Raw genomic sequence first — 144,179 nt, forward strand, 5'->3', positions numbered from 1 at the left:
AGGATTTTGCCCTCTTCTCGGAATATAGGCTTTGACAACACATGTAGTCACACCATTACCATGCACCTTGCGTTTAATGGATGTTCTACAGTTCTGTTCCGCGTCTTCATATGTCCCACATCCAGCTTCTTGCCTACTTCACATATTAACTATAGAAGAAGACGAGAAGATAATTCTCCATTTCCTCCCAGTCTGTTGCTCATCTGTGTAGTATTTGGCAGCGTTGGTCACCAGGTGCGTGGGCTGCACCATTGCTGGCATGCCCGCAGAGCTGACATTTTTGGGAAGGCTTTGGTGAAGCTTCTACCTCTATATAAAACCTTTCCTACAGCATGCATCTTCCGACTTTCCTGTTTCCGAAAGTGAATTGTACATCTTCCAGGACCTTCCCAGGAGGATATTTCATTCTCTCACACCAGAAGCCAAAAGTCTCTGGCACAGCGCAGTGACAAGGAAGCTGTTTTCTATTACCCCGCTGGAAGGAGTCCACGATCACGGCTTCTGCCAAAGCTGAAATCCCAATAGCTCTCAGCATCCCGGATCGTATCAATGTTTCATGTGGGAGTGGGAAGCTTCGGAGATGTATGTGATGGAGCTACAAAATGGCAGAAATGAATTTTCTCACATCCTCTACTCAAAGGAGGACATTACAATGTGAAGAACCATAGATGTATCTGGCCATGGATGTCCAGAGGAACATTTCTTCCTTCAAACAGCAATGATATTTCCTTCAACTAGGGCCACCCTACGATTATTGATCAATATGTTTGACCTGTCATGTAGGATCTTTTAGGACAAGAAATTTCCCCAGGTGAGGAGGGAAGGAAGCACAAAGAAGGAGTGGTTATCAGACGACCCCCCACCCCATGACTTCTGTCCAAAAGTTATGGCGACTAGCGCTGATGCTTCCTCTATTCCACATATACAGTCAGGTCCATAAATATTGGGACATGGACACAATTCTAACATTTTTGGCTCTATACACCACCACAATGGATTTGAAATGAAACGAACAAGATGTGCTTTACCTGCAGACTGTCAGCTGTAATTTGAGGGGATTTACATCCAAATCAGGTGAACAGTGCAGAAATTACAACAGTTTGCATCTGTGCCTCCCACTTGTTAAGGGACCAAAAGTAATGGGACAATTGTCTTCTCGGCTGTTCCATGGCCAGGTGTGTGTTATTCCCTCATTATCCCAATTGCAATGAGCAGATAAAAGGTCCAGAGGTCATTTCCAGTCTGCTATTTGCATTTGGAATCTGTTGCTGTCAACTCTGAAGATGAGATTCAAAGAGCTGTCACCATCAGTGAAGCAAGCCATCATTAGGCTGAAAAACACAACAAACCCATCAGAGAGATAGCAAAAACATTAGGCCTGGCCAAAACAACTATTTGGAAGTTGGAACATTCTTAAAAAGAAGGAACGCACCGGTGAGCTCAGCAACACCAAAAGACCCGGAAGACCACGGAAAACAACTGTGATGGATGACCGAAGAATTCTTTCCCTGGTGAAGAAAACACCCTTCACAACAGTTGGCCAGATCAAGAACAGTCTCCAGGAGGTAGGTGTATGTGTGTCAAAGTCAACAATCAGGAGAAGACTTCACCAGAGTGAATACAGAGGGTTCAACACAAGATGTAAACCATTGGTGAGCCTCAAAAACAGGAAGGCCAGATTAGAGTTTGCCAAACGACATCTAAAAAAGCCTTCACAGTTCTGGAACAACATCCTATGGACAGATGAGACCAAGATCAACTTGTACCAGAGTAATGGGAAGAGAAGAGTATGGAGAAGGAAAGGAGCTGCTCATGATCCTAAGCATACCACCTCATCAGTGAAGCATGGTGGTGGTAGTGTCATGGCGTGGGCATGTATGGCTGCCAATGGAACTGCTTCTTTTGTATTTATTGATGATGTGACTGCTGACAAAAGCAGCAGCATGAATTCTGAAGTGTTTCGGGCAATATTATCTGCTCATATTCAGCCAAATGCTTCAGAACTCATTGGACGGCGCTTCACAGTGCAGATGGACAATGACCCAAAGCATACTGCAGAAGCAACCAAAGAGTTTTTTAAGGGAAAGAAGTGGAATGTTCTGCAATGGCCGAGTCAATCCCCGGACCTGAATCCGATTGAGCATTTCACTTGATGGAGACAAAACTGAGGGGAAAATGCACCAAGAACAAGCAGGAACTGAAGACAGCTGCAGTAGAGGCCTGGCAGAGCATCACCAGGGATGAAACCAGCGTCTGGTGATGTCTATGCGTTCCAGACTTCAGGCTGTAATTGACTGCAAAGGATTTGACACCAAGTATTAAAAAGGGAAAATTTGATTTATGATTATTATTCTGTCCCATTACTTTTGGTCCCTTAACAAGTAGGAGGCACATATGGGAAGTGTTGTAATTCCTGCACCGTTCACCCGATTTGGATGTAAATCCCCTCAGATTAAAGCTGACAGTCTGCAGGTAAAGCACATCTTGTTAGTTTCATTTCAAATCCATTGTGGTGGTGTATAGAGCCAAAAATGTTAGAATTGTGTCCATGTCCCAATATTTATGGACCTGACTGTATATGACTTCCTGGTGGTGACGTATATATGTATGTCCAAGCTGATGACCTTGATGACCACAAACCCCTATCAAGGACATGAGGAGGCTTAGTGGTAAAAGTCGAAACAGAGTTCTCTGCTTGCTTTGGTTCATACCACAAGTACACCCCGTCATTCCTTGGCAGGACGGTAAAAAAATTGTCCAGTCCTCATCTCATCTATGTTGGAGAGAACTGTCCTTGACCCTCAATGGTTTGGGTGACTTTTAAACCCAGAAAATTGTCACTTAGAACTAGAAGATAATCTCTTGTCATAACCTTTCAGGTGGTCCTGGAACTTTGCAGCCTCCCAAAAACTGTCTTCTCTGAATTTCCATCCTGACTTTGAGTTCCTAAATCATTATTGTTTCCTAGTCATTGGACTAAGGGCTCAGAGAAACAAACTTGATCTTGGATTTTAGGGTCTCAATTCACAAACTGTTGCACTTCCAAAGAGAGAAATGATGAAGGTTACAATCAGTGCAGGAAATGTATCAAGCCCTGCCATCCAGAAATATGAGACTTCACAACTTTTCAAGCATATTTGACCAAAAAATGTTGTGCCAGTTTGGATTTTTATACCACTCACTCTACTTTTGAAAAGAGGTCAGCCTGTTGTGCTGAATTACTCAAGATTTATCTTGAGTAAGTCTCAAATATTGTGTCAGTCTTACTCCAGTAAAGGGGTGGTGTAGAAAGCGGAGAAACATCTCAAGACAGAAGTGCTAGACATAAAGATGCTGTACATTGACCAAACATTGAGTGATAGTTGATACATTTAGAGCAAATTATGTCACCACAAATTTCCCCCAAAGTCTACACCAATCGAGATTATTTATTGTTGGGAGCATGACACCCCATAAAGTGAGGTCTTGCCCTTCATATCATTTCTACCCAATGACATGTTAACTTCAAGGTGACATGTTCTTCATGATATCCGTTAGTGACTACATTATACTGGAGTGCAGAGCAGAAAACATGGTGGAGGATGATGGGTTTCTTTGAGTAGTGGAGTTGGCTATGAACAGAACCCCAATGTTTTGAGGTGTAAATGATCGGCTCAGATCGGTTCCTCCAGAGACAGAATTCCAACTCATTGTATTTTATAGCAGAGGTGGTAACAGGCGTCTTTTCTGCATATGGTGACTACACGGAGCCTATTTGTGGTAAAAGAAACATCAAAATTCACCAATGTGATGAAGCATCGGTCACTGGCAGGTAACATACTCCACCTCATGGAGACTTGATCCACAACAGGTGATCTAATGCCTTCTCCAATGTTACACTGGTGGCCTGTGTGGTTGGTTTCAATGTTTCTGAACCCCATAGGTCAACCGCCAACAACACTGGGACTATCTCAAGAGACAGCCACCTGGTAGCTCCCCCTCAGAGAAGCCCAGATCCTTGTATAGGGGTCAGGGGCGTAACTACCATAACGGCAGACCATGGGACTGCTATGGGGCCCAGGGCAAGAGGGGGTCCAGTCTTAGTTGGGATCATCCCCTCTTCTACTGGAGGTGAAAACTTGGTCAAGGCTCTACCCTCTAAAGGAACAACTTTTAGGAAATGAGGCAGTGGAAAAAAGGCTCAAGGGTCATTGAAAACGGTTCAGGCAGAAGCCCTTCTGTCCTGTGTGGGGGCCTGGTTTGATCCTTGCTATGGGGCCCTTACTTCTCTATGTACGCCACTGATAGGGGTTAAAGGCTGAATACCAGAGGACTGCCAGGATAACGCCCTTAGGCCTCTTTCACACGGGAGAGTTTTCCGCGCGGGTGCAATGCGTGAGGTACACCCGCACTGAATACGGACCCATTCATTTCTATGGGGCTGTGCACACTAGCGGTGATTTTCACGCATCACTTGTGCGTTGCATGAAAATCGCAGAATGCTCTATATTGTGCGTTTTTCACGCAACGCAGGCCCCATAGAAGTGAATGGGGCTGCGTGAAAATCGCAAGCATCCGCAAGCAAGTGCTGATGCGGTGCGATTTTTAAGCACGGTTGCTAGGAGACGATCGGAATGGAGACCCGATCTTTATTATTTTCCCTTATAACATGGTTATAAGGGAAAATAATAGCATTCTGAATACAGAATGCTAAGTAAAATAGGGATGGAGGGGTTAAAAAAAATAAATAAATTTAAACTCACCTTAATCCACTTGATCGCGCAGCCCGGCTTCTCTTCTTTCTTTTTCTTGGAGGACCTGGGAGAAAAGGACCTTTGGTGACATCACAGCGCTCATCACATGGTCAATCACCATAGTGATGGACCATGTGATAAGCGCAGTGACGTCACCAAAGGTCCTTTTCCTCCCAGGTCCTCAAAGAACAAAAAAGAAGATGATCCGGGCTGCGCAAAGAAGTGGTGAGTTAAATTTATTATTATTATTTTTTTAACCCCATCCATCCCTAATTTACTTAGCATTCTGTATTAAGAATGCTATTATTTTTCCTTATAACCAGGTTCGGGTCTCGGTACCAAACATGCCAATTTTTCTCACGCGTGTGCAAAACGTATTAAAACGCTTTGCATTCCTGCGGAAAAATCGAGCATTTTCCCGCGACGCACCCGCATCCTATCCGGCCCTCACACGCGATGCCCGTCTGAAAGAGGCCTTAGAGTTAGTCCTAAGTCAAACAAATTGGTTGGTACAGTGGTTCCCCACCCACTACCTGTAACATCTAAGGGTCTTACTCGGAGCACAGTCTCTGATCTAGTGAAGATCAGGAACCATCGGCCTGGATACTGGTGGCACGTAGAAATTCCAAATTTATGGGTTAGTAGCACCCAGTCTACCTTCAGAGGGTTGGAGACACTTGAGCATTTCAGAATAGTTATGGAGTCCACATCTCGGTGAAGCTCCAGCATCACCACCCACCACATGGAGGATCAATGATCCTACCTGTGATTTTTCAGATGTTCTGGTCGGGAAGTCGCAGGGGATAAAATTTCTCCATGCAATGGATTCAGAAGACCCCGAGTAGCCCCACAGATCCATAACATCTATCAAATAATTTTGCTGAGGACCAGAACCTCGAATCTGAGGGCTTCCCGTGTTTCATGTACATCAGGACAGACATCATGGAGGGAGCTACTCGATACCTCACACTAGCCAGATGTCGTGGAGATGTCCTGAGCTTTTGGCCACACCATGAGCGTTTTCTCGCCCTCTAGACCCTTCAGCCATAGACGTCTGGAGGGAGTCCAACACGGTGACCCCTGAGAAGCAGCATCTGACCTGCTGGCTGATGGTTTCTTATATGAAATCTCAGTGAAGTATATTAGGGGGAGATGGTCCTTTAAGTAGTCAGGTCTGGTGTTGGTCCTCACCAGCAGCTGCTTGTGATTATGTGGGCTGACTATGATGAGTGACAGCGTGAGGGTGCGAGGCATCTTCCGTTCTCACAGGGGTGTGTGGTGTGGAGATGCAGCTACTAGGACCATACAGCCCACCGGCCACAGGGCTTATGTCCATGAGAACCCTGGAGGACGCCACTTATCGACAAGCAGCATTCCTCGTCTTCAGACATCATCAGTTTACTCCAGTCACATCCAGAGCTGCAGTCACAATGCTACACTTACACACATGCATTTTACTCCAGTCCCCTGCATTCATAGTTCTGCTCAGACATAATCTGCTAAACTCCAGCCACATCCAGAGCTGCAGTCATTATTCTGTTGTTTTATACTCGTCACACCTAGAGCTGTAGTCACAGTTCTGTTGTTACACCATGTCTTATACTCCAGTCACATCCAGAGCTGGAGTTACAATTCTTTTGTTACATCATCTTATACTCCAGTCACATCCAGACCTGCAGTCACAATTCTGTTGTTACATCATGTCTTACAGTATACTCCAGTCATATCCAGAGCTGCAGTCACTATTTTGCTAGTACATGTCTTATACTCCAGTCACATCCAGAGCTAGTCACAATTCTGTTGTTACATGTCTTCTACTCCAGTCACATCCAGAGCAGCAGTCACAATTCAGTTGTTTTGTCATGCCTTATACTCCAGTCAAATTCAAAGCACCATTCACAATTGTAATGTTGCATCATGTCGTATACTCCAGTCACATTCAGTCCTGCAGTCTTTATTCTTTTGTTACATCATCTTATACCCCAGTCACATCCAGAGCTGCAGTCATTATTCTGTTGTTACATCATGTATTATACTCCAGTCACATCCAGAGCAGCAGTCACAATTCTATTGTTACATCATTTATACTGCAGTCACATCTAGACCTGCAGTCACAATTCTATTGTTACATCATGTCTTACAGTATACTCCAGTCATATCCAGAGCTGCAGTGACTATTCTGTTATTACATCATGTCTTATGATCCAGTCACATCCAGAGCTGCAGTCATTATTCTGTTGTTTTATATTCCAGTCACATCTAGAGCTGCAGTCACAGTTCTGTTGTTACATCATGTCTTATACTCCAGTCACATCCAGAGATGCAGTCACAATTATGTTATTACATCATGTCTTATTATCCAGTCACATCCAGAGCTGCAGTCATAATTATGTTGTTACACCATCTTATACTACAGTCATATCCAGAGCTGCAGTCACAATTCTGTTGCTGCATCATTTTATACTCCAGTCGCATCCACAGCAGCAGTCACAATTCTATTGTTACATCATGTCTTACAGTATACTCCAGTCATATCCAGAGCTGCAGTCACTATTCTGCTAGTACATGTCTTATACTCCAGTCACATCCAGAGATGCAGTCACAATTATGTTATTACATCATGTCTTATGATCTAGTCACATCCAGAGCTGCAGTCATAATTCTGTTGTTACACCATCTTATACTACAGTCATATCCAGAGCTGCAGTCACAATTCTGTTGCTGCATCATTTTATACTCCAGTTGCATCCACAGCAGCAGTCACAATTCTATTGTTACATCATGTCTTACAGTATACTCCAGTCATATCCAGAGCTGCAGTCACTATTCTGCTAGTACATGTCTTATACTCCAGTCACATCCAGAGCTACAGTCACAATTCTGTGATTTTGTCATGCCTTATACTCCAGTCACATTCAAAGCAGCAGTCACAATTGTATTATTACATCATGTTGTATACTTCAGTCCCATTCAGAGTTGCAGTCATTATTCTTTTGTTACATCATGTCTTATACTCCAGTCACATCCAGAGCTTCCATCATTATTCTGTTGTTACATCATGTCTTATACGCCAGTCACATCCAGAGCAGCAGTCATAATTCTTTTGTTACATCATGTTATACTCTAGTCACATTCAGAGCTGCATTAAAAACTGGTGGCCTCAGTCATGGAGGTGTTGATTGCATTTGTATCTCTGAAGCTATTAGGTGCGGTTAAACTGCCTTGAAAAAGGTGTTAGAACAGTCTGTAAGTGGCAGACAATAGATGTCCACCCTCCACCATTGGAGAAACCAAGCTTGACTAGAGGTGGCGGGTGTGACATCGACCATCTGCCACTTACAGTGCTGTTCAGTCACCTCTCCTGAGGCGGTTAATCACACCGAATGGCTTCTATTATGCAGATGCGATCAACACCTCCATGGCCGAGGCACAAATCACCAGTATTTAATGCCAGAGAATTCTTGTACAAGCCATTCTGCGAAGGCCAGTGACTAGCGATGCGTCCAGTCTCTCGGACTTATCATTGCTGATAAGAGGCAGAGCTCTGGTGGATTATGTCCGATTCAGCAGCGCCGGCAGCTAGGTGAAGGACACACTCTGCAGAAGCACAATGGTAGCAAATGTATAACGAAGACTATTTAGAAAGTGGCTTCATTTTGTATTTACGAGGCAAATGATATAATGTACCTCTCCCGAGGCAGCTTAATCCCACCGAATAGCTTCACACAACCATCTCACCTCCTTGACTGAAGCATGAGCCACCAGTATTTAATGCCAGAGAATTCTTGTACAAGCCATTCTCTTTGAGAAAGCCAATTGGATGATTGGCAAAAAGTCTTCAAGTCCAGTGGCTCTGACTTATTACCCACACAGACAACCCACAGAGGAGAAGACAGCGCCCCACAGGGGCAATGTGAACCTATAGGGCTCTGCAACTCCACTGGTCCAGAAGGTGCCAAGGGAAGGGATAAGGGTGACTAAGTCCTTGGAGCTCCTCAGCTCCAGTGTAAAATCTACCACCACCAAGCCCTACCTCCATAGCACTGTGTGGGTGGCATCTATGGACCCACTTGCAAGAAGATGAGTAGCAGCAGCTCATCCAAGGTAGGGGTTGTATTCATGATGCTGGGCCAGGACCTCTGCATCACTACGTCGACGGTGGATTTGTGGCGTGTTCTTGTTACATAACACTTAGTGATCCCTAATTGCTTCCACGAGCCCTGAATTCCCACAGACGAGCTACAGATGTGGCGGCACCTACTGTGGGCCAGAGCTGGGAAGCATTTCCTGCCTGGATGACATGAGCTTCTCACAGGCCCTCATCCTGTCCAGGAGATGCTACACAGAGCCGCGGCACAATGGCCCTTTCCCATGGGAGCCGCTATCTTCCCAGTTTTATTGTTGCACTTTTAATTTTCAGATTTTTCCTGATTTGTGGGAAAGAATGTTCTGTGTGAATGAGAAGCATCCTCGTTCTGCCACCACCGCTCGAGAAATCACTTTATAAGATGGTTGTTTTCCAAGGAGTGAGTCATCGGTATAACATATTCTACTCCCCATCATACGGAACTTCTAACGGTCTGCTGAGCACCTCCAGACACACAACATATGTCCTATACATCACGTGGTCTAGCCATCCATCAGCCATTACATTAAAACTAGGGGGAGACATCAAGAAACAAGTGAACCCTCAGATGAAGTGGTGGAAGCAAGAAAATGGTTAAGAATCTGAGTGAGCAACTCTGATAGATAAATGTGGTGTGTGGACCACTGGTCAGAGCACCGCCAGTATGTCTTGTAGGGTGTCCCCAGAAGGTGATGGCTAGTACCTACCAAAAGTGGAAGAAGGCGGCCTGGTCTGATGAACCACATTGCATTATGTGGACAGCTGTGCTAGACTTGCTGCACATACCTGAGGAGATGACTCCAGTTGCACTATGTAAAGTAGGCGGTCTGGTCTGATGAATGACGTTATGTCTTGTGGATGGCCGGTTTGTTGGCGTCACTTACCGGCTGAAGAGCTGGCACATGGTGCACTGTGGGAAGATGACAAGCTTGCGGAGGCCGTGTGATGCTCTGGGCAAGTTCTGGTGGGAACCTTGGGTCCTGGCATCATGTGAATGTGACAGGTACCACCTACCTATGATTGTACATGCAAGTATCGTCCTTCATGGCAGGAATCAGAAACATGACAGAGATGAAGGTGATGACTTGTCTCCAAATTCCCAGATCTCAATTTTATTGTCATCTGTGGAATGTGCTGGAAATCTAATCTGATCAAAGGAGGCCTCACCAAGAAACCTGCACAATCTGCTGCTAACACCAGATATTACAGGACACCTCAGAGGTCTTATGGAGTTGATGACACAATGTGGTGCAATTTCTTCAACAAAAAACCTGAGAACCTACAAAAAAAGAAGAAATCTATAATACGAATTATAATTCCTTATGGTTACTGCGCTTTAGTGTGATGACTAGATGCCGAGATAGTATGTCATCTGGCTGAATCATCCAATGGTGGAAGGCTGTGGTGACATTCGTCTCAGTTATAGAGATCTACTCCAAGGCAGCCACTGGATGAGGCGGTCATGTAATGTGATATAGACTCTCCTCCCGTGCCTGTCGTATCTACAGACCACGGCTGCCTCTTGAGTTGCTTAGACCATCATTGACTCTGTGGTTCACCAGTCTACTCAATATGGTCAGCGCAAGAAGACTATCTGGAGAACGTTCTGTGTGAACCTGGCCATATGCTTCTCCATAAAGTATTGTATTCCATAGAACAAGAGACGCCAGTAAACAGAAAATACCCAATTTGTATTAAGACTACGAGGAAAATGTTTATTATGTTACCGATATTGTTCCATTTTACAATGTGCATTCCAAGTCTGGATTTCATTTATTGTGTTAAAACAGTAAATGGAAAAAAACCAGCAAAATCATCCCGAGAATTTATTGGAAATACGAAACATTTTGCTATAATGCTGAGTCGAACTATGCAACTTTATTGTCGAGATTTCTGGACAAACCCTTGGCCTCCGGAGACCTTGACTTCAGCCTGGTCTTCTCATTTACAGATTCCAGCAGACATGTGAGCGATTCCTGACAATTCCCATCTCCAGCCCTTCGAGGGCGGACAAAGTCTTGTCTTCTCACAGATCATTAGGAGTTATGGATGAAGAAATCTACTATACATCTTACAAGAGTTGTCCTTCCCACATTGTGTCCATAAGTGCTACCAGAACCCCCCCCCCCCCCCCCCCCCCCACCAGAGGGAAGAGCCACTGCCAAGAGTGGACCATGGATTACATAGTCAATCATTGACTACGGGTACTACTACTACTACTACCCCTAATATCAGCTGATCACTGAGAGCTAGAGATGACAGACCGGTCAGAATCAGCCGACTACAAAAAAAAAAAAGTAAAAATAAAATAATGGAATGTGTGTGTGGGGGGGGGGGGGGAAGCTTTGTCTATTGCTACTTTTCAAGTGTGTTAAGATATTTTTTTTGCAAAAAAATAATAAGTAGAAAAGATATAATTGTTTCCAGTACATCAGAGCCATCAGCTCTTCCAGATACAAGGCCAGCTGAGCAGATAAGAGCTTAGCACCGGCCAGGTGGCAATGGTTTACCAAATAGACACAGATGTAGAGGGGGTCATGGGATTTAAGATCCTGATTCTAATGAGGGGGAGGAATAAATAGTAGGACATAAATAATGGAATGAGCCTATCAGGTTTTCATCTGGTCCTAAAATCACAACTTTGCATCTGTAACCTAAAACTTGTATCTCATGCCTAAGGCAATCATTACTTCACGTTCCGGGGTAAGAGGGGCGATGCTATGGGATGACCGACGCATGACCTTGAAGGAACTTACATAATGGATGGCTGTTCACCCTCAAGTATCAGTCTTCTGTACAAAAAGATTTTAAAAATCTGGACACTTAGAGGTAAAAGTCTTGCTCTAGGAGATGGTGGACGTCTTGCTACCAGACAGGATTACACTTCATAAGACATGAGAAAAGTATTCACATAATTTAATTTAAAAAACTACTTGGAGTATTTGAAGGAATGTCCATTGTGTCCACAATGTATAGAAAGTGCAGTATAAAACAATCCGCCTCCACCCTTCATCATGAAGCTCGACAACATATGAATCACACATTAAAAAAGATCATTAGAAGGGGAAGTGGTGATGACGAAGAGTAAACATCGATCATATGATATGAGGTTCTGATGCTGGGATGTGTCCATCCATAAACTGGTACCATCTTTATCTTCTGCATCTGACTACGGGATCTTCCGTTTGATCCAGTGTCACCACACCGAGAAGGATGAACCTGGCAGTGCATTCAGGAACATAATCCATAAGAGAGGAGTTCAAATTAAATTTGGTAGGAAATAGTCAGTCACCGGAGACATAGGAAGAGAATGTTTGGTCCTACATGGACGAGAGTCCACTATGAAAAGAAGAGCTGTGAAGGCACCTCATGTCTTCTTCCATGTTATGCTTACCCCTCCACATGAAGAAGGGGGTAATAGAGGAGAGATATATCCCTGGATCCTTCGTGGTAACATAGAAAACCTCTTGAATCACCATCAAGAGTTCTGTTGATCCATTAAACAAATCAGAAGATCCAAGTCTGTGTTCTCCAGAATCTCCTGAATTTAAGAAGAGTCCAGGATATTACGAGCTTTAGTCAACTATCTTCAGATAAGTGTTCTACATAGGTGGCACAATGAGGCCGGTCATGGCTGGATGGAAAACAAAGAGAAGAGTCATGACTACAGAGTCAGGATTATACAATCTAGTTGCTCGTACATGTGGATAAATTTCTTAGATTAGGACTACGTGTCTACTCGTTATGTGCTCTCATACAAATGATGGAAATGTGACAATCATCTTGACATACTTGACTACCATCAATCACCCCAATGTTGTAAGGCGACCGTAACAAATCTAAGATATCCTAAATGCATTTCAGATGTATTTCACATAGGCCCTCTTCACATGGGCGTTGCGGAAGAGGTCCGGATGCGTTGCGAGAAACCCACGCGAGTGCGCACGCCATTTCAGTAATTTTTGTCTGCGATTGTGTTGCGTTGTTCTGTTTTTTCCCGCGAGTACAAAGCGTTTTAATGCGTTTTGCACGCGCGTGATAAAAAACTCAATGTGGTACCCAGACCCGAACCCGGACTTCTTCATTGAAGTTCGGGTTTGGGTTTGGTGTTCTGTAGATTTTATTATTTTTCATTATAACATGGTTATATTGGAAAATAATAGCATTCTTTAATACAGAATGCTTACTAAAATGTCCCCTGAGGGTTAAAAAAAAATAAAAAAAATTACCTAATCCACTTGATCGCCTAGCCGTTATCGTCTTCTTTCTTCTTCTTGCAGGACCTGCGTTGACGTCATCGCGCTCACCACGTGGTGAGCACGATGACGTCAGTGCAGGTCCTGAAAGAAGACTATAACGGCTGCGCGATCAAGTGGATGAGCTGAGTAATTTTTTTATTATTTTTTAACCCTCAAGGGACATTTTACTTAGCATTCTGTATTAAAGAATGCTATTATTTTTCATTATAACCATGTCGTAATGGAAAATAATAAAGTGAATAGACCTCATCCCTATTTATTATCATCTCCTTAGCAACCATCCGTGAAAATCGCATTGCATCCGCACTTGCTTGCGATTTTCACGCAGCCCCATTCAATTCTATGGGGCCTGCTTTGCGGGAAAAACTCAGAATATAGAACATGCTGCGATTTTCACGCAACGCACAAGTGATGCGTGAAAAACATCGCTCATGTACACAGCCCCATTGAAATGAATGGGTCGGGATTCAGTGCGGGAGCAATGCGTTCACATCACGCATTGCACCCGCGCGGAAAACTCGCCCGTGTGAGAGGGGCCATAGAGTATGGAGAGATCTGGGAATAACATCCAGCACTATAATTATAACACCAGTCCGTGTCGGCAAACCGACACAGCATAACACGTTCTCTGGGGGCACAAAAAGCTCACCCTTCTTAAAGGGCGTTCACATCTATCATTATCAACTTCAGGGACCAGGACCTTCTCAAGGTTTTCCATAAACCTAACAATGGGATTGTGGGCTCTCACGATGATCTTCATGCCAACATGTACAGGACATAAAATAAATGGTATGGGAGCCATGGGGCATGTACTGGTTCATCAGGACCTGAAATGCACTTAGCACATTACCTTCTCATTTAAACACCTCATAATACGACCCCCCCCCCCCCCTTCATCTCTCCTTATCCTCCAACCTAATGCCTCTCAAGCCGCCTTAGTTAGGCTCTCCTGTAGTATTACATGCTTTTATAGATGGGCTCCTAAGTCTAGTTACTCCACATTTACACTTGTCATTCAGAGGTAGACTATCCCACTATAGTGCACATATCTTTTATCATGGTGCCCACCAATTATAATCACTTACCTTGAAGACTGTTTGCACTGGAGCCGGTGCAGGTTGGTGGGGGTGAGTTCTGAGGTCGCACCACGGGTGCAAATGCGCTTTTCTGCTTGACGGCAGAGATCATATTGACTGGAGAGAAGGAGAAGACGCCGGCAGGAGTGGAGTTTGCACTGGATGGAAGTGTTATGGATGAGGCTCCCAATGGAGGACTTGCGGGCATAACTTAGAAAAAAAAGGGAAATACTTGGTAAAAAAAGGCAGATTGTCTGGCACCAGATGATGATGATGGCACTTCAGGTACATGGGTGTGCACCATCCTTAATATTGACTATTAATATCAGATTTGAAGCTTTGGACCCTGAACAATAAGGAATCCAACTTGGCCAGCCATTGAGGAGGGATCCAATTATTTAACACCTTAGCATCCCAGAGAATGACGGATTATTGGAATATACTGCACATTGATACAGAGGGTAGCAGATGACAAAATGAAGCATTCCTGTGGATAATGATCAGTGGAAAAGTCTAAACTCTCATTCGGTATCATCTCAAACTCTCCAATCTCAAGTTGGTTGAAGATATGCTGAAAACAGTCAACCCCGAGAAAGGAGCAGTCAGCGACTCTATGGAGCATCCATGTATGTCCAGTACCTCGAGATGACTATATGAGGAAAGGACTCTACACTCAACTCACTTGCATATGGAGAATTGGCTGTGGAGCCATTAAGAAAGCTTGGAGAGGCCGGTACTCCCAGACTAGTCATTCCGGTTCCTGCATAGCCATTCATGCTGGAAGTGATGGTGTTATAATTGGACTGCTGAGGGGTTGAGCTCGGCACGTAGCCTCGGGGAGAGACACTGCTTGTGTTCCTGGAGTAACCTGAAAAAGAAATAAGATGAATATCAGCATTACAGGAACAGAAATCACAAGCGTCCAAGATGGCTGTGGCCAGTAGCTCCACTTCTATTAGCATTGATGTGTGAATGTGGTGCTTGACTTCATAATTCATCCCTTTACCTTGATCAGATGTCTGTGAGGATTCTGCAATGTTGATGGCCAGTTGACTACCAAAAGAGTTGACACTCATCATGCCAGTGTGGGGGTGGTTGGCTGTTAGTGAGGAAAGCTGGTTGGAGTTTCGGGGTACGCTGTACAGTGCTTCAGCAATATCTGCTGCTCTTTTTAACATAATGTCCTAGGTGGATAAGAAAAGGCTTGATGTTAGGGCAGAGGCTTACACACATATGCACATTACTACTGGACCACGATGGTCAAAGACGGACTCATCATATGGAAACAAATCTGGAAATTAAATATACTGCTGCATAAATCTGACCCTAAAAAACTCCAGTTTCTTCTCCTAGGGGTGGGAAACCAGAGGTATTTGTCTGCAATTTACCTCCATCCCACTTGATCTAGCTGATTGCGCCTGTTTATGTGGGAATTGGCTTGTGTCTAAGCTATAAGTAGAAGAGGACCTTTCCTGGGGTCATATCTAGTGTTGAACGAAGCGAAGCATCCGAAGTAGAATTCGATTTAGGAAAAATTTGATTAGCAAAGAATCCGAATTTCCTTGCTCTTCAGGGTAAAGAATCAGGTTTTTCCAAAAATGGAGGCTACACATGTTACTAAGTGAAAGTTCTGAACTTGCCTCTTTACTTTGCTGCTCCTTCTGAAAGGGAATTGATGTATGCCACCGATATCTGCTCTGCTTTTCAACAAAGAAGATATTACTGAAGACAGTCAGCAGCTACTGCCCAAGCCAGATTTGGAGGAGAGGTCCACTGCTTCCTCCTGTAGACATGCAAGTAGTGACGACGAGAGTCGCATTGGGACAGGTGTTACAAGCGGTCAGGGACACGGCCATGAGACTGGTGAGGGTGACATAAGTGATGACCAGACAGTATTGAATGTAGCCAATTGCACATGGGAGCCAGGTGAAAATGGGGCTTCATCATCATCATCATCTTCATCAGGGGGTGAGAATGGCAGCTTGCTCATGAGACAGCGGCAGGTTAGCAGCCTGCTGCTGAGCCAGCAGGGTGGCAGCAGTGTGATATCTGGAGCCAAACCTGCCCGAGGTAGACCGTCTGCTACTCAGTAGCCTACCTGTCCAGAAACAACTATCGGTGCACGGGATCATAGATGCAGCAGCAGGCAGTCATCATGGAGTGGTGGGGGTAAAATGGCAAACTCGTCCGTGTGGGAATTTTTCATTAAGTTGCTGGAGGACGTCAGTGTGGCCGTATGGTCATATGTAGGATCTGTGGGTAGAAGGTGAAGCGTCACCATAAAGTGGCCTGGGAAAACTGTGGCACTAAGGTAGTGGTACAGCCTGACGCATCTCCAAGTGGCCCGCACCTCTTCTCCAGCAGTCAAGGCTCCACCATTTCAGCAGAAGGGGAGCTGTGTTTCTTTCCGATCATCTACTGGTCCTGATGTTCTTCATCCTGCGTTTTGCCAGCAATCGATCACCGAGGTGATTGCAAAGAAACAACAGTATGCGTGCATAAGCTGAACCTACTCCTGGCCAAGTTGCTTGTGCTGCAGTCCGTCCCTTTCAATGTGGTTGACTCTACAAATTTCAGAGAACTGATGGCTTGTGCCCAGCCACGGTAGAGTGTCCCAAGCCGTCATTACTTGGCCAAAAAGGCAGTACTAGCCCTGCACACGCATGTACAGCAGAAGGTGGGCCAGTCCTTGAGCCCGTCGGTCTCTGGTACAGTTCATGGCAGCGCCAACGTGTGGAGCTGTAACTATGGTCAAGGACAATATATGTCCTTTATGGCCTACTGGGTTAATGTGGTTCCTGCCCAGCCACACCAGTAACTTGGCCAGGTGATGGCAATGCTGCCTCCTCATTCTCATGCTGTAAGTCCTGCTCCAATGTCCCCCTCTGCCTCCTAATTCCTCCACCTTGACCTCAGCCTCCACTGTAGGCACAGATCTAAGTGGTTCTCCAACAAACCACCTATGCAGAGCATGACGGTGTCACGCTGTTCTGCACCTGTCCAGCCTGGGCGAACAGAGTCACACTGCGTCTTTCACCAAGAAATTGAATCCTGGCTGCCTCCTCGCCAACTGAAGATCGGTACCATGGTCACTGAAAACGGGAAGAACATTCTGTCGACATTGTGTCAAGGAGGGCTGAGCCATGTGCCCTGCATGGTGCACATCTTTAATCTGGTTGTAACCCTGTTCCTGAAGTCTTCCACTCAACTGCACTCTTGAAAATGGCCAGGAAACTGCCGATGCACTTCAGCCACTCTTGCCATGCAAAAAACGCCCTTCTTGACCTGCAAATGCCTAATAGTGTTGCCCAACATCGCCTCATATGTGACCTTTCCACATGTTGGAACTCTACGCTCCACATGCCGGACCGACTATATGAGCAGAGGAAGGCCGTGAACGATTTCTTGATGAGTCAGGCAGACAGCAGGAGTACTCTCCTGTGTAACCGCCACCTTAGCCAGTGGCAGCTCATGCGTGACACCTGCTGTTTGCTCAGGCCCTTCACAGGATGAATTACATAATTCCACTCTTTAACGTCCTGGAGCAGATGCTGATAAATCTGGCTGGACAGGTGACATAGTGCCTACATCTCACAGCCTCCTAAGCCCTGTGGGGGCTGAACTGGGCGAGGAGGAGGATGGACAAGGAAGACATTAATGCCCAGTAATTGTATACAGAAATGCAGCCATTGATCGTGATAGATAGGTCTGTTGGGGGGGTGGGGGTTGAGCAAGATGGGGGAAAGATGATGAATTCTGTTTTATCCATGTTAAGTTTTAGAAAGCGAAAGGAGAAGAAGGATGATATAGAAGATAGACATTGTGGGATTCTGGATAGTACAGTGGTGATGTCTGGACCAGAGAGATAGATTTGTGTGTCGTCAGCATAAGAGGGATGCTGAAAGCCATGGGACTCTATTAGATGTCCCAGGCCAAAAGTGTAGATAGAGAAGAGCAGGGGTCCTAGGACACAGCCTTGCAGGACACCAACAGAGAGGGAATGAGACGAGGAGGTGGTGCGGGAGTGGGAGACGCTAAACGTCCGGTCTGTGAGGTATGATGTGATCCAGAAGAGGGCCAGGTCCGTGATGCCAAGAGATGAGAGAGTTTGCAACAGAAGGGAGTGGTCAACAGTGTCGAAGGCAGACGACAGGTCAAGGAGAAGGAGGACAGAGTAATGTTTTTTGGTTTTGGCTGTTAGTAGGTTATTGGTGACTTTGGTAATGGCAGTCTCAGTCGAGTGGTGGGGTCGGAAGCCGGATTGTAGGCGGTCAAAGAGGGAGCAGGAGGAGAGGTGAGAGGACAGGTCTGAATGGACATGTTGTTCAAGTAACTTTGAGGCATACGGAAGAAGTGATATTGGGTGATAACTGGACAAAGAAGATGGGTCAAGTGAAGGCTTTTTGAGGATGGGTGTAATGGTAGCATATTTAAAACCAGAGGGGAAGACACCAGAGGTTAGTGATAGGTTGAAGAGATGAGTTAGGGCTGGGATAAACACTGTGGTGAGGTTAGGGATGAGGTGGGATGGGATTGGGTCAAGTGCACAGGTGGTGAGATGTGATCTGGAGAGTAGAGTGGAGAGTTTTCCTCTGTAATGGTGGAGAAGCAGGTTTTGGTAGAACAGGACCAAGCAGTTGTGTAGAGGGTCTGTGGGGACTGTGTAGTGAAGCTTTCTCTGATGTTGACTATCTTTTATTTGAAGTATGTGGCAAAGTCCTCAGCTGAGAAGAGAGGAGAGGGTGGGGGCGCTGGGGGACGGAGAAGGGAGTTAAAAGTGTTAAAAAGTTGTTTAGGGCTGTGGGCCAGGGAAGATATGAAAGATGAGAAGTCGCCTGTTTTGCATCAGAGAGTGAGGATTTGAATATGAGGAGGGATTGCTTGTATGCGGTGAATTGATCTTTAGAATGGGATTTCTTCCATTGCCGCTCAGCAGCCCTGGAAGCTTGTCTGAGTTTTTTGGTCAGTTTGGTGTGCCAGGGTTGTCTGTCAATTTTTTCAGGTTTTGTTGTGGTTGCGTGTGTGTGTGTGTGTGTGGGGGGGGGGGGCAACAGTGTCCAGAGCTGTACTTATTGTGGTGTTATACAGGGTGGTGGCAGCATCTGGGTCTTGGAGGGAACAACTGGTAGAGAGTGGGAGAAGAGAGTCGAAAAGCAAGCAAAAATCGAGATGTTTAAGGTTCCTGCGGGGGTGTACTAGTGTGTGGACCGGGGGAGCAGCAGAAGAGACCAATGAAGAGAAGGTGAGTAGGTTGTGGTCGGATGGGGGAGAGGAGTATAAGAAAGGTTAGATAGGGAGCAGAGGCGGGTGAAGATCAGATCCAGAGTGTGACCATCTCTGTGGGTGGGAGCTGAAGACCACTGTGAGAGGCTGAAGGAGGAAGAGAGTGACAGGAGTTTAGAGGCGGCTGAGTGGCAGGTGTCAATAGGGATGTTGAAGTCACCCATGATGATAGTGGGGATGTCGGCAGAAAGAAAGTGTAGTAGCCAGGTGTTAAAATGGTCAAGAAAGATGGTGGCTGGGCCTGGGGGGCGGTAAATGACAGCTACTTGAAGGTAGATGCGAACAGAGTGTACTTCAAATGAGGTGAGTGTAATGGAGGGTGGCAGTGAGATGCATGCTAAGTTGCTTGCATAGTGACAGCCTCTCACCATTCGGCAGAGGGATGACTACTGGCTCTCCACAATGATAGACTCTCGCAAACGGGCCACAATGGGGGCCTTTTTTACACTTGCTAAGAGGGATGATAAATAGTGTTGAGCGAACTTGTGTTTTCAAGTTCGGAGTACAAGGTTTGGGTTATCTAAGAATTCCGCTACCAAGGACCATAAGTTATGGTCCGTGGTAGCGGAATCCATAACTGAATTCTTAGATAACCCGGACCCAAACCTTGTATGCCGAACTTGAAAACACAAGTTCGCTCATCCCTAATGATAAACTCAACTACTATTAAGACATCCTATGTAGTCGGTTGGTTGCTGCCTATGTGTGTCATCGCCCATCGTCAGGAGGATCTGACCGGGGGACTCTCTGCAGTAACTTAAGTCTCCAGTCTCTGATGAGCACTTTTCTTCACTAGCCTACTGAAGAAACCACCCAGCAGCAGCAGGACATAGAGCAGAACCTGAAACAGCAGGTGGTGACATACCTGGACTGCACCCTGTCACCCCAGATCCAAGATCACGTGGACTACTGGGCCGCCAAACTTGATTTGTGGCCGCAACTGGCCGAGTTTGCCCTGGACAAGTTTTCCTACCCAGCCAGTAGTGGGGCATCAAAGCAGGTGTTTAGTGCGGAGGGGAGCATAGGTACCCCAAGAAGAACTCTCCCTTCCACCCAAAATGTGGAGAGACTGACCTTTGTGAAGATAAATCAGGAGTGGATCAGCCAGAATTTCCTGACTGCAGTGTGCTGTCCCAGCAGAACATTGTGAAATATGGCCCGTTACTTCTGGCCACCTGCTTCAGCCACTATTCTAATGCTGCCACCTGCCTGATTCTACACACCTGCTGCCTCTGCTGCCATCTTCTACTCCTGCCACCATCTTGTGCTGTTACTGCCACTGCTGTTGCCCCCCCCCCCACTACCACTCTGTGACAGGGCCACTGTGTTGACTCCTCATGCTGTTGCCACCCTCATCATTCTTTGACTGACCACTATACTGACTCCTCATGCTGTTTCCACCCTCACAGCTCTGTGGCGGGGTCACTAGTGTCCCTGTTCGGCCTTGTCGACATCACAATTTACTTTATCCTTTTTCTGATCTGTCAGAAGATCAGAAAAATGGAAAACACAATGGATCCTGTCTTTACATCATCCATAAGGCCTTGGCCACACAGTCCCTATTTTGCATCAGGATTTCATGATGTATGATGATTTGGAAGCCAAAAGCAGGAGTGGGTCAAAAACACTGAAGACATGCAAATATTTCCTTCACATGTCATCTCTGTTTTGGACCCACTCCTGTTTTTGCCTTACAAATAATGATCAATTACTGACCAAATACTGACCGTGTGAAGGTGGATGCTCAGAAGATAGGATCCCTTTTTTTCGGTTGTTTTTCCGAGGGATCAGAAGAATAATATAATGTGACATCAACACAAACTTACTTCTTACACCCTCCCAACTCTGTCATGGGGAAACTACTTGTATCAGTGGCTAACAAAATAGGTTATTTATCAATCTATATGGAAGCAGCAGACGGTGTAAAATGAGACCGCTCTTTCACACTTTAGTAGAATCAGTGGCTAACAGAACGGCTTCTAGCAATCTATGTGGACACCCTACAAACAGTGAAATGGTATAGCTCTTTCCCACTATATTGGAGTCCTGGGCCACTGCATGGTTAAAAGGGGTTGTCCCACAAAAAAAATATTATACACTTTTCAAACCAGCGCTTGGATCTGAATACTTTTGTAATTGCATGTAATTAATAATTTAGTATAGCCACTGAGTTATTCAATGAAATGTATCTGTATAGTGCTACCTGCTGTCTGCTATTTTTCATATTTCTTTGTCCTGGTCACTGAGATGGCCGCACATGCTCAGTTTCATCCTTCAACTACCTCCTGAGCTGTGATTGGGAGAGCACAGACACGCCTCCCGAGCTGTAAAAAGGGAGAGCATGGACACTCCCCCTGAGCTGCAGCAGAAAAGACACTCCCCTGAGCTGCCAGCTTGATATAAATCTAGCAGAGCAATGCATGTGGAGATCTCTGGACCCATGTGAGGTACAGGGCTGCTTCTAGCTTTGTTGGAGAGAGAAAATCATGTACTATATGATGTCCGATGTTCATTTTTTACATTAGTCATGGGATAACCCCTTTAAGTACATTATATCTGATGCCATTGACCTGTAAGGCTGAGTTTGCACTTCAGTTACTTGGTCAATTTATTCTAGCAGTTACTGTATGGTGAGCCAAAATCAGGAGCCAATCCTACTGTCTGGCTGATAAGGTATCATGAAAAGATCTGCACCTGTTCTGTGTTTTTGACTTTTAACTGACCAAATAAGTCAAGTGTGAACTGAGCCTAATAGTGATGCATAGAAACCTAGAATGTGTCGGCAGATAAGAACCATTTGGCCCATCTAGTCTGCCCAATATATCTGAATATTATGGATAGCCCCTGGCCCTATCTTATATGAAGGATGGCCTTATGCCTATCCCATTCATGCTTAAACCCCTTCACTGTATTTGCAGCTACCACTTCTGCAGGAAGGCTATTCCATGCATCCACTACTCTGCACAGTCATTCTACAGCTAACAGAAGTGATTCAAAAGCATGTGTTAGCACTGTCACAACATGGATTAAAATAACCTTTTTTCATGTCCTTCTTATGTTCCAATAAAGAGTCATTGGGACACAGCTCTTGCAGAGGCGCACAGTGATTTTTTTCCCCATTTACTAAAGACTTCTGTATGCTTTTCTTTTGGTTTAACTAGGGATTAGCTAGGAATATTGGTGGCCTACACAACGATGCGCACGTCGATATACTGGCTATAGAAAACATATGAAGAAAACACATTAATGGACATTGTATAAATAGTCCATTAAGAAACAGAGGAAAGACCCCTGGTGCTTTCATACTGAGCTGTTACCGATCCACAAAGTGTTACCTGATTATTGTGCGGCATGCCATATAATGCTTCCACCAGGTCAGCGGCTCTCTTCAACAAGACCTCCTGAAGACAAGAGGAAGAGGATAGTTAATACTAACATGGCTTTAGTTAAAGAGACAATCAGAATGTTCTAAATCAGTGGTGGTCAAAAAGCAGATCTCAAACTACAAGTAGATGTAAAAGTGGGAAGATCTACTTGATTTCAGAGTTAGGGCCACTAGATCATGATCTACAGGCAGACCTTTGCGTGGGAACCATTAGATCTTGATCTACAGGCAGACCTCAGAGTAGGGACCAGTAGATTTCAATCTATAGGTTGACCTTCATACTGGAAGCAGAAGATCTCAATTAACTAGTAGCCCTCTAAGTGGGTACCATTAGTCGTTGAACTACAGATAGAACTCATAATGGAAACTAACACACCTTGATTTACAACTATACACTCAGATTCTGGACCAGCAGATCCCGATTTGCATGTTGACCTTAGAGTTGGGACCAGCAGATCATGATCTACAGATGAACCACAGTGCTGACCAAAAGATCTCAACCTACAATAAAACCTAAAGGTACCTTTGCATGATCCAATTATCGTGTAAATTATCATTAAATCGAGTGAAACTGCACAATTATTGAGCACTGTAAAAGCAAAGAACGATAAAGCAACAACCAACAAATCAGTAGATTTCTCATTGGTTCGATCCGTTTGTGTGGGCAAAAAATCATTGTTGGATGTTAACGATTTCATATGTGTAATTGCTTGGTGTAAATGCAACAGTCTAAATTTACAAATCAAGGAATATGCGATCGAAATGATTTACCGAACAATAATCGGCATGTTTAAAGGGTCATTGTTGAAATGTTCACTACACCAACAAACTAATTCGTCGCTGAATCGCAACGGTCATCGCCTCGTGTAAAGGTACCTTTAGAGTAGGGTCCAGTAGATTCTGATCCACAGGTTGATCTCAAAGAGGGGATCAGTAGATCTTAACATACAGGTAGACCTAAGAGTTGAGATCAGTATATCTTAATCTACCGATAGACTTCATGGTGGGGATTAACACATCACTACAAGTAGACCTTACACTGAGCACCAGTATTTCCCAAGCTAAGAGTACTTAACTTCAGATTGCCGACCAGCAGATAATGACCTAACCTCAGAGTAGGGACCAGTAGATTTTGACCTACAAGTTGATCTCAAAGTGGGGACCACAACCTTCAGGTAGACTTAAGAGTAAGCACTAGTACTCTGAACTGGTTGTCCTCAGAGAGGAGACCAGAGAATAACTAGTCAGGTCACTAGGCTGTTTCTTTGCTGGCTGTTACACAGAAATATGAGCCGTTTTCTCTCAGGGTGTCTGATTCCATCCTTTCTAGAAGTCCAGCAGATCCCATGCTGATTAAATTATGCCCACTGTTGTTTTAAAGCAACATTTATCCTCTCATAGAGAGATGACAAGTTAAATGTATATGATGTGGCCACATGAAGGGTTATAAATGAAGTGGTATAGGATCTACAACAATCTTCATAATCTTATCCTCTTATTTCTATATCTATCAACGTCTGTTGGTTCTTTAAAGACTAACGAGTCTTGGAAGCATCTAGAATGATCTACATTTATGAACCATCATGGGGACCATTGGTTTTATCTACGCTAAATTTAAGGATCACAGTCCATTGGACAACAACCAGTTTCTGGACTAAAAAGTTCTATTTTGTTAGTTATCATTGGCTGTCCTCAACGGTTCTTTCAGTCTCTGATCACAAATACAATGCCAACTGCTGATTATTTCCACAGATATATCTATATCCTGACGTCTTTATTTCATTACTCTTCTTTAAGTACTCCAGTTTTCCTCCCCACCCTTTACTCCTGCTCTCTCCTCACTCATCGTCTTCTCCATTCTTGTATAAGACGATACATTAATCTTTCATTACTTCTTCCGCCTCAGTCCTATCAATCGAAGATCACACCAAAGCTGAGCTCGAAGCCTCAATCAGCTGCTAATTGTACTCATCCTTGTCCATGGGGACCGGAGCATGTTACAGTGCCGCGCCTCCACTTAGGGCCCAATCTACTTAGTAACCACTTCTTTGATGGTCATAATGCAAAAAGTGGATTATGTGTAATGTGAAATTATCGACCGACCGAAGTGGCTCCTTTAAAAAGCAAGATTATCCTGGACCTAATGGCAGGCCCATCAGATGTATAGAACATATGGTACTTCTCTCATTTTCTTTTATTATGAATACAAAAACTATTCATATTATTTATCTGTTTTTGAAATGGAAATATGGAATTCAAGATGGCATCGTCACCTGAAATGAGTCAGAGTACTTCTCAAATCCTATTTAGTGACAGCTGGAAACTAGAAGGTTCGGCAATTTCAGACAGACCATTAAAGGCCATGAGGTATCTGGGGATGGTAGGGTCAGTGAAGCAGTGGGATAAAGACGACTCTCTTTGGACAGTGTAGTGGTATAGATATTAAAATGACTTTTAGATAGCAGAGTAGTAGAAGTTCCTCCATCGTCAATGTCTTATTCCCAAAACCAGAACACAAGGTGTGTCCAAACAAAACAAGGGAAGCATAACACCTTCACACAGACAGGAGGTACCCCCTCATAAAACTTGTTGTTGGCATCTAAATGTCCTCAAAACCCCTAGACCTGGTGGAGCCATTCGGGAGGTTAGGCTGAGAATATCTTGACGTGCAGAGGGGGTCATGTTTAAAACCCATAAAGATGAATATTCATCAAAGAAATATTGTACATAATCCATAACTTGGCAGTGTGCTGCTCACGTTGGACTTAGGACGTTTAGCGGGATCAGTTGTGTTAACGTCACATTAATCAGGGCTCTGTAAGACGTAATAATTAAGGAACTCATCAAGTACTGCCTCTAACCCCTCCACGTTTGATATGCCCGTGTGTGGAACATTATGACTGGTTGGATGAAGGTAGTATGAAGTCACTATGATGCCCACAAGAAAATATATCTTAGTGGACAGATTTTTAGCCAAAACTGTGGACCTAAGTGGACTCTCTGAGTATACACCTTGCTATGAGCATTACACATATTTATAGAATCTGTGTTTATGTGCCTTCTTGACCCCAACCATACTGTATATTGCAGGAGCGCATTCAGGCTGTTCAGAAGCCACTTCCTGTCTGAATGACCACCATGTGAAGTTATAAGGTGTTTAAGTTGACCTCATAAAACTTGGTCATAAAAGACCATTAGCATACATACTAGCCTCTCCATGACATCAGATGAAGTGGGGATATTGGTGGAATGTCATTTCTTTAGGGGACAACTGGACTTCTTGTGTTTTAAACGATTCCATGACCTTAGAAGAAGTGTTAGGTATCTTTGTGTATTCATCCTGTGAATGCTAAAGAGCATAGTGGGTTTGAGTGGGTAATTGTGAGTTACCAAGTGTAAGGTGTCTTATCCACCTAATATGACAAGTGGTGGCAGTTAATATATCTTAGATGTGGATGTCAGATAGCGGAAGGGGGGAGATTTAGCATAACCCTGCACAGTGGGAGGTTGATGTTAAAATCTGGGTGACCCTTTAAGCTGACATCCTCAGTCTAAGTTGTGATCCTGACAGACAGCTTCTCACTAGATCTTAGAGGGTGACAAGGCCTAGATTTGCTTGCCCCCGAGATGTCCTATGGAGAGGAGCCACCCTGGAACTCAAGAGGATGACTCTGAGAATGAGTAATGTTCAGGAGATCCTGGTCTACACCCCATCATCAGGTATTCTCCACAGTAAGACACCTCTGAGGAATGAGTCAGGAGACATGCAGTCTTCTAGACTGTCTACACTGCTGGGAAATGTCTACATCAAATCTCTACATCATCTAGAGAGAGCGGCTGAGATTAAAGGGCAGCGCAGATGATTTCCCTCCTCGGAGGACAGTAAGGCTTCCAAGCGAAGAGGTCATTGTGCAGGAGGAGAAGGCAAGTTAGCCACATCACCTATTGATATCTATGGAAGAGTGTTGTAGGCATGATCTGTGATCTATGCAGAGGTTGTTGTGCAGGAGAAGAAGGCACCTTCTGACCTCTGTGGGAGAGTTGTGGGCATGCTTTGTAATCTGTGGAGGTCACTGTGTAGGAGGAGGAGGCGAGCTAGCAACATCATCAACTGACTTCTAGGGGAGAGTATTGAGGGCATGCTCTGTGACTGACTTCTAGGGGAGAGTATTGAGGGCATGCTCTGTAACTGACTTCTAGGGGAGAGTATTGAGGGCATGCTCTGTAACTGACTTCTAGGGGAGAGTATTGAGGGCATGCTCTGTAACTGACTTCTAGGGGAGAGTATTGAGGGCATGCTCTGTGATCTGTCAGAGGTCACTGTGCAGGAGGAGAATTAGCCACTGACCTCTATAGGAGAGAGTTGTGGGCATGCTCTGTGTCCTGTGCAGAGAGAGAAAGGAGGTGAGCTGTGTCTATCCCCTATTATCACCTGTGGATCTTGTCTTATCTGCCTCTATGATAGAGGTTATACCCTTTGTTGTAATGATAATGAGATGATGGCCGGACCTTACCTTTTATGATAATGAGCTGACTGCCCCACACTTTACTGATAATGAGTTCATTACTGATAAATTATTTCTACAGAACAGTGTGTCAGCTTATTATGAGGCTGAGTGTGAAAACTGCAAGGATATTGACATAGAAAATAAAGAAAAAAATTATTAAAATAACATAAAAACAAGCTCATTTTCTGGTATACTTTCCCTTTAAGACTGACCCCCGGCCACATCCTGAGCTGCAGTTATGCAGGGTCCAGGGCGGGGGTGTAATATGATTGTGTATAGCTGGATGATGTGATGTATGATAGATGGTGACTGGAACATACAGAGCCTTAAACCCCATGGGGCCCGGACTCTGACAATCCGGGGCCCGGCACTCACTAATCTTTAGATCAATGCATAGATAATAAGTTCCAGGACACGGAGGGTTAAACAGGAGAGGACATGGGTCTTGTCACCATTACGCTACTCGCGGCATTTATCATTGTTAGGGACCTGTCGTGCTTCATTCCCAGAGACTCTCCATTCACTTCTCATCATAATGCGGATTTCTCACCCTTTAACCCTCCCTGTCCTGGAGGGAAAGACCTTCTCATAGGCACTCTCATTCCGGGTAACTTTAGGTGGGACCTACGCGTGAAATCACCCTCTGCACAATGTTCTTCACTGTGGTCCCCATACAGCACTTTCGGGGTCCACCTGGCGGGTAGCCCTATGATGACCTCTTATGGTTACAGGGGGTGTCTATGTGGTCATCGCTGTCCTCTACCCGTTCCTGATGATCAGGGGGTGAAAGACCTCTCTGTGTGGGGTCAGTCTGATGGACTCCCAGAGACCCTCATCCCCTCCCAGGGACATAAACAAATGTTTTTCCCCCGGCTCCGACCTGTCACCGTTTGATAAATGGCTCCAATTTGGAAGCTGGTTTAGGCTGTCATTACTGATCACACTGCCTAGTGTCTGCGTGGAGGCTCCACCAGGCGGTAGACATCACTGATCATTTACAGGGCGGTGAGCACGACAAGAGCTGAACGTGTGTACGGCTAGAGGAGAAGACTACACTAGAGCAGGTGCAGAAACGGCTGAAGAACCTGCCGCCCTTACAGTGTAAATCTACCGATCTCCCTGAGTCTACTCCTTGCCATGAGCGTTGCACATTCTTGTAGAATCTATCTTTATGCGTCTTCTTGACCTCCCCATTGTAAAAGCGGCTGCTGTGCGCCACTGTTCTCCTGCTTACTGCCGCGGTCCCTGGCGCCGTGTTCGGCGGTGATCTACTGCCGGTGTTTCCTCTCAGCCCTGGCCACACCATGCTTGCTGCTTGTTCCCTGCAGCACTTCCTTAAGGGCCGGCGCGCGTCACTTCCTGTGTTTTATGGGTTGGATCATGTGACCTCGCCAACTAATCCTAGCCCTCCTGCACATATATAAGTGGCTCAGCCCCCTTCCCAGATGCCTCAGTGTCAAGGTCCTTGTGTTCTGCTAAGGTTCCTGATATCTGCTTGTGTTCCTGACTCGTACTTGTATTCCTGGACCCTGCTTGATCCCTGCCTGCTTATCTTGACTCTCCTGTTGCCGATCCGGATTGCCTGACCTGTACCTGTGCCGCCTGCCCTGACCTATCGCCTGTCTGACCTCGTCTCTGCCTCATCCTTCGGTCCTGCACTGTTGCCCCTGGTTACGACTCAGCCTGCTGACAAAGCCTGTATCTCTGCTACCTTGCTCAGGTACCTCCTGGTCCGCCTGGACCAGCTGCCTCGTGTGCCTATTCTCCTCAAAAGGTAGCAACCTGGTGTTCCCCTTGGGAAAGTCTATCCCCACTATCAGGGGTACTGTGAAGATTGAGGGGTTCACTTAGACAACACCCTTAGAGGAAGTAGGACATGTGGCCCGCTGGTTCGTGACACCCATATTGTAGATTGCAGGTGACACGAGTTCAGACTGTCCAAAAGTCACTTCCTGTGTGAGTGACCATGTGAGGTTATAAGGTGGTCACAGGAAGTTGCATCTCCTTGTACACATTTCCATGAGCTTGACACATACTTGTAGAATCTGTTGTTATCCTTTTTTTTGTACCATAATGTACTGTATACGGCAGGGAACATAAGTTCAGTCCATTTCCTGTTTGAGTGACCACCATGTGAGGTCATAAGGTGGTCATAGGCAATTGCATCCCTAGGATATACAGACTGAAGAAAAACAAGCTTGTCACAGACAGGTCCAGGGAAATTTTCTTATCTTTTCTTGGTCCCTCTATAGTGTATTTTTAAGGGGATACAAGTTCAGGCTGTCCAGCAGCTACTTCCTGTGTGATTGACCACCATGTGAGGTGATGAGGTGGTCACAAGAAGCTGTTTCTCCATGAAACATTACATTACATGAACATTACACATATTTGTAGAATCTGCTGTTATCCCTCTTCTTGTACCAATAATGTATACTGAAGGGAACATGCGTTCAGTCCACTTCCTGTTTGAGTGACCACCATGTGAGGTCATGAGGTTGTCACAGGAAGTTGCATCTCTAGGATATATAGACTTCGGAAAACAAGCACATCAAAGACAGATCCAGGGAAAAGATTGTACCTTTTCTTGTTCCCCCCCCCTCCCCATAGTGTATTTTTCAGAGAATTCAGGCTGTCCAGCGGCTACTTCCTGTGTGAGTGACCACCATGTGAGGTCATAAGGTGGCCACAGGAAGTTGCACATCAAAGACAGATCCAGGCAGAACAAGCACATCAAAGACAGATCCAGGGAAAAGACTGTGACTAATGTGCCAGTGTTCGAGTCACTCGTACCCTGCGGCGCCCATATAATATAACCATACAGCCAGAAGGTGGCTTGGGATGTAAACTCCAGAAGTCTAGGTCACCAGGGTCTGTGGTGCCCCCTTGAATAGTGATGGGTCACTGCTCAAAGGATGGCCTCTGGTAATATTCTACCTGTGTCCTCTCGGGTGAGGGGCTTATAATATTATAGGAGACCATGTTGTATAACATTCTAACACCAGATTTTGGGCTCCAGGACAATAATATAGTAGTGATGTCACCTGCAGATACATCAGTAAGTCAGAGGTGCACTCTGAGGGGTAAATGAAGGTCCTTACCTTGGGTAGTCTCTCAGGGTCTCCAGGGTGTCTGGGAACCACCTTCTGTAATCTCTGGAAGCCATAGTCTATGGTAGGTTCATTCAGAGCTGTAAAGAAAGGAAGGAGATCTTGGTGAAATCATAGACGACGGATGGTCATCTCACCAATGAGCAGCTTTATGACCTCAGACTGAGCACAGTAGTAACTATAGACAGGGAGGACATGATATTCCCTGAGGATGCAGGACACACAGACCGACCCCCAGTTCTACAATACACTGCACCCAACGACTGAAATCGCTTCCTCTTATAATTTATCTGGCGTTTCCACCATAGTCATTAGCGTGCCCATGTAGCCAGCTATTAAAATATACTGTCATATAATGCATAACTAATACTCTCCCTCATAGTGTCCAAGTATTGGTGAAAAAATAGCCTGCATAAGACTGCTATATAGTGCCAAAAAGAATACTGCCACGTACAGACCACATATAATACTGTCATATGTGGCAAATTATTACTGCCATGTAAAGATTACATCTTACAGCCATATAGTATTGCCATTACAGCCAGATAGTATTGCTGCCATGCACAGACCACATCATACGGCCATATGGCGCTAAATGAATACTGCCATACACAGACCACATAATACTATTATACGTGACAAAATATTACTACCATGTACAGAACACATAACACTGCCATATAATACCAAAATAACACTTTCATGTAAAAACCACATCATACCGCCATATAGTGCCAAAATAATACTTCCATGTGCAAACTACATGATACTGCTATATAGTGCCAAAAAAATACTGCAATATTCAGATCACATAATACTGCTATATAGTGACAGTATAATTCTGCCATGTGCAGACCATATAATACTGTTACATATGCCAAAATATTAATGTCATGTACAGACCACATTATACTGCCATATAGTGCACAAAATAATACTGTTATGTACAGACCACATGATACTTCCATAAACTGCTAAAATAATACTGTCATGTATAGCCCACAATATATTGTGCTATATAGTGCCAGAATAATACTGCCATGTACAGTCCATATAATAAATGTATGTTCATTAACCCCTCAGATGCTGGAGTTACATTTCACTGCCTCCTTCCTCACGTCTCATCTCCCTGATATCATTAGTTTGTGGTGTCTCTTCCCAGAAGATAAGCCTTTTCCTCTTCAGTAATCTATGAGTAATGTGACCATGGATCCTGAAGGGGGAAGGGTGGTCTATATGGCGGTTTTTACGACCTCTGACCTGCACCTCCTCTTCACGTGTCATTGGATTCCACCGCCCACCCCTGGCATGATGATGGATGACATGATTTAGACTAAACACATGTAGCTCAGCGACCCCCAAGCTTTGCTCCACTCTGCAGTAATTTGGATTGATTGGGACTCTCTGCTGCTCCTCCACTAATAGAGGAGACCTGTCGGGAAAGATGATGCCTTTGTCATCTCAGAGGCCTTAACCCTTCATGTCTGGACTGGGGGAGGGGACAGTAATGTAGTCAAGGCCCTACACATAACTATCATCATAGCAGCTGGCAGGAGAAAGCCATGATCATCGCAGGTCTGAAGCAATACTTGACCACGACTCCGATAATATGATGACCTCACATCGAGAGCGGGCAAATCTGCTCAACATTTCCTGGATACAGAAATCCAGATAAATGTCCAGAGATTGCAAATCTCATAATTTGTCTATGACTTCTTACGCGGGTTCACCACTTTCTGTGATTTGATTGGATTTTGCAAACTGCAAGGAACTTCAGCAGAACCTAAAAGAAGTGGAGACATTGCTTCTGGATAACTGAGTCTTTTTTTAAGGTTTGCAGTTGTTCTCCTGAGCTTTAGCTTGGACCAGAAGTGGACAGGAGAGTATGGTACAACAGCTTGGGTCACAATAGGTTTAACTAACTGGTAGATGCCAGCTCAAAATGGCTGAAAGGTTGATGGAAGGAACCTGCCCTTACACATATATACATGCACAAAAATTACACATACATAAAGAAATGCCTTTTCTTCTTGAGGTCGAGGGCAACTGTGTGTAGGACTTGATGATCTCCATTTCACAGTATTGGGTTCCCTTTGCCCCCAAACTGGCCACAATCTTCACTATTCAAAAACAGAACATGACTTCTTTACTAACATACATTAACCCCAAAAAGGTAGGTTCCATTAATTTGTTGTTCCTAGCTCCAGGGTGTTGTCTGGAGTTGGCCTACATTATGAAAGGCAACTGGATGAAGTTCATATAAGAGCTGCAATGATCCTCTTCCACATCCTATCACTCCAACAAAGATGCTGGGCCAGAAGACTGGAGGGGAGCTTTTGTCAACTTTTTGGCTCTTGTAGGCTCTCACAAACATCACACATAACCATGCTGAGAATGTCCTGGGACCTCAAGTTGAGGATAATGAAATCCTATTAGTGACATAAAGTAATGTAAGATGTCTGCTAGGTTTTAAAAACGTTTAAATTGGGGTCCACCATTGCATAAGAAAATTCTCAGGTCATCTTCCACCGCTTTGTTCATGTACTTAATGTAGTGTCTCTTCTGGATCTATACCGTGACTACATGGATGGTGTCAATTCGTTTCTGCAGGCAGCGCTGGACACATGGGATACATTTCCACGGATTAAGCTCTTCCTCTCTTGTCGTGGTTTCATGACCGCGGTCATTTTTCATATTCTATCAACCGCTCTGTAAAACATATTGCAGCAAGAAAAATATCTCCTAAAAATTGGAACCACATGTTGTAACAATAGAAACTAGATCTCTCCGAGATTTTGGTGCAATTCAGGACTCGCTGGCCAATCCGCCCAGAAGAAAAAAAAATTATAAAAAACAAAACCGACCAAAAATGATTGACTGTGTTAGCAGCTGCTCCGGGGCGACCGATGAGCGCACTGTACGGTGGGTGGTATCCAATAATGAAACGTTGGGAGAAATTTCTATGTCGGAAGTTTCCCAGGCAGGACAATTAATTTCCTGTTAGCAGATGCTATTCACACATTTCATCAAACCCCTCCAAGACAATTCTGGATCCATCAGCTTCCCGGAGTCTGGACATCTCATAAGGTGGAGATCCAACTGCTCTTCACATATCCACAAAGGTTCTCTGCAGATCTACACCCACAGCTTACCGGGTGGTAAAGCCCAGGATATCCATACTTATTCAAAGGGGCATCGTAGAAGTAATATTCTTGTACATAGGAGGCAGTAATATAGTAGTTATATTCTTGTACATAGAGCAGTATTATAGTGGTTATATTCTTGTACATAGGAGCAGTATTATAGTAGTTATATTCTTGTACATAGGAGGCAGTATTATAGTAGTTATATTCTTGTACATAGGAGCCAGTATTATAGTAGTTATATTCTTGTACATAGGAGCAGTATTATAGTAGTTATATTCCTGTACATAGGAGCAGTATTATAGTAGTTATATTCTTGTACATAGGAGGCAGTATTATAGTAGTTATATTCTTGTACATATGAGCAGTATTATAGTAGTTATATTCTTGTACATAGGAAGCAGTATTATAGTAGTTATATTCTTGTACATAGGAAGCAGTATTATAGTAGTTATATTCTTGTACATAGGAAGCAGTATTATAGTAGTTATAGTCTTGTACATAGGAGCAGTATTATAGTAGTTATATTCTTGTACATAGGAGCAGTATTATAGTAGTTATATTCTTGTACATAGGAGCAGTATTATAATAGTTATATTTTTGTACATAGGAGCAGTATTATAGAAGTTATATTCTTGTATATAGGAGCAGTATTATAGTAGTTATATTCTTGTACATAGGAGCAGTATTATAGTAGTTATATTCTTGTACATAGGAGGCAGTATTATAGTAGTTATAGTCTTGTACATAGGAGCAGTATTATAGTAGTTATATTCTTGTACATAGGGGCAGTATTATAGTAGTTATATTCTTGTACATAGGAGCAGTATTATAGTAGTTATATTCTTGTACATAGGAGCAGTATTATAGTAGTTATATTCTTGTACATAAGAGCAGTATTATAGCAGTTATATTCTTGTACATAGGAGCAGTATTATAGTAGTTATATTCTTCTACATAGGAGGCAGTATTATAGTAGTTATATTCTTCTACATAGGAGGCAGTATTATAGTAGTTATATTCCTGTACATAGGAGCAGTATTATAGAAGTTATATTCTTGTATATAGGAGCAGTATTATAGTAGTTATATTCTTGTACATAGGAGCAGTATTATAGTAGTTATATTCTTGTACACAGGAGCAGTAATATAGTAGTTATATTCTTGTACATAGGAGCAGTATTATAGTAGTTATATTCTTGTACATAGGAGCAGTATTATAGCAGTTATATTCTTGTACATATGAGCAGTATTATAGTAGTTATATTCTTGTACATAGGAGCAGTATTATAGTAGTTATATTCTTGTACATAGTAGCAGTATTATAGTAGTTATATTCTTGTACATAGGAGGCAGTATTATAGTAGTTATATTCTTGTACATAGGAGCAGTATTATAGTAGTTATATTCTTGTACATATGAGCAGTATTATAGTAGTTATATTCTTGTACATAGGAGCAGTATTATAGTAGTTATATTCTTGTACATAGGAGCAGTATTATAGCAGTTATATTCTTGTACATAGAGCAGTATTATAGTAGTTATATTCTTGAACATAGGAGGCAGTATTATAGTAGTTATAGTCTTGTACATAGGAGCAGTATTACAGAAGTTATATTCTTGTATATAGGAGCAGTATTATAGTAGTTATATTCTTGTACATAGGAGCAGTATTATAGTAGTTATATTCTTGTACATAGGAGCAGTATTATAGTAGTTATATTCTTGTACATAGGAGGCAGTATTATAGTAGTTATATTCTTGTACATAGGAGGCAGTATTATAGTAGTTATATTCCTGTACATAGGAGCAGTATTATAGAAGTTATATTCTTGTACATAGGAGCAGTATTATAGTAGTTATATTCTTGTACATAGGAGCAGTATTATAGTAGTTATATTCTTGTACATAGGAGCAGTATTATAGTAGTTATATTCTTGTACATAGGAGGCAGTATTATAGTAGTTATATTCCTGTACATAGGAGCAGTATTATAGTAGTTATATTCTTGTACATAGGAGCAGTATTATAGTAGTTATATTCTTGTACATAGGAGCAGTATTATAGTAGTTATATTCTTGTACATAAGAGCAGTATTATAGCAGTTATTTTCTTGTACATAGGAGCAGTATTATAGTAGTTATATTCTTCTACATAGGAGGCAGTATTATAGTAGTTATATTCTTCTACATAGGAGACAGTATTATAGTAGTTATATTCCTGTACATAGGAGCAGTATTATAGAAGTTATATTCTTGTATATAGGAGCAGTATTATAGTAGTTATATTCTTGTACATAGGAGCAGTATTATAGTAGTTATATTCTTGTACACAGGAGCAGTAATATAGTAGTTATATTCTTGTACATAGGAGCAGTATTATAGTAGTTATATTCTTGTACATAGGAGCAGTATTATAGCAGTTATATTCTTGTACATAGGAGCAGTATTATAGTAGTTATATTCTTGTACATAGGAGCAGTATTATAGTAGTTATATTCTTGTACATAGGAGCAGTATTATAGTAGTTATATTCTTGTACATAGGAGGCAGTATTATAGTAGTTATATTCTTGTACATAGGAGCAGTATTATAGTAGTTATATTCTTGTACATAGGAGGCAGTATTATAGTAGTTATATTCCTGTATATAGGAGGCAGTATTATAGTAGTTATATTCTTGTACATAGGGACAGTATTATAGTAGTTATATTCTTGTACATAGGAGCAGTATTATAGTAGTTATATTCTTGTACATATGAGCAGTATTATAGTAGTTATATTCTTGTACATAGGAGCAGTATTATAGCAGTTATATTGTTGTACATAGGAGCAGTATTATAGTAGTTATATTCTTGTACATAGGAGCAGTATTATAGTAGTTATATTCTTGTACATAGGAGCAGTATTATAGTAGTTATATTCTTGTACATAGGAGCAGTATTATAATAGTTATATTTTTGTACATAGGAGCAGTATTATAGTAGTTATATTTTTGTACATTGGAGGCAGAATTACTGTATAGATAATATGAAACTTGTGTTTATTTCACAGGTCTGTATGAGTTATTTTAATTTTGTACAAGTCTCCTTACCTGTGTACACAAATCGTCCTGGGGCCCCTTTACAAAAGTGCTTAGATTTGTAGGACAGTGTGACCTCCACCACACCAGGGATGTGTCTTGGGGGCGTCTGTACTCTGATTGCATGAGGTGTAATGAGCTGTGGAGAACACAAATGAACCATTAGCGTGGATAATGGCTGAGACTCAAAAATGTGACAACTGCCCTTACACAATCTTTTAATTGTCAACGCAGTTGTCAATGTGTTCCCCCCACCCACCAACAGTCCAGGAAGGAGATCTACCCACAATAAAATTGTGATTGCCCCACACAGGTCAACAAATAGTTTCAAGAATGTGGACCATAAATAGGTGTCCAGGGGCCGTTTTAGAAAATACACTACTCACAAAAATGTAGGGATATTTGGCTTTTGGGTGAAATTTATGGAAAACTTAAAAAGTTCCTCTTACAGTGATATTATATCATGAAATTCGGGCATTTAAGTAGAAGCAGTAATGGTGATGTCCTCATCTCAAACAATTTATTGAATCAAAAGCCCACACCAGTGCTGGGTATACCGCCACAAAAATTGTCACTGTCTCAATCACTTGTCATATGGCCTTAAGCATCAATTACAGCTTGACAACGACGTCCCATGTTGTCCACAGGTCGACTTATTGTCTGCTGAGGCATGGCATCCCACTCTTCTTGAAGGGCGTCCCTCAGATCATTGAGGTTCTGGGGTACAGAGTTACGAGCCTCTACACGTCGACTCAGCTGATCCCATAGGTTTTCAATGGGATTCAGGTCTGGAGAATATGCAGGCCACTCCATTTGAGGTCCCCCAGTCTCCATCAGTCTCCGTAATGATGTGACTTCGATGAGCTGGCGCATTGTCCTCCATGAAGATGAAATTAGGCCTGTGTTGTTCATGCAGAGACACAATGACTTGATTAATGATGTTCTTCAAGTAGTATGGGCTTGTCACTTGACCATTCACAAAGTGTAGGGCAGTTCTGTACTGACTGGACACACCTGTCCACACTGTAACACCACCACCACCAAAGGCTCATCTGCTGACAACAGTGGCTGATGCATAGCGCTCTCCTTGACGTCTCCTACATTGTTGGCGGCCATCATTTCTGCTCAGCGTGAATTGACTTCAATCAGTGAACAGCACTGAGACCAACTGGTCCCTCGTCCAGCATGCAAGACGGAGATACCTGTGCCTGGTGGTGTGGTCAGGTACCCTTGGCACGCAGACCACTTTGATGTTAACAGTTTTGAATGGTCTTACGTGACAATTGTTCCTGGAGTTGTGTGTCATTCATCATCTGGTTCCACAGGGCATTATTCACAATGAAGTGGTCATCAGTGTGGGATGTGGCCAAAGGACGTCCACATCTCTGTCTTTCGTTGACTCTTCTAGTCTCTCTGTATCTCTGATGCAACCTGCAACACTCTGTGACACTCTAAGCTCAATGGCCACTTCCGTCAGAGGACATCCTGCTTGAAGCCTCGTAATGGTTCTATTGATCAATTGTTAAGTGTCGATTCATGGTTCAAAGACCTGCTGTGAATTTTGCTGTTAAGCTCCTTGTTAGAGAACAGCAAGTTGTGTAAAAAGCACTGAAACACTGAACAGTTGGACATGTGCATTCAGAAGCTTAAAGAAGGTCACATTAAGTTCACCTGTAAAGGTTAGAGGGCATTTTAGGGTCATCCTGAAGTTTCACCCACAAGCCAAATATCCTGAACTTTTTGTGAGTAGTGAATATTGCTCCTAAATGCGGTATTCCAGAAAGTGATCTCTTCCAAGTGGAATATCGCTTTAAATAATTTATATGTGTTATAGACCAGACCCGCGACTTACCTCACTCCACACCAACATGGTGCCAAACACAACTTGCAGACCATCAAAGAAATGATCTCCTATGAGGATGACGGTGGCCCCGCCGGTGGTCCAGCCTTCACTGGGACTAATGGCCTTGATGCAGGGAGTGGCTGCTGAACAAATGTGGGGGGATAGAGGACATAATGTTACACTAAGGAGAATAAGATCTGACAACAATCATTTCTGTGACATCTGATCTGTCAGCCTGAAGGTGACAGCTGATTGGTCAGACCAAGAGCGATGGCTGGTCTTTTAATTAATGTCACTAGAAAGTACGGCAGCTCAGTGCTTGGTGGTGGCTCAGTGGTTAGCGGTGGTTCATTCGTTAGTGACGGATCAGTGGTTAGTGGTGGTTCAGTCGTGTGTGATGGATCAGTTATTAGTGGTATCCCAGTGTTCAGTGGTGGATCACTGGTTAGTGGTGGCTCAGTGTGTCAGTGATGGCTCAGTGGTTAGTGTTGGTTTATTCGTTAGTGATGGGTTAGTGGTGGCTCAGCGGTTAGTGGTGGCTCAGCGGTTAGTGGTGGCTCAGTGGTTAGTGGTGGCTCAGTGTGTCAGTGATGGGTCAGCGGTTAGTGTTGGTTTATTCGTTAGTGACGGATCAGTGGTTAGTGGTGGCTCAGCGGTTAGTGGTGGCTCAGCGGTTAGTGAAGGATCACTGGTTAGCAGTGGCACAGTGGTTAGCGGTGGATCAGTGGTTAGTGGTGGATCAGTGGTTAGTGGTGGATCAGTGGTTAGTGGTGGATCAGTGGTTAGTGGTGGATCAGAGGTTAGTGGTGGATCAACGGTTAGTGGTGGATCAGAGGTTAGTGGTGGATCAGTGGTCGGGATTGTTGTCTTGCTGTGCTGGGTCCTGGGTTAGAATCAGACCAGTATGTGCCTGCAGTTTATATGTTCTCCCCGTGTTCCTCTGGGTTTCCTCTCCCGTACTGGGAGGTTAATTCGGACTGTAGATTGGGGCTGACAATGTGGACAGGGAGCGATGTGAGTGGTGGTCTCTGCATGTAACAGGACTATAATAAATCTACAGACTCACCTTCGGTCGGGTCCAGTCTTCTCGCCCGGCGGCCATGTTTGGAGTTATTGTGCACAAACATGTTATCTGACACAGCGAGGACATGGCCGTCCACATTCACCGTAGTGGAGACCACCACCTGTAATATAACCCAATGCAGAACACAAGCGTTACACAGCACCACGAGTGTGCTACATGCAGAGGAATATGGGGTCTAGGAACAGTGCTGGGTATATATCTGGGTACAGTGCTGTGTATATAGCCGGGTACAGTGCTGGGTATATATCCGGGTACAGTGCTGGGCATATATCCGGGTACAATGCTGGGTATATATCTGGGTACAGTGCTGGGCATATATCCGGGTACAATGCTGGGCATATATCCGGGTACAATGCTGGGCATATATCCGGGTACAATGCTGGGCATATATCCGGGTACAATGCTGGGCATATATCCGGGTACAATGCTGGGCATATATCCGGGTACAATGCTGGGCATATATCCAGGTACAGTGCTGGGCATATATCCGGGTACAGTGCTGGGCATATATCCGGGTACAGTGCTGGGCATATATCCGGGTACAGTGCTGGGCATATATCCGGATACAGTGCTGGGCATATATCCGAATACAGTGCTGGGCATATATCCGGGTACAGTGCTGGGCATATATCTGGGTACAGTGCTGGGCATATATCTGGGTAAAGTGCTGGGCATATATCCGGGTACAGTGCTGGGCATATATCCGGGTACAGTGCTGGGCATATATCCGGGTACACTGCTGGGCATATATCCGGGTACACTGCTGGGCATATATCTGGGTACAGTGCTGGGCATATATCCGGGTACAATGCTGGGCATATATCCGGGTACAATGCTGGGCATATATCCGGGTACAATGCTGGGCATATATCCGGGTACAATGCTGGGCATATATCCGGGTACAATGCTGGGCATATATCCAGGTACAGTGCTGGGCATATATCCGGGTACAGTGCTGGGCATATATCCGGGTACAGTGCTGGGCATATATCCGGGTACAGTGCTGGGCATATATCCGGATACAGTGCTGGGCATATATCCGAATACAGTGCTGGGCATATATCCGAATACAGTGCTGGGCATATATCTGGGTACAGTGCTGGGCATATATCTGGGTACAGTGCTGGGCATATATCCGGGTACAGTGCTGGGCATATATCCGGGTACAGTGCTGGGCATATATCCGGGTACAGTGCTGGGCATATATCCGGATACAGTGCTGGGCATATATCCGAATACAGTGCTGGGCATATATCCGAATACAGTGCTGGGCATATATCCGGGTACAGTGCTGGGCATATATCTGGGTACAGTGCTGGGCATATATCTGGGTAAAGTGCTGGGCATATATCCGGGTACAGTGCTGGGCATATATCCGGGTACAGTGCTGGGCATATATCCGGGTACACTGCTGGGCATATATCCGGGTACACTGCTGGGCATATATCCGGGTACAATGCTGGGCATATATCCGGGTACAGTGCTGGGCATATATCCAGGTACAATGCTGGGCATATATCCGGGTACAATGCTGGGCATATATCCGGGTACAATGCTGGGCATATATCCGGGTACAGTGCTGGGCATATATCCGGGTACACTGCTGGGCATATATCCGGGTACAATGCTGGGTATATATCCGGATACAGTGCTGGGCATATATCCGGGTACAGTGCTAGATATATATCCGGATACAGTGCTGGGCATATATCTGGGTACACTGCTGGGCATATATCCGGGTACAGTGCTAGATATATATCCGGATACAGTGCTGGGCATATATCCGGGTACAGTGCTGGGCATATATCCAGGTACAATGCTGGGCATATATCCGGGTACAGTGCTGGATATATATCCGGGTACAATGCTGGGTATATATCCGGGTAAAGTGCTGGGCATATATCCAGGTACACTGCTGGGCATATATCCGGGTACACTGCTGGGCATATATCCGGGTACAATGCTGGGTATATATCCGGATACAGTGCTGGGCATATATCCGGGTACAGTGCTGGGCATATATCCGGGTACAATGCTGGGTATATATCCGGGTACAATGCTGGGTATATATCCGGGTACAATGCTGGGTATATATCCGGGTAAAGTGCTGGGCATATATCTGGGTACACTGCTGGGCATATATCCGGGTACAATGCTGGGTATATATCCGGATACAGTGCTGGGCATATATCCGGGTACAGTGCTGGGCATATATCCGGGTACAATGCTGGGCATATATCCGGGTACACTGCTGGGCATATATCCGGGTACAGTGCTGGGCATATATCTGGGCACACCTGGCCACATCTCACAGGTGACCCCCGTATCAGACATGACAGGAGCCGGGTGCGACGTCTCTACATGGAGGAATGTAAATGAAGTGGGAGCTAATCACGTTAGGATGTCATAATTATCAGCTCTTTAAAGAGCCCCCTAATGAGCAGAGGACCCCCGCTGTGAGAAGAAGCTGAAGTTCCTTGTCAGGAGCTGCGTAGCGGGGACTTAACTCTTCTAGCACCACATGTTAGGAGCGGAGAAATCACACAGCACAAGGCATTTTATATACTGAGTCCATACATTCTGCTGATCTACACTGCATGACGTGTGACGTCTCCGCTCCTCACGGGGCCCGAAGAGTCAAGTCCCCGGGACACAGCCAATAACAAAATCTTCTCGGTTATGAACTTTCTTAGTTTTGTTCAGTCAGAGGTGTAAACAATGGCGGTTCTCATATTGGTTGCCATGGCTACGTCCAGGAACGTGTACTGCAGCGATGTCCATGCATTGTAAGAGAACGTCACTTTGCTGGTCTTGGACTCACACAGTTTGCACATGTAAGATCCCGGCCGAGCCCCCACTAAAAATGAGGTGTATATCACGATGTCATGATCTGGCTACGGAGGCTGGTAAGATGAGGGGCAGGGTGATACTAGTGTGAAGTTCTGTGGTTGACCCCACACCTGCGCCCTCTGAGGCCAGGTCTACCGCCCTGTGCATTTTACAACATCAAGTCCAACATATCTGGTGTTCACAGTTCACTTCAAATGTTGTTCTTTTTTTCCCTCCTTGGCACTAACACAACAAGAACTGTGGTCATCTCACCTGAAACCGCCTCATGTCCCGAGGGTTCCCAGCATTCTTCAGGCAGTTCTGGTTGCATTTTAAGAAAAACTTCAAAAAAAACCTATAAAATAAAAAGAAGACTTATGAGTGGCCTTCATATGGGCTCATCTTCACAGCTTCACGTGTGCTGCCAATGTAATCATGTAGTCAATGTCCATGTACAACAGGTCAGCTAGAGTCACAAACGTGACCCATTTCAAGACTACTTTTTTTGAATTATAGCCAAGCATATTTTGATGCACGGTTGGGACAGTGCCCAAAGGCTCAGCCAGAGACGGGACCTAGTGTGGACCACCAACCAGACTGAAAGGGCAGGACATTGGCCAATTAGCCATTACCTAAGTTCAGCAGCTGAGGCCATCTACAAGCCCTTCACTCCATGTCCACCCTGAATCCCGTCCTTGATAATGCCACATAAGAACAGGCCTCAGTCCACCCCTGATGAACAGTTCTGAGGGTCTTGGATCCTCAGACATATGTGTCAGTCTCTATGGAAGCTTCAGTAGATAGACATGAAGAACCTTTTATGACTTGTGTCTCTTTAAAGACTAGCCCATCTTTACGGGAAAAGGTTGGAGCACTTAAGAATGATGAGAGAAGAACCTTGTGCATTATTAAGAGCCTCTCCCCTCCTCCTCCTCACATGTCGGCTGTTGTTACCTCATTACCCATCTCTAAAACCCTCAATGTGGTCTCATTTATGGCCACAGAGATTGTTGCTCATTTCATTTGTGTCTGCAGCCTCTTTCTAGTGTGGAAGCAGAAATGCGCTGAGCTAAATGCCGCTCGGACACATCTGAGCTTTCATTAGCTTTACTCGAAAACACAATCAGAACTTTATTTCTTGTATTGGAATTGTTGCGTTCATGAAGTTGTAGTAGGTCCATTGTCAGCACCTGGAGATGACTTGTGTGAGTCATCTTTATAACAAGTATATGAGTGTAGGGATGGTGTCACATGATGACCATCAGAATAGGAGGATTACAGAAGGTCACATGGTTCATCCATATCTCTAAGCACTCGTCAGCACAGTAGGCAGTAACACACAGCTGAATACAGCTGACTTTCCTTGCCTCCTTGACTAGGTGGCAAGTCCGCAACTGGTCAACGTTCTCTACTCTGCTAAGAGCAGGACTGACACACAAACAGAGAAGAAACAAAAAAAAAGACGAAGTCATACAGGAAAGGGTTGGAACCGGGTGGACAATGCAGTACCAAATCAGACAACAGATGGTAGTCAGAATAGCCAAGTCGATGTCGAAACCAGACGGGAAACACAGTACCAAATCACGAGTCAGAGAGTGGTCAAAGGCGAGCTGAGGTCAATCCAATAAGCAATTCAAATGCACAAAGAACAGGACCGGGATCACAGCAAGGAAGTGAAAATCTATAACTAACAATGGTGTATTGCCAGCATGGGATTCAAATAGGGAGTTGAGTCGCTAATTTAGGACCTGATAGGTCCATGGACTTGGCACCCCATCGGACCAACATACAAGTGTGCGTTCTCACCCGGCACGGCCGTGCCGCAGCCTCAGACCACAGCGCTGGAGACAGGACAGGTAAGTTAGTGACACAATTAAAGGCTCCTTCTATACAGCTTTTATTGTTACAGGTGACCTCTGAGCTCAAAGAAGAGGCTTTCACTTTCATGATTGGGAATACCCTATACCGGTAGAATTTCTAGATGGATCTCAGGATCCATACTGAACACAATGTCGTCTGATGGTTACCTAAGAAAAGGAGGGAAAATACTGGGACAGCTATGACCAACTTATCACAATCCGGACGAGCCCCCAATAACATGAGGTTTAGCAGCAACCCAAAAAAGGATTGTACTTATTGGAGCCCATAATGCCTTTTCGTGAAGATACTGGTCCAGACTAAACTGTCGGAGGGGTGTCACTCTTCTGGGGTAATTTGCACAAAAATTTGGGCGCATATGTTATTAGACACTTTTATGCCATAAAGAACAGATGTCTCCGACATCCTTAAAACTTTCCAAAAGTGTCTATAGAAAGGGTCAGGGGTTAGAGGAGAAAGGACTGACACTTAATGCAATTTTGTGGGCCAAAAATGACCAAAATTCAAACATTCATATTTGGTGTAAACTAGGCCTACAAATAGGTGGTGGGAAGTGAGAGACTGGGGTCGAAAGATAGTCCAGTTTTATCAAACGGCATGAGTCACTGTGATGAACTTACAGATTTTCAGATAACCGTTCCAGACAAGAGACTATTATAATGGAGGAGATCTGTCATGACCATAACCTTACAGACACTAGTATAAAGGAGATCTGTCCTGACCCGAACCCCACAGAGACTATTATAATGGAGGAGATCTGTCCTGACCCGAACCAGACAGAGACTATTATAATGGAGGAGATCTGTCCTGAACCTAACCTCACAGAGACTATTATAATGGAGGAGATCTGTCCTGAACCTAACCTCTCAGAGACTATGATAATGGAGGAGATCTGTCCTGAACCTAACCTCACAGAGAATATGATAATGGAGGAGATCTGTCCTGATGATATCCTTACAGACACTATTATACTGGAGGAGATCTGTCCTGACCAGAACCTCACAGAGAATATGATAATGGAGGAGATCTGTCCTGACCCGAACCTTACAGGGACTATTATACTGGAGGAGATCTGTCCTGACCAGAACCTTACAGAGACTATTATAAGGGAGGAGATCTGTTCTGACCCTAACCTTACAGAGACTATGATAATGGAGGAGATCTGTTCTGACCCTAACCTTACAGAGACTATTATAATGGAGGAGATCTGTTCTGACCAGAACCTTACAGGGACTATTATAATGGAGGAGATCTGTCCTGACCCGAACTTTACAGACACTATTATAATAGAGAAGATCTTTCCTAAACCGAACCTTAGAGAGACTATTATAATGGAGGTGATCTGTCCTGACCCTAACTTTAAAGCGACTATTATGATGGAGGAGCTCTGTCCTGACCCTAACCTTACAGACTATTATCATGGAGGAGATCTGTCTTGACCCTAACCTCACAGACTATTATAATGGAGATCTGTCCTGATGCTATCCTTACAGAGACTTTTATAATGGAGGAGATCTGTCCTGACCCTAACCTCTCAGAGACAATTATAATGGAGATCTGTCCTGATGCTATCCTTACAGAGACTTTTATAATGGAGGAGATCTGTCCTGACCCTAACCTCTCAGAGACAATTATAATGGAGATCTGTCCTGATGCTATCCTTACAGAGACTTTTATAATGGAGGAGATCTGTCCTGACCCTAACCCCACAGAGACTATTATAATGGAGGAGATCTGTCCTGATCCTAACCTCACATAGACTATTATAATGGAGGAGATCTGTCCCGACCCTAACCTCACAGAGACTATTATAATGGAGACCTGTCCTGATGCTATCCTTACAGAGACTTTTATAATGGAGGAGATCTGTCCTGACTCTAACCTCACAGAGACTATTATAATGGAGATCTGTCCTGATGCTATCCTTATAGAGACTTTTATAATGGTGGAGATCTGTCCTGACCCTAACCTCACAGAGACTATTATAATGGAGGAGATCTGTCCTGATGCTATCCTTATAGAGACTTTTATAATGGTGGAGATCTGTCCTGACCCTAACCTCACAGAGACTATTATAATGGAGGAGATCTGTCCTGACCCTAACCTCACAGAGACTATTATAATGGAGGAGATCTGTCCTGACCCTAACCCCACAGAGACTATTATAATGGAGGAGATCTGTCCTGACCCTAACCCCACAGAGACTATTATAATGGAGATCTGTCCTGACCCTAACCTCACAGAGACTATTATAATGGAGATCTGTCCTGACCCTAACCTCACAGAGACTATTATAATGGAGGAGATCTGTCCTGACCCTAACCTCACAGAGACTATTATAATGGAGGAGATCTGTCCTGATGCTATCCTTATAGAGACTTTTATAATGGTGGAGATCTGTCCTGACCCTAACCCCACAGAGACTATTATAATGGAGATCTGTCCTGACCCTAACCTCACAGAGACTATTATAATGGAGGAGATCTGTCCTGACCCTAACCTCACAGAGACTATTATAATGGAGGAGATCTGTCCTGATGCTATCCTTATAGAGACTTTTATAATGGAGGAGATCTGTCCTGACCCTAACCCCACAGAGACTATTATAATGGAGATCTGTCCTGACCCTAACCTCACAGAGACTATTATAATGGAGGAGATCTGTCCTGACCCTAACCCCACAGAGACTATTATAATGGAGATCTGTCCTGACCCTAACCTCACAGAGACTATTATAATGGAGGAGATCTGTCCTGACCCTAACCTCACAGAGACTATTATAATGGAGGAGATCTGTCCTGATGCTATCCTTATAGAGACTTTTATAATGGAGGAGATCTGTCCTGACCCTAACCTCACAGAGACTATTATAATGGAGGAGATCTGTCCTGACCCTAACCTCACAGAGACTATTATAATGGAGGAGATCTGTCCTGATGCTATCCTTATAGAGACTTTTATAATGGTGGAGATCTGTCCTGACCCTAACCTCACAGAGACTATTATAATGGAGGAGATCTGTCCTGATGCTATCCTTATAGAGACTTTTATAATGGAGGAGATCTGTCCTGACCCTAACCTCACAGAGACTATTATAATGGAGATCTGTCCTGACCCTAACCTCACAGAGACTATTATAATGGAGATCTGTCCTGACCCTAACCTCACAAAGACTATTATAATGGAGATCTGTCCTGATGCTATCCTTACAGAGACTATTATAATGGAGGAGATCTGTCCTGACCCTAACCTCACAGAGACTATTATAATGGAGATCTATCCTGATGCTACCCTTACAGAGACCTTTATAATGGAGGAGATCTGTCCTGACCCTAACCTCACAGAGACTATTATAAAGAAGCAGTCCGAGTCTTTTATAAGGGGGTACTCCATTGATCCAGACTATACAGTAGTCATGTATATCCTCGAAACTCCTCAGGAGGCTACTACTTTCTACTATCTCCGATTCTGATTTCATGACTTCCATCAGTCTACGACTTTCAGGAGTCTCCTTTGGGCTTTGCCACCATTGATGGGTCTGTCCTTACATCAGCTACGTCTTCGGATCAGGGCGACATTGGCGTGATGCAAGGAGGATCAGAGGATGGCACAGACGTAGGAAGGAAGACGGGAAAGGAAAATCAGTGAGCAGGAGCCAGACATAGACGAGAGGCAGACAGATCCATTCCCACCGGCTTCCAGGAGTCATGAAATATTTATAGCGCTGGGCACGGCGCTGTGAATTATACATGGGCTGCTGTGTACCCCGGAGGAGGCGCACGCGCGGGCACACCAGAGAGCTGGCATATGGTTACACACAAACACATACTATGAGACCGTACACATATTTATACGTTCTAGAGAGCCGAGCGCCAATGTTGATACACAAACAATACAACCTATATTCCCACCTGTGCGCCATATGTCCCTGCGCAGCGCCAGCCAGCTGGAGGCGCCACAAATCACGGGTAGATGACTGCGTGGGTGGAGATACATTATCGTAAACTAGAGAGATGCCAGCCTTGCCAAGGACGCTCCCGGGCCAACTCTTCAATTTCTGTGCTTGCTGTCAGGAAGTGGAAACTTTTTTGTTATCATCAAACAGGCTGATTACCTGTGGAATCCTAACTCTTCTCACAGCTGAGGGTTTGTCACAATGTCACAGCAGCAGAGATGTCTTCTTACAATGTTTCAGTCCGGAGCTGTTCACCTCACACAATTGACACAATTGTAACAAGCTCATCATCTGGAGCGCGTCTTGTTCTTCGCCAGCCTTTTTGGCCACATCGCAGTCTCCCTTTCCAAACTGGTTGACCTGGGTATAAAAAATGTCCCGATCTCATGTTATGTTTCTCGCACTGCAATTTTATGGCCCAGCTGGCAAGACAGAATCCCAGTGTACAGCGCTATATAGCAGTGCTGGCCTGGCGCATGGTGCTCAGAGTCCAGGCTGTAGGGTTAGGAAGGTCTGACACCAATACTCTAAACCAGTGGTCTGCAAACTTTGGAGCTCCAACTGCTGCAAAACTACAACTTCCATTGGCCATAACATCTGCAAGTCCCCTAAGTATATCCTCCTTCCCAGAATATAGGTAATGGAACAGACACACCACATTACTACATCCATGTACTGAAGAAGTCACAGGCAGTGCTGTCTGCTGCGCAGGACGCTGCCACCACACGTTGCACTTACGTGTAGGACTCAGGAGGCAAAAGATGGTAGGACAAGAAAAAAAGCAGACAAAGGTGAGAAGAAAGCCTGTCTGGGCCAATGGTGAAGCTAGGGTGTAGTGGTGGCACCAGGTCCCACAGACCCCCTGCTGGAGTACTAGAAGGAAAATATCATGGATGGAGGGTAACTGTGGTGCACAACTCAAGGCAATCCCAGGTCAGGCATTTCTACACAGCGGAAGTCACCAAGTGCATGAGATCTTGGCTCACTAGTGGCCTCCATAGACACAACCTTCAGAAGAACGTTTACACGTGCCAGATTTCCTGCAGAAGTTTCTGGTCCATTCATGTGAAAACCATTTGTAGGCCACAGAAACAGCTTCAGGTGAATGGAGTAGACTACTGGTCTGCAACAAGTAAGACAATGGAGGAATGGTGGAGGCAACGACATCTTCACTCCCTGGAGGAAGCCATCGGAACGAGGGATATTTTTATACAAGGTCCCATTATTAGACCCCTGTGTGTTGAAGAGACGGAAGTGAACCCTGGGCTCCCGGTGGCAGGTGATGCCGCTCCCCTCACCGCTGCGGCAGACTCCAGTGAGCGGTGGATCAAATTCCCTGCCACTTTTTCACCTACTTAAGCAGCAGCCGTGCATATGGTCTGCCAGTTAAAAATAAAGACAATACGCATAAATTAGCATACATAATCCACCGCTCTCCCCATTTAATATGCAAATTCCCTGAAACACTGCAGAACACCTTCTGTTCAGAGCGAATAAATTTGAATTTGCAATTAGAATAATCTTGTATAATTAATGAAAAGCGTCAATTTTGGCTCATAAGTAATTTGATTAACATGTTGATAGGGCACTTATCGAGCTCTCTAAACCACTGGGGTTGGGAGAAGAGGGGCTCGTAGGAGGCAGACAGGGGAGGCCCAAAAGACCACCCAAGTCTACGGGGACCAAGGCAATGTAGAAGAACGTGGCCCAAGACTACAAATATGCAACCAGCGCACATGAGAACTGAACACAAGTGTGTGTCTACTCAAGGATAGGATGGAAAGCTCTCTGGGGTCGGGACATGGGGCGAATTCAGAACATTTAGCAAACAAGCTCTCTAAACCACTGGGTCTAGGCTGGGAGAAGAGGAGGCAGATGGGGGAGGCCCATAAGACCACCAAATCCTACAGGGACCAAGAAAATGTAGAGATGTAGAGGAGCATGGCCCGGGACTGCGAATGTGCAACCAATCCACACAAAGACTGATCACAAGTAAGTGTTTACTTGAGGACAGGATGAAAAGCCCCTGTGGGTCAGGTCATGGGGCAAATTCAGAACATTTAGCAAACATCAAAAGGACGAGAAGGTCAGCAGTGGAGATCTTACAAAACTGAAGAAGTATGAGTAATGTCTGGTCTTACTCATACGAGCCAGCCTCACCAAAGCAGCCGGTAATCAGTATGATGTCTCTGTACATACTTGGAAAAGTATTGGCCTACAATGCTATTCCCACCCAACAATTATCCATCCATGAGTGGTGAAATCAACCCTCTTAGCCCGAAAGATAAAGGCTGCTCAATCCATATTACGGAGGATATCTTCAGGTCTTGGCAATCTCCTCCATTTCTCTGAGAATGTTCTAGAGAGACTTCAGCCAAATTTGGTCTAATGTCAAAGTGGGTAAGAATACAACCATGTAACATTGGCATCTTCTGTGAAACTCTATTCCATAGCCCAATTCTTCCAGGCCACTGGAAGGGACTATAAAAATCTCTTAAATCAACTGAGAACTTGCATTGTCACATAGGTTAGAAGAAGACCTTGGTCCAACAAGTTGAGCTTTCTCCATTAATTATACAACATTAATTGTTGGATGAATTACAACTGCCAATGCTGTTTGCCATTAGATAAGCATCTTGTCCTAGTTTAAATGCTGACCTAGAGACTTCTACCCCATTTAATAATTGGTCGCCTGCTTCTGAACCTTTTCTTGCTCTCCTGTATCATCTGGAACCAAAAACCTCATATTCAAGATGTAGCCTTGTGAAGGGTTTATAAAGGGGCGGCATTACATTGGGATCACAGGTTTTTATCTCTGTTTTATACACCCTAAAATCTTACATGTCTTTGCAGCAGCTGCCTGACATTAGGGATGACTTCATACCTCATAGGCAATCAATCCGCAGATATGATGCAGTGTATGCCTCTAGATCTGTAACTTTATATCGGACTTCATTACCAATTTCAAGTTTTCTTCTTGCTACACGTGCATGGGAGTATTCTGGATAAAACCATCCCCTGACCTAAAATCACCTACAGCTGAGGGTTTGTTACAATAGTAATTAGTCTAGACAGTCCCGGACGGACACGTTAGGCCGGGTTCACGTCATCATTTCGTTTTCTGTACTTCTTCTCCGTCAGAAGAACAGAAAAACAAAGAAAAAATGGATCCTGCCTTTTAAGCATCCGTTACGCTCAGTTACGCACATCTGGCATCCGTTTTAGCCATTTCCAGGAAACGGATGCCAAACGTTCATAGATGAGCATAATGGATGCTTAAGATACAGGATCCGTTTTTACAGATCAGAAGAACGGAAAACATAAAGGTGATGTGTACCTGGCCTTACCTGCCATCTGCTGGGTGAAGCTAGGGATGAGCCAATCGAGCTTCCCATCCAAGATCTGAAGTCGATTTGCACAAAGCTTCGTTTTAATGCTGCACAGAGATTCGTCTTCGTACAGCATTAAAATGTATGAGCTCCGGCGAGGGAAATTCGTTATTACTGAAGTCTCGCGGGAGTTCGTGAAAAACTTCAGGATTTTATTTTTAAAATGGAAAACCTTTTTAAAACTTGGATCCAAAGTTGGCTTCGGTAACGAGGTACGAGCCGGTACCAAAGCCAACTTCGGATTCCTGTTTTCAATTTTAAAAATAGAATGCTGAAGACTTTGCGAGACTTCGGTGATAAGTCATTTCCCATACATTTGAATACTGTATGGAGACGGATCTATTCAAATGAACTCTTGACTGAAGCGACTTTGGATTTAGGACCTGAAGCTCGCTTCGCTCATCACTAGATGAAGCACACCACCTGATTTCCATCCAGGATATATGCGCTGCCTTCTCTTTCTTTTATTTCGGACTGCAGCTTTTACCTGCGCCGATACATTGTAGCAAGCTGTAAGATTTATGCAGTGTTCAGTTCACAAAGTATTGTATAAAATAACTGCAACAAACCCTCAGAAAGGGTAGAAAGTTGTAATGATGTTGGAAAACTGGTTCTTAGAAGATCTCTGATGAGTGTACGATGCTGCCCCCTGTGATATATGCCCCTCAGTATCTGACTCTATGAATTCCCACTCTCAGCTTCTATGCCCTCTCAAATATCTGCCTCTATGTGCCCCCCAGTAACTGCCTTTGTATCCTCAGTATCTAACTAAGTACCCTGTGTATCCGCCTGTGAGTGCCCCAGTATCTGCCTTTATGTTCCCCCAGCATCCTCCTCTACGTGTCCCCAGTATCTGCCTCTACGTGTCCCCAGTATCTGCCTCTACGTGTCCCCAGTATCTGCCTCTGTGTGCCCCCAGTATCTGCCTCTACGTGTCCCGAGTATCTGCCTCTACGTGTCCCCAGTATCTGCCTCTATGTGACCCCAGTATCTGCCTCTATGTGACCCCAGTATCGGCCTCTACGTGACCCCAGTATCTGCCTCTATGTGACCCCAGTATCGGCCTCTACGTGACCCCAGTATCTGCCTCTACGTGACCCCAGTATCTGCCTCTACGTGACCCCAGTATCTGCCTCTACGTGACCACAGTATCTGCCTCTACGTGACCCCAGTATCTGCCTCTACGTGTCCCCAGTATCTGCCTCTACGTGTCCCCAGTATCTGCCTCTGTGTGCCCCCAGTATCTGCCTCTACGTGTCCCGAGTATCTGCCTCTACGTGTCCCCAGTATCTGCCTCTATGTGACCCCAGTATCTGCCTCTATGTGACCCCAGTATCGGCCTCTACGTGACCCCAGTATCTGCCTCTATGTGACCCCAGTATCGGCCTCTACGTGACCCCAGTATCTGCCTCTACGTGACCCCAGTATCTGCCTCTACGTGACCCCAGTATCTGCCTCTACGTGACCACAGTATCTGCCTCTACGTGACCCCAGTATCTGCCTCTACGTGACCCCAGTATCTGCCTCTACGTGACCCCAGTATCGGCCTCAATGTGTCCTCAGTATCTGACTAAGTACCCTGTGTATCCGCCTCTGATTGCCCCAAGTATCTTCCTCTATGTGTCCCCAGTATCTGCCTTTATGTGCCCCAAGTATCTGCCCCTATGTGTCCCCAGTATCTGCCCCCAGTATCCGCCTCTGAATGCCCCCAGTATCTGCCTCTATGTGGCCCCAGTATCTTCCTCTATGTGGCCCCAGTATCTTCCTCTATGTGTCCCCAGTATCTTTCTTTATGTGTCCCCAGTATGTGCCTCTATGTGTCCCCAGTATCTGCCTCTTTGTGCCCCCAGAATCCGCCTCTGAGTGCCCCCAGTATCTGCCTCTATGTGGCCCCAGTATCTGCCTCTATGTGGCCCCAGTATCTGCCTCTATGTGGCCCCAGTATCTTCCTCTATGTGGCCCCAGTATCTTCCTCTATGTGGCCCCAGTATCCGCCTCTGAGTGCCCCCAGTATATACCTTTATATGTCCCCAGTATCTGCCTCTGTGTGCCCCCAGTATCTTCCTCTGAGTGCCCCCAGTATCTTACTCTATGTGTCCCCAGTATCTTCCTTTATGTGTCCCCAGTATCTGCCTCTGTGTGTCCCCAGTATCCGCCTCTGTTTGTCCCCAGTATCCACCTCTGTTTTTTCCCCAGTATCTGCATCTGTGTGTCCCCAGTATCTGCCTCTACGTGTCCCCAGTATCTGCCTCTACGTGTCCCCAGTATCTGCCTCTATGTGTCCCCAGTATCTGCCTCTACGTGTCCCCAGTATCTGCCTCTACGTGTCCCCAGTATCTGCCTCTACGTGTCCCCAGTATCTGCCTCTACGTGTCCCCAGTATCTGCCTCTGTGTGTCCCGAGTATCTGCCTCTACGTGTCCCCAGTATCTGCCTCTACGTGTCCCCAGTATCTGCCTCTACGTGTCCCCAGTATCTGCCTCTACGTGTCCCCAGTATCTGCCTCTACGTGTCCCCAGTATCTGCCTCTACGTGTCCCCAGTATCTGCCTCTACGTGTCCCCAGTATCTGCCTCTACGTGTCCCCAGTATCTGCCTCTGTGTGTCCCGAGTATCTGCCTCTGTGTGCTCCCAGTATCTGCCTCTGTGTGTCCCCAGTATCCGCATCTATGCGTGGTGGGAGTTGTAGTTTTACAACAGCTGGAGGGCCGCAGGTCGAGCATCTGATCTAGAGGTTTCGATGAAGGCTCAGCCCCATCTTAACATTCACTATATAAATCAGCCTTTGGACTGACAATGTGTCTACTACAACCCTCTTAGGGTCCCAAGGCAATGTACATGGCTGGTATTTTTTATCCACCATTGGTGCCCTGGGGTTACTATGAGCAGATGTGGGGTAGGGTGGGGGACTCTGATGTGTTGGCAGGGGCTCCACATGTCATTAACAGCCATTGTGGTCATAACAGCTGGTGTTGAAGGGAGGCTTATCTCCAGCCATGGAGTGACATCTCCACAAGGAAGCTGTCTCATATCAATGGAGATGTCTCACGTTCAAGAAGCATCTCAACAGAGGAGCAAAGACAACTCTCAAGATAATGTGAGCGGCCAAGATGGGAGGCATCAAGGAAAGAGAGGGGGGAGACAATGATCAGGACCCACAATGTTTGCAGAAAGTGAAGACAAAGCCTGGAGGAACTGGACACCAAGTCTACGAGACCATGACATCATTATGGAGGAACAGACAGCTGCAAATATAGCACACACTCACAAACATATATGTATGTGTACACATATATACTGCATATACACACATGTATATATCTACATGTAGCCCTTCAAGGTGCAGGACTCATGTAGCCCAGAACCAATTAACACCCAATAGGGTGGGGGTGCACCTTATTAGTTTTAATAACCATATCTCATATTTATGAGATCATAATATGATAATAAGATTTCTGGTTCTGTGATGTCACTACTTCCTGATAATTTCATAGGCTGGCCCTGTGTGATGTCACTACTTCTGGATGGTAAAATTAGCTTGCTCTCCGTGGTGCCACTACTTCCTGATGTTTTCATAGACTTGCTCTCGGTGAGGCCACTACTTCTGGGTGGTTCTGTAGGCTGGTCCTGTCTGATGCCACTATCTCTGGAAGGTTCTATAGGCTGGTCGTGTCATTTGTTATGTCACTACTTCTGGATGGTTCTATAAGCTGGTCCTATGTGATGTCACTACTTCTGTATTGCTCTACAGCAGGGGTGCTAAAAACTAGATTTTTGTACTTGCCGTAAAATCAGTTTCTCTTCCGTTCATTGGGGGACACAGGCTTAACCATGGGTATAGCTGTTGCCGCTAGGAGGCCGACACTAAGCACAAAAAAAAAGTGTAAGCTCCTCCCCTTCAGCTATACCCTTCCTACAGGGACTAAGCCAAATCAGTTAGTGCAAAAGCAGTAGGAGGAGCAAGACAAAACAGTAAAACCAAAGTATGTACAAATCCAGCACCACACAGGCCCGAAGAGGCCCATAAACAAAAAATGGGTGGGAGCTGTGTCCCTCAATGAACGGAAGAGAAACTGAATTTACGGTAAGGACAAAAATCTAGTTTTCTCATGAGTATCATTGGGGGACACAGGCTTGACCATGGGACGTTCCAGAGCAGTCCCCAAGGGTGGGCATAACAAGCAACCCTCCCGCTAATCAGAGAACCGCTGTCTGCAAAACTCTACGCCCCAGAGAAGCGTCCGCAGACGCAAAGATGTGCACTCTATAAAACTTGGAAAAAGTATGCAGAGACGACCAAGTAGCCGCCTTGCGCATCTGAAGGGCAGAAGTCCAGTGAAGCACCACCCAAGAGGCCCCTACTGCCCGAGCCAAATGAGCAGTCACCTGGAAGGGTGGGGCCCAGTCCTTAACGCGGTACGCTTCCACAATGGCCAAACGAATCCTTCGGGAAATGGAAGTCTTTGACGCTGACAGCCCCCGTCTCGGCCCCTCTGGAATCACGAACAGGGAATCCGTCCGCCTGAAAGATGCCGTCTGGGACAGATAGACTCGAACGGCTCATACCAAATCCAGGGTATGGAGCGACTGCTCCCGAGGATGAGACGGGTCCGGACAAAATAAAGGGAGAATAATCTCCTCATTTAGAAGGAATGCCGACACCACCTTCGGCAAGAAGGACTGCACAGGGTGAAGAACCACCTTATCCTGATGGAGGATCGACCGACATGAAAGAGCCACGGATGGACGTGATTGCCACCAAAAACGCCACCTTGTAAGACAGGAAGCGAAGGGACACCTGCTTCAAGGGCTCAAACGGAGAAGACTGGAGAGCGTTGAGCACTAGATTAAGATCCCAAGGATCCAATGGAGGACGGAAAGGCGGAGCAGCATGCGCCACCCCCTGCAGAAAAGTCAGAACCGCTGAAAGTGAGGCCAAATTCCCCTGAAAAAGAACGGAGAGAGCCACACTTGCCCTTTGAGGGAGCTGAGAGCCAGCCCCAAGTTCATGCCCAACTGCAGGAAAGCCAATAGTCGCAGCAAAGAAAACTGAACGGGAGGCAGCTAGTGCCTCTCATACCAACTAAAGTAGGACTTCCAGGTCAGGTGGTAGATTTTGGACTTCCTGGCCCGAATCATGGTCTGGACTACCGCATTCGAAAAACCCCGAGCCTTCAGTACGGCAGCTTCAACAGCCATGCCGTTAAATGTAGCGACCCTAAATTCCCGAAAACGAAGATGCCAAGGTTAATCGGCGACAATGACGACTAGAGACGCGTGCCACACCTGGCGCGGCCAATCTGGGGCCACGAGAAGGACAAGCAGTCCCTCAGACCTTATCTTCCGGAGGATTGAGAGGAAGAGGCGGGAACACGTAAGGAAACATGAACCGACTTCACGGAATCACCAGAGCGTTGCACGCCAGGGCCATGGAGTCCCTGGACCGCGCAACAAAGTCCTCGATCTTGTTGTTGAAGCGTGAGGCCATGAGATCTACAGTACAGACCAAAAGTTTGGACACACCTTCTCATTCAAAGAGTTTTCTTTATTTTCATGACTATGAAGGCATCAAAACTATGAATTAACACATGTGGAATTATATACATAACAAACAAGTGTGAAACAACTGAAAATATGTCATATTCTAGGTTTTCAAAGTAGCCACCTTTTGCTTTGATTACTGCTTTGCACACTCTTGGCATTCTCTTGATGAGCTTCAAGAGGCAGTCCCCTGAAATGGTCTTCCAACAGTCTTGAAGGAGTTCCTAGAGATGCTTAGCACTTGTTGGCCCTTTTGCCTTCACTCTGCGGTGAAGCTCACCCCAAACCATCTCGATTGGGTTCAGGTCCGGTGACTGTGGAGGCCAGGTCATCTGGCACAGCACCCCATCACTCTCCTTCATGGTCAAATAGCCCTTACTTTCAAACTTTTTCCCAATTTTTCGGCTGACTGACCTTCATTTCTTAAAGTAATGATGGCCACTCGTTTTTCTTTACTTAGCTGCTTTTTTCTTGCCATAATACAAATTCTAACAGTCTATTCAGTAGGACTATCAGCTGTGTATCCACCTGACTTCTCCTCAACGCCACTGATGGTCCCAACCCCATTTATAAGGCAAGAAATCCCACTTATTAAACCTGACAGGGCACACCTGTGAAGTGAAGACCATTTCAGGGGACGACCTCTTGAAGCTCATCAAGAGAATGCCAAGAGTGTGCAAAGCAGTAATCAAAGCAAAAGGTGGCTACTTTGAAGAACCTAGAATATGACATATTTTCTGTTGTTTCACACTTGTTTGTTATGTATATAATTTCACATGTGTTAATTCATAGTTTTGATGCCTTCAGTGTGAATCTACAATTTTCATAGTCATGACAATAAAGAAAACTCTTAGAATGAGAAGGTGTGTCCAAACTTTTGGTCTGTACTGTACATCTGGCAGAACCCACAGCTCGCAGATGTCTCGAAAGACCTGCGGGTGAAGAGCCCACTTGCCAGGATTGAGACGCTCCAGGCTGACAAAGTCTGTGATTCAGTTGTCGACGCCGGGGATGTGAACTGTTTCTCCGCCCAGCTGAGAATCAGCGCCGTCTCCGCCATGGCTGCCGGGCTTCGAGTACCGCCCTGGTGATTGAGGTACGCCACCGCCGTGGAGTTGTCGGACTGAACCCGAACCGGTCGACCCCTGAGATGATCGGCCCAATGGCGCAGTGAGAGCCGAATCGCCCTCAACTCCAGAAAATTGATTGGAATGGAGCACTCCTCGCGTGACCATACCCCTTGAACAGAGAGATTTTTCCAAGATTCCCCCCCTTCCCAACCCATGAGGCTTGCGTCTGTTGTTAACACCTTCCAACGGAGAGGAAGGAATGAGCGGCCTGACGTCAACATCGGAGACACCAACCACCATCTGAGAGCCCGGCGAACTGAGGCAGGGAGACGCATGGTTGTTCTGGTATGAAATTGAGCATAGGGAACTGCTTTGAAGGCCGAGACCATGTGACCCAGAGCCCGCATGCAGCGACAATGACCATGACTGCTGCCAGAACTTTCATAAAGGCCCTGGGAGCAGTGGCCAGGCTGAATGGGAGGGCTACAAACTGGTAGTGAAACGGACCCACCGCGAACCGGAGAAATCTCTGATCACTGATGCAGATGGGCACATGAAGATAACCATCCTTGATGTCTATCGAGGACAGGTACTCCCCTGGTTCCAAGGACGCAATGACCGACCTCAGGGACTCTATCTGGGAGCTGCTGACACGAAGGAAACGGTTGAGCGCATTGAGGTCCAGAACGGGATGCACCATCCCCCTTTTTTGGGAATCACAAGAGATTGGAGTAAAACCCCCGAAAATGGTTTTGCACAGGAACCGGAACAATCACTCCTTGCTCCAGCAGCGTGCGAATTGCCATAAAAAAAGACTCTGAGGCTGCGGGAGAGGCCGGAGGAGACGACTGAAAAAAACGGGACGGAGGGGAGGAATTGAAATCCAGCTTGTAGCCTTCTGCAATGACCACCCACACCCATGCATCTGAGACATGAGCCAGCCAGACTTGCCGAAACAAATTAAGCAGGCCAACAACCCAAACGGAGAGTGCCAGGATCCACCCGTCATGCAGCGGAGCTCTTAGGGTTAAAGGACTTGGCGCCCTGTTGACGGGAATGCCAGGAAAGACGAGGCTTGAAGGAAGGTTTGCACTTCTGATCTGTGGCCGACTTGTCGGACGCCCTCTTTGGGCTGGAAAAACTCTGAAAAGGGCGAAAAAAAGGCTGCCGCTTTTTTGACCTATTAGACCGCCCCCTGTTCTGTGGTAATTGGGTGCTCTTACCACTTGTAGAATCTGAAATAATCTCATCCAGGCGCTTACCAAAAAGTCTGCTGCCGGTAAAGGGGAGGGACGTCAGGGTCCGCTTTGAAGCATTATCTGCCGCCCAGCAAGAGAGCCATAGGGTACGGCGAATAGCCACCAACAGGGCTGATGAATGAGCCATAAGCCTGGCTGCGTCCAAAGAAGCTTCACAAATATACAGTATACACTGGCATGAGAGAGCTGCAGGGCCATATCTGCAAGCTCCCCCCCAGGGACACCCAAATCGAGACCCTGACGTAAATTACTTGCCCACTCCCCCATCGCCTTGCTCACCCAAGTAGAGGCAAACATCGGCTGCAGCCCTGTGCCCACTGCTTCAAAGGCAGATTTTGCAAACGCTTCCAGTTTCTTATCTCCGATATCAGAGAAAGAAGCCCCATCCGCCATTGGGAAGGTAGTATGTTTAGCCAAGCGGGAAACTGGTGGGTCCACTATGGGTGAGGACGACCATTTCTTAGTCAAATCCTCCGGAAAAGGATAAAGGACGTTTAAGCGTTTTGGCAAGGGAAACCGTCTATCAGGGACATTAAACTCCTTGGAAAGAGAGGAATCAAACTACTGGTATTTGGGGAAACACTTGTGTGAGCGACAGGACCTTCTAAAGGAAAAACCCGAGCTGGCAGACGACGGTGCGGGATCCTCAACCTGCAAAGTCTCGATAACCGCTGTAATAAGATTGTCCACCATGGAGGACAGTTTGGACGACTGACCCTTCGGTGAGACAACATCCTCATCTGACTCGCCCTCCTCAGAACATGCCTCTTGCACTGAGGACACGTCGGAGTGAGACTCTCTGGCAGGAGGAGGAGAGGCCAAGGAAAAGAGAGACACAGACACCCTTTTGGGGGAGGATGTTCTGGCCTGTTTTGCGGGACAGCCGCGATGGGCACGCGCCCCATAATCCCCAGAGTCGGACCGGTCCGAAGACTGCCTTGCTGACAAACGCCCCAATATTTCCACAATGGCCTAATTGGTATTGGAGACATCCTGCACCACCCTAGACAGAAACGCGCCCATTCCGGTTCTACCATAGGCTGGGCAGCAGGAACTATCGGGTCCGGGGCCGAGCCACTTGATGGTGGAGCCGCACACGTAAAGCAGAGGGAGTCTGACTGAGGGGATGGAAACTTTACGCGACACGACGCACATGCAAAATGACACACCGACGGAAGCCCCGTCTTCGGGACCTGGGGCCTGGGTTCAGACATGATGACAACCCTGCGCCTAACTGAGGAACGGGGGAAGGTTAGACCATGTAAGAAGGGACAAACAGCACTTACCCCGCCTGTGTCCCTCCAAGCCGCCAAACCAGCTCGTCAGCGTCCCGCCAGGTGCTTTAAATTCTTGAAGTGGACGTCGGCCCTCAGTGCCAGCCCTCCATCTCTGTCCCGCCCCGCTCGCCGGCACACACGCCTGCACTCCTGGCCAAACCCAGACCCCGGCCGGGGAAAAACAAGCCATTGGGGGGGGGGGCTTGAATGAGCAGGCCGCACCGAAGCCGGGGCCTAAATTAACAATGGCCCCGGCGGCCCCTTAACGCCCCAACGTGCCGAAACGGCGATTTCCTAAACAGATGAGCCGCGGTGCTGCTGCAGGGCAGGAGCGGCATTGCCCCTGAGCCCTGCCTGTTATTTTCCCTGGATAACGGAGGCCCCCATGCTCCCCCACTGCAGGGCTGCCATGGGGAGAGGACAAGGAGATTAAAGCTGTGAGTGAGTGCTAGCTCCTATGTCTAGCAGCCAGCTGCTCACCTGCATACACCCCCCGTCTCCCTCCAGCAGAGACCTCAAGGAGGGGCCCAGCCTCGTGGAGAACAGGTAACTTGGCGGGATACAGAGGTTTTTACCGGAACCTCTGGTCCTCCTTTGCTTCTAGGAGAACAGGAAGGAGCAGGGGGCTTGGGGGACCCCCTGGTCTCCCGTCTCCTGGGTGGGAGTGCATGCAGTTTTAAAGGATTGCCTGAAACTTCCCACAAGAAAAAATGTAAAAAAGAACAAAAACCAGCAGACCTGCAACGCAGGGAGGTCTGCCTCCTACAGACACTAAGCTAAAACTGATTTTGCTTAGTCCCTGTAGGAAGGGTATAGCCGAAGGGGAGGAGCTTACACTTTTCTTGTGCTTAGTGTCCGCCTCCTAGCGACAACAGCTATAGCCATGGTCAAGCCTGTGTCCCCCAATGGTACGGATGAGAAACTACAACTCCCACCATGCCCTGCTGTAGGCTGATAGCTGTAGGCTGTCCAGGCTTGCTAGGAGTTGTAGTTTTGCAACAGCTGGAGGTCCGCAGGTTGGGAATCCCTGCTCTATAGGCTGGTCGTGTGTGATGTCACTACTTCTGGATGGCTCTATAGGCTGGTCATGTGTGATGTCACTACTTCTGAATGGCTCTATAGGCTGGTCGTGTGTGATGTCACTACTTCTGAATGGCTCTATAGGCTGGTCGTGTGTGATGTCACTACTTCTGGATGGCTCTATAGGCTGGTTGTGTGTGATGTCACTACTTCTGGATGGCTCTATAGGCTGGTCGTGTGTGATGTCACTACTTCTGGATGGCTCTATAGGCTGGTCGTGTGTGATGTCACTACTTCTGAATGGCTCTATAGGCTGGTCGTGTGTGATGTCACTACTTCTGGATGGCTCTATAGGCTGGTTGTGTGTGATGTCACTACTTCTGGATGGCTCTATAGGCTGGTCGTGTGTGATGTCACTACTTCTGGATGGCTCTATAGGCTGGTCGTGTGTGATGTCACTACTTCTGGATGGCTCTATAGGCTGGTCGTGTGTGATGTCACTACTTCTGGGTGGCTCTATAGGCTGGTCGTGTGTGATGTCACTACTTCTGGATGGTTTGATAGGCTGGTCCTGTGTGATGTCCCTACTTCTGGATGGTTTGATAGGCTGGTCCTGTGTGATGTCACTACTTCTGGATGGCTCTATAGGCTGGTCCTGTGTGATGTCACTACTTCTAGATGGTTTGATAGGCTGGTCCTGTGTGATGTCACTACTTCTGGATGGTTTGATAGGCTGGTCCTGTGTGATGTCACTACTTCTGGATGGTTTGATAGGCTGGTCCTGTGTGATGTCACTACTTATGGATGGTTTGATAGACTGGTCTTGTGTGATGTCACTACTTCTGGATGGTTTGATAGGCTGGTCCTGTGTGATGTCACTATTTCTGGATGGTTTGATAGGCTGGTCCTGTGTGATGTCACTACTTCTGGATGGCTCTATAGGCTGCTCCTGTGTGATGTCACTACTTTTGGATGGCTCTATAGGCTGGTCATGTGTGATGTCACTACTTCTGGATGGTTCTATAGGCTGGTCGTGTGTGATGTCACTACTTCTGGATGGTTTGATAGGCTGGTCCTGTGTGATGTCACTACTTCTGGATGGTTTGATAGGCTGGTCCTGTGTGATGTCACTACTTATGGATAGTTATATAGGCTGGTCCTGTGTGATGTCACTGCTTCTGGATGGCTCTATAGGCTGGTCATGTGTTCAAGTCACTACTTCTGGATGGCTCTATAGGCTGGTCCTGTGTGATGTCACTGCTTCTGGATGGCTCTATAGGCTGGTCATGTGTTCAAGTCACTACTTCTGGATGGCTCTATAGGCTGCTCCTGTGTGATGTCACTACTTTTGGATGGCTCTATAGGCTGGTCATGTGTGATGTCACTACTTCTGGATGGTTCTATAGGCTGGTCGTGTGTGATGTCACTACTTCTGGATGGTTTGATAGGCTGGTCCTGTGTGATGTCACTACTTCTGGATGGTTTGATAGGCTGGTCCTGTGTGATGTCACTACTTATGGATAGTTATATAGGCTGGTCCTGTGTGATGTCACTGCTTCTGGATGGCTCTATAGGCTGGTCATGTGTTCAAGTCACTACTTCTGGATGGCTCTATAGGCTGGTCGTGTGTGATGTCACTGCTTCTGGATGGCTCTATAGGCTGGTCATGTGTTCAAGTCACTACTTCTGGATGGCTCTATAGGCTGGTCCTGTGTGATGTCACTACTTCTGGATGGCTCTATAGGCTGGTCCTGTGTGATGTCACTACTTCTGGATGGCTCTATAGGCTGGTCCTGTGTGATGTCACTACTTCTGGATGGTTCTATAGGCTGGTCCTGTGTGATGTCACTACTTTTGGATGGCTCTATAGGCTGGTCGTGTGTGATGTCACTACTTCTGGATGGTTTGATAGACTGGTCCTGTGTGATATCACTACTTATGGATAGTTTGATAGGCTGGTCCTGTGTGATGTCACTACTTCTGGATGGTTTGATAGGCTGGTCCTGTGTGATGTCACTATTTTTGGATGGTTTGATAGGCTGGTCCTGTGTGATGTCACTACTTATGGATGGCTCTATAGGCTGGTCCTGTGTGATGTCACTACTTCTGGATGGTTTGATAGGCTGGTCGTGTGTGATGTCACTACTTCTGGATGGTTTGATAGGCTGGTCATGTGTGATGTCACTACTTCTGGATGGCTCTATAGACTGGTCCTGTGTGATGTCACTACTTCTGGATGGCTCTATAGGCTGGTCCTGTGTGATGTCACTACTGTTGGATGGCTCTATAGGCTGGTTGTGTGTGATGTCACTACTTCTGGATGGCTCTATAGGCTGGCCCTGTGTGATGTCACTACTTCTGGATGGATATGTGGAGAGAATCTCTAAATCGCACATCCTCATACCTATGCTTCTGATATACAACTGTTTTCAATTATCAGCATTTCTTATGATAAAACATGGCTGTACAGCGATGCTATCAATCATTTGCTGTGCACTATAGAGAGGCAATTAGTATACAGTTTGATCAAAGCGCATAGGCCCACTTACCGCGACAAGGATGCCTCTTGTTTAAGTGGGAACCTACTCTAACCATGGCGCAGAGCCGTGCGGCGACCGACACGCCTCCACACCGCTCCAGCAGGCAACGGGATCCGGCAGCCGCACAGCGGCCCCACTGTACAGTGAGGCCACATGGGCCCCGGGTCCCATCACTCCACCAGCCTAATTGCCTCTCTATAGTGCACAGCAAATGATTGATAGCATCGCTGTATAGCCATGTTTTATCATAAGAAAAGCTGATAATTGAAAACAGTTGTATATCAGAAGCATAGGTATGAGGATGTGCGATTTAGAGATTCTCTCCACATATCCATACTACTTCTGGATGGTTCTATAGGCTGGTCCTGTGTGATGTCACTACTTCTGGATGGCTCTATAGGCTGGTTGTGTGTGATGTCACTACTTCTGGATGGCTCTATAGGCTGCTCCTGTGTGATGTCACTACTTCTGGATGGCTCTATAGGCTGGTCGTGTGTGATGTCACTACTTCTGGATGGTTTGATAGACTGGTCCTGTGTGATATCACTACTTATGGATAGTTATATAGGCTGGTCCTGTGTGATGTCACTACTTCTGGATGGTTTAATAGGCTGGTCCTGTGTGATGTCACTACTTCTGGATGGTTTGATAGGCTGGTCGTGTGTGATGTCACTACTTCTGGATGGTTTGATAGGCTGGTCCTGTGTGATGTCCCTACTTCTGGATGGTTTGATAGACTGGTCCTGTGTGATGTCACTACTTATGGATAGTTATATAGGCTGGTCCTGTGTGATGTCACTACTTCTGGATGGTTTAATAGGCTGGTCCTGTGTGATGTCACTATTTTTGGATGGTTTGATAGGCTGGTCCTGTGTGATGTCACTACTTCTGGATGGTTTGATAGGCTGGTCCTGTGTGATGTCACTACTACTGGATGGTTTGATAGGCTGGTCCTGTGTGATGTCACTACTTCTGGATGGTTTGATAGGCTGGTCCTGTGTGATGTCACTACTTCTGGATGGTTTGATAGGCTGGTCCTGTGTGATGTCACTACTTATGGATAGTTATATAGGCTGGTCCTGTGTGATGTCACTACTTCTGGATGGTTTAATAGGCTGGTCCTGTGTGATGTCACTATTTTTGGATGGTTTGATAGGCTGGTCCTGTGTGATGTCACTACTTCTGGATGGTTTGATAGGCTGGTCCTGTGTGATGTCACTACTTCTGGATGGTTTGATAGGCTGGTCCTGTGTGATGTCACTACTACTGGATGGTTTGATAGGCTGGTCCTGTGTGATGTCACTACTTCTGGATGGTTTGATAGGCTGGTCCTGTGTGATGTCACTACTTCTGGATGGTTTGATAGGCTGGTCCTGTGTGATGTCACTACTTATGGATAGTTATATAGGCTGGTCGTGTGTGATGTCACTACTTCTGGATGGTTTGATAGGCTGGTCCTGTGTGATGTCACTACTTATGGATGGTTTGATAGACTGGTCTTGTGTGATGTCACTACTTCTGGATGGCTCTATAGGCTGATCCTGTGTGATGTCACTATTTCTGGATGGTTTGATAGGCTGGTCCTGTGTGATGTCACTACTTCTGGATGGCTCTATAGGCTGGTCCTGTGTGATGTCACTACTTTTGGATGGCTCTATAGGCTGGTCATGTGTGATGTCACTACTTCTGGATGGCTCTATAGGCTGGTCGTGTGTGATGTCACTACTTCTGGATGGTTTGATAGGCTGGTCCTGTGTGATGTCACTACTTATGGATAGTTCTATAGGCTGGTCCTGTGTGATGTCACTACTTCTGGATGGCTCTATAGGCTGGTTGTGTGTGATGTCACTACTTCTGGATGGTTTGATAGGCTGGTCCTGTGTGATGTCACTACTTCTGGATGGCTCTATAGGCTGGTCCTGTGTGATGTCACTACTTCTGGATGGTTTGATAGGCTGGTCCTTTGTGATGTCACTACTTCTGGATGGTTTGATAGGCTGGTCCTGTGTGATGTCACTACTTCTGGATGGCTCTATAGGCTGGTCCTGTGTGATGTCACTACTTCTGGATGGTTTGATAGGCTGGTCCTGTGTGATGTCACTACTACTGGATGGTTTGATAGGCTGGTCCTGTGTGATGTCACTACTTCTGGATGGTTTGATAGGCTGGTCCTGTGTGATGTCACTACTTCTGGATGGTTTGATAGGCTGGTCCTGTGTGATGTCACTACTTATGGATAGTTATATAGGCTGGTCGTGTGTGATGTCACTACTTCTGGATGGTTTGATAGGCTGGTCCTGTGTGATGTCACTACTTATGGATGGTTTGATAGACTGGTCTTGTGTGATGTCACTACTTCTGGATGGCTCTATAGGCTGATCCTGTGTGATGTCACTATTTCTGGATGGTTTGATAGGCTGGTCCTGTGTGATGTCACTACTTCTGGATGGCTCTATAGGCTGGTCCTGTGTGATGTCACTACTTTTGGATGGCTCTATAGGCTGGTCATGTGTGATGTCACTACTTCTGGATGGCTCTATAGGCTGGTCGTGTGTGATGTCACTACTTCTGGATGGTTTGATAGGCTGGTCCTGTGTGATGTCACTACTTATGGATAGTTCTATAGGCTGGTCCTGTGTGATGTCACTACTTCTGGATGGCTCTATAGGCTGGTTGTGTGTGATGTCACTACTTCTGGATGGCTCTATAGGCTGGTCCTGTGTGATGTCACTACTTCTGGATGGTTTGATAGGCTGGTCCTTTGTGATGTCACTACTTCTGGATGGTTTGATAGGCTGGTCCTGTGTGATGTCACTACTTCTGGATGGCTCTATAGGCTGGTCCTGTGTGATGTCACTACTTCTGGATGGTTTGATAGGCTGGTCCTTTGTTATGTCACTACTTTTGGATGGTTTGATAGACTGGTTCACTGTGATGTTACTGCCTCCTAATGAAAGCCTTACTTCAGTTTTTCAGACTAATTTATTATCACATTTTGGATGCAAGACTCTGAGACAAGCACACTAAAGTCTACTCCATCAGTGAAAACCTCATGCATTCTCTTACCTGTCTATGATAACTGGGTCGGAGGGCGTCTCGTTCCGATTTCCGCAGCTCTTCTTGTCACAGCATCGACTAAAATAGTAAAAAAAAATACATAGATATAAAATATGATGCAAGAAACAAACAGAATCCAAGAAGATAAAATAATCATCCCTGAGGAATAAAACTCCTTCTATCAGATCTACTCACCCAGCGTTCCTACAGTCGTGGTCAGGGTCGTCACCCAGCGTTCCTACAGTCGTGGTCAGGGTCATCACCCAGCGTTCCTACAGTTGTGGTCAGGGTCATCACCCAGCGTTCCTACAGTCGTGGTCAGGGTCATCACCCAGCGTTCCTACAGTCGTGGTCAGGATCGTCACCCAGCGTTCCTACAGTCGTGGTCAGGGTCGTCACCCAGCGTTCCTACAGTCGTGGTCAGGGTCGTCACCCAGCGTTCCTACAGTCGTGGTCAGGGTCATCACCCAGCGTTCCTACAGTCGTGGTCAGGATCGTCACCCAGCGTTCCTACAGTCGTAGTCAGGATCATCACCCAGCGTTCCTACAGTCGTGGTCAGGGTCGTCACCCAGAGTTCCTACAGTCGTGGTCAGGGTCATCACCCAGCGTTCCTACAGTCGTGGTCAGGGTCACCACCCAGCGTTCCTACAGTCGTGGTCAGGGTCACCACCCAGCGTTCCTACTGTCGTGGTCAGGGTCGTCACCCAGCGTTCCTACAGTCGTGGTCAGGGTCGTCACCCAGCGTTCCTACAGTCGTGGTCAGGGTCGTCACCAAGCGTTCCTACAGTCGTGGTCAGGGTCACCACCCAGCGTTCCTACAGTCGTGGTCAGGGTCATCACCCAGCGTTCCTACAGTCGTGGTCAGGGTCACCACCCAGCGTTCCTACAGTCCTGGTCAGGGTCACCACCCAGCGTTCCTACAGTCGTGGTCAGGGTCGTCACCCAGCGTTCCTACAGTCGTGGTCAGGGTCGTCACCCAGCGTTCCTACAGTCGTGGTCAGGGTCGTCACCCAGCGTTCCTACAGTCGTGGTCAGGGTCGTCACCCAGCGTTCCTACAGTCGTGGTCAGGGTCGTCACCCAGCGTTCCTACAGTCGTGGTCAGGGTCACCACCCAGCGTTCCTACAGTCGTGGTCAGGGTCATCACCCAGCGTTCCTACAGTCGTGGTCAGGGTCACCACCCAGCGTTCCTACAGTCGTGGTCAGGGTCGTCACCCAGCGTTCCTACAGTCGTGGTCAGGGTCATCACCCAGCGTTCCTACAGTCGTGGTCAGGGTCACCACCCAGCGTTCCTACAGTCCTGGTCAGGGTCACCACCCAGCGTTCCTACAGTCGTGGTCAGGGTCGTCACCCAGCGTTCCTACAGTCGTGGTCAGGGTCATCACCCAGCGTTTCTACAGTCGTGGTCAGGGTCATCACCCAGCGTTCCTACAGTCGTGGTCAGGGTCATCACCCAGCGTTCCTACAGTCGTGGTCAGGATCGTCACCCAGCGTTCCTACAGTCGTGGTCAGGGTCGTCACCCAGCGTTCCTACAGTCGTGGTCAGGGTCGTCACCCAGCGTTCCTACAGTCGTGGTCAGGGTCATCACCCAGCGTTCCTACAGTCGTGGTCAGGATCGTCACCCAGCGTTCCTACAGTCGTAGTCAGGATCGTCACCCAGCGTTCCTACAGTCGTGGTCAGGGTCGTCACCCAGAGTTCCTACAGTCGTGGTCAGGGTCATCACCCAGCGTTCCTACAGTCGTGGTCAGGGTCACCACCCAGCGTTCCTACAGTCGTGGTCAGGGTCACCACCCAGCGTTCCTACTGTCGTGGTCAGGGTCGTCACCCAGCGTTCCTACAGTCGTGGTCAGGGTCGTCACCCAGCGTTCCTACAGTCGTGGTCAGGGTCGTCACCAAGCGTTCCTACAGTCGTGGTCAGGGTCACCACCCAGCGTTCCTACAGTCGTGGTCAGGGTCATCACCCAGCGTTCCTACAGTCGTGGTCAGGGTCACCACCCAGCGTTCCTACAGTCCTGGTCAGGGTCCCCACCCAGCGTTCCTACAGTCGTGGTCAGGGTCGTCACCCAGCGTTCCTACAGTCGTGGTCAGGGTCACCACCCAGCGTTCCTACAGTCGTGGTCAGGGTCGTCACCCAGCGTTCCTACAGTCGTGGTCAGGGTCGTCACCCAGCGTTCCTACAGTCGTGGTCAGGGTCGTCACCCAGCGTTCCTACAGTCGTGGTCAGGGTCGTCACCCAACGTTCCTACAGTCGTGGTCAGGGTCGTCACCCAGCGTTCCTACAGTCGTGTTCAGGGTCGTCACCCAGCGTTCCTACAGTCGTGGTCAGGGTCGTCACCCAGCGTTCCTACAGTCGTGGTCAGGGTCGTCACCCAGCGTTCCTACAGTCGTGGTCAGGGTCGTCACCCAGCGTTCCTACAGTCGTGGTCAGGGTCACCACCCAGCGTTCCTACAGTCGTGGTCAGGGTCGTCACACACCTTTTCTTCAGGCATTGTCCCCTGACTTTCCTGCAGGCGTTGCCATCTAGCTTTTGTTGTCATCTAGTTTTCTTACAAGGCTTGTCACCCACCATTTCTGAGGGAGCTGTCCACCAACTTTCCTACAAGAGTTGTCACCCAGCGTTCCTGCAGGTGTTGTCATCTAGTTTTCTTACAAGGCTTGTCACCCAGCGTTTTTGTGGGAGTTGTCAACCAACTTTCCTACAACAGTTGTCACCCAGCTTTCCTGCAGACGTTGTCACCCACCTTTCCTGCAGACGCTGTCACCCAGCTTTCCTGCAGACGCTGTCACCCAGCTTTCCTGCAGACGATGTCACCCAGCTTTCCTGCAGACGCTGTCACCCAGCTTTCCTGCAGACGATGTCACCCAGCTTTCCTGCAGACGCTGTCACCCAGCTTTCCTGCAGACGTTGTCACCCAGCTTTCCTGCAGACGCTGTCACCCAGCTTTCCTGCAGACGCTGTCACCCAGCTTTCCTGCAGACGCTGTCACCCACCTTTCCTGCAGACGTTGTCACCCAGCTTTCCTGCAGACGTTGTCACCCAGCTTTTCTGCAGACGCTGTCACCCAGCTTTCCTGCAGGTGTTGTCACCCAGCTTTCCTGCAGGCGTTATCACCCAGCTTTCCTGCAGGTGTTGTCACCCAGCTTTCCTGCAGGCGTTATCACCCAGCTTTCCTGCAGGTGTTGTCACCCAGCTTTCCTGCAGACGCTATCACCCAGCTTTCCTGCAGGCGTTGTCACCCAGCTTTCCTGCAGGTGTTGTCACCCAGCTTTTCTGCAGACCCCCCTTCCACACTCTAGTTCTTCAGTGCTTTCTGCTCCGGAGGAGTCCCGGGAGGAGCTGCTGTCAGGGGGGCAGCCGCTCTATCATTCAGTCTGGCTGCTCATCCTCATCCCCGGCTCCTGCCTCCCCTGACACCTTGCCTTTGGCACAAACAAGTGGAGGTGGTGACAACCGTTACCAGTCAGGAGGTCGCCTGGAGCCACCTGAGATTTCACTTGAAAGAGACCAGGAGGGAAAAAGAATCTGTGGCCGGTCTCCATGTGTCCTCACAGGGACTGCACTGACAGTGGAGATGGGGGAGGGGAGGACGGGGAGCGCAGGGTAATTCAGTGCAAGTCCATGGAAAGACAGCGGTATTAATGAACCTCTCCTTAAAGGACCCTGAGGCTCCAGGAGAAAGGCCTGCTCCTTCATCAAAACTTCTCCATTGTTGTAGGGGCCCAAATTAGACTACATGCTATCTGTGAGGAAACAGTCAGCGGGATTGTCATCAGACATGACCCTAACAACTTGGCTTTCTATATACATACTGCACATGCATCCTCCATACATACATGTATCTTCCATACATACATGTATCTTCCATACATACATCTCCTCTCTATACACACAGTACATATACTCTCCATACATGCATCCTCCATACATACATACATGTATCTTCCATACATACATCTCCTCTCTATACATTCATCCTCCATACATACATGTATCTTCCATACATACATCTCCTCTCTATACATTCATCCTCCATACATACATGTATCTTCCATACATACATCTCCTCTCTATACACACAGTACATATACTCTCCATACATGCATCCTTCATACATACATGCATCCTTCATACATACATGTACCCTCTATATATACATGCACTCTCCACAAATACACTACTCACAAAAAGTTTGGGATATTTTGCTTGTGGGTAATTTTTCAGGATGAACCTAAAATACCCTCTAACCTTAACAGGTGAACTTAATGTTTCAGGACTTTTTGCAAAACATGTTGTTCTCTAACAAGGAGCTGAACGGCAAAATTCACAACAGGTGTTTTATCCATGAATCGCCCAATACATTTCCTGGTTCAATTAGAATTGGTATTTAAACAGTCCTCCTCATCATGCTGCTCACATTTTGACATCATGAGACCAAGAAGACACGTAACAATTGATTAACAGTACCTCGCCATTGCGAGGCTTCAAGCAGGATGTTCTCAGACGGAAGTGGCCACTGAGCTTAGAGGGTCACAGAGAGTCATCAGCAGGTTGTATCAGAGATACAGAGACTGGAAGAGTCACAGAGAGGCAGAGAAGTGGACGTCCTCTGGCCACATCCCACACTGATGACTGCTTCATTGTGAACAATGCCCTGCGGAACCAGATGATGAATGTCACACAAATTCAGGAACAAGTGTCACGTAAGACCATTCGAAACAGTTTACATCAGCGTGGTCTGCGTGCTAGATGACCTGCAAGGGTATCTGACCACACCACCAGGCACAGGTATCTTCGTCTTGCATGGGCCAGGGAGCATCTATGCTGGACGAGGGACCAGTGGCCTCAGTGATGTTCACTGATGAAAGTTGATTCACGCTGAGCAGAAATGACGGCCGCCAACGATGTAAGAGACGTCAAGGAGAGCGCTGTGTATCAGCCACTGTTGTCAGCAGATGAACCTTTGGTGGTGGGGGTGTTACAGTGTGGGCAGGTGTGTCTAGTCAATACAGAACTGACCTATGCTTTGTGAATAGTGCAGTGACAACCCCATACTACCTGAAGAACTTCATTGATCCAGTCATTGTGCTTATGTATGAACAACACAGGCCTAATTTCATCTTCATGGAGGACAATGTGCCATATGCTGGTGCGGTTGGCCCTGGGTTCCTCCTAATGCAAGACAATGCTAGACCACATGTGGCTGGAGTGTGTCAGCAGTTCCTGCAAGACAAAGGCATTGATGCTATGGACTGGCCCGCCTGTTCCCCAGACCTGTATTCAATTGAGCACATCTGGGACATCATGTCTCGCTCTATCCACCAACGTCACGTTGCACCACAGACTGTCCAGGAGTTGGCAGATGCTTTAGTCCAGGTCTGGGAGGATATCCCTCAGGAGACCGTCCGCCACCTCATCAGGAGCATGCACAGGCGTTGTAGGGAGGTCATACAGGCACGTGGAGGCCACACACACTACTGAGCCTCATTTTGACTTGTTTTAAGGACATTACATCAAAGTTGGATCAGCCTGTAGTGTGTTTTTCCACTTTAATTTTGAGTGTGACTCCAAATCCAGACCTCCATGGGTTGAAAAATTGGATTTCAATTTTTTTTTTTTTTGTGTGATTTTGTTGTCAGCACATTCAACTATGTAAAGAACAAAGTATTTCAGAGGAATATTTAATTAACTCAGATCTAGGATGTGTTATTTTTGTGTTCCCTTTATTTTTTTGAGCAGTGTATATTCCTAACTTTTTGAGTAGTGTATATGCACTCTCCATACATACATGCACTCTCCATACATACATGTACTCTCCATACATACATGTACTCTCCATACATACATGTACTCTCCATACATACATGTACATAGATAAGATGCTCATCTCCTTGTGACTCCCTACCATGTCCTCGTCACTCATCATCATCATCTGTGGGAACCTGTGGTATCAGTGAAGCGTTATCACCTGTATTGCAGACCCCATATGTACCCCCATATGACTCTCCTCCCCCCACCTCCATACCCACACTTGTGGTGCAGAGCTGGAGGCACTCAGGTCATACCTCTGCCCCACCCAGGCTGTCTCTCCACCATTGTCTACATGGTACCCACCACCCACCCATCAGCCATACAAGTAACACGATGTCCACATCTGTATGGCCCCCTTCCACCCACCAGATATCTGTCAAAAGAATGAGGATTTTGTGCCTCCCTCAAAATTTTGGAGCCAGGAGAACATGAATTCCTTGTGCATTGTTCAGCGCTGGAGACGGAGGACACTCCACCCAACGTTACGGAGGAGCTGCAACAGCAGACCACAAACCTCAGAGATGTATTTATTAACCCCACAACTGCCAGATTCATAGGAGAAAGATAAGAAAACTGCAGAATATGACAGCTTCACGCCTCAGACATTTCACAGAATACAGCTGAAGATAAGAGGAAATCAGATCCTCTACTCCAGTCACACCTAAAGCTGCATTCAGCCACCATCAGAACCAAACTGTGGTTATCTATAGTCCTGAGACCCAGAGAATCGGCACTGGCCATATGAGGTCATTAACCTACGTGATGAATAGACCACATGTTCATGCTCCTGTTCAGACCCATGATCTGAAGTGTTTACAATATCAGATCCTAGTACTCCGCTCACCACCAAATATTACCCTCATAAGCAGAAGACCCACCTGCACATGATCTCATGAGTCAGGAGAACACGACACATCTCTGGGTTCTTGTCCTGTCCCTCATAGATGATTGCCTGAAAGCGAGAGAAATTATTAGTGTACAATATTTAGACCCAAGAGAACATCTCAGAACCTCCAGAACGTTTCCTCCAGATTCCAAACCCTGAGGCTCTGTTCACACAGCTGGGGAAAACAGCAGTTTCCGCTGCTAAATTCACGTTCAAAACTCATCAACAGTTTCCCCATTGACAAACCTCAAACAAATACGTTCCACTAAATTAGAATTCTGCCACCAAAAACAACCTTTTTTCAGCTAGTAATCTGCTATTGATTTTTCTGCTTTGGATTTTGCCATGTAAATATATACTCTGAAGGGTCAGAACCAAAACTACAGCAAAACCTAGCACCATTCTGGTGACATCATCTAACACTCTGATTATCTCATCTACCATTCTGGTGACATCATCTAACACTGATTATCTCATCTACCATTCTGGTGACATAATCTAACACTGATTATCTCATCTACCATTCTGGTGACATCATCTAACACTGATTATCTCATCTACCATTCTGGTGACATCATCTAACACTCTGATTATCTCATCTACCATTCTGGTGACATCATCTAACACTGATTATCTTATCTACCATTCTGGTGACATCATCTAACACTGATTATCTTATCTACCATTCTGGTGACATCATCTAACACTGATTATCTTATCTACCATTCTGGTGACATCATCTAACACTCTGATTATCTCATCTACCATTCTGGTGACATCATCTAACACTGATTATCTCATCTACCATTCTGGTGACATCATCTAACACTCTGATTATCTCATCTACCATTCTGGTGACATCATCTAACACTGATTATCTCATCTACCATTCTGATGACATCATCTAACACTGATTATCTTATCTACCATTCTGGTGACATCATCTAACACTCTGATTATCTCATCTACCATTCTGGTGACATCATCTAACACTGATTATCTCATCTACCATTCTGGTGACATCATCTAACACTCTGATTATCTCATCTACCATTCTGATGACATCATCTAACACTCTGATTATCTCATCTACCATTCTGGTGACATCATCTAACACTGATTATCTTATCTACCATTCTGGTGACATCATCTAACACTCTGATTATCTCATCTACCATTCTGATGACATCATCTAACACTGATTATCTTATCTACCATTCTGGTGACATCATCTAACACTGATTATCTCATCTACCATTCTGGTGACATCATCTAACACTCTGATTATCTCATCTACCATTCTGGTGACATCATCTAACACTGATTATCTCATCTACCATTCTGGTGACATCATCTAACACTCTGATTATCTCATCTACCATTCTGGTGACATCATCTAACACTCTGATTATCTCATCTACCATTCTGGTGACATCATCTAACACTGATTATCTCATCTACCATTCTGATGACATCATCTAACACTCTGATTATCTCATCTACCATTCTGGTGACATCATCTAACACTCTGATTATCTCATCTACCATTCTGGTGACATCATCTAACACTCTGATTATCTCATCTACCATTCTGGTGACATCATCTAACACTGATTATCTCATCTACCATTCTGGTGACATCATCTAACACTGATTATCTTATCTACCATTCTGATGACATCATCTAACACTGATTATCTTATCTACCATTCTGGTGACATCATCTAACACTGATTATCTTATCTACCATTCTGATGACATCATCTAACACTGATTATCTCATCTACCATTCTGATGACATCATCTAACACTCTGATTATCTCATCTACCATTCTGGTGACATCATCTAACACTCTGATTATCTCATCTACCATTCTGGTGACATCATCTAACACTGATTATCTTATCTACCATTCTGATGACATCATCTAACACTCTGATTATCTCATCTACCATTCTGGTGACATCATCTAACACTCTGATTATCTCATCTACCATTCTGGTGACATCATCTAACACTGATTATCTTATCTACCATTCTGGTGACATCATCTAACACTGATTATCTTATCTACCATTCTGATGACATCATCTAACACTGATTATCTCATCTACCATTCTGATGACATCATCTAAAACTGATTATCTCATCTACCATTCTGGTGACATCATCTAACACTGATTATCTCATCTACCATTCTGATGACATCATCTAACACTGATTATCTCATCTACCATTCTGATGACATCATCTAACACTGATTATCTCATCTACCATTCTGGTGACATCATCTAACACTCTGATTATCTCATCTACCATTCTGGTGACATCATCTAACACTGATTATCTTATCTACCATTCTGGTGACATCATCTAACACTCTGATTATCTCATCTACCATTCTGGTGACATCATCTAACACTGATTATCTCATCTACCATTCTGGTGACATCATCTAACACTGATTATCTCATCTACCATTCTGGTGACATCATCTAACACTCTGATTATCTCATCTACCATTCTGGTGACATCATCTAACACTCTGATTATCTCATCTACCATTCTGATGACATCATCTAACATTGATAATCTCATCTACCATTCTGATGACATCATCTAACATTTATTATCTAATCTACCATTCTGATGACATCATCTAACATTGATAATCTCATCTACCATTCTGGTGACATCATCTAACACTGATTATCTCATCTACCATTCTGGTGACATCATCTAACTCTGATAATCTCATCTACCATTCTGGTGACATCATCTAACACTGATTATCTCATCTACCATTCTGGTGACATCATCTAACTCTGATTATCTCATCTACCATTCTGGTGACATCATCTTACACTGATAATCTCATCTACCATTCTGGTGACATCATCTAACATTGATTATCTCATCTACCATTCTGGTGACATCATCTAACACTGATTATCTCATCTACCATTCTACCATTGTTCAGCGCTGGAGACGGAGGACACTCCACCCAACGTTACGGAGGAGCTGCAACAGCAGACCACAAACCTCAGAGATGTATTTATTAACCCCACATCTACCATTCTGATGACATCATCTAAAACTGATTATCTCATCTACCATTCTGGTGACATCATCTAACACTGATTATCTCATCTACCATTCTGATGACATCATCTAACACTGATTATCTCATCTACCATTCTGGTGACATCATCTAACACTCTGATTATCTCATCTACCATTCTGGTGACATCATCTAACACTGATTATCTTATCTACCATTCTGGTGACATCATCTAACACTCTGATTATCTCATCTACCATTCTGGTGACATCATCTAACACTGATTATCTCATCTACCATTCTGGTGACATCATCTAACACTGATTATCTCATCTACCATTCTGATGACATCATCTAACACTCTGATTATCTCATCTACCATTCTGGTGACATCATCTAACACTCTGATTATCTCATCTACCATTCTGGTGACATCATCTAACACTCTGATTATCTCATCTACCATTCTGATGACATCATCTAACATTGATAATCTCATCTACCATTCTGATGACATCATCTAACATTTATTATCTAATCTACCATTCTGATGACATCATCTAACATTGATAATCTCATCTACCATTCTGGTGACATCATCTAACACTGATTATCTCATCTACCATTCTGGTGACATCATCTAACTCTGATAATCTCATCTACCATTCTGGTGACATCATCTAACACTGATTATCTCATCTACCATTCTGGTGACATCATCTAACTCTGATTATCTCATCTACCATTCTGGTGACATCATCTTACACTGATAATCTCATCTACCATTCTGGTGACATCATCTAACATTGATTATCTCATCTACCATTCTGGTGACATCATCTAACACTGATTATCTCATCTACCATTCTGATGACATCATCTAACACTCTGATTATCTCATCTACCATTCTGGTGACATCATCTAACACTGATTATCTCATCTACCATTCTGGTGACATCATATAACACTGATTATCTCATCTACCATTCTGGTGACATCATATAACACTGATTATCTCATCTACCATTTTGATGACATCATCTAACACTCTGATTATCTCATCTACCATTCTAGTGACATCATCTAACACTGATTATCTCATCTACCATTCTGGTGACATCATATAACACTGATAATCTCATCTACCATTCTGGTGACATCATCTAACACTGATTATCTCATCTACCATTCTGGTGACATCATCTAACACTGATTATCTCATCTACCATTCTGGTGACATCATATAACACTGATTATCTCATCTACCATTCTGGTGACATCATCTAACACTGATTATCTTATCTACCATTCTGATGACATCATCTAACACTGATTATCTTATCTACCATTCTGGTGACATCATCTAACACTGATTATCTTATCTACCATTCTGATGACATCATCTAACACTGATTATCTCATCTACCATTCTGATGACATCATCTAACACTCTGATTATCTCATCTACCATTCTGGTGACATCATCTAACACTCTGATTATCTCATCTACCATTCTGGTGACATCATCTAACACTCTGATTATCTCATCTACCATTCTGGTGACATCATCTAACACTGATTATCTCATCTACCATTCTGGTGACATCATCTAACACTGATTATCTTATCTACCATTCTGATGACATCATCTAACACTGATTATCTTATCTACCATTCTGGTGACATCATCTAACACTGATTATCTTATCTACCATTCTGATGACATCATCTAACACTGATTATCTCATCTACCATTCTGATGACATCATCTAACACTCTGATTATCTCATCTACCATTCTGGTGACATCATCTAACACTCTGATTATCTCATCTACCATTCTGGTGACATCATCTAACACTGATTATCTTATCTACCATTCTGGTGACATCATCTAACACTGATTATCTTATCTACCATTCTGATGACATCATCTAACACTGATTATCTCATCTACCATTCTGATGACATCATCTAACACTGATTATCTCATCTACCATTCTGGTGACATCATCTAACACTGATTATCTCATCTACCATTCTGATGACATCATCTAACACTGATTATCTCATCTACCATTCTGATGACATCATCTAACACTGATTATCTCATCTACCATTCTGGTGACATCATCTAACACTCTGATTATCTCATCTACCATTCTGGTGACATCATCTAACACTGATTATCTTATCTACCATTCTGGTGACATCATCTAACACTCTGATTATCTCATCTACCATTCTGGTGACATCATCTAACACTGATTATCTCATCTACCATTCTGGTGACATCATCTAACACTGATTATCTCATCTACCATTCTGGTGACATCATCTAACACTCTGATTATCTCATCTACCATTCTGGTGACATCATCTAACACTCTGATTATCTCATCTACCATTCTGATGACATCATCTAACATTGATAATCTCATCTACCATTCTGATGACATCATCTAACATTTATTATCTAATCTACCATTCTGATGACATCATCTAACATTGATAATCTCATCTACCATTCTGGTGACATCATCTAACACTGATTATCTCATCTACCATTCTGGTGACATCATCTAACTCTGATAATCTCATCTACCATTCTGGTGACATCATCTAACACTGATTATCTCATCTACCATTCTGGTGACATCATCTAACTCTGATTATCTCATCTACCATTCTGGTGACATCATCTTACACTGATAATCTCATCTACCATTCTGGTGACATCATCTAACATTGATTATCTCATCTACCATTCTGGTGACATCATCTAACACTGATTATCTCATCTACCATTCTACCATTGTTCAGCGCTGGAGACGGAGGACACTCCACCCAACGTTACGGAGGAGCTGCAACAGCAGACCACAAACCTCAGAGATGTATTTATTAACCCCACATCTACCATTCTGATGACATCATCTAAAACTGATTATCTCATCTACCATTCTGGTGACATCATCTAACACTGATTATCTCATCTACCATTCTGATGACATCATCTAACACTGATTATCTCATCTACCATTCTGGTGACATCATCTAACACTCTGATTATCTCATCTACCATTCTGGTGACATCATCTAACACTGATTATCTTATCTACCATTCTGGTGACATCATCTAACACTCTGATTATCTCATCTACCATTCTGGTGACATCATCTAACACTGATTATCTCATCTACCATTCTGGTGACATCATCTAACACTGATTATCTCATCTACCATTCTGATGACATCATCTAACACTCTGATTATCTCATCTACCATTCTGGTGACATCATCTAACACTCTGATTATCTCATCTACCATTCTGGTGACATCATCTAACACTCTGATTATCTCATCTACCATTCTGATGACATCATCTAACATTGATAATCTCATCTACCATTCTGATGACATCATCTAACATTTATTATCTAATCTACCATTCTGATGACATCATCTAACATTGATAATCTCATCTACCATTCTGGTGACATCATCTAACACTGATTATCTCATCTACCATTCTGGTGACATCATCTAACTCTGATAATCTCATCTACCATTCTGGTGACATCATCTAACACTGATTATCTCATCTACCATTCTGGTGACATCATCTAACTCTGATTATCTCATCTACCATTCTGGTGACATCATCTTACACTGATAATCTCATCTACCATTCTGGTGACATCATCTAACATTGATTATCTCATCTACCATTCTGGTGACATCATCTAACACTGATTATCTCATCTACCATTCTGATGACATCATCTAACACTCTGATTATCTCATCTACCATTCTGGTGACATCATCTAACACTGATTATCTCATCTACCATTCTGGTGACATCATATAACACTGATTATCTCATCTACCATTCTGGTGACATCATATAACACTGATTATCTCATCTACCATTTTGATGACATCATCTAACACTCTGATTATCTCATCTACCATTCTAGTGACATCATCTAACACTGATTATCTCATCTACCATTCTGGTGACATCATATAACACTGATAATCTCATCTACCATTCTGGTGACATCATCTAACACTGATTATCTCATCTACCATTCTGGTGACATCATCTAACACTGATTATCTCATCTACCATTCTGGTGACATCATATAACACTGATTATCTCATCTACAATTCTGGTGACATCATATAACACTGATTAGCTCATGTCCTATTTTTTGATGGCCAGTATTCATTGTCTGATAATAAACAAACGTGTGACTACACCTATGGACTGAAAACGGCTGTGAAACGTGTGAACAAGGCCTAAGACACAAGGTGGACAACCTTAGCGCCTACCTGCTTGGACATCGAGTCGATAAGTCGTACATAGAGATCTTGCTCCGTCCTGAGACCTGGAGGATATAAATGATGGTTATTCCTGTACATACATCGTGGTCTGACGGACAGTCCTCGGGACATTCTCATAAAATTTACATGGTTTGGTGATGTCAATCAGAGATCAGGTATTGATTGATCATGACTTAAATCCTTAAGGCTGAACTCGCCGAGAAAGGGGGTTCGGACAAGAATCTATAATGAGTGTGGAGCTCTCCTCAACAGATGATATTGAGGGAGAGAAGGATTGGGGCGAAGTGAATATAAGATATAAGCCGCCATTAGAGGTGTCTACATGAAATACACATACATGTTCAGCCGAGCAGAACACGTATGTGTATGGGGGAGTCGAGAGATATAGCTATTGAATATTCTGCAGTATTGATTGATCATGCCTGAGAGCTTGTTGATCGGCATTGATTAACCTTGACTGGGAATTAATTGACCAGTATTGATTAATCGTGACTGGGAGCTTGTTGGCCAGTATTGATTAATCGTGACTGGGAGCTTGTTGACCTGTATTGATTAATCGTGACTGGGAGCTTGTTGGCCAGTATTGATTAATCGTGACTGGGAGCTTGTTGGCCAGTATTGATTAATCGTGACTGGGAGCTTGTTGGGCAGTATTGATTAATCATGCCTGGGAGCTTGTTGGGCAGTACTGATTAATCGTGCCTGGCAGCTTGTTGGGCAGTATTGATTAATCGTGACTGGGAGCTTGTTGGGCAGTACTGATTAATCGTGCCTGGGAGCTTGTTGGCCAGTATTGATTAATCGTGCCTGGGAGCTTGTTGGGCAGTACTGATTAATCGTGACTGGGAGCTTGTTGGGCAGTACTGATTAATCGTGCCTGGGAGCTTGTTGTCCTGTATTGATTAATCGTGCCTGGGAGCTTGTTGGGCAGTACTGATTAATCGTGCCTGGGAGCTTGTTGGCCAGTATTGATTAATCGTGCCTGGGAGCTTGTTGACCAGTATTGATTAATCGTGACTGGGAGCTTGTTGGCCAGTAATGATTAATCGTGCCTGGGAGCTTGTTGACCAGTATTGATTAATCGTGACTGGGAGCTTGTTGGCCAGTACTGATTAATCGTGACTGGGAGTTAATTGACCAGTATTGATTAATCGTGCCTGGGAGCTTGTTGGCCAGTATTGATTAATCGTGACTGGGAGCTTGTTGGCCAGTATTGATTAATCGTGACTGAGAACTTGTTGGCCAGTATTGATTAATCGTGCCTGGGAGCTTGTTGACCAGTATTGATTAATCGTGACTGGGAGCTTGTTGGCCAGTATTGATTAATCGTGACTGGGAGCTTGTTGGGCAGTATTGATTAATCATGCCTGGGAGCTTGTTGGGCAGTACTGATTAATCGTGACTGGGAGCTTGTTGGGCAGTATTGATTAATCATGCATGGGAGCTTGTTGGGTAGTATTGATTAATCGTGCCTGGGAGCTTGTTGGGCAGTATTGATTAATCATGCCTGGGAGCTTGTTGGGCACTATTGATTAATCGTGTCTGGGAGCTTGTTGGGCAGTATTGATTAATCATGCCTGGGAGCTTGTTGGGCACTATTGATTAATCGTGCCTGGGAGCTTGTTGGGCAGTATTGATTAATCGTGACTGGGAGCTTGTTGGCCAGTATTGATTAATCGTGCCTGGGAGCTTGTTGACCAGTATTGATTAATCGTGACTGGGAGCTTGTTGGCCAGTATTGATTAATCGTGACTGGGAGCTTGTTGGGCAGTATTGATTAATCGTGACTGGAAGCTTGTTGGCCAGTATTGATTAATCGTGACTGGGAGCTTGTTGGGCAGTATTGATTAATCGTGACTGGGAGCTTGTTGGGCAGTATTGATTAATCGTGCCTGGGAGCTTGTTGGGCAGTATTGATTAATCATGCCTGGGAGCTTGTTGGGCACTATTGATTAATCGTGCCTGGGAGCTTGTTGGGCAGTATTGATTAATCGTGACTGGGAGCTTGTTGGGCAGTATTGATTAATCATGCCTGGGAGCTTGTTGGGCACTATTGATTAATCGTGCCTGGGAGCTTGTTGGCCAGTATTGATTAATCGTGCCTGGGAGCTTGTTGGCCAGTATTGATTAATCGTGCCTGCGAGCTTGTTGGCCAGTATTGATTAATCGTGCCTGGGAGCTTGTTGGGCAGTATTGATTAATCGTGACTGGGAGCTTGTTGGGCAGTATTGATTAATCGTGCCTGGGAGCTTGTTGGGCAGTATTGATTAATCGTGACTGGGAGCTTGTTGGGCAGTACTGATTAATCGTGACTGGAAGCTTGTTGGCCAGTATTGATTAATCGTGACTGGGAGCTTGTTGGGCAGTATTGATTAATCGTGACTGGGAGCTTGTTGGGCAGTACTGATTAATCGTGACTGGGAGCTTGTTGGCCAGTATTGATTAATCGTGCATGGGAGCTTGTTGGGCAGTATTGATTAATCGTGACTGGGAGTTTGTTGGCCAGTATTGATTAATCGTGCCTGGGAGCTTGTTGGCCAGTATTGATTAATCGTGCCTGGGAGCTTGTTGGGCAGTACTGATTAATCGTGACTGGGAGCTTGTTGGGCAGTACTGATTAATCGTGCCTGGGAGCTTGTTGGGCAGTATTGATTAATCGTGCCTGGGAGCTTGTTGGCCAGTATTGATTAATCGTGCCTGGGAGCTTGTTGGCCAGTATTGATTAATCGTGCCTGGGAGCTTGTTGTACTGTATTGATTAATCGTGCCTGGGAGCTTGTTGGCCAGTATTGATTAATCGTGCCTGGGAGCTTGTTGGCCAGTATTGATTAATCGTGCCTGGGAGCTTGTTGGCCAGTATTGATTAATCGTGACTGGGAGCTTGTTGGCCAGTATTGATTAATCGTGACTGGGAGCTTGTTGGCCAGTATTGATTAATCGTGACTGGGAGCTTGTTGGCCAGTATTGATTAATCGTGACTGAAAGCTTGTTGGCCAGTATTGATTAATCGTGCCTGGGAGCTTGTTGGCCAGTATTGATTAATCGTGCCTGGGAGCTTGTTGGCCAGTATTGATTAATCGTGCCTGGGAGCTTGTTGGCCAGTATTGATTAATCGTGCCTGGGAGCTGTCCACTGGATTTTTACCATTGCTGTAGAGAAGCTGCAGTCGGTAATGGATGCCATTGTTGGTTTTCTCGCCGCTCTGTTCCTGTGAGAAAAAAACGTTCAGTGGCCTGATGAAGGTGTGAATAACGCACAGCTGAATATTACACAGTCTCGGGCTCCTTTAAGAGTCAGGTGCTATACCAGAAGGTCACATCCCCGACTTTTCTTCAAGGAATGAGCAACATGTCTTACTTTCTCTTTTTCTACAAAGTCGATGTAGGACGTCCTCTCGATCTCCACCGGCTGCCCCTGACGGTCGTATAGCGCCAGAACAAAATGGAAGAAGTTAGATTTTCTGAGGTTTGAGGGCGGCTGCTTCTCGAAGTGAGCTCTGGCCAGACCGATGCCACTGTGCGGAGACACAAGAGGAGACACGGGGTCAGGGAGATATCGGAGCCACCAGACAGAGGGGGCAAAGGCTTAAACATGCATCCTATATCAGACTGGAGGAGACCCAAATCACAACCATCTCCTCGCCGGGGGTCCTGCATAAACTGGGGGAGAGTTACCTAAACTGGTGTAAAGGAGAGCGGGTTAAGGCTCGGTTCACACTGTCGCTCTATACCCAGCAGGGAACAGCCTGACAGATCTCTCTGCCGTCCGGCCCCATTCACTATAATGAGGACTGACGAGATCCGGCAAATATGCCGAGAATCAGCCAGACAAAAACCGTCAATTGTCAGGAAGGAACGCAGTAATCACTGCTCCCCATACTGTGGAGGAGATCGCTGCATGTAAATGTGTCTCCTCCACTGACGAGCAGACGATTGTCAGCAAGGAACCCTTCTGTATGAGGACGAGCGATGACATTAGTGATCACAGCTCCTCATACTGTGGAGGAGATCGCTGCATGTAAATGTGTCTCCTCCACTGACGAGCAGACGATTGTCAGGAAGGAACGCTTCTGTATGAGGACGAGCGATGGTATTAGTGATCACTGCTCCCCATACTGTGGAGGAGACTGCTGCATGTAAATGTGTCTCCTCCACTGACGAGCAGACGATTGTCAGGAAGGAACGCTTCTGTATGAGGACGAGCGATGACATTAGTGATCACTGCTCCCCTGACTGTGGAGGAGATCACTGCATGTAAATGTGTCTCCTCCACTGATGAGCAGACGATTGTTAGGAAGGAACGCTTCTGTATGAGGACGAGCGATGACATTAGTGATCACTGCTCCCTATACTGTGGAGGAGATCGCTGCATGTAAATGTGTCTCCTCCACTGACGAGCAGGCGATTGTCAGGAAGGAACGCTTCTGTATGAGGACGAGCGATGACATTAGTGATCACTGCTCCCTATACTGTGGAGGAGATCGCTGCATGTAAATGTGTCTCCTCCACTGATGAGCAGACGATTGTCAGGAAGAAACGCTTCTGTATGAGGACGAGCGATGACATTAGTGATCACTGCTCCTCATACTGTGGAGGAGATCGCTGCATGTAAATGTGTCTCCTCCACTGACGAGCAGGCAACTGTCAGAAAGGGACGCTTCTATATGAGGACGAGCGATGACATTAGTGATCACTGCTCCCTATACTGTGGAGGAGATCGCTGCATGTAAATGTGTCTCCTCCACTGACGAGCAGACGATTGTCAGGAAGGAACGCTTCTGTATGAGGATGAGCGATGACATTAGTGAGCACTGCTCCCCATACTGTGGAGGAGATCGCTGCATGTAAATGTGTCTCCTCCACTGACGAGCAGACGATTGTCAGGAAGGAACGCTTCTGTATGAGGACGAGCGATGGTATTAGTGATCACTGCTCCCCATACTGTGGAGGAGATCGCTGCATGTAAATGTGTCTCCTCCACTGACGAGCAGACGATTGTCAGCAAGGAACCCTTCTGTATGAGGACGAGCGATGACATTAGTGATCACAGCTCCTCATACTGTGGAGGAGATCGCTGCATGTAAATGTGTCTCCTCCACTGACGAGCAGACGATTGTCAGGAAGGAACGCTTCTGTATGAGGACGAGCGATGGTATTAGTGATCACTGCTCCCCATACTGTGGAGGAGACTGCTGCATGTAAATGTGTCTCCTCCACTGACGAGCAGACGATTGTCAGGAAGGAACGCTTCTGTATGAGGACGAGCGATGACATTAGTGATCACTGCTCCCCTGACTGTGGAGGAGATCACTGCATGTAAATGTGTCTCCTCCACTGATGAGCAGACGATTGTTAGGAAGGAACGCTTCTGTATGAGGACGAGCGATGACATTAGTGATCACTGCTCCCTATACTGTGGAGGAGATCGCTGCATGTAAATGTGTCTCCTCCACTGACGAGCAGGCGATTGTCAGGAAGGAACGCTTCTGTATGAGGACGAGCGATGACATTAGTGATCACTGCTCCCTATACTGTGGAGGAGATCGCTGCATGTAAATGTGTCTCCTCCACTGATGAGCAGACGATTGTCAGGAAGAAACGCTTCTGTATGAGGACGAGCGATGACATTAGTGATCACTGCTCCTCATACTGTGGAGGAGATCGCTGCATGTAAATGTGTCTCCTCCACTGACGAGCAGGCGATTGTCAGGAAGGAACGCTTCTGTATGAGGACGAGCGATGACATTAGTGATCACTGCTCCCTATACTGTGGAGGAGATCGCTGCATGTAAATGTGTCTCCTCCACTGACGAGCAGACGATTGTCAGGAAGGAACGCTTCTGTATGAGGATGAGCGATGACATTAGTGAGCACTGCTCCCTATACTGTGGAGGAGATCGCTGCATGTAAATGTGTCTCCTCCACTGACGAGCAGACGATTGTCAGGAAGGAACGCTTCTGTATGAGGATGAGCGATGACATTAGTGAGCACTGCTCCCCATACTGTGGAGGAGATCGCTGCATGTAAATGTGTCTCCTCCACTGACGAGCAGACGATTGTCAGGAAGGAACGCTTCTGTATGAGGACGAGCGATGGTATTAGTGATCACTGCTCCCCATACTGTGGAGGAGATCGCTGCATGTAAATGTGTCTCCTCCACTGATGAGCAGACGATTGTCAGGAAGGAACGCTTCTGTATGAGGACGAGCGATGACATTAGTGATCACTGCTCCCCTGACTGTGGAGGAGATCACTGCATGTAAATGTGTCTCCTCCACTGATGAGCAGACGATTGTTAGGAAGGAACGCTTCTGTATGAGGACGAGCGATGACATTAGTGATCACTGCTCCCTATACTGTGGAGGAGATCGCTGCATGTAAATGTGTCTCCTCCACTGACGAGCAGGCGATTGTCAGGAAGGAACGCTTCTGTATGAGGACGAGCGATGACATTAGTGATCACTGCTCCCTATACTGTGGAGGAGATCGCTGCATGTAAATGTGTCTCCTCCACTGACGAGCAGGCGATTGTCAGGAAGGAACGCTTCTGTATAAGGACGAGCGATGACATTAGTGATCACTGCTCCCTATACTGTGGAGGAGATCGCTGCATGTAAATGTGTCTCCTCCACTGATGAGCAGACGATTGTCAGGAAGAAACGCTTCTGTATGAGGACGAGCGATGACATTAGTGATCACTGCTCCTCATACTGTGGAGGAGATCGCTGCATGTAAATGTGTCTCCTCCACTGACGAGCAGGCAACTGTCAGAAAGGGACGCTTCTATATGAGGACGAGCGATGACATTAGTGATCACTGCTCCCTATACTGAGGAGGAGATCGCTGCATGTAAATGTGTCTCCTCCACTGACGAGCAGACGATTGTCAGCAAGGAACGCTTCTGTATGAGGACGAGCGATGACATTAGTGATCACTGCTCCCTATACTGTGGAGGAGATCGCTGCATGTAAATGTGTCTCCTCCACTGATGAGCAGACGATTGTCAGCAAGGAACGCTTCTTTCCTGACAATCTAGTTAGTGTAAGTCCAGCGTAATACAGCCCTAGGTTAGTCCTTTGGGTATTCAGAGGAGGCCGGGGCACTCTGCCCTCTCGATTTGCCTGAAATACTGGAAATTGGAAAACCGTTAACTATCTCTGTATCTGTATCGTGCGGACAGTTGAGGATATTCCCTGAGACTGCGGGGAGGGCCCGATCCTTAGGCTTCGTGGAATCTTACAAATTGCTACTGTACACTGTATACATGTGAAATGTCCATCGTACGGGAATAAAGTGCTTCACCGAGTCCACTCCTATCAATCAGGGCCCATCTTTCTTGAGAAAACGGCCAAGAGCACTATGCCCACATACTGATCAATACAACCGTCAAGAGCACTATGCCCAAATACTGATCAATACAACCGTCAAGAATACTATACCCACATACTGAGCAATACAACCGTCAAGAGCACTATACCCACATACTGAGCAATACAACCGTCAAGAGCACTATGCCCAAATACTGAGCAATGCAACAGTCAAGAGCACTATGCCCAAATACTGATCAATACAACCGTCAAGAATACTATACCCACATACTGAGCAATACAACCGTCAAGAGCACTATACCCACATACTGAGCAATACAACCGTCAAGAGCACTATACCCACATACTGAGCAATGCAACAGTCAAGAATATGATACCCACATACTGAGCAATGCAACCGTCAAGAGTACTAAACCCACATACTGAGCAATGCAACTGTCAAGAATACTATACCCACATACTGAGCAATGCAACCGTCAAGAGCACTATGCCCACATACTGAGCAATGCAACCGTCAAGAGTACTATGCCCACATACGGAGCAATGCAACAGTCAAGAATATGATACCCACATACTGAGCAATACAACCGTCAGGAGCACTATGCCCACATACTGAGCAATGCAACATTCAAGAATACTATACCCACATACTGAGCAATACAACCGTCAAGAGCACTATGCCCACATACTGAGCAATACAACCGTCAAGAGCACTATACCCACATACTGAGCAATGCAACCGTCAAGAATACTATACCCACATACTGAGCAATGCAACCGTCAAGAGTACTAAACCCACATAATGAACAATGCAACCGTCAAGAGCACTATGCCCACATACTGATCAATACAACCGTCAAGAGCACTATACCCACATACTGAGCAATGCAACAGTCAAGAATATGATACCCACATACTGAGCAATACAACCGTCAGGAGCACTATGCCCACATACTGAGCAATGCAACAGTCAAGAATACTATACCCACATACTGAGCAATACAACCGTCAAGAGCACTATACCCACATACTGAGCAATGCAACCGTCAAGAATACTATACCCACATACTGAGCAATGCAACTGTCAAGAATACTATACCCACATACTGAGCAATGCAACCGTCAAGAGCACTATGCCCACATACTGAGCAATGCAACCGTCAAGAGTACTATGCCCACATACTGAGCAATGCAACAGTCAAGAATATGATACCCACATACTGAGCAATACAACCGTCAGGAGCACTATGCCCACATACTGAGCAATGCAACAGTCAAGAATACTATACCCACATACTGAGCAATACAACCGTCAAGAGCACTATGCCCACATACTGAGCAATACAACCGTCAAGAGCACTATACCCACATACTGAGCAATGCAACCGTCAAGAATACTATACCCACATACTGAGCAATGCAACCGTCAAGAGTACTAAACCCACATAATGAACAATGCAACCGTCAAGAGCACTATGGCCACATACTGAGCAATGCAACAGTCAAGAATACTATACCCACATACTGAGCAATGCAACTGTCAAGAGTACTAAACCCACATACTGAGCATTGCAACCGTCAAGAATATTATACCCATATACTGAGAAATACAACCGTCAACAGCACTATGCCCACATACTGAGCAATGCAGCCGTCAAGAGCACTATGCCCACATACTGAGCAATGCAGCCGTCAAGAGCACTATACCCACATACTGAGCAATGCAACTGTCAAGAGCACTATACCGACATACTGAGCAATGCAACTGTCAAGAGTACTAAACCCACATACTGAGCAATGCAACCGTCAAGAATACTATACCCACATACTGAGCAATGCAACCGTCAAGAGCACTATGCCCACATACTGAGCAATGCAACCGTCAAGAGTACTATGCCCACATACTGAGCAATGCAACAGTCAAGAATATGATACCCACATACTGAGCAATACAACCGTCAGGAGCACTATGCCCACATACTGAGCAATGCAACAGTCAAGAATACTATACCCACATACTGAGCAATACAACCGTCAAGAGCACTATGCCCACATACTGAGCAATACAACCGTCAAGAGCACTATACCCACATACTGAGCAATGCAACCGTCAAGAATACTATACCCACATACTGAGCAATGCAACCGTCAAGAGTACTAAACCCACATACTGAACAATGCAACCGTCAAGAGCACTATGGCCACATACTGAGCAATGCAACAGTCAAGAATACAAAACCCACATACTGAGCAATGCAACTGTCAAGAGTACTAAACCCACATACTGAGCAATGCAACCGTCAAGAATATTATACCCATATACTGAGAAATACAACCGTCAACAGCACTATGCCCACATACTGAGCAATGCAGCCGTCAAGAGCACTATGCCCACATACTGAGCAATGCAGCCGTCAAGAGCACTATACACACATACTGAGCAATGCAACTGTCAAGAGCACTATACCCACATGCTGAGCAATGCAACCGTCAAGAATACTATACCCACATACTGAGCAATGCAACTATCAAGAGCACTATACCCACATACTGAGCAATGCAACCGTCAAGAGCACTATACCCACATACTGACCAATGCAGCCGTCAAGAGCACTATGCCAACATACTGAGCAATGCAACTGTCAAGAGTACTATGCCCACATGCAGAACATTGTAACTGCCAAAAGTACTATGTCCACATATTGAGGAATGCAACCACCAAGAGTACTGTACCCACATACTGAGCAATGCAACCGCCAAAAATAGTATACCCACTTACTGAGCAATGCAACCGCCAAAAATACTATACCCACATACTGAGCAATGCAACTATCAAGAGCACTATACCCACATACTGAGGAATGCAACCGCCAACAATACTATACCTACATGCTGAGCAGTACAACTGCGAAGAGTACTATGCCCACATACTGAGCAATGCAACCACCTAAAATACTATACCCACATACTGAGCAATGCAACCGCCAAAAATACTATAACCACATACTGAGCAATGCAACCGCCAAGAGTACTATGCCAACATACTGAGCAATGCAACTGCCAAGAGTACTATGTCCACATATTGAGAAATGCAACCACCAAGAGTACTATGCCCATATACTGCACAATGCAACCATGAAGAGCACTGTGCCCACATATTGATTGATGCAACCACAAAGAGTACATGCCCTTATACTCAGTAATGCAACTGCCAAAAGTATTATGCTAACATACTGGGCAATGCAACCGACAGGTGCACTGTGACCACATATTGAGCAATGCAACCTTCAAGCCTACTGTACGTGCATGTGTTATGGTGAGACCACGTCCAGAGCGGCCCCGCTGTAGTCCTGCTGTGGCCCCCACACAGGAGTGACCTCCACATAGGAGTCCAGCCCTTATCATGAAGGAGGACATGATGTCTGGAGAAGGAGGAATGTTGGTCCTAAGGTGTCATGATGGGTCACTCATCACCTGGGCATCGGCACAGAATCGGGCCGCCCCCTGGACACGGACCTGTCCTGCCCTCCCTGCCCCCACACATTTGAATGGAGCAGGACTGGACTGAATGGCGGCGAGGAGATGATGGGAGTCTCATCCGTCATCCTCCTCTGAGTGCTGGCATTAATTATTCAAGGAAATCGCTGCGTTTTCTTGTAAATGAGGCAGTTACAGTAAGCGGGGCCCGGGGCCCTCCCCCCGAAACCACGCAGGTGACCAGGAGCAGACATAACACAATTAGAGCAGCGAGTGCAGGAAGGAGGGCGTCAGCAGCGTCTGAGGGGAACGACCCTGTGCCACCGACCCCCGACACCTCGACATTAACCCCCGACATGCCACAGCCTTATTAACCCCCGACATGCCACAGTCTCATTAACCCCCGACATACCACAGACACAGCATCATTAACCTATGACATGCCACAGCCTCATTAACCCCTGACATGCCACAGACACAGCCTCATTAACCCCCGACATGCCACAGCCTCATTAACCCCCGACATGCCACAGCCTCATTAACCCCCGACATGCCACAGCCTCATTAACCCCCGACATGCCACAGACACAGCCTCATTAACCCCTGTTATGCCACAGCCTCATTAACCCCTGACATGCCACAAACACAGCCTCATTAACCCCTGTTATGCCAAAGCCTCATTAACTCCTGACATGCCACAGATACAGCCTTATTAACCCCGGACATGCCACAGAGTCAGCCTCATTAACCCGACATACTACAGGCACAGCATCATTAACCCCTGACATGCCACAGCCACAGCCTTATTAACCCTGGACATGCCACAGCCTCATTAACCCGACATACTACAGGCACAGCATCATTAACCCACGACATGTCACAAGCACAAAGTCATTAACCCCTGACATGCCACAGCCTCATTAACCCCCAACATGCCACAGAGTCAGCCTCATTAACCCCTGACAGCCACAGCTTCATTAACCCCCTACATGCCACAGGCACAGCATCATTAACCCCTGACATGCCGAAGACTCATCATCATTAACCCAGGACATACCACAGACACAGCATCATTAACCCCTGACTTGCCACAGGCACAGCCTCATTAACCCCTGACATGCCACAGACTCATTAACCCCTGACATGCCACAGCCTCATTAACCCCAGACATGCCACAGACACAGCATCATTAACCCCTGACATACCACAAGCACAGCCTAATTTCCTTACATGCCACAGGCATAGCACTATCAACACCTGACACTCCAGGTACTTCAAAATTAACCCCTGACATGCCACAATGTCATTAACCCATAACATGCCACAGAAATGCATCATTAGCCGTTGACATGCCAGGCACCATGTTATTAACCCCTGACATGCCAGACACAGAGTCATTAACCCCTGACATACCATAGGCACAGTGTAATTAACTCCAGGCATGCCAGATACTGTCATTAACCCATAACATGTCAGACACCATGTCATTAAACCCTGAAATGTCAAAAGCACAGCGTCAATAACCCCTGGCATGCCAGAAACTCATTAACCACTGCCAAACACCATGTCATTAACCCCTGACAGGCCACAGGAACAGCATAATTAACCCTTGACATGCCAGGCACTGAGTTGTTAACACCTGGCATGTCAGGCACCAGGACCTTAACCCATGACACTGAAGGCACTGTCATTAACCACTGAACTGCCAGACACCTTATCAATAACCTCTGTCCTGACACAGACACTGTATATATTTAACCCTTGGCATGCCACAAGCACTTTATCAACTTCATTAACCCCTGACATGCCACAGAGACCTCACCAACTAATGCTGCAGAGGCGTGCGTGCACCACAAAGAGCGGAGGGGCCACCAGTCACACAAAGCTCCAGGGGGCATCACACCGCAGACGCCCCAACCACCCTCTGTGCCCATCCCCCACCACAAGGAACAGCATTAACCCATTACATGCCACTGACACTTCTTGTGCCCCATATCCTGGTGCACATGCCTGCATTAGATACATCCATAGCCTCCAGCATTAGATACATCCATAGCCCCCAGAGTTAGATACGTCCATAGCCCCCAGAGTTAGATACGTCCATAGCCCCCAGAGTTAGATACGTCTATAGCCTCCTGCATTAGATACGTCCATAGCCTCCAGCATTAGATACATCCATAACCTCCTGCATTAGATACATCCATAACCTCCTGCATGAGATACATCCATAACCTCCTGCATTAGATACGTCCATAGCCTCCAGCATTAGATACATCCATAACCTCCTGCATTAGATACATCCATAACCTCCTGCATTAGATACATCCATAACCTCCTGCATTAGATACGTCCATAGCCTCCAGCATTAGATACATCCATAACCTCCTGCATTAGATACATCCATAGCCTCCTGCATTAGATACATCCATAACCTCCTGCATTAGATACATCCATAGCCTCCTGCATTAGATACGTCTATAGCCTCCTGCATTAGATACGTCTATAGCCTCCTGCATTAGATACGTCCATAGCCTCCAGCATTAGATACATCCATAACCTCCTGCATTAGATACATCCATAGCCTCCTGCATTAGATACATCCATAGCCTCCTGTATTAGATACATCCATAACCTCCTGCATTAGATACGTCCATAGCCTCCAGCATTAGATACATCCATAACCTCCAGCATTAGATACATCCATAGCCTCCTGCATTAGATACGTCTATAGCCTCCTGCATTAGATACGTCTATAGCCTCCTGCATTAGATACATCCATAACCTCCTGCATTAGATACATCCATAGCCTCCTGCATTAGATACGTCCATAGCCTCCAGCATTAGATACATCCATAACCTCCTGCATTAGATACGTCCATAGCCTCCAGCATTAGATACATCCATAACCTCCTGCATTAGATACATCCATAGCCTCCTGTATTAGATACATCCATAGCCTCCTGCATTAGATACGTCTATAGCCCCCAGAGTTAGATACGTCCATAACCCCCTGTATTAGATACATCTAAAGCCTCCTGCATTAGATACGTCCATAGCCTCCTGCATTAGATACGTCCATAGCCCCCAGAGTTAGATACGTCCATAACCGCCTGCATTAGATACATCCATAGCCTCCTGCATTAGATACGTCCATAGCCTCCTGCATTAGATACGTCCATAGCCTCCTGCATTAGATACATCCATAGCCCCCAGAGTTAGATACGTCTATAGCCTCCAGCATTAGATACATCTATAGCCTCCTGCATTAGATACATCCATAGCCCCCAGAGTTAGATACATCCATAGCCCCCAGAGTTTGATACGTCTATAGCCTCCTGCATTAGATACGTCCATAGCCTATTGTATTAGATACATCCATAGCCTCCTGCATTAGATACGTCCATAGCCTCCTGCATTAGATACATCCATAGCCCCCAGAGTTAGATACGTCTATAGCCTCCTGTATTAGATACGTCCATAGCCCCCAGAGTTAGATACGTCTATAGCCTCCTGCATTAGATACGTCCATAGCCTCCTGCATTAGATACATCCATAGCCTCCTGCATTAGATACATCCATAGCCTCCTGCATTAGATACGTCCATAGCCTCCTGCATTAGATACGTCCATAGCCTCCTGCATTAGATACGTCCATAGCCTCCTGCATTAGATACGTCCATAGCCTCCTGCATTAGATACGTCCATAGCCTCCTGCATTAGATACGTCTATAGCCTCCTGCATTAGATACGTCTATAGCCTCCTGCATTAGATACATCCATAGCCTCCTGCATTAGATACGTCCATAGCCTCCTGCATTAGATACGTCTATAGCCTCCTGCATTAGATACGTCTATAGCCTCCTGCATTAGATACGTCCATAGCCTCCTGCATTAGATACGTCCATAGCCTCCTGCATTAGATACGTCTATAGCCTCCTGCATTAGATACGTCCATAGCCTCCTGCATTAGATACGTCTATAGCCTCCTGCATTAGATACATCCATAGCCTCCTGCATTAGATACATCCATAGCCTCCTGCATTAGATACATCCATAGCCTCCTGCATTAGATACATCCATAGCCTCCTGCATTAGATACGTCTATAGCCTCCTGCATTAGATACGTCTATAGCCTCCTGCATTAGATACGTCTATAGCCTCCTGCATTAGATACATCCATAGCCTCCTGCATTAGATACGTCCATAGCCTCCTGCATTAGATACGTCTATAGCCTCCTGCATTAGATACGTCTATAGCCTCCTGCATTAGATACGTCCATAGCCTCCTGCATTAGATACGTCCATAGCCTCCTGCATTAGATACGTCTATAGCCTCCTGCATTAGATACGTCCATAGCCTCCTGCATTAGATACGTCTATAGCCTCCTGCATTAGATACATCCATAGCCTCCTGCATTAGATACATCCATAGCCTCCTGCATTAGATACATCCATAGCCTCCTGCATTAGATACGTCTATAGCCTCCTGCATTAGATACGTCTATAGCCTCCTGCATTAGATACATCCTTAGCCTCCTGCATTAGATACGTCCATAGCCTCCTGCATTAGATACATCCATAGCCTCCTGCATTAGATACGTCTATAGCCTCCTGCATTAGATACATCCATAGCCTCCTGCATTAGATACGTCCATAGCCTCCTGCATTAGATACGTCCATAGCCTCCTGCATTAGATACGTCCATAGCCTCCTGCATTAGATACGTCTATAGCCTCCTGCATTAGATACGTCCATAGCCTCCTGCATTAGATACGTCCATAGCCTCCTGCATTAGATACGTCTATAGCCTCCTGCATTAGATACATCCATAGCCTCCTGCATTAGATACGTCCATAGCCTCCTGCATTAGATACGTCTATAGCCTCCTGCATTAGATACGTCTATAGCCTCCTGCATTAGATACATCCATAGCCTCCTGCATTAGATACATCCATAGCCTCCTGCATTAGATACATCCATAGCCTCCTGCATTAGATACGTCTATAGCCTCCTGCATTAGATACGTCTATAGCCTCCTGCATTAGATACATCCATAGCGTCCTGCATTAGATACGTCCATAGCCTCCTGCATTAGATACGTCTATAGCCTCCTGCATTAGATACGTCTATAGCCTCCTGCATTAGATACGTCTATAGCCTCCTGCATTAGATACGTCTATAGCCTCCTGCATTAGATACGTCTATAGCCTCCTGCATTAGATACGTCTATAGCCTCCTGCATTAGATACGTCTATAGCCTCCTGCATTAGATACATCCATAGCCTCCTGCATTAGATACATCCATAGCCTCCTGCATTAGATACGTCCATAGCCTCCTGCATTAGATACGTCCATAGCCTCCTGCATTAGATACGTCTATAGCCTCCTGCATTAGATACATCCATAGCCTCCTGCATTAGATACGTCCATAGCCTCCTGCATTAGATACGTCCATAGCCTCCTGCATTAGATACGTCCATAGCCTCCTGCATTAGATACGTCCATAGCCTCCTGCATTAGATACGTCCATAGCCTCCTGCATTAGATACGTCCATAGCCTCCTGCATTAGATACGTCTATAGCCTCCTGCATTAGATACGTCTATAGCCTCCTGCATTAGATACATCCATAGCCTCCTGCATTAGATACGTCCATAGCCTCCTGCATTAGATACGTCTATAGCCTCCTGCATTAGATACGTCTATAGCCTCCTGCATTAGATACGTCCATAGCCTCCTGCATTAGATACGTCCATAGCCTCCTGCATTAGATACGTCTATAGCCTCCTGCATTAGATACGTCCATAGCCTCCTGCATTAGATACGTCTATAGCCTCCTGCATTAGATACATCCATAGCCTCCTGCATTAGATACATCCATAGCCTCCTGCATTAGATACATCCATAGCCTCCTGCATTAGATACATCCATAGCCTCCTGCATTAGATACGTCTATAGCCTCCTGCATTAGATACGTCTATAGCCTCCTGCATTAGATACGTCTATAGCCTCCTGCATTAGATACATCCATAGCCTCCTGCATTAGATACGTCCATAGCCTCCTGCATTAGATACGTCTATAGCCTCCTGCATTAGATACGTCTATAGCCTCCTCCATTAGATACGTCCATAGCCTCCTGCATTAGATACGTCCATAGCCTCCTGCATTAGATACGTCTATAGCCTCCTGCATTAGATACGTCCATAGCCTCCTGCATTAGATACGTCTATAGCCTCCTGCATTAGATACATCCATAGCCTCCTGCATTAGATACATCCATAGCCTCCTGCATTAGATACATCCATAGCCTCCTGCATTAGATACATCCATAGCCTCCTGCATTAGATACGTCTATAGCCTCCTGCATTAGATACGTCTATAGCCTCCTGCATTAGATACATCCATAGCCTCCTGCATTAGATACATCCATAGCCTCCTGCATTAGATACGTCCATAGCCTCCTGCATTAGATACGTCTATAGCCTCCTGCATTAGATACGTCCATAGCCCCCAGAGTTAGATACGCGCATAACCGCCTGCATTAGATACGTCCATAGCCCCCAGAGTTAGATACGTCCATGACACAATCAGTAGCGGGGGCGGGGCACTGACAACCTCCAGGGATGTGGCACAGAGCGCTCTGTCTGGAGTTGCCTTGTACTTGTCTTCAGGAGGATAACTCCCATCATTACCCATCTGTTGGAAGTATTCCCAGTCTCCTACAGAATCAGGAGAAATTATCCAGGGACACTCAGCATAAGGCTCCATTCACACATCCGCAATTCCGTTCCCGAAAAAAATAGAACATATCCTATTCTTGTCCGCAATAGCAGACAAGAATATTCATATTCTATTAGTGCCGGCGATGTGCATTCCGCAAAATGCAGAACGCACATCGCCGCTGTCCGTGTTTTGCGGACAATAATAGGACATGTTCTATCTTTAAAAAGAACGGAAAAATGGAAATACGGAAACGGAAGGCATACAGAGTACCTTCCGTTTTTTTGGCAGATCCATTGAAATTAATGGTTCCTTATGAGGAACGAAAAAATGAAACGGAAAAAAAATAAACTTTAGTGTGCAAGAGGCCTAAGTAAGCGGATATCTGCGCCAACGCCAGCAGTGAGAACCGCGACACCAAATCTCCTCCCCTAAATCACAGCCCTGGAGCACCATCTGTGCTGACAAAACACAGCAGCACAGAGGAATTCAGGAGAGGAGTGCGCTGATCTTGTAGGAGGTCACAGCATGAGAGTTACATAGTGGAAGGAGCAGGGTCTCCCAGCAGCACAGAGGATTTCAGGAGAGGAGTGTGCTGATCTTGTGGAGGTCACAGGCTGAGAGTTACATAGTGGAAGGAGCAGGGTCCTCCCAGCAGCACAGAGGATTTCAGGAGAGGAGTGTGCTGATCTTGTGGAGGTCACAGGCTGAGAGTTACATAGTGGAAGGAGCAGGGTCCTCCCAGCAGCAGAGAGGATTTCAGGAGAGGAGTGTGCTGATCTTGTAGGAGGTCACAGGATGAGAGTTACATAGTGGAAGGAGCAGAGTCCTCCCAGCAGCACAGAGGATTTCAGGAGAGGAGTGTGCTGATCTTGTAGGAGGTCACAGGATGAGAGTTACATAGTGGAAGGAGCAGAGTCCTCCCAGCAGCACAGAGGATTTCAGGAGAGGAGTGTGCTGATCTTGTAGGAGGTCACAGGATGAGAGTTACATAGTGGAAGGAGCAGAGTCCTCCCAGCAGCACAGAGGATTTCAGGAGAGGAGTGTGCTGATCTTGTAGGAGGTCACAGGATGAGAGTTACATAGTGGAAGGAGCAGAGGGAGCAGAGTCCTCCCAGCAGCACAGAGGATTTCAGGAGAGGTGTGTGCTGATCTTGTGGAGGTCACAGGCTGAGAGTTACATAGTGGAAGGAGCAGGGTCCTCCCAGCAGCACAGAGGAATTCAGGAGAGGAGTGTGCTGACCTTGTAGGAGGTCACAGGATGAGAGTTACATAGTGGAAGGAGCAGAGTCCTCCCAGCAGCACAGAGGATTTCAGGAGAGGTGTGTGCTGATCTTGTGGAGGTCACAGGCTGAGAGTTACATAGTGGAAGGAGCAGAGTCCTCCCAGCAGCACAGAGGATTTCAGGAGAGCAGTGTGCTGATCTTGTAGGAGGTCACAGGATGAGAGTTACATAGTAGAAGGAGCAGGGTCCTCCCAGCAGCACAGAGGATTTCAGGAGAGGAGTGTGCTGATTTTATAAAGGTCACAACATGAGAGTTACATAGTGAAAGGAGCAGGGTCCCCAGAGGCACAGAGGATTTCAGGAGAGGAGTGTGCTGATCTTATGGAGGTCACAGGCTGAGAGTTACATAGTGGAAGGAGCAGAGTCCTCCCAGCAGCACAGAGGATTTCAGGAGAGGAGTGTGCTGATCTTGTAGGAGGTCACAGGATGAGAGTTACATAGTGGAAGGAGCAGAGTCCTCCCAGCAGCACAGAGGATTTCAGGAGAGGAGTGTGCTGATCTTGTAGGAGGTCACAGCATGAGAGTTACATAGTGAAAGGAGCAGGGTCCCCAGCAGCACAGAGGATTTCAGGATAGGAGTGTGCTGATCTTGTAGGAGGTCACAGCATGAGAGTTACATAGTGGAAGGAGCAGAGTCCTCCCAGCAGCACAGAGGATTTCAGGAGAGGAGTGTGCTGATCTTGTGGAGGTTAGAGGCTGAGAGTTACATAGTGGAAGGAGCAGAGTCCTCCCAGCAGCACAGAGGATTTCAGGAGAGGAGTGTGCTGATCTTGTAGGAGGTTATAGGATGAGAGTTACATAGTGAAAGGAGCAGGGTTCTCCCAGCAGCACAGAGGATTTCAGGAGAGGAGTGTGCTGATCTTGTAGGAGGTCACAGGATGAGAGTTACATAGTGGAAGGAGCAGGGTCCTCCCAGCAGCACAGAGGATTTCAGGAGAGGAGTGCGCTGATCTTGTAGGAGGTCACAGGATGAGAGTTACATAGTGGATGGAGCAGGGTCTCCCAGCAGCACAGAGGATTTCAGGAGAGGAGTGTGCTGATCTTGTAGGAGGTCACAGCATGAGAGTTACATAGTGAAAGGAGCAGGGTCCCCAGCAGCACAGAGGATTTCAGGAGAGGAGTGTGCTGATCTTTTGGAGGTCATAGGATGAGAGTTACATAGTGAAAGGAGCAGAGTCCTCCCAGCAGCACAGAGGATTTCAGGAGAGGATTGTGCTGATCTTGTAGGAGGTCACAGCATGAGAGTTACATAGTGAAAGGAGCAGGGTCCCCAGCAGCACAGAGGATTTCAGGAGATGAGTGTGCTGATCTTGTAGGAGGTCACAGCATGAGAGTTACATAGTGGAAGGAGCAGAGTCCTCCCAGCAGCACAGAGGATTTCAGGAGAGGAGTGCGCTGATCTTGTAGGAGGTCACAGGATGAGAGTTACATAGTGGAAGGAGCAGGGTCTCCCAGCAGCACAGAGGATTTCAGGAGAGGAGTGTGCTGATTTTATAAAGGTCACAACATGAGAGTTACATAGTGAAAGGAGCAGAGTCCTCCCAGCAGCACAGAGGATTTCAGGAGAGGAGTGCGCTGATCTTGTAGGAGGTCACAGCATGAGAGTTACATAGTGAAAGGAGCAGGGTCCCCAGCAGCACAGAGGAATTCAGGAGAGGAGTGTGCTGATCTTGTGGAGGTTAGAGGCTGAGAGTTACATAGTGCAAGGAGCAGGGTCCTCCCAGCAGCACAGAGGATTTCAGGAGAGGAGTGTGCTGATCTTGTAGGAGGTCACAGGATGAGAGTTACATAGTGAAAGGAGCAGGGTCCCCAGCAGCACAGAGGATTTCAGGAGAGGAGTGTGCTGATCTTGTAGGAGGTTACAGGATGAGAGTTACATAGTGAAAGGAGCAGGGTCCTCCCAGCAGCACAGAGGATTTCAGGAGAGCAGTGTGCTGATCTTGTGGGAGGTCACAGGCTGAGTTAAAGGAGCAGGGTCCTCCCAGTAGCACAGAGGATTTCAGGAGAGGAGTGTGCTGATCTTGTAGGAGGTCACAGGATGAGAGTTACATAGTGAAAGGAGCAGGGTCCCCAGCAGCACAGAGGATTTCAGGAGAAGAGTGTGCTGATCTTGTGGAGGTCATAGGATGAGAGTTACATAGTGAAAAGAGCAGGGTCCTCCCAGCAGCACAGAGGATTTCAGGAGAGGAGTATGCTGATCTTGTGGGAGGTCACAGGATGAGAGTTACATAGTGAAAGGAGCAGAGTCCCCAGCAGCACAGAGGATTTCAGGAGAGGAGTGTGCTGATCTTGTAGGAGGTCACAGCATGAGAGTTACATAGTGAAAGGAGCAGAGTCCTCCCAGCAGCACAGAGGATTTCAGGAGAGCAGTGTGCTGATCTTGTAGGAGGTCACAGGATGAGAGTTACATAGTAGAAGGAGCAGGGTCCTCCCAGCAGCACAGAGGATTTCAGGAGAGGAGTGTGCTGATTTTATAAAGGTCACAACATGAGAGTTACATAGTGAAAGGAGCAGGGTCCCCAGAGGCACAGAGGATTTCAGGAGAGGAGTGCGCTGATCTTATGGAGGTCACAGGCTGAGAGTTACATAGTGGAAGGAGCAGAGTCCTCCCAGCAGCACAGAGGATTTCAGGAGAGGAGTGTGCTGATCTTGTAGGAGGTCACAGCATGAGAGTCACATAGTGGAAGGAGCAGAGTCCTCCCAGCAGCACAGAGGATTTCAGGAGAGGAGTGTGCTGATCTTGTAGGAGGTTATAGGATGAGAGTTACATAGTGAAAGGAGCAGGGTTCTCCCAGCAGCACAGAGGATTTCAGGAGAGGAGTGTGCTGATCTTGTAGGAGGTCACAGGATGAGAGTTACATAGTGGAAGGAGCAGGGTCTCCCAGCAGCACAGAGGATTTCAGGAGAGGAGTGTGCTGATCTTGTAGGAGGTCACAGCATGAGAGTTACATAGTGAAAGGAGCAGGGTCCCCAGCAGCACAGAGGATTTCAGGAGAGGAGTGTGCTGATCTTGTGGAGGTCATAGGATGAGAGTTACATAGTGAAAGGAGCAGAGTCCTCCCAGCAGCACAGAGGATTTCAGGAGAGGAGTGTGCTGATCTTGTAGGAGGTCACAGGATGAGAGTTACATAGTGGAAGGAGCAGAGTCCTCCCAGCAGCACAGAGGATTTCAGGAGAGGAGTGTGCTGATCTTGTAGGAGGTCGCAGGATGAGAGTTACATAGTGGAAGGAGCAGAGTCCTCCCAGCAGCACAGAGGATTTCAGGAGAGGAGTGTGCTGATCTTGTAGGAGGTCACAGGATGAGAGTTACATAGTGGAAGGAGCAGAGTCCTCCCAGCAGCACAGAGGATTTCAGGAGAGGAGTGTGCTGATCTTGTAGGAGGTCACAGCATGAGAGTTACATAGTGAAAGGAGCAGGGTCCCCAGCAGCACAGAGGATTTCAGTAGAGGAGTGTACTGATCTTGTAGGAGGTCACAGCATGAGAGTTACATAGTGGAAGGAGCAGAGTCCTCCCAGCAGCACAGAGGATTTCAGGAGAGGAGTGCGCTGATCTTGTAGGAGGTCACAGGATGAGAGTTACATAGTGGAAGGAGCAGGGTCTCCCAGCAGCACAGAGGATTTCAGGAGAGGAGTGTGCTGATTTTATAAAGGTCACAACATGAGAGTTACATAGTGAAAGGAGCAGAGTCCTCCCAGCAGCACAGAGGATTTCAGGAGAGGAGTGTGCTGATCTTGTAGGAGGTCACAGCATGAGAGTTACATAGTGGAAGGAGCAGGGTCCCCAGCAGCACAGAGGATTTCAGGAGAGGAGTGTGCTGATCTTATGGAGGTCACAGGCTGAGAGTTACATAGTAGAAGGAGCAGGGTCCCCAGCAGCACAGAGTATTTCAGGAGAGGAGTGCGCTGATCTTGTAGAAGGTCACAGCATGAGAGTTACATAGTGAAAGGAGCAGGGTCCCCAGCAGCACAGAGGAATTCAGGAGAGGAGTGTGCTGATCTTGTGGAGGTTAGAGGCTGAGAGTTACATAGTGCAAGGAGCAGGGTCCTCCCAGCAGCACAGAGGATTTCAGGAGAGCAGTGTGCTGATCTTGTAGGAGGTCACAGGATGAGAGTTACATAGTGAAAGGAGCAGGGTCCCCAGCAGCACAGAGGATTTCAGGAGAGGAGTGTGCTGATCTTGTAGGAGGTTACAGGATGAGAGTTACATAGTGAAAGGAGCAGGGTCCTCCCAGCAGCACAGAGGATTTCAGGAGAGGAGTGTGCTGATCTTGTCGGAGGTCACAGGCTGAGTGAAAGGAGCAGGGTCCTCCCAGCAGCACAGAGGATTTCAGGAGAGGAGTGTGCTGATCTTGTAGGAGGTCACAGCATAAGAGTTACATAGTGCAAGAAGCAGGGTCCTCCCAGCAGCACAGAGGATTTCAGGAGAGGAGTGTGCTGATCTTGTGGGAGGTCACAGGCTGAGTGAAAGGAGCAGGGTCCTCCCAGCAGCACAGAGGATTTCAGGAGAGGAGTGTGCTGATCTTGTGGAGGTCATAGGATGAGAGTTACATAGTGAAAGGAGCAGGGTCCTCCCAGCAGCACAGAGGATTTCAGGAGAGGAGTGTGCTGATCTTGTGGGAGGTCACAGGCTGAGTGAAAGGAGCAGGGTCCTCCCAGCAGCACAGAGGATTTCAGAAGAGGATTGTGCTGATCTTGTAGGAGGTTATAGGATGAGAGTTACATAGTGGAAGGAGCAGGGTCCCCAGCAGCACAGAGGATTTCAGGAGAGGAGTGCGCTGATCTTGTAGGAGGTCACAGTATGAGAGTTACATAGTGAAACGAGCAGGGTCTCCCAGCAGCACAGAGGATTTCAGGAGAGGAGTGCGCTGATCTTGAAGGAGGTCACAGGATGAGAGTTACATAGTGAAAGGAGCAGGGTCCCCAGCAGCACAGAGGATTTCAGGAGAGGAGTGCGCTGATCTTGTAGGAGGTCACAGGATGAGAGTTACATAGTGAAAGGAGCAGGGTCCCCAGCAGCACAGAGGATTTCAGGAGAGGAGTGTGCTGATCTTGTGGGAGGTCACAGCATGAGAGTTACATAGTAAAAGGAGCAGGGTCCCCAGCAGCACAGAGGATTTCAGGAGAGGAGTGTGCTGATGGGAGCTCTGACCTCTACTCGGTTACACGAAGGGTTAATACATCGGCTGCTGTTAGGAGCTCAGCTGTCATTTTCTGTGGGTATAAAATTCTCCTCCTCCGGGATTTCACCTATTATGATCCTCTCTAATTAATATAACGATGGCACCACTCCCCTGAGCACGCAGAGAACATGATCAGGTGGGTGGTAAGGAACACAGGGGCATTACCACCTGAATACCGGACAAACATCTCACCAATCGAGTACTGGTACTGTGCAGTGTCCATATCTACAGAATAACACACATTACTTATCCTGTACTGATCCTGAGTTACATCCTGTATTATATACCCCAGAGCTGCACTCACGATTCTGCTGGTGCAGTCACTGTGTACATACATTACTTATCCTGTACTGATCCTGAGTTACATCCTGTATTATACTCCAGAGCTGCACTCACTATTCTGCTGGTGGAGTCACTGTGTACATACATTACTTATCCTGTACTGATCCTGAGTTACATCCTGTATTATACTCCAGAGCTGCACTCACTATTCTGCTGGTGCAGTTACTGTGTACATACATTACTTATCCTGTACTGATCCTGAGTTACATCCTGTATTATACCTCAGAGCTGCACTCACTATTCTGCTGGTGCAGTCACTGTGTACATACATTACTTATCCTGTACTGATCCTGAGTTACATCCTGTATTATACTCCAGAGCTGCACTCACTATTCTGCTGGTGCAGTCACTGTGAACATACATTACTTATCCTGTACTGATCCTGAGTTACATCCTGTATTATACTCCAGAGCTGCACTCACTATTCTGCTGGTGCAGTCACTGTGTACATACATTACTTATCCTGTACTGATCCTGAGTTACATCCTGTATTATACTCCAGAGCTGCACTCACTATTCTGCTGGTGCAGTCACTGTGTACATACATTACTTATCCTGTACTGATCCTGAGTTACATTCTGTATTATACTCCAGAGCTGCACTCACTATTCTGCTGGTGGAGTCACTGTGTACATACATTACTTATCCTGTACTGATCCTGAGTTACATTCTGTATTATACCCCAGAGCTGCACTCACTATTCTGCTGGTGGAGTCACTGTGTACATACATTACTTATCCTGTACTGATCCTGAGTTACATCCTGTATTATACTCCAGAGCTGCACTCACTATTCTGCTGGTGCAGTCACTGTGTATATACATTACTTATCCTGTACTGATCCTGAGTTACATCCTGTATTATACTCCAGAGCTGCACTCACTATTCTGCTGGTGCAGTCACTGTGTACATACATTACTTATCCGGTACTGCTCCTGAGTTACATCCTGTATTATACTCCAGAGCTGCACTCACTATTCCGCTGGTGCAGTCACTGTGTACATACATTACTTATCCTATACTGATCCTGAGTTACATCCGGTATTATACTCCAGAGCTGCACTCACTATTCTGCTGGTGCAGTCACTGTGTATATACATTACTTATCCTATACTGATCCTGAGTTACATCCTGTATTATACTCCAGAGCTGCACTCACTATTCTGCTGGTGCAGTCACTGTGTACATACATTATTTATCCTGTACTGATCCTGAGTTACATCCTGTATTATACTCCAGAGCTGCACTCACTATTCTGCTGGTGCAGTCACTGTGTACATACATTACTGATCCTGAGTTACATCCTGCATTATACTCCAGAGCTGCACTCACTATTCTGCTGGTGCAGTCACTGTGTACATACATTACTTATCCTGTACTGATCCTGAGTTACATCCTGTATTATACTCCAGAGCTGCACTCACTATTCTGCTGGTGCAGTCACTGTGTACATACATTACTTATCCTGTACTGATCCTGAGATACATCCTGTATTATACTCCAGAGCTGCACTCACTATTCTGCTGGTGCAGTCACTGTGTACATACATTACTTATCCTGTACTGATCCTGAGATACATCCTGTATTATACTCCAGAACTGCACTCACTATTCTGCTGGTGCAATCACTGTGTACATACATTACTTATCCTGTACTGATCCTGAGTTACATCCTGTATTATACTCCAGAGCTGCACTCACTATTCTGCTGGTGCAGTCACTGTGTACATACATTACTTATCCTGTACTGATCCTGAGTTACATCCTGTATTATACCTCAGAGCTGCACTCACTATTCTGCTGGTGCAGTCACTGTGTACATACATTACTTATCCTGTACTGATCCTGAGTTACATCCTGTATTATACTCCAGAGCTGCACTCACTATTCTGCTGGTGCAGTCACTGTGTACATACATTACTGATCCTGAGTTACATCCTGTATTATACCTCAGAGCTGCACTCACTATTCTGCTGGTGCAGTCACTGTGTACATACATTACTTATCCTGTACTGATCCTGAGTTACATCCTGTATTATACTCCAGAGCTGCACTCACTGTTCTGCTGGTGCAGTCACTGTATACATACATTACTTATCCTGTACTGATCCTGAGTTACATCCTGTATTATACCCCAGAGCTGCACTCACTATTCTGCTGGTGCAGTCACTGTGTACATACATTACTTATCCTGCACTGACCCTGAGTTCCATCCTGTATTATACTCCAGAGCTGCACTCACTATTCTGCTGGTGCAGTCACTGTGTACATACATTACTTATCCTGTACTGATCCTGAGTTACATCCTGTATTATACTCCAGAGCTGCACTCACTATTCTGCTGGTGCACTCACTGTGTACATACATTAAGTATCCTGTGTAAGCTCTCTGCAGACACTGCTGGGAGATTTCAGCTCTGAAGGCTGAGGCCCTTGTATACGGCTGTTCAGATCTCCCACAGCTGCAGTCAGTAGCCCCTGTACAGAGAGTTCCCGCCACACGTCCTGCTCCGGAGGTCGGATACTATACAGCAGCACATTTCTCGTCTCTCCTTTGGGATTTTTACTTTTAACCCAACGACATAAAATAATAAACTGCGCGATGAAATGCAGCAATGTGAACAGCTCCTGATGTAGAGGTTTGGGGGCTGACCCCTTGTGTAGGCTCTGCTGGGACTCAGCACAGGATTGCCATGTTCTGGGGCTCCCCCTGCAGGATGATAGTGGAAGCACAGCTCCACTGCTGCTGGAGTTCGGGTTCAGACTGAGGGCTTTTTGGCACGGGTGTCAGCGACAATTCGGTTTTCCGGACAGCCGGCTCATGGTCCATTAAATGGGGCGAAATCAAAGGCGGAACCAATCATTCTAAATGAAGACGCGATCAAATCCATCATGTGAACTAAGCCTTATAAAAACACGGAGGCGAAGGGTCGGTGGGGGGATAAAACTGAGAACGAAAAAACAAAACTGGAAAACTTGTGAGAAAACATAAAAACTGTAATAGTAGAAAAAGACACAAAATAATAAACAAGAACAGAAATAATGAATAATCCTCCGACATCTGGATTTCTTCTGGCCCCTGAGAACGTGGGGCCCCCGGCGCTGTAGGGTATGAACCTGACCAACCACTAGGGGCGCCACCGCACAGACCTGCGTCATGGAGATGATAACCATTAACCCCTTCCCTCATCCCGATCCTGCTCGTCACAACAATGTTAGAACCAATCAGATTTCTCATTACTATAATTTGGTATTAACCCTTGAGTTGCTCCCATGACACGCGATTATACCCTCTCCCCTCCCAACGCCATATTTTTATTTTTATAGAGTCTGAGCCGGTCCTGGTTTCCGGTCTGTATTTACCACACAGGCAGATCATGTGACTGCTATGGGGCCCTTGGAGAAAGGGGCCTCAGTCTGGGTGCAATATTCTATCCAGATCTCCGCTCTCTAGAGGAATGGGCCCAAGGGTCAATGAGAGGTCATTTACTGTAAAACGGATTCCAGCTTCTTCAGACCTGGATGGAAAACCCCAGCAGCATTATGCGGGGCCCGGTTTTATTTTAGCTATTGGGCCCCACTGCCATCTCTGAGCCCATCCATTTCAGAGGTGAGCAGCAGGACCCAACAAGTAAGACAACTCTACAGAGAGGTTTGAGAGGTCAGAGAGAAGCCCCGGGTTAGGTCACTCCCATAGATCCGTCCACTCAGCCAGGACAGTGGGGCTGCACATGAGAACACAAACCAGTAACCAGACCAGTAGAAACCATTAATCCATGGGAAGGACCAGGAGGATAGAACCAGGTTACCAATCCATGGGAAGGACCAGGAGGAGGATAGAACCAGGTCCCCAATCTATGGGAAGGACTAGGAGGAGGATAGAACCAGGTCCCCAATCTATGGGAAGGACCAGGAGGAGGATAGAACCAGGTCACCAATGCATGGGAAGAACCAGGAGGAGGTTAGAACCAGGTCACCAATCCATGGGAAGGACCAGAAGGAGGATAGAACCAGGTCACCAATCCATGGAAAGGATGGACCAGGAGGAGGATAGTACCAGGTCACCAATCCATGGAAAGGATCAGGAGGAGGATAGAACCAGGTCACCAATCCATGGAAAGGATGGACCAGGAGGAGGATAGTACCAGGTCACCAATCCATGGGAAGGACCAGGAGGAGGATAGAACCAGGTCACCAATCCATGGGAAGGACCAGGAGGAGGATAGAACCAGGTCACCAATCCATGAAAAGGACCAGGAGGAGGATAGAACCAGGTCACCAATCCATGGGAAGGACCTGGAGGAGGATAGAACCAGGTCAACAATCCATGGGAAGGACCAGGAGGAGGATAGAACCAGGTCACCAATGAATGGGAAGGACCAGGCCGAGGGACCGGTACCAATGGAGAGGAATGTTCCTCACACATCTCATGGCCGGTTTACATATATATATCTCTATAAAAAAACAACAACTAATCCGAACCTCAACCTCTGCAGATTACCCAAAATTGTTAGTTATGGACGTGCGAAAAAATCCATTATTTTTAGAAAATAAATATATTTACCAAATTCCAAATTGATCGGTTTGATTTTTATTTTTTCATTTTTTTAATTTCTATTTTAAATCCTTGCCACTATAATATTGTAGATATTCTCTGGGAATCTATGAGATGTCCTGCAAAAAAAAAACTGTTCAGGAATATTTTTGCTTTGCTTAAAAAGGTCAAAGAAACTAACCAGAGAAGCAAATTTCACAAAGTTTTTTTCAATTTTTTTTTTTACTATTATTGTATTATTTAATAATTAATATATATTTTTTTTCATAATCTTTTTATATTTTACTATTATTTTTTATCATCTACTTGCATTGTTTTTTTTTACTATGTTTTAATATTTTACTACTGATTTGTTACCTCTTCTTTCTACTGTTTTTACTTTAACTTTTTGCTATTGTGTTATTGTCTTGTCTAATATTTTTACCATGTTTTATTATTTTACTATTACATTTTATTATTATTCTTTTCCACTGCTTTTACTATTTTTTGCTGTTTTATTATTTTACTATGATGTTTTTATTATTATCTTTTTTTTTTTACATTTTAGGTTTATATTTTAGGAGGATCCTGTTTCACGTTTTTTACAATTCTTTTTGTGAATTATTGCTTTCGTTATGTCTACCCTTTTAGATATTTTTAAGAACTACCGTAGAAATATTATTGAATTTCTTTTTTTCTTTTATTGCTCGAATTTTACTATAACGTCTGCTGATAACAAATTCATTCAACGGAATTTAATCAAATCAAAAAAATCCAAATATTGATGAATTGCATCAGAGTTAGAAACAAATCGGAATCAGAAAAATTCCAAAGGCGAGGACAAGTTCACAGATACCTCGGAAATGACTGATGGAAGTGTATGTTCCTGAGATCACCCCCCCCCCCCCCATACGGCGATTCCTCCGGCAGGCGGAGATGCAGCATGGCTTCCTGAGGTCCTAATGAAGGGAGAACTGGACGCACAACCGCCCTGATTAAGTCCTGTTTATTTGCTTTGGGCTAATTATTAAAGTCTGTTTATTGTAAAATGTGTCAATCTCCAAATAATAAAAAGATGGCGGCTGGATATCATCTGCACATGTCGTGCACTCGGCAGGCCCCGGCAATTACACCACAATTAATGAGAAAATGAAAATAGCCAGATGGTGGAGATGTCATCATCACCGGCAGAAAAAAACATTCACAAGATGCCAACACAATCAGTCAGAGGAGGCATCCACCGCTCAAGACAAGATGTCACCCGCTCAGGCCGGGCCGCAACACGAAGAATAAACCATAGCAAAAACAGAATAATACGAAATGTAACAATTATTGAGAGTAAAATAAACAATAAAAAATAAAACATTTCGTAATTATAATAAACTGTTAAAAATAGCATAAAAAACAATAGTAAAAGAAAGATGATGATAATTAACAAAAATATAAAGAAAAGTAATTCATAGTAAATAATAAAATAATTTAGAAAAAATAAAAACTGGTAAAATAATAATAATATAATCTATGTTAAATATTAATAAACAGTAATTAATATATTTTTAAGGGTTTACAGCTTAGTGTTAATAACGATAATAATAATAATAGACGTCAACAATAACCATACAAATGTATTCATTACTATGTAAATTATATATTAGTATTATTACAATTATAATTACGTAAATATTATATTATTTTGATTATTCATTATTATTACTTTTATGATGTAAATCTTAATATATATTGATTATTATTACTAGAGATTAGCTAATTTCATATTGTGAAATTCGTTACCGCTTCGTTTGTCGGTAAAAGCAGAATTGCGTTACCACGGACCATAACGCAATTCCATGACGGAATGCATATTCGTTCCGTCATAATAGAAGTCTACGAGGAGTCCTCTCCTGCATAACGGAAACGGGACGGATCCGTTATGCAGCCCATAGACTTCTATTATGACGGAATGAATTGCGTTGTGGTCCGTGGTAACGGAATCCATAACGCAATTCACCTTTTACCACCAAACAAAGTGCGAACGAATTTCGTAAGCGGAAATTCGCTCATCTCTAATTATTACTCTTATTGTTCCTATTATTTTTAGATTATCTGTTGCGACTCCTTTTTAATCACGTTGTTTGAGCCCCTTTTCGGTAGTGTTATCACTCGTACCGCCGGGATGTCTTTCTTTGGTCGCTCTCGCACATCCTTTCACTATTTAAGTGAAAATTCAATAAATATTTTGCGGTTTTGTCGTCTATCAGGGAAGTGAAAGTTATCAGGAAGATAAGGACGCAATTCTGAAGGAAATACAACACAAACACGACAACCGGCAAGTGTGGAGGCCTCCAAATCAGCACAACTTCTTTCTACCACAAGTTTCTGTTAATCAAAGAGCCAAAACCTGTTCTAGTAAAACCAGAATCTGCGAATGAACGGGGATGGACCACAGATGATAATAATATAACGATACAAGGTGTCGGGCAGCAGCTGCTCTCCAGCAGGTTCTCCAACCTGGCTCCTCTATGAAAATCACTGCTCTGATACATAACAGCTACTACCATCTATTTACACCATAGAGACACCGGACTGTCTACCCACAACCACTGCTGGGGGAGGGTATCTGTGATAGTCTGGGATCAGTGTCAGTAGGACACGTCCTGTGATGGCCCTGGATTAGTGTCAGAAGGACATGTCCTGTGATACTCCTGGATCAGTGTCAGCAGGACATGTCCTTAGGTTGTCCTAGATCAGTGTCAGCAGGACGTGTCCTGTGATAGTCCTGGATCAGTTATCAGTAGGACATGTCCTGTAATAGTGCTGGATCAGTGTCAGTAGGACATGTCCTGTGATAGTCCTGGATCAGTGTCAGCAGGAAATTTCCTGAGATTGTCCTGGATCAGTGTCAGCAGGACATGTCCTGTGATGGTCCTGGATCAGTGTAAGCAGGACATGTCCTGAGATTGTCCTGGATCAGTGTCAGCAGAACATGTCCTGAGATTGTCCTGGATCAGTGTCAGTAGGACATGTCCTGTGATAGTCCTGGATCAGTGTCAGCAGGACATGTCCTGTGATGGTCCTGGATCAGTGTCAGCAGAACATGTCCTGAGATTGTCCTGGATCAGTGTCAGCAGAACATGTCTTGTGATGGTTCTGGATCAGTGTCAGAAGGACATGTCCTGTGATACTCCTGGATCAGTGTCAGCAGGACATGTCCTGAGATGGTTCTGGATCAGTGTCAGAAGGACATGTCCTGTGATACTCCTGGATCAGTGTCAGCAGGACATGTCCTGAGATTGTCCTAGATCAGTGTCAGTAGGACATGTCCTGTGATAGTCCTGGATCAGTGTCAGCAGGAAATGTCCTGAGATTGTCCTGGATCAGTGTCAGCAGGACATGTCCTGTGATGGTCCTGGATCAGTGTCAGCAGGACATGTCCTGAGATTGTCCTGGATCAGTGTAAGCAGGACATGTCCTGAGATTGTCCTGGATCAGTGTCAGCAGAACATGTCTTGTGATGGTTCTGGATCAGTGTCAGAAAGACATGTCCTGTGATAGTCCTGGATCAGTGTCAGTAGGACATGTCCTGAGATTGTCATGGATCAGTGTAAGCAGGACATGTCCTGAGATTGTCCTAGATCAGTGTCAGAAGGACATGTCCTGTGATAGTCCTGGATCAGTGTTAGTAGGACATGTCCTGTGATAGTCCTGGATCAGTGTCAATAGGACATGTCCTGTGATAGTCCTGGATCAGTGTCAGTAGGACATGTCCTGTGATAGTCCTGGATCAGTGTCAGCAGGACATGTCCTGTGATAGTCCTGAATCAGTGTCAGCAGGAAATGTCCTGAGATTGTCCTGGATCAGTGTCAGCAGGACATGTCCTGTGATAGTCCTGGATCAGTGTCAGCAGGACATGTCCTGAGATTGTCCTGGATCAGTGTCAGCAGGACATGTCCTGAGATTGTCCTGGATCAGTGTCAGCAGAACATGTCTTGTGATGGTTCTGGATCAGTGTCAGAAGGACATGTCCTTTGATAGTCCTGGATCAGTGTCAGTAGGACATGTCCTGAGATTGTCATGGATCAGTGTAAGCAGGACATGTCCTGAGATTGTCCTGGATCAGTGTCAGAAGGACATGTCCTGTGATGGTCCTGGATCAGTGTCAGTAGGACATGTCTTGTGATGGGCCTGGATCAGTGTCAGAAGGACATATCCTGTGATGGTCCTGGATCAGTGTCAGTAGGATATGTTCTATGATGGTCCTGGATCAGTGTCAGTAGGAAATGTCCTGTGATGGTCCTCGATCAGTTTCAGAAGGACATGTCCTGTGATAGCCTTGGGTCAGTGTCAGAAGGACATGTCCTGAGATCAATCTGGATCATGGTGTTAGTAGGACATGTGCTGAGATATTCCTGGTACAGTGTTAGTAAGAAGCATAATGTGAAAGTCCTGGATTTTGTCAGTGGTTCATATCCTGCAGTCAGACACCAGTAAATGATATGACTGTAATAGTCCTTGGTCAGTAAGAATGGGACATCTCCCATAGATCAGCATAGTACTTGTTAACATTCACAGTCCATGGGGTACCAGAACAACTTGGAGGATGGTATTCCAGGCTCAGCTGGAAATTCTTATAACAGTCCTAGATGAGTAGAACACTTCTTGTGAGAATTCTGGACCAATGTCTTGTGACAATCCTGATTTAGCAAACCATGTCCTGTACCAGCCTTCACCAGCGAGGTATCTCCAATGATAAGCCTTGATTACTAGGGCATTCGAAGTATGAAAATCCTGGGTCACTGGAACTGTGATAATCTCAAAATAGTCAATACAGGTTCTAAAATAATCCTACGGTAGGTCACAGTAGAACCAAGTTCAACAGTGCTGGGCCAGTGTCAGCAGGACATGTCTTGTCATAGCTCTGGATCAGTGTCAGTAGGACATGTCCTAAGATGGTCCTGGGACAGTGTTACTAGGACATGTCCTGTGATGGTCCTGGGTCGGTGTCAGTAGGACATGTCCAGTGATGGTCCTGGATCGGCATCAGTAGGACATGTCCTATGATGGTCATGGATCAGTGTCAGTAGGACATGTCCTGAGATGGTCCTGGATAAGTGTCAGCATGACATGTCCTTTGAAGATCCTGGATAAGTGTCAGAATGACATGTCCTTTAAAGGTCCTGGATAAGTGTCAGTATGACATGTCCTTTGAAGGTCCTGGATCAGTGTCAGGACACATCTTGTGATGGTCCTGGTTCAATGTTATTAGGAAATGCTCTCTGATAGTGCTGGATCAATGTCCTGGATCAGTGCCAGTAGGACATCACCTGAGATGGTCCTTTATAAGTGTCAGTAGGACATGTCCTGTGAGGATTCTGGGTCAATGTCAATAGGACATGCCCTATGAGGGTCCTGGATCAGTGTCACTGTGACATGCCCTAGGAAGATCCTGGATCAGTATCGGTAGGAGTCTAGGACACATCTTGTGATGGTCCTGGGTCAGTGTTATTAGGAAATGTTCTATTATGGTCCTGAATGAGTGTCAGTAGGACATGTCCTCCGATAGTCCTGAGTCAGTGTCAGTACGACATGTCCTAACATGGTCCTGGGTCAGTGTTATTAGGACATGTCCTGTGATAGTCCTGGGTCAGTGTCAGTAGGACATGTCCTGTGATAGTCCTGGGTCAGTGTCAGTAGGACATGTCCTGTGATAGTCCTGGGTCAGGGTCAGTGGGACATGTCCTGTGATAGTCCTGGGTCAGGGTCAGTAGGACATGTCCTGTGATAGTCCTGGGTCAGGGTCAGTAGGACATGTCCTGCGGTAGTCCTGGATCAGTGCCAGTAGGACATGTCCTGTGATAGTCCTGGGTCAGGGTCAGTAGGACATGTCCTGCAGTAGTCCTGGATCAGTGCCAGTAGGACATGTCCTGTGATAGTCCTGGGTCAGGGTCAGCAGGACATGTCCTGTGATAGTCCTAGGTCAGTGTCAATAGGGCATATCCTGTGATAGTCCTGGGTCAGTGTCAGTAGGACATGTCCTGAGGTGATCCTGGGGCAGAGGTAGTGCAATATGTCCTATCAGTGTCCTGGATCAGTGTAAGTAGGACCTGAGATGGTCCTGGTGTGGTTGCTGTGTGAGAAGTGCAGTATGAAGAGTTGGAGTAAACGGTGCAGTCAGTGTTGATAGGTGTGAGTGGATTAGAGTGCAGCTCTAGGTGTGAGTGGAGCAGAATACAGCTCTAGCTGTGAGTGGAGCAGGATACAGCTCTAGGTGTGAGTGGAGCAGGCTACAGCTCTAGGTGTGAGTGGAGCAGGGTACAGCTCTAGGTGTGAGTGGAGCAGGATGCAGCTCTAGGTGTGAGTGGAGCAGGGTGCAGCTCTAGGTGTGAGTGGAGCAGGGTACAGCTCTAGGTGTGAGTGGAGCAGGGTACAGCTCTAGGTGTGAGTGGAGCAGGGTACAGCTCTAGATGTGAGTGGAGCAGGGTACAGCTCTAGGTGTGAGTAGAGCAGGGTACAGCTCTAGGAGTGAGTTGAGCAGGGTACAGCTCTAGGTGTGAGTGGAGCATGTTACAGCTCTAGGTGTGATTGGAGCATCGAATATTACTGGGTGTTTGCACAATGTAGTTTGTATTATTGGATGACAATGGAACACGGTACAGCTCTAGGTGTGAGTAGAGCAGAGTACAACCCAGGGTGTAAGGTTGTTCACAGTACATCATCCACTGACAGTCAGTGTTGTTAGGAGTGGAATGCTGCTTCAGGTGGAAGTGAAGTGCAGTACCGTCCACAGGCTGTGTGGCTCGTAGTGACTAGAGTACAGTGCAGCTCTGGGAGTGACTACAGTATAGTATAGGTTTATATAGCTTCAAGAGTGACTAGAGAATGGCCTCAACTGTTAGAGTGCACAGTGAAGCCATTGTAGTTCGAAGTGAGGGAAGTAGATAACAGCTTTGGGTGTGAATAGAGTGCAGATGTCCGGATGCACAATGCATAGTGTTGCTAGTTATGAGTAGTGTATATCTTTGGAGGTGAATAGAGCACAGTCTCGGGTGTCACGGTGCACAATGCAGTCATTGTATGTAGAGGACAGATTTGGGTGTGAGTAGAGTACAGTCTCGGTTGTCAGGGTGCAGTCAGTGTATATACAGTAAATCTTTGGGGGTGAGTAGAGCACAGTCACTGGTATCGGGGTGCTGTCAGTGTATTGAGAGCATAGCTTTAGGGGTGAGTAGAGCACAGTCCTGGGTGGTCAGGGTGCAGTCAGTGTATGTAGAGGACAGCTTTAGGGGTGAGTAGAGCACAGTTCATGGTGTCAAGGTGCAGTCAGTGTATGTAGAGGACAGCTTTAGGGGTGAGTAGAGTACAGTCCCAGGTGGTCGGGGTGCACAGTGCAGTCAGTGTAGGTAGAGGACAGATTTGGGGGTGAGTAGAGTACAGTCCTGGCAGTCAGTATATATACAGTAAATCTTTGGGGGTGAATAGAGTAAAGTTCATGGTGTCGGGTGCAATCAGTGTATGTAGAGGACAGCTTTGGGGGTGAGTAGAGTAGAGTCCCAGGTGGTCGGGGTATACAGTGCAGTCAGTGTAGGTAAAGGACAGATTTGTGGGTGAGTAGAGTACAGTCCTGGCAGTCAGTGTATATACAGTAAATCTTTGGGGTGAGTAGAGCACAGTTCATGGTGTCGGGTGCAGTCAGTGTATGTAGAGGACAGCTTTAGGGGTGAGCAGAGCACAGTCCCAGATGGTCGGAGGGCACAGTGTAGTTAGTGTATATACAGTAAATCTTTGGGGGTGAATAGAGCACAGTCCCGGGTGTCGGGATGCAGTTTGTGTATGTAGAGAACAGCTTTAGGGGTGAGAACAGTACAGTCCCATTTGTCGGAGTGCACAGTGCAGTCAGTGTATGTAGAAGACAGCTTTTGGGGGGAGTAGAGTACAGTCATTGTATATACAGTAAATCTTTGGCTGTGAGTAGAGTACAGTCCCGGGTGTCCAGGTGCAATTAGTGTCTATACAGTAAATCTTTGGGGGTGAGTAGAGCACAGTCCCGGGTGTCCAGGTGCAGTCAGTGTATATACAGTAAATCTTTGGGGGTGAGTAGAGTACAGTCCCGGGTGTCCAGGTGCAGTCAGTGTATATCTAGTAAATCTTTGGGGGTGAGTAGAGCACAGTCCCGGGTGTCCAGGTGGAGTCAGTGTATATACAGTAAATCTTTGGGGTGAGTAGAGCACAGTGCCGTGTGTCCAGGTTCAGTGAGTGTATATACAGTAAATCTTTGGCTGTGAGTAGAGCACAGCTGACGGTGTTGGTGCAGTCATTGTATATACAGTAAATCTTTGGCTGTGAGTAGAGTACAGTCCCGGGTGCAGTCAGTGTATCTAGAGGACAGATTTAGGGGTGAGTAGTGCACAGTCCCAGGTGTCGGATGCATTTAGTGTATGTAGAGAACAGCTTTGGGGGTGAGAACAGTACAGTCCAGTTTGTCGGAGTGCACAGTGCAGTCAGTGTATGTAGAAGACAGCTTTTGGGGTGAGTAGTCATTGTATATACAGTAAATCTTTGGCTGTGAGTAGAGTACAGTCCCCAATGTCAGACGCAGTCAGTGTATATACAGTAAATCTTTGGGGGTGAGAAGAGTACAGTCCCGGGTGTTGGGGTGCAGTCAGTGTATGTAGAGGACAGCTCTGGAACGGAGTAGAGTACAGTCCCGTCTGTCTGGGTGCAGTCAGTGTATATACAGTAAATCTTTGGGGGTGAGTAGAGTACAATCCCGGATGTCGGGATGCACAGTGCATGTAGAGGACAGCTTTAGGGGTGAGTAGAGTACAGTTTATGGTGTCGTGGTGCAGTCAGTGTATGTAGAGGACAGCTTTAGGGGTGAGTAGAGCACAGTCCCAGGTGTCCAGGTGCAATCAGTGTATATACAGTAAATCTTTGGGGGTGATTAGAGTACAGCTCATGGTGTTGGGGTGCAGTCAGTGTAAGTAGAGGACAGCTTTGGGGGTGAGTAGAGTACAGTCCCGGGTGTCGGGGTGCAGTCAGTGAATGTAGAGGACAGCTCTGGGAGTCAGTAGAGTAAAGTCCCGGGTGTCGGGTCTAGTCATTGTATATACAGTAAATCTTTGGCTGTGAGTAGACTACAGTCCCGGGTGTAGGTTGCAGTCAGTGTATGTAGAGGACAGACAGCTCTGGGGGTGAGAGGAGTACAGTCCCGTGTGTCGGGGGCACTCAGTGTATGTAGAGAACAGCTCTGGTAGTGAGTAGAGTAAAGTCCCGGGTGCAGTCATTGTATATGCAGTAAATCTTTGGCTGTGAGTAGAGCACAGTCCCGGGTGTCGGGTGCAGTCATTGTATACACAGTAAATCTTTGGCTGTGAGTAGACAACAGTCCCGGGTGTAGGTTGCAGTCAGTGTATGTAGAGAACAGCTTTGGCTGTGAGTAGAGTAAAGTCCCAGGTGTAGGTTGCAGTCAATGTATGTAGAGAACAGCTCTGGTGGTGAGTAGAGTAAAGTCCCGGGTGCAGTCATTGTATATGCAGTAAATCTTTGGCTGTGAGTAGAGCACAGTCCCGGGTGTCGGGTGCAGTCATTGTATATACAGTAAATCTTTGGCTGTGAGTAGAGCACAGTCCCGGGTGTCGGGTGCAGTCATTGTATATACAGTAAATCTTTGGCTGTGAGTAGAGCACACTTTCGGGGCGCCCCCTTACCTTTGCGCAGCGGTGCCGGAGTCCAGGATCCCGGGGCTCTGCATCCATGCTCGCACCGTGTTCAGACCGGCCGGCAGCGGTTCCTCCTTCATGCTGAGCGCCGCCCGGGACAGCGGCTCCTGCAGGGAGAACATCAGCAGTCCGGGCACCGGGACCATCCGCTCCGCAGCCGCCGCTCTCTGCACTGAGGCTGCACCGAGCTCCGGGCTGAGGCTGCGGGCGGAGGATCCCGGGGGAGCGGCTGCTGCCTCCTCCTGCTCACTCCTCCTCCCAGCCCCGAGCCGCCTGGTGAGCGCCCCCTCTACTACCTACACTCCAGTATCTACCGCCTGCTCCCCATCACCCTCTACTGCCTGCTCCCCATCACCCCCTACCGCCTGCTCCCCATCACCCCCCACTACCCACTACTACCTGCAGCCCGATTCTACTACCTACACTCCAGTATCTACCTACCGCCTGCTCCCCATCACCCCCTACCGCCTGCTCCCCCTTATCTACCTACGCCTGCTCCCCATCACCCCCTACTGCCTGCAGCCCGACTCTACTACCTACACTCCAGTATCTACCTACCGCCTGCTCCCCATCACCCCCTACCGCCTGCTCCCCATCACCCCCCACTACCCACTACTACCTGCAGCCCGACTCTACTACCTACACTCCAGTATCTACCTACCGCCTGCTCCCCATCACCCCCTACCGCCTGCTCCCCCTTATCTACCTACCGCCTGCTCCCCATCACCCCCTACCGCCTGCTCCCCATCACCCCCTACTGCCTGCAGCCCGACTCTACTACCTACACTCCAGTATCTACCTACCGCCTGCTCCCCATCACCCCCTACCGCCTGCTCCCCCTTATCTACCTACCGCCTGCTCCCCATCACCCCCTACCGCCTGCTCCCCATCACCCCCTACTGCCTGCAGCCCGACTCTACTACCTACACTCCAGTAGTGACATACACTCCAGTATCTACCTACCGCCTGCTCCCCATCACCCCCTACCGCCTGCTCCCCCCTATCTACCTACCGCCTGCTCCCCATCACCCCCTACTGCCTGCAGCCCGACTCTACTACCTACACTCCAGTATCTACCTACCGCCTGCTCCCCATCACCCTCTACTGCCTGCTCCCCATCACCCTCTACTGCCTGCTCCCCCTTATCTACCTACCGCCTGCTCCCCATCACCCCCTACCGCCTGCTCCCCCTTATTTCTTACAACCTGGTCCCCCCTTATCTCCCACTTCTCTCCCCATCACCTCCTACTACCTGCACCCCCTTATCTCCTACTTCCTGCTCCCCATCATCTCCTACTTCCTGCTCCCCATCATCTCCTACTTCCTGCTCCCCATCATCTCCTACTTCCTGCTCCCCATCATCTCCTACTACCTGCTCCCCCTTATCTCCTACTTCCTGCTCCCCATCATCTCCTACTTCCTGCTCCCCATCATCTCCTACTACCTGCTCCCCCTTATCTCCCACTTCCTGCTCCCCATCACCTTCTTTTTCTACTTGCTCCCCATCACCCCCTACTCCTCCTTATCTCCTACCACCTGCTCCCCATCACCCCCCACTACCTGCTCCCGATCACCTCTTACTCCCTGCTCCCCATCACCTCCTATTTCCTGCTCCCCATCACCTTCTACTATCTTCTCCCTATCAGCTTCTATTTCCTGCTCCCCATCACCTCCTATTTCCTGCTCCCCATCACCTTCTACTATCTTCTCCCTATCAGCTTCTATTTCCTGCTCCCCATCACCTCCTACTACCTGCTCCCCCTTATTTTCTACTTACTGCTCCCCCCTTATCTCCCACTTCCTTTTCTCCCCATCACCTCCTACTTGCTCCTCCTTATCTCCTACTTCCTGCTGTCCATCACCCCCTACTACCTGCTCCCCATCACCCCCTACTTCCTGGTCCCCTTTATCTCCCCCTGCCTGCTCCCGATCACCTACTACTACCTGCTCCCCCCTTTTCTTCCACTTCCTTCTCTCCCCATCACCTCCTACCTGCTCCCCATCTTCCGCTACTACCTGCTCCCCATCACCTCCTACTTCCTGCTCCCCATCACCTCTTACTACCTTCTTCCTATTTACTGCTCCCCATCACCTCCTAGTACCTGCTTCCCCTCATTTCCTACTAACTGGTCCCTTTATCTCCCACTTCCTTCTCTCCCCATCACCTCCTACTACCTGCTCCCCATCACCTCCTACTTCCTGCTCCCCATCACCCCAACTACCTGCTCCCCATCACCTCCCACTACCTCATCCCCATCACCTCCCACTACCTCATCCCCATCACCTCCCACTACCTCATCCCCATCACCTCATACTACCTTTTTCCTATTTACTGCTCCCCATCACCCCCTACTACCTGCTCTCCCTTATTTCTTACTACCTGCTCCCCATCACCCCCTACTTCCTGCTCTCCCTTATTTCTTACTACCTGGTCCCCCCTTATCTCCCACTTCCTTCTCTCCCCATTATCTCCTACTACATGCAGTACCTGCTTCCCCTCATTTCCTACTAACTGGTCCCTTTATCTCCCACTTCCTTCTCTCCCCATCACCTACTACTACCTGCACCCCCTTATCTCTTACTTCCTGCTCCCCATCATCTCCTACTACCTGCTCCCCCTTATCTCCCACTTCCTGCTCCCCATCACCTTCTTTTTCTTGCTCCACCTTATCTTTCACTGCCTGCTCCCCATCACCTCCTATTTCCTGCTCCCCATCACCTTCTACTACCTGCTCCCCCTTATTTCCTACTACCTACTACCTGCTCCGCATCACCTCCTACTACCTGCTCCCCATCACCTCCTACTTCCTGCTCCCCATCACCTCCTACTTCCTTGTCCCCTTTATCTCCCCCTGCCTGCTCCCGATCACCTCCTTCTACCTGCTCCCCCCTTTTCTTCCACTTCCTTCTCTCCCCATCACCTCCTACCTACTCTCCATCTTCCGCTACTACCTGCTCCCCATCACCTCCTACTTCCTGCTTCCTTTATCTCTTACTAGCTGCTCTCCTTCCTGCTCCCCATCACCCCCTATTTCATGGTCCCCTTTATCTCCCCCTGCCTGCTCCCCATCACCTCCCACTTCCTGCTCCCCCGATTATCTCCTACTACTTGCTCCCCATCACCTACTACTACCTGCTTCCCATACCTCCTACTTACTTCTCCCCCTTATCTCCTATTACCTGCTCCCCATCATCTCCCACTACCTGCTCCCCATTACATCCCCCTTCATGCTCCCCCCTACTACCTGCACCCTATTAGGATGAGTAAGGGTCCTTACCCTAGGGCTGTAGGCAGTGGCGGCGCCCACCTCACCACCTGCCTTTACTATCTACATTATGTGTTCTGTTTTGCTCCCCATGGAGGACGGGCTGTCTGGATCAGGAAGGGTTAACAATGAAACTGAGACTGAGCTGCGATTCGGGGTCCAGAAGAGAGAGGAGCCTGAAGACTTGTCCCCATCACACCTAAAAGCCTCTTCACAGTAAATGAAACCATTCACACTGCGCAATTTCCAGCCTATTGGGTCTTGTTCTGTGGGTCTGTCCTGAAATCCATATTGGTAGCAGGGCCATGAGTGCAGCACCTTCCGAGACCTACCTCCGGCCCCCTACTCTTTGGTGCGTCCAGCAGGATGAGCAGAAGCGGAGTGCCCCTTGAGGCACCAGACTGACACTGCCTATAATTATCCCTAATGGGGGCAATCAAGAGTGTTCTGATGTGAAGTCAGTGCCTGAAACGGCACAGTCGTGTGGCCTAACTTCACCGAACAGCAGCCCTTAAACTGAGGACACCCCGAGCTGAGCGCCAAGCAGAGCAAACTTCTTCCAAAAAGATGCCAGTCTAGATCAGAAAAGACCATCCTCATAGGTCAACCTCAAGGCCAGCAACAATCTACCTATTCCCATTGTAGGAGTCCACTGGATGGATGTAGAGCTTTTCAGGAGAATATTCTGGTGGTAAGAGACTATGTCAACGCTGGAGCCCAAGTTATTGGATGGATGACCTGCTCATGCAAGAGCTGGGAACAATTATGGAGAACGGATCGAGGCAAGGTATGCTTTCCAGCAGACTTACCACATCAAAGTAGGTTGGCCTACCTGGCTGGTAAATTGAGGGTGTTAAGAGTCCCTTGTTGGTGAAGTATGGGCACCCCCTCGACAACAGATCACAGTGCTCATGTTGGTTAATACACACACAATAAGTTGAGTGAAGTCACTGTATTGGTGGAGATTGCCGCTCCCTCTACGGAACATGTGGCCTGGGCCGTCGGCCATACTCTCTACACAATGCAAAGTGGGATAGCAGCATTGTAGCTAGTAAGGCCAAGTGACTATACCAAACCAGACACAACTGGCATAGGTGTAAATGGTCCAGAACAGGGACATTTCTTCCGATCCTGCCCTCTAAACCTGCCAGAAACCTAGGTTACCAGGAGTCAGGGGACATCTGCTGGCTTTGGGAGCTCATAAACTGGAGCAGACTCTATAGCCGTTGCTAAGCCCACACCTAAACCGTGATGGCTCGACATGAGGAGTATGGCTATATGGATGAGACCGAGCATACCATCTGCACCCAGGAGGATGCTCCCATTTGTGAGAAGTACCATAACACTCCTTCTGGGTTATATCGAGAGGTTGAGTTATTACACAAGATGCTAAAAAAAACATGTGATAAGGGAGACCAAGAGCCTATGGGCAACCCGTTCACACTTTTACAGAAGGATGGTGGCCTTGGCTTGTGTGTGGACTACTGAACCTAAACACATGTGCACAAAAGAAAGCTTACCCATTGCCATGGATTGATGTGGCCTTGACAGCCCTGCAGAAGGACCTTGGACATGGACCTGGATTGACGGCTTGAGGAAAGACAGAGTCCATAACCCTCATATATTTATATTAATTTAATCAGATGCCATTCGAGCTGATGAACGTGTTCAGTAGCTGCCATCTTTCGAAGGAACACTACTGTCTGGAAAAACTAAAAAATTGAGACTATAATAATATTTGTGAACGATATCCTGGTCTACTCCCTATCCTTCCTGTAGCACCTCCAGCATTTGGATGCTATCTTCAATCAACTAAGTTTTGGCCTCAAGTTGAAATCTACTATGGGCCACAGGGGCCAACAACGGACCACATCATGTCATCGAGTACGACAAGATCCTAACAAGGTGAGAGCTGAGCAGTAAGTGTCGGTGCCAAAGACAGTGACCAAGTATCTGGACCGCTTTCAGGCTGGTGGGTCACTACCATCAGTACATTCCCAGTTTTGCCAGAGTTGCTACAGCTCTTCACCAGTTACTGTATCAACAAGACATCCTCCAGGTAGAAAGGCTTCTAGCTAATGAGATGGGAACACCAACATATTGTCCCTCAAACCAGTGAATAGCCCAGGCGTCCAAGTGCACGATCCATCACCCAAAACTGGAACATTGCCAGCAAGTGTACCCTGTGCAGTGAAGACACTCAGTGGTCTTCAAATCATTCCTGGCAGAGCTGTCAACATAAGCAAATGGTCTGAAAAGCAAGGTGTCAATCCAGACTTTACCAGTATCCAGGAGAAAGCCAGCCTGGGCTAAAGTAATCTGTGTCAGAAGCGTGAAAAGTTGTCCACATGGGGACACTGCCTAATCTGACAGTGGGAACGGCTAGAGTTATATCTGTGCCTCTGGGTCCAGAGAGAACAGACGCAAACTACTTCTTTGGCACTCAGTTAGGCCATAAGGTGGAGAAGGACTGCAAAGCATGCCCCCCAGTGTGCTCTACATAAAGAGGTGGAACAACATAACTGTGACAAGCGAACCACTAGACATGTCATTGTTGATAGTTCACTTAATAAAGGCTGGACATAAGTATGTGCTGGTGTGTGTTGATTACTTCTCAGAATTGCCAATCCTAGGATGCGAGCACCAGAAACCACGTACCAGCAGTGCCGACCTATTGGACTCTGTATACCATACACAATGGGTCACTGGCTATACTCTATAGCAACTTGTTCAGTCGAGCTGCTTGGTCATTGCCAATGGAACAACCAGGAACCGAACACTGACCAGTTGGATGCTGGAACATCAGAAACACTTGAAGCAAGTCCAAGCTTTTAGAGGCAGATCCATGTGATATGACTCCAGACTAAGTCATGGTCCTCAACAAGCAGGCAGGTGTGAAAATTGTAATCTAGATGGGAGCAACAGCCTTGTGTGGTGATACACCAAGCAGAACCTAGGTTGTCAGTGTAAAGGTAAGGCCTGAAGGACAAGAAGGGTAGTTAAAACCTACATTGAAATCTTCCACCTTCTTGGATTTTTCCCGAAGATGAACTGCTTTCCATCAGACCCCTTTTCTCCTTAATTCTCGTAGACATTGAAGGCCTACTCACTACTGTCTTCATATTTTGATACCACAGACCAGTATTTTCAGTCCTCTACTCCAACTCTTGCATATGGGGATTCACCTATCTCATGATTTCATAGGGAATGGGTGACCACTTCCACTGTAGTTTCCTAGAACCTCTTGAGATGGTTGTGCATGATGATTATGTCTCTGAATTAAGGGCAGTATTTTCAGATTCCAATTGGCTGTAGGTATACAAGAGCTTAGTTGCCAGGTCATACATCTTGTGTACCTTCCTCAATGGCCTTCCATCCAGGCAAGTGGTGTCTACTCTTCGCTTTCATTGCAGATCAGCATCATCATGGTAAGGGGGCATCATCCATTTCTTCCAAACATGAATAAGAAGGTGGAATAACTGTTGGTGGAGTGCACTATGTTGTTATCAGGTCATCGCCTTTCTCTGCTCCTCCAGGGTCTGTAGGAGCTGTAACAGGGTGCGGTTCAGGTGTTCTCACAAGCACTATTCACTTGCATGTGATAAGGTTTGGTACCGTGCGTGTCTTCCAGATCTGATGAAACAGTCAAAGCTTTTGGATCACCTTCGAAACAGGTCCCCTCATCTGTTTTTCTAGAAGACCTGATCTACTGTCTGACCTCACCTGGAAACGGTCATGCAAACTTGGTGAAATGATCCACAAAGACCAGCAAGTACTTGAATCTTTGCAAGGATTGTTCCACCGTCAGGTAGCCCATCATCACCAGCTATAAGGGGTACACGGTCAAGATTCTGCTCCTGTCCAGCCTAGAAGTGCGACAACGTCTGCATACTGACATGGTAATAGAATGTTCGCAGTCAGGCAAAAGTCTTGGCTGGTCGAAGAGTCACTTCTTCTCATGCATCCATTCGGACACCACTTTCATGCTCTCTGGCAGTAGAATTTGTCAGGTGAGGTCGATCTCAGTGGGTAGCTTGATTTGTCGGTATAGCATGTCTTCCTCAAGGGTCATCCTGTCTCGCAGCTGTAGCAATCATTACCTTATTTATTTTATGCACTTATATAGCGCTATTATATTCTGCAGCGCTTTACAGACGTTCCCTATCAGTGTGTCTTTGGAGTTTCAGCCTTTCCTTGTCTTTGTGGCTTGGTTGTTAACCTTCTATGAGCCATCTCTTCATGGTGTCTACTTGCTTATCTTGCTGCTGCTTGACCCTCTAATCTTCACTGGGACTTCCACTGCTGGGATGGCCGCAGACTTGACACCTTGAATGGTTGCAGTTTCCACATGATTACGAGCTAGGGCATCTGCATTTCCATTGCTGCAGCCTTGTCGAAATACCTTCTTCTACTTAAGCTTGCCGTGTCGAGCCATCAAAGCCCCGAGCTCGGCAGTGGTGCAGCAGAGGGTTGTTGTCAGTCCATCACACGACTGGACTTCTCAGTAACTGCCCGCACGACTGCCAGCAGCTCTGAGTGAGCCATAGCTCTCTTCTCTCCATTTCTTAGGGTTCTTTTGGCGTAGGTGACACTTGCTCACGGCCGTCTTGCGTCGATGTATATTGCAAAGGGCTCAGTGTGATCCATGTAAGCTAGAAAGTCAGCAAAAAGGGTGCAGCCACTTAGGCAAAGTCTTATGAATCCTCGGCAATACCCAACCAATCTCCGGAAAACTCAAGGTCATATCTTTTCCCATCGGCGTGATGAACTCTATGTTCTCTCTCGGTGCCATGTGTTTACCGATGTCTGCTGGTTAGATCCAGGGTGGAGAAGTACTTTGCATGGCTCAAGGTTGTGAGAGAGTCCTTTATTGAAGGGAGCAGATAGGCATCTCATACTGTACCCAAGGTAGTCTGATACCATCCTAGGAATGTAGCTATCCTTTTCAGTTCTTTAGTTGACAGTATTTCACCCTCCAGCTGCACCTCCTTTAGCAGCAGTTCTCGTGTCACTGTTGTGGACTCAACTGTGATCTGGTATATCATGAGAGTAGCTGTATTGCAATACATTCACCCCCAGTATCACCAGTGGTCCATTACACACTGCAACACTACACCTTTCGACTCCCCCACCCCCAATCCTGCCTCCAGAAGGTCTCTCATCAGTCTATAGTATTACACCGCCCTCTAGTGGTCACTGTGGAGGGAGCCTATCATCAGTCTATAGTATTACACCGCCCTCTAGTGGTCACTGTGGAGGGAGCCTATCATCAGTCTATAGTATTACACCGCCCTCTAGTGGTTACTGTGGAGGGAGCCTATCATCAGTCTATAGTATTACACCGCCCTCTAGTGAACACTGTGGAGGGAGCCTATCATCAGTCTATAGTATTACACCGCCCTCTAGTGGTGACTGTGGAGGGAGCCTATCATGAGTCTATAGTATTACACCGCCCTCTAGTGGTCACTGTGGAGGGAGCCTATCATGAGTCTATAGTATTACACCGCCCTCTAGTGGTCACTGTGGAGGGAGCCTATCATCAGTCTATAGTATTACACCGCCCTCTAGTGGTTACTGTGGAGGGAGCCTATCATCAGTCTATAGTATTACACTGCCCTCTAGTGGTGACTGTGGAGGGAACCTATCATCAGTCTATAGTATTACACCGCCCTCTAGTGGTGACTGTGGAGGGAGCCTATCATCAGTCTATAGTATTACACCGCCCTCTAGTAGTGACTGTGGAGGGAGCCTATCATCAGTCTATAGTATTACACCGCCCTCTAGTGGTGACTGTGGAGGGAACCTATCATCAGTCTATAGTATTACACCGCCCTCTAGTGGTGACTGTGGAGGGAGCCTATCATCAGTCTATAGTATTACACCGCCCTCTAGTGGTGACTGTGGAGGGAACCTATCATCAGTCTATAGTATTACACCGCCCTCTAGTGGTGACTGTGGAGGGAGCCTATCATCAGTCTATAGTATTACACCACCCTCTAGTGGTGACTGTGGAGGGAACCTATCATCAGTCTATAGTATTACACCGCCCTCTAGTGGTCACTGTGGAGGGAGCCTATCATCAGTCTATAGTATTACACCGCCCTCTAGTGGTCACTGTGTAGGGAGCCCATCATCAGTCTATAGTATTACACCGCCCTCTAGTGGTGACTGTGGAGGGAGCCTATCATCAGTCTATAGTATTACACCGCCCTCTAGTGGTGACTGTGGAGGGAGCCTATCATCAGTCTATAGTATTACACCGCCCTCTAGTGGTCACTGTGGAGGGAGCCTATTATCAGTCTATAGTATTACACCACCCTCTAGTGGTGACTGTGGAGGGAGCCTATCATCAGTCTATAGTATTACACCACCCTCTAGTGGTGACTGTGGAGGGAGCCTATCATCAGTCTATAGTATTACACCGCCCTCTAGTGGTGACTGTGGAGGGAGCCTATCATCAGTCTATAGTATTACACCGCCCTCTAGTGGTGACTGTGGAGGGAGCCTATCATCAGTCTATAGTATTACACCGCCCTCTAGTGGTGACTGTGGAGGGAACCTATCATCAGTCTATAGTATTACACCGCCCTCTAGTGGTCACTGTGGAGGGAGCCTATCATCAGTCTATAGTATTACACCGCCCTCTAGTGGTGACTGTGGAGGGAACCTATCATCAGTCTATAGTATTACACCGCCCTCTAGTGGTGACTGTGGAGGGAGCCTATCATCAGTCTATAGTATTACACCGCCCTCTAGTGGTGACTGTGGAGGGAGCCTATCATCAGTCTATAGTATTACACCACCCTCTAGTGGTGACTGTGGAGGGAGCCTATCATCAGTCTATAGTATTACACCGCCCTCTAGTGGTGACTGTGGAGGGAGCCTATCATCAGTCTATAGTATTACACCGCCCTCTAGTGGTGACTGTGGAGGGAGCCTATCATCAGTCTATAGTATTACACCGCCCTCTAGTGGTGACTGTGGAGGGAACCTATCATCAGTCTATAGTATTACACCGCCCTCTAGTGGTGACTGTGGAGGGAGCCTATCATCAGTCTATAGTATTACACCGCCCTCTAGTGGTGACTGTGGAGGGAACCTATCATCAGTCTATAGTATTACACCGCCCTCTAGTGGTGACTGTGGAGGGAGCCTATCATCAGTCTATAGTATTACACCGCCCTCTAGTGGTGACTGTGGAGGGAACCTATCATCAGTCTATAGTATTACACCGCCCTCTAGTGGTCACTGTGGAGAGAGCCTATCATCAGTCTATAGTATTACACCGCCCTCTAGTGGTGACTGTGGAGGGAACCTATCATCAGTCTATAGTATTACACCGCCCTCTAGTGGTGACTGTGGAGGGAGCCTATCATCAGTCTATAGTATTACACCGCCCTCTAGTGGTGACTGTGGAGGGAGCCTATCATCAGTCTATAGTATTACACCGCCCTCTAGTGGTGACTGTGGAGGGAGCCTATCATCAGTCTATAGTATTACACCGCCCTCTAGTGGTGACTGTGGAGGGAACCTATCATCAGTCTATAGTATTACACCGCCCTCTAGTGGTGACTGTGGAGGGAGCCTATCATCAGTCTATAGTATTACACCGCCCTCTAGTGGTCACTGTGGAGAGAGCCTATCATCAGTCTATAGTATTACACCGCCCTCTAGTGGTGACTGTGGAGGGAGCCTATCATCAGTCTATAGTATTACACCGCCCTCTAGTGGTGACTGTGGAGGGAACCTATCATCAGTCTATAGTATTACACCGCCCTCTAGTGGTGACTGTGGAGGGAGCCTATCATCAGTCTATAGTATTACACTGCCCTCTAGTGGTGACTGTGGAGAGAGCCTATTATCAGTCTATAGAATTACACCGCCCTCTAGTGGTCACTGTGGAGGGAACCTATCATCAGTCTATAGTATTACACTGCCCTCTAGTGGTCACTGTGGAGGGAGCCTATCATCAGTCTATAGTATTACACTGCCCTCTAGTGGTCACTGTGGAGGGAGCCTATCATCAGTCTATAGTATTACACTGCCCTCTAGTGGTCACTGTGGAGGGAGCCTATCATCAGTCTATAGTATTACACCGCCCTCTAGTGGTGACTGTGGAGGGAGCCTAGCATCAGTCTATAGTATTACACCGCCCTCTAGTGGTCACTGTGGAGGGAGCCTATCATCAGTCTATAGTATTACACCGCCCTCTAGTGGTGACTGTGGAGGGAGCCTATCATCAGTCTATAGTATTACACCGCCCTCTAGTGGTCACTGTGGAGGGAGCCTATCATCAGTCTATAGTATTACACCGCCCTCTAGTGGTGACTGTGGAGGGAGCCTATCATCAGTCTATAGTGTTACACTGCCCTCTAGTGGTGACTGTGGAGGGAGCCTATCATCAGTCTATAGTATTACACCGCCCTCTAGTGGTCACTGTGGAGGGAGCCTATCATCAGTCTATAGTATTACACCGCCCTCTAGTGGTGACTGTGGAGGGAGCCTATCATCAGTCTATAGTATTACACCGCCCTCTAGTGGTGACTGTGGAAGGAGCCTATCATCAGTCTATAGTATTACACTGCCCTCTAGTGGTGACTGTGGAGGGAGCCTATCATCAGTCTATAGTATTACACCGCCCTCTAGTGGTCACTGTGGATGGAGCCTATCATCAGTCTATAGTATTACACCGCCCTCTAGTGGTGACTGTGGAAGGAGCCTATCATCAGTCTATAGTATTACACTGCCCTCTAGTGGTGACTGTGGAGGGAGCCTATCATCAGTCTATAGTATTACACCGCCCTCCAGTGGTCACTGTGGAGGGAGCCCATCATCAGTCTATAGTATTACACCGCCCTCTAGTGGTGACTGTGGAGGGAGCCTATCATCAGTCTATAGTATTACACCGCCCTCCAGTGGTCACTGTGGAGGGAGCCTATAGTATTACACCGCCCTCTAGTGGTCACTGTGGAGGGAGCCTATTATCAGTCTATAGTATTACACCGCCCTCTAGTGACTGTGGAGGGAGCCTATCATCAGTCTATAGTATTACACCGCCCTCTAGTGGTCACTGTGGAGGGAGCCTATCATCAGTCTATAGTATTACACCGCCCTCTAGTGGTCACTGTGGAGGGAGCCTATCATCAGTCTATAGTATTACACCACCCTCTAGTGGTGACTGTGGAGAGAGCCTATCATCAGTCTATAGTATTACACTGCCCTCTAGTGGTCACTGTGGAGGGAGCCTATCATCAGTCTATAGTATTACACCGCCCTCTAGTGGTGACTGTGGAAGGAGCCTATCATCAGTCTATAGTATTACACTGCCCTCTAGTGGTCACTGTGGAGGGAGCCTATCATCAGTCTATAGTATTACACCGCCCTCTAGTGGTGACTGTGGAGGGAGCCTATCATCAGTCTATAGTATTACACCGCCCTCTAGTGGTCACTGTGGAGGGAGCCCATCATCAGTCTATAGTATTACACCGCCCTCTAGTGGTGACTGTGGAAGGAGCCTATCATCAGTCTATAGTATTACACTGCCCTCTAGTGGTGACTGTGGAGGGAGCCTATCATCAGTCTATAGTATTACACCGCCCTCTAGTGGTCACTGTGGAGAGAGCCTATCATCAGTCTATAGTATAACACTGCCCTCTAGTGGTGACTGTGGAGGGAGCCTATTATCAGTCTATAGTATTACACCGCCCTCTAGTGGTGACTGTGGAGAGAGCCCATCATCAGTCTATAGTATTACACCGCTCTCTAGTGGTCACTGTGGAGGGAGCCTATTATCAGTCTATAGTATTACACCGCCCTCTAGTGGTGACTGTGGAGAGAGCCCATCATCAGTCTATAGTATTACACTGCCCTCTAGTGGTGACTGTGGAGGGAGCCTATTATCAGTCTATAGTATTACACCGCCCTCTAGTGGTCACTGTGGAGGGAGCCTATCATCAGTCTATAGTATTATACCGCCCTCTAGTGGTCACTGTGGAGGGAGCCCATCATCAGCCTATAGTATTACACCGCCCTCTAGTGGTCACTGTGGAGGGAGCCTATTATCAGTCTATAGTATTACACCGCCCTCTAGTGACTGTGGAGGGAGCCTATCATCAGTCTATAGTATTACACCGCCCTCTAGTGGTGACTGTGGAGAGAGCCCATCATCAGTCTATAGTATTACACTGCCCTCTAGTGGTGACTGTGGAGGGAGCCTATTATCAGTCTATAGTATTACACCGCCCTCTAGTGGTGACTGTGGAGGGAGCCTATCATCAGTCTATAGTATTACACCGCCCTCTAGTGGTCACTGTGGAGGGAGCCTATTATCAGTCTATAGTATTACACCGCCCTCTAGTGGTGACTGTGGAGGAAGCCTATCATCAGTCTATAGTATTACACCGCCCTTTAGTGGTGACTGTGGAGGGAACCTATCATCAGTCTATAGTATTACACCGCCCTCTAGTGGTCACTGTGGAGGGAGCCTATTATCAGTCTATAGTATTACACCGCCCTCTAGTGGTGACTGTGGAGGAAGCCTATCATCAGTCTATAGTATTACACCGCCCTCTAGTGGTGACTGTGGAGGGAGCCTATCATCAGTCTATAGTATTACACCGCCCTCTAGTGGTCTCTGTGGAGGGAGCCTATCATCAGTCTATAGTATTACACCGCCCTCTAGTGGTGACTGTGGAGGGAGCCTATCATCAGTCTATAGTATTACACCGCCCTCTAGTGGTCACTGTGGAGGGAGCCTATCATCAGTCTATAGTATTACACCGCCCTTTAGTGGTGACTGTGGAGGGAACCTATCATCAGTCTATAGTATTACACCGCCCTCTAGTGGTCACTGTGGAGGGAGCCTATTATCAGTCTATAGTATTACACCGCCCTCTAGTGGTGACTGTGGAGGAAGCCTATCATCAGTCTATAGTATTACACCGCCCTCTAGTGGTCTCTGTGGAGGGAGCCTATCATCAGTCTATAGTATTACACCGCCCTCTAGTGGTGACTGTGGAGGGAGCCTATCATCAGTCTATAGTATTACACCGCCCTCTAGTGGTCACTGTGGAGAGAGCCTATCATCAGTCTATAGTATTACACCGCCCTCTAGTGGTGACTGTGGAGGGAGCCTATCATCAGTCTATAGTATTACACCGCCCTCTAGTGGTGACTGTGGAGGGAGCCTATCATCAGTCTATAGTATTACACCGCCCTCTAGTGGTCACTGTGGAAGGAGCCTATCATCAGTCTATAGTATTACACCGCCCTCTAGTGGTCACTGTGGAGGGAGCCTATCATCAGTCAATAGTATTACACCGCCCTCTAGTGGTCACTGTGGAAGGAGCCTATCATCAGTCTATAGTATTACACCGCCCTCTAGTGGTCACTGTGGAAGGAGCCTATCATCAGTCTATAGTATTACACCGCCCTCTAGTGGTCACTGTGGAGGGAGCCTATCATCAGTCAATAGTATTACACCGCCCTCTAGTGGTCACTGTGGAGGGAGCCTATCATCCGTCTATAGTATTACACCGCCCTCTAGTGGTCACTGTGGAAGGAGCCTATCATCAGTCTATAGTATTACACCGCCCTCTAGTGGTCACTGTGGAAGGAGCCTATCATCAGTCTATAGTATTACACCGCCCTCTAGTGGTCACTGTGGAGGGAGCCTATCATCAGTCAATAGTATTACACCGCCCTCTAGTGGTCACTGTGGAGGGAGCCTATCATCAGTCTATAGTATTACACCGCCCTCTAGTAGTCACTGTGGAGGGAGCCTATCATCAGTCTATAGTATTACACCGCCCTCTAGTAGTCACTGTGGAGGGAGCCTATCATCAGTCTATAGTATTACACCGCCCTCTAGTGGTGACTGTGGAGGGAGCCTATCATCAGTCTATAGTATTACACCGCCCTCTAGTGGTCACTGTGGAGGGAGCCTATCATCAGTCTATAGTATTACACCGCCCTCTAGTGGTTACTGTGGAGGGAGCCTATCATCAGTCTATAGTATTACACCGCCCTCTAGTGGTGACTGTGGAGGGAGCCTATCATCAGTCTATAGTATTACACCGCCCTCTAGTGGTGACTGTGGAGGGAACCTATCATCAGTCTATAGTATTACACCGCCCTCTAGTGGTCACTGTGGAGAGAGCCTATCATCAGTCTATAGTATTACACCGCCCTCTAGTGGTGACTGTGGAGGGAACCTATCATCAGTCTATAGTATTACACCGCCCTCTAGTGGTGACTGTGGAGGGAGCCTATCATCAGTCTATAGTATTACACCGCCCTCTAGTGGTGACTGTGGAGGGAGCCTATCATCAGTCTATAGTATTACACCGCCCTCTAGTGGTGACTGTGGAGGGAGCCTATCATCAGTCTATAGTATTACACCGCCCTCTAGTGGTGACTGTGGAGGGAACCTATCATCAGTCTATAGTATTACACCGCCCTCTAGTGGTGACTGTGGAGGGAGCCTATCATCAGTCTATAGTATTACACCGCCCTCTAGTGGTCACTGTGGAGAGAGCCTATCATCAGTCTATAGTATTACACCGCCCTCTAGTGGTGACTGTGGAGGGAGCCTATCATCAGTCTATAGTATTACACCGCCCTCTAGTGGTGACTGTGGAGGGAACCTATCATCAGTCTATAGTATTACACCGCCCTCTAGTGGTGACTGTGGAGGGAGCCTATCATCAGTCTATAGTATTACACTGCCCTCTAGTGGTCACTGTGTAGGGAGACTATCATCAGTCTATAGTATTACACCGCCCTCTAGTGGTGACTGTGGAGAGAGCCTATTATCAGTCTATAGAATTACACCGCCCTCTAGTGGTCACTGTGGAGGGAACCTATCATCAGTCTATAGTATTACACTGCCCTCTAGTGGTCACTGTGGAGGGAGCCTATCATCAGTCTATAGTATTACACTGCCCTCTAGTGGTCACTGTGGAGGGAGCCTATCATCAGTCTATAGTATTACACTGCCCTCTAGTGGTCACTGTGGAGGGAGCCTATCATCAGTCTATAGTATTACACCGCCCTCTAGTGGTGACTGTGGAGGGAGCCTAGCATCAATCTATAGTATTACACCGCCCTCTAGTGGTGACTGTGGAGGGAGCCTATCATCAGTCTATAGTATTACACCGCCCTCTAGTGGTCACTGTGGAGGGAGCCTATCATCAGTCTATAGTATTACACCGCCCTCTAGTGGTGACTGTGGAGGGAGCCTATCATCAGTCTATAGTATTACACCGCCCTCTAATGGTCAGTGTGGAGAGAGCCTATCATCAGTCTATAGTATTACACTGCCCTCTAGTGGTGACTGTGGAGGGAGCCTATCATCAGTCGATAGTATTACACCGCCCTCTAGTGGTCACTGTGGATGGAGCCTATCATCAGTCTATAGTATTACACCGCCCTCTAGTGGTGACTGTGGAAGGAGCCTATCATCAGTCTATAGTATTACACTGCCCTCTAGTGGTGACTGTGGAGGGAGCCTATCATCAGTCGATAGTATTACACCGCCCTCTAGTGGTCACTGTGGAGGGAGCCCATCATCAGTCTATAGTATTACACCGCCCTCTAGTGGTGACTGTGGAAGGAGCCTATCATCAGTCTATAGTATTACACTGCCCTCTAGTGGTGACTGTGGAGGGAGCCTATCATCAGTCTATAGTATTACACCGCCCTCTAGTGGTGACTGTGGAGGGAGCCTATCATCAGTCTATAGTATTACACCGCCCTCCAGTGGTCACTGTGGAGGGAGCCCATCATCAGTCTATAGTATTACACCGCCCTCTAGTGGTCACTGTGGAGGGAGCCTATTATCAGTCTATAGTATTACACCGCCCTCTAGTGACTGTGGAGGGAGCCTATCATCAGTCTATAGTATTACACCGCCCTCTGGTGGTCACTGTGGAGGGAGCCTATCATCAGTCTATAGTATTACACCGCCCTCTAGTGGTCACTGTGGAGGGAGCCCATCATCAGTCTATAGTATTACACCGCACTCTAGTGGTGACTGTGGAGGGAGCCTATCATCAGTCTATAGTATTACACTGCCCTCTAGTGGTGACTGTGGAGGGAGCCTATCATCAGTCTATAGTATTACACCGCCCTCTAGTGGTGACTGTGGAGGGAGCCTATCATCAGTCTATAGTATTACACCGCCCTCTAGTGGTGACTGTGGAGAGAGCCCATCATCAGTCTATAGTATTACACCGCCCTCTAGTGGTGACTGTGGAGGGAGCCTATTATCAGTCTATAGTATTACACCGCCCTCTAGTGGTGACTGTGGAGAGAGCCCATCATCAGTCTATAGTATTACACTGCCCTCTAGTGGTGACTGTGGAGGGAGCCTATCATCAGTCTATAGTATTACACCGCCCTCTAGTGGTCACTGTGGAGGGAGCCTATCATCAGTCTATAGTATTATACCGCCCTCTAGTGGTCACTGTGGAGGGAGCCCATCATCAGCCTATAGTATTACACCGCCCTCTAGTGGTCACTGTGGAGGGAGCCTATTATCAGTTTATAGTATTACACCGCCCTCTAGTGACTGTGGAGGGAGCCTATCATCAGTCTATAGTATTACACCGCCCTCTAGTGGTGACTGTGGAGAGAGCCCATCATCAGTCTATAGTATTACACTGCCCTCTAGTGGTGACTGTGGAGGGAGCCTATTATCAGTCTATAGTATTACACCGCCCTCTAGTGGTGACTGTGGAGGGAGCCTATCATCAGTCTATAGTATTACACCGCCCTCTAGTGGTCACTGTGGAGGGAGCCTATTATCAGTCTATAGTATTACACCGCCCTCTAGTGGTGACTGTGGAGGAAGCCTATCATCAGTCTATAGTATTACACCGCCCTCTAGTGGTCACTGTGGAGGGAGCCTATCATCAGTCTATAGTATTACACCGCCCTTTAGTGGTGACTGTGGAGGGAACCTATCATCAGTCTATAGTATTACACCGCCCTCTAGTGGTCACTGTGGAGGGAGCCTATTATCAGTCTATAGTATTACACCGCCCTCTAGTGGTGACTGTGGAGGAAGCCTATCATCAGTCTATAGTATTACACCGCCCTCTAGTGGTGACTGTGGAGGGAGCCTATCATCAGTCTATAGTATTACACCGCCCTCTAGTGGTCTCTGTGGAGGGAGCCTATCATCAGTCTATAGTATTACACCGCCCTCTAGTGGTGACTGTGGAGGGAGCCTATCATCAGTCTATAGTATTACACCGCCCTCTAGTGGTCACTGTGGAGGGAGCCTATCATCAGTCTATAGTATTACACCGCCCTCTAGTGGTCACTGTGGAGGGAGCCTATTATCAGTCTATATTATTACACCGCCCTCTAGTGGTGACTGTGGAGGAAGCCTATCATCAGTCTATAGTATTACACCGCCCTCTAGTGGTCTCTGTGGAGGGAGCCTATCATCAGTCTATAGTATTACACCGCCCTCTAGTGGTGACTGTGGAGGGAGCCTATCATCAGTCTATAGTATTACACCGCCCTCTAGTGGTCACTGTGGAGAGAGCCTATCATCAGTCTATAGTATTACACCACCCTCTAGTGGTGACTGTGGAGGGAGCCTATCATCAGTCTATAGTATTACACCGCCCTCTAGTGGTGACTGTGGAGGGAGCCTATCATCAGTCTATAGTATTACACCGCCCTCTAGTGGTCACTGTGGAGGGAGCCTATCATCAGTCAATAGTATTACACCGCCCTCTAGTGGTCACTGTGGAGGGAGCCTATCATCAGTCTATAGTATTACACCGCCCTCTAGTAGTCACTGTGGAGGGAGCCTATCATCAGTCTATAGTATTACACCGCCCTCTAGTAGTCACTGTGGAGGGAGCCTATCATCAGTCTATAGTATTACACCGCCCTCTAGTGGTGACTGTGGAGGGAGCCTATCATCAGTCTATAGTATTACACCGCCCTCTAGTGGTCACTGTGGAGGGAGCCTATCATCAGTCTATAGTATTACACCGCCCTCTAGTGGTCACTGTGGAGGGAGCCTATCATCAGTCTATAGTATTACACCGCCCTCTAGTGGTGACTGTGGAGGGAACCTATCATCAGTCTATAGTATTACACCGCCCTCTAGTGGTGACTGTGGAGGGAGCCTATCATCAGTCTATAGTATTACACCGCCCTCTAGTAGTCACTGTGGAGGGAGCCTATCATCAGTCTATAGTATTACACCGCCCTCTAGTAGTCACTGTGGAGGGAGCCTATCATCAGTCTATAGTATTACACCGCCCTCTAGTGGTCACTGTGGAGGGAGCCTATCATCAGTCTATAGTATTACACCGCCCTCTAGTAGTCACTGTGGAGGGAGCCTATCATCAGTCTATAGTATTACACCGCCCTCTAGTGGTGACTGTGGAGGGAGCCTATCATCAGTCTATAGTATTACACCGCCCTCTAGTGGTCACTGTGGAGGGAGCATATCATCAGTCAATAGTATTACACCGCCCTCTAGTGGTCACTGTGGAGGGAGCCTATCATCAGTCTATAGTATTACACCGCCCTCTAGTGGTGACTGTGGAGGGAACCTATCATCAGTCTATAGTATTACACCGCCCTCTAGTGGTGACTGTGGAGGGAGCCTATCATCAGTCTATAGTATTACACCGCCCTCTAGTGGTGACTGTGGAGGGAGCCTATCATCCGTCTATAGTATTACACCGCCCTCTAGTGGTGACTGTGGAGGGAGCCTATCATCAGTCTATAGTATTACACCGCCCTCTAGTGGTCACTGTGGAGAGAGCCTATCATCAGTCTATAGTATTACACCGCCCTCTAGTGGTGACTGTGGAGGGAGCCTATCATCAGTCTATAGTATTACACCGCCCTCTAGTGGTGACTGTGGAGGGAGCCTATCATCAGTCTATAGTATTACACCGCCCTCTAGTGGTGACTGTGGAGGGAGCCTATCATCAGTCTATAGTATTACACCGCCCTCTAGTGGTCACTGTGGAGAGAGCCTATCATCAGTCTATAGTATTACACCGCCCTCTAGTGGTCACTGTGGAGGGAGCCTATCATCAGTCTATAGTATTTCACCGCCCTCTAGTGGTGACTGTGGAGGGAGCCTATCATCAGTCTATAGTATTACACCGCCCTCTAGTGGTGACTGTGGAGGGAGCCTATCATCAGTCTATAGTATTACACCGCCCTCTAGTGGTGACTGTGGAGGGAGCCTATCATCAGTCTATAGTATTACACCGCCCTCTAGTGGTGACTGTGGAGGGAGCCTATCATCAGTCTATAGTATTACACTGCCCTCTAGTGGTGACTGTGGAGAGAGCCTATTATCAGTCTATAGTATTACACCGCCCTCTAGTGGTCACTGTGGAGGGAGCCTATCATCAGTCTATAGTATTACACCGCCCTCTAGTGGTCACTGTGGAGAGAGCCTATCATCAGTCTATAGTATTACACCGCCCTCTAGTGGTGACTGTGGAGGGAACCTATCATCAGTCTATAGTATTACCCCACCCTCTAGTGGTCACTGTGGAGGGAGCCTATCATCAGTCTATAGTATTACACCGCCCTCTAGTGGTCACTGTGGAGGGAGCCTATCATCAGTCTATAGTATTACACCGCCCTCTAGTGGTGACTGTGGAGGGAACCTATCATCAGTCTATAGTATTACCCCACCCTCTAGTGGTCACTGTGGAGGGAGCCTATCATCAGTCTATAGTATTACACCGCCCTCTAGTGGTCACTGTGGAGGGAGCCTATCATCAGTCTATAGTATTACACCGCCCTCTAGTGGTGACTGTGGAGGGAGCCTATCATCAGTCTATAGTATTACACCGCCCTCTAGTGGTGACTGTGGAGGGAGCCTATCATCAGTCTATAGTATTACACCGCCCTCTAGTGGTCACTGTGGAGGGAGCCTATCATCAGTCTATAGTATTACACCGCCCTCTAGTGGTGACTGTGGAAGGAGCCTATCATCAGTCTATAGTATTACACCGCCCTCTAGTGACTGTGGAGGGAGCCTATCATCAGTCTATGGTATTACACCGCCCTCTAGTGGTCACTGTGGAGGGAGCCTATCATCAGTCTATGGTATTACACCGCCCTCTAGTGGTCACTGTGGACAGTACATACCCTGGTTTCTCATATCACAGTAGATTTTCCTGTAGTATTCACATTTTTCCACGTTTACATGGTGCAGTTTTTGGGATCCGCTGTGTCCGCTCCTGCACGGTGTGACTGATGGCAGCTCCTGCTGCATTACGATGGTCTGCACCACCACATCTCCTCTTGTGGCCCTTGGTAGTAGCTAGTATGGGGCCTGGCTGTCAAATGCTGCAGACCTCTGGAGGTTTATGATATCACAGGACTACGATAAGTGGACGTGTATTAGCAATGCCCTCTAGTGGTCACCGGATAGTACTACTCTGTCTTATCATTACACAGCACAGCGGTGCCCTCTGCTGGTCACAGGCTAGTACTACTGTCTGATTACACAGCACAGCGGCACCCTCTGCTGGTCACCGGATAGTACTACTGTCTGATTACACAGCATAGCAGCGCCCTCTGGTGGTCACCGGGAGGTACTAGTGTCTTATCGAGCAGCACGGTGGCTCGGTGGTTAGCACTGGAATCCGACCAAGGACAACATCGCTCTGGAGTTTGTAGGTTCTCCCCATGTTGGCGTGATTTCCTCTGGGTTTTCCGGTTTCTTCCCAAACTCCAAAGACAGACTGATAGGGACTTTAGATTGTGAGCCCCATTGGGCACAGTTGGATGCTAAAGACTAAAAGCGCTGCGGAATATAGTAGTGCTATATAAATGCGTAAAATAAAAATAAAATAATAATTACACAGCAACCCATCACCCTCTGCTGGTCCCTGGATAGTACTACTGTCTGATTACACAGCACAGCGGTGTCCTCTGCTGGTCACCAGATAGTACTACTGTCCCATTACACAGTACAGCGGTGCCCTCTGCTGGTCACCAGATAGTACTACTGTCCCATTACACAGTACAGCGGTGTCCTCTGCTGGTCACCAGATAGTACTACTGTCCGATTACACAGTACAGCGGTGCCCTCTGCTGGTCACCAGATAGTACTACTGTCCCATTACACAGTACAGCGGTGCCCTCTGCTGGTCACCAGATAGTACTACTGTCCCATTACACAGTACAGCGGTGCCCTCTGCTGGTCACCAGATAGTACTACTGTCCCATTACACAGTACAGCGGTGTCCTCTGCTGGTCACCAGATAGTACTACTGTCCGATTACACAGTACAGCGGTGTCCTCTGCTGGTCACCAGATAGTACTACTGTCCGATTACACAGTACAGCGGTGTCCTCTGCTGGTCACTAGATAGTACTACTGTCCGATTACACAGTACAGCGGTGTCCTCTGCTGGTCACCAGATAGTACTACTGTCCGATTACACAGTACAGCAGTGTCCTCTGCTGGTCACCAGATAGTACTACTGTCCGATTACACAGCACAGCAGTGTCCTCTGCTGGTCACCGGATAGTACTACTGTCTGATTACACAGCACAGCGGCGCCCTCTGCTGGTCACAGGATAATACTACTGTCTGATTACACAGCACAGCGGTGACCTCTGCTGGTCACAGGATAATACTACTGTCTGATTACACAGCACAGCGGCGCCCTCTGCTGGTCACCGGATAGTACTACTGTCTGATTACACAGCACAGCGGTGACCTCTGCTGGTCACCGGATAGTACTACTGTCTGATTACACAGCACAGCTGCACCCTCTGGTGGTCACAGGATAATACTACTGTCTGATTACACAGCACAGCGGCGCCCTCTGCTGGTCACAGGATAATACTACTGTCTGATTACACAGCACAGCGGCGCCCTCTGCTGGTCACCGGATAGTACTACTGTCTGATTACACAGCACAGCGGTGACCTCTGCTGGTCACCGGATAGTACTACTGTCTGATTACACAGCACAGCTGCACCCTCTGGTGGTCACAGGATAATACTACTGTCTGATTACACAGCACAGCGGCGCCCTCTGCTGGTCACAGGATAATACTACTGTCTGATTACACAGCACAGCGGCACCCTCTGCTGGTCACAGGATAGTACTACTGTCTGATTACACAGCACAGCGGTGACCTCTGCTGGTCACAGGATAGTTCTACTGTCTGATTACACAGCACAGCGGCGCCCTCTGGTGGCACATGAAGATGTTTCAGTCTGGAGGCAGAAAATAAAAGGTTTTATTTTATAAATCCTTATTACAGACATCCAGGCTCTGAAGGGTAAGGGGTAGGGGAGACGATGGGTATAATCCACCCCCCAGGATGAGCCACTTAACCTCCCACACTGGGGCCCTGGTATCCCAGCCACTCTCCTTAAAGGGGCGGTCCATTCTAAACCTGAGGAGGTGACGCACAGGTGAGAAGGCAGCGCGGCGTACAGATACCAGTCACATCAGCTGACCAATACTGCCATAGAGCATGCTCAGTCTGTAAAAACAGATATGTTTAATGAACGCAGCTCTGGGAGTGACTGGAGTACGACATATACTGTAGTAAAACAGGAGAATAAAGAATGCAGCTCTGGGTGCGACTAGAGTGTAAGACATGCTAATACAGAAAAGTACTGAATACAGCTCTGTTTGTAACTGGAGAAGAAGACATGATGTAACGGAATAAGGAAGACAGTTCTGGGTGTGACTGGAGTATTATACATGATGTAACTGAATACAGAAGCAGCTTTGGTTGTGACTGGAGTATTAGACATGA

The 144,179-nt window shown here is 46.5% G+C and overlaps 2 protein-coding genes across 4 annotated transcripts in view; both read right to left on the minus strand.

The window, feature by feature from the left end:
• Positions 1–11,168: 11,168 nt before the first annotated feature.
• EBF4 (EBF family member 4) lies at positions 11,169–120,341 on the minus strand. Of its 2 annotated transcripts, none has more exons than XM_040419436.1 (16): positions 120,117–120,341; positions 84,906–85,062; positions 84,693–84,756; positions 81,538–81,593; positions 74,130–74,203; positions 67,449–67,517; positions 42,729–42,810; positions 39,609–39,726; positions 38,552–38,685; positions 36,712–36,838; positions 30,469–30,557; positions 22,813–22,878; positions 15,201–15,378; positions 14,877–15,062; positions 14,204–14,404; positions 11,169–12,493 (listed from the first exon to the last, which is right to left on the minus strand). In XM_040419436.1, exons 1-16 carry the CDS (start codon positions 120,272–120,274, stop codon positions 12,462–12,464), a joined length of 1,791 nt encoding a protein of 596 aa, XP_040275370.1. In that variant the 5' UTR covers positions 120,275–120,341; the 3' UTR covers positions 11,169–12,461. The 2 variants fall into 2 exon arrangements, with proteins under 2 accessions (XP_040275370.1, XP_040275371.1); XM_040419437.1 differs by having other exon boundaries at positions 12,462–12,493; positions 38,552–38,682.
• Positions 120,342–143,633: 23,292 nt separating this feature from the next.
• LOC120990555 (RING finger protein 145-like) overlaps positions 143,634–144,179 on the minus strand; it is a 23,117-nt gene continuing 22,571 nt past the window's right edge. For both annotated transcript variants that reach the window (XM_040419438.1, XM_040419439.1), the window contains exon 11: positions 143,634–144,179. This exon is cut by the window's right edge and continues 481 nt beyond it. The gene's annotated coding sequence lies outside the window, so the exon portion shown is untranslated.

Source organism: Bufo bufo, chromosome 2 (assembly GCF_905171765.1).
Source record: "Bufo bufo chromosome 2, aBufBuf1.1, whole genome shotgun sequence".
Taxonomy (NCBI): Eukaryota; Metazoa; Chordata; class Amphibia; order Anura; family Bufonidae; genus Bufo; species Bufo bufo.

Coding starts and splice junctions, on each gene's coding strand:
- EBF4 (XM_040419436.1), bottom strand. CDS start 120,274: ATGGTCCCGGTGCCCGGACTGCTGATGTTCTCCCTGCAGGAGCCGCTG. Junction 42,811..67,448: donor GACCCAGTTATCATAGACAG/GTAAGAGAATGC, acceptor TTTATTTTATAG/GTTTTTTTTGAAGTTTTTCT. Junction 12,494..14,203: donor CAGTGCAAACAGTCTTCAAG/GTAAGTGATTAT, acceptor TTTTCCATCCAG/CCATGACCGGCCTCATTGTG.